This window comes from Podarcis raffonei, chromosome 3, assembly GCF_027172205.1.
Source record: "Podarcis raffonei isolate rPodRaf1 chromosome 3, rPodRaf1.pri, whole genome shotgun sequence".
NCBI classification, from domain to species: Eukaryota; Metazoa; Chordata; class Lepidosauria; order Squamata; family Lacertidae; genus Podarcis; species Podarcis raffonei.
In genome coordinates this window covers 69,390,456-69,504,750 of record NC_070604.1, presented here as the reverse complement: position 1 = coordinate 69,504,750, position 114,295 = coordinate 69,390,456, and the positions used below count along the sequence as shown (strand labels likewise).

At 43.0% G+C, this 114,295-nt stretch overlaps 2 protein-coding genes across 9 annotated transcripts; one reads left to right on the top strand and one right to left on the bottom strand.

Moving 5' to 3' along the window:
* The first annotated feature begins 33,632 nt into the window (after positions 1-33,632).
* On the top strand, positions 33,633-73,655 carry IPCEF1 (interaction protein for cytohesin exchange factors 1). 5 transcript variants are annotated; one of them, XM_053382221.1, is made up of 11 exons: positions 33,633-33,709; positions 47,217-47,266; positions 51,275-51,311; positions 51,848-52,017; positions 57,357-57,430; positions 59,264-59,335; positions 60,224-60,285; positions 61,404-61,495; positions 69,156-69,537; positions 72,135-72,322; positions 72,581-73,655. In XM_053382221.1, exons 2-11 carry the CDS (start codon positions 47,243-47,245, stop codon positions 72,782-72,784), a joined length of 1,305 nt encoding a protein of 434 aa, XP_053238196.1. In that variant the 5' UTR covers positions 33,633-33,709; positions 47,217-47,242; the 3' UTR covers positions 72,785-73,655. The 5 variants fall into 5 exon arrangements, with proteins under 5 accessions (XP_053238196.1, XP_053238195.1, XP_053238199.1 ...); XM_053382220.1 differs by having other exon boundaries at positions 69,150-69,537; XM_053382224.1 differs by lacking the exons at positions 33,633-33,709; positions 47,217-47,266 and adding an exon at positions 50,737-50,830 and having other exon boundaries at positions 69,150-69,537.
* Positions 73,656-85,648: 11,993 nt separating this feature from the next.
* OPRM1 (opioid receptor mu 1) lies at positions 85,649-104,998 on the bottom strand. Of its 4 annotated transcripts, XM_053382214.1 has the most exons (5): positions 104,784-104,972; positions 93,761-94,113; positions 91,863-91,972; positions 91,452-91,591; positions 85,649-86,142 (listed from the first exon to the last, which is right to left on the bottom strand). In XM_053382214.1, the coding sequence occupies exons 1-5, from the start codon at positions 104,873-104,875 to the stop codon at positions 86,046-86,048; spliced, it is 792 nt and encodes a 263-aa protein (XP_053238189.1). In that variant the 5' UTR covers positions 104,876-104,972; the 3' UTR covers positions 85,649-86,045. The 4 variants fall into 4 exon arrangements, with proteins under 4 accessions (XP_053238189.1, XP_053238191.1, XP_053238190.1 ...); XM_053382216.1 differs by having other exon boundaries at positions 91,452-91,972; positions 104,784-104,987; XM_053382215.1 differs by lacking the exon at positions 85,649-86,142 and having other exon boundaries at positions 88,350-91,591.
* Between the last annotated feature and the right edge of the window lie 9,297 nt (positions 104,999-114,295).

Here is a 114,295-nt window from a genome sequence, read left to right as displayed (position 1 = left end):
GTTCAGGAAGTAACCTCTGTTCTCAGGAAAGAATGAATACGTTCATGTCTGTCTTTAATTCTTTTGTTAACCAAGATGGAAGCATCACATGAATTGTTTTGAAACTGTTTCACATGAGAGAAGGTAGCTGTGACACTGAGTTGTGAACCAAGAAGTACATTAGGTAAACTCTAGTACATTAGGTAAACTCGTATTTTTCAGGCTCAGTCTCCCTTAGATTGCAAGGTTAGAATAATACGTGATATATTTTCACTGCAGATATGTGTAGTATTTGCCACTCCTAATATGCAATCCATCTAAAGTACCATGACAGGCTCTGATCCTGGTTTTGCATTGTTTTTAGAAGAAGAGCTCTCAAAAGCATTAGGCAGGACTAGTTGACACTGCCCTTCACAACTTCTTTCCCTTGATTGGGCAATAGAGAAAGTACATGCTCAAAACAGAAGCCACTCCTTTGGGGTCATTGATGAGCCAAACTTCTAATTGGTTTATTTTGATTTCTGGTGTACTTTTGCTTCTCTGTGATCTGTTTCCAAGGGCCTTTAACGAGACCTTGAAAAACAGCTAAGGAAGGCAGCAGACGTGCAGATAACCCCCCTGGCAGCATAGCCCTGACCAAAAACACTAATGCAGGATGCTTTGATATCTGTAATTGGAATGAATACACCTTAGTATCTCCTCTTGACAAATTTCACTGTTGCTTCGTCTACTTAGGAAAACACAGAATAAAAGGAAATTTTGCCTCATTCCACAGAGGCAAATCCCACAGTTGAATAATTTCTCCTAACCAGCAAAGGGCAGAAGTTGTATGGTACCAAGTTAACGTTTGAGGGAATGTATCTACCTGAAAAGTGACCAGATAAAGAAGTTTATTACAGCACTAAACTGTAGTGCATTTTCTCATGTTTACAAATTGGATGTATGTTCTAGCACAGCTAAGTCTTCTCTCTCTCTCTCTCTCTCTCTCTCTCTCTCTCTCTCTCTCTCTGTGTGTGTGTGTGTGCGCACATATATGCTAGCCTTAACAGTCATGGCCCTATTGCCCTGTAGATGTGTGTGCATATATTTGTGTGTTTGTTGTTCTCTATCTCCCACATATTGTGGGAACTGCTTCTGCAGGATGTCAGCATGGAAGTGTGCATGAATACAGCAACCACATTAATCATGTGGATGAATGTATTTATGTGAGGTTTTAGTGCCTTTCAGGTTTGTTTCCATTTCATCAATCTTTTTTAAGTTGCTTTGGGACATTTTTTGCATGAAAAACGATGATAAAATAATAGTTTCTCATATGACCAGCACTGTTTTCCCAGTGGGATGTTGAGTGGCTGGTAGGGATCCAGTCAATTGACAGATAAACACTGTACACATGGTGGCTTTAACTTGCACATATCCACCAACTATATTGGAAGTGGCTCTTGCACTGCACGGAAGGGAGCACACAGCTTTACTACCAAGTGGGTTGAGACCCTTAATCTCGGGGTTGTGGGTTTGAGTTCCACGTTGGGCAGAAGATTTCTGCATTGCAGGGGGTTGGACTAGATGATCCTCGTGTTCCCTTCCAGCTCTATAGTTCTATGATTCTACCCCATACCTGCAGAAATTAACACACTCTCACCCACTGTTTAACAAATCGCATGCTCATATGCAAAGCGGGAGTAGCTGTCCCTACTTCATCCTGATTTCCCATTGACTTCAGAGTCATTCCCTTATATATCAGTATATAAAATAAAAGTTTCCTGCCATGAAGCCTGCTTGCACAGAAAGTTAACTAATTCTGTATTAACAAAAATACTTTTAAAAAATAAATAACATATTTGCATTCTGTCCTTTTAGGGTAAAATTCTTCTAAGGTGGCTAGCAAAAGGCCGTAAAATACATCAAACAAGGCATTTGAAATGACTACTAGTAGGTAAAACAGCAGCAATTAAAACATGAAAACCAGCATGAAACTATCAGCCAAATGACAAGCAGAACAAAAATATTTTAACAGTTTTAAGCTTAGAAACAGTTTTGTTTTCACAAATATCCACATTCCCCTATGCTATTCCACACACCCAGCTATTCATACCAAAATCAATCTGCATGGAAACTGTAGTGAAGTATAGCTAAAAGTGTGAGTTTCCACAAATCCCTCTCCTGGAAATCACTGAAGGCAGCAAAAAAGGATTTAGGTGAGGGCTGTTTGCATTTTGAAGTATTATTAAAAGTGGTGATACCACACCTTATTGGTAGCACATTTTCTGTGTAGAGCAGGAGGTAGCCAAGGTGACCTCCAGATGTTACTCTACAATTCCCATCACCCTACCAACAACGTATGGAGGGAACCAGGTTGGCTAAGCATGGTGCAAAATTTCAAGTTTAATATCTTGTGACTCCTAATGCCTCAGACTCTGAAAGCAGGATTTCAAAACTATTCCCTTCAGTCTCATCACCTTTTTAGGGAGATAGGAATAAATTAAAAGGACTTCTTGTTCTAGTTCACTAGTATATAGCTCCTAAAATCAAGAACTTTGGTAGGGCAAATGAGGGATCAGGGGCAGAATTTAACTTACTGACAACCCCCAGTTTCTTTTTTTTTTTTAAAAAAAAAGCAAAGCGAGCTTCTACCTTTTATGCCTTCAAAAATATGTTTTAAAGTGTTGTCCATGGCTGCTGAAATCTCAGAAACCAGAATAAGTGCTGCTTTTCAATTCTATTTCCAGTGGCCAGAGGGGCAGTTTCAGTGTTATTGCCCATTCCATTGATTTGATGAGAGAATACAAATAACTATTGAATTCCCAGGGTGCTGCCAAATGCCTCTGTGCCCCCTGCCCACTTGTGGCCCATTTTCAGCCCATTTTCTCTGTGTTGGGGATGTGGTGGGAAGTGTGATCCTGAGGACCTGGAAAGAAGCAACATGGTGCGTATGGCACTCAAAATTCAAAATTTGCCCCCAAATGTTGGTTACCCTTTACTGTAAAAAAATAATAATACAGAATTTATATAACTTTTTAAGTTCTTTGGCTCTTAGAACAGAATGTTCATAGCATGGGTATAGTAGAACATCTGTAACACAGCCCTACATCCTCAGTGGTTAACACATAAATACAAGGAAACTTGGCATTCGATGTACCACGTGAAAAGCTACAGAAAAGAGGATTTGGTTTAACAGAAACTGAATCTGGAAACTTGCACTGAAATGCCCCACAAAGCTCAAGTTGGCAGCAATTCTTACAGTTCCCAAAGCAAAATATTCCCTGCCCCCCACAACCCCCCAAGCTTAAATTGGAAACTGGGTGAGTTAGTTCTAGTGGAAAATCTCTTTCCAAAATAAAGATATTAAGAGATAATTAGCTTCATTGCACAATCATTTCTCATTTATGTTCCTTGGGAGATTTGTTTTTATGCCAAACCTTTTGAGGAGTAAATGATCTCAAATGAGTGTCTTGAATTTGCCTTAGGCTCCATTTTCCCTCTGCTTAAAGAGAGAAAGTTCTTTCAGCCCTCTTTAAAAAACCTCATCTTTTTGGCATATCACATACAGTATTGCATATTTTACTGGAAGTCTCTTGTGGATCAAGACTCACCTGAAAAGAAATAAGTAAAAGAGCATTTTCTCTAACCTGCTTTCACTGAGTTCATTCTGCTCAAAGGTGTGAAGCTAACCTGGCAAGAAGAACATATGATATTACGTTGGGCTCAGCTCAATTGTATCTATACACATTGAAAGTATATTTCACTGATTTCACTGGGATTCTTATGGAAGTTAAGTGTGCATATAATTGCAGCCTTCAAGTTGCAGAATGTGCCTTATAGATACTTGCACAAAGGCTGTTCTGATTAGCTGGAAAAGTAAATGGGGATACTGGCAATAGTGGGCTCTCTCTTGCCTAAAAGGTACCAGGAACTTTATGTTAATCCTTGCACCTTGTAAAGTAGAAGATGCATGAAATGTCAATGGATCTAGAAAAGAAGTTTGTTTTGGAAGGATGGGTTTTCGTGTCAACCCTAGCCACCAACAGCAATTTATGCAAGCAATTTATCCTAGATTCTTCAGAATCTAGGAAACGAATTAGCATTCTGTTTCCTCTTTCATAACCATGATTTTGAAGCAGTATTCTGTTCAGGTTCAGGTAGGAAAAAAGAAGCCAAAGTTCTTCCAAATCAGGAAACAGATGGCAGAAATGGAAAGCTTTGCTCAACAAGAGGGAAACCAAATACTTTCTTCCAATACGTGTGTGTTTTTCCTTCCCTGAAAGCCAACTTGTGAAATGAAGGTGTTTAAATGAAACAAAACCTCTGAAAAACCAGCAGTGGTGGTCTCTGTGCTTTAAATAGGTCCCAGTTCTCAACACCGAGCACCAACCAGGCAATGGCTCCTGAGAAGACCGTACCTAGACCCTGCCTGGAGGCTCCACCTATGCTAGAAGGAGCAGAGCAGGGCCCTCTCATTCATCTGCCTGTTGGAGAGAAGGAGCACAGCAGCAGACCTGCAGCCAGAACGAAGGGTGGAGAAACTTGAAGGGTATAAAATACCTGGGAGAGGAGGAGGAGGAGGACCAGTGGAAGTCCAGAGAATAGTCAGGCCTCTAAGAACGGTGGCTTGGCTTTTACTCCCCTGCCAGAGGTCATCTTCGGGCTCTCCCTAAAGCCCTACTGAGTGAGGCCAAGGAGGGAATGGCAGTATTCTAGGTTCAGTCATCTTCCAAGATGCACTGGAGTCCTGGAATTAAGACTGTTAAAGCCAACATACAGAAGCCACGCCAAGAGAGGAGATCTGCAGAAAGACTGTACATTTTCTGGGGGTAACCTAGGATGTGGTGGATGCAGGCCTGAAAGAAAGTCATATTGCATCAGCCAGTGCCTGACCCTGAGTCAGATGTGGGCTTCTGGAAGAGGGGACAGCCCTTTTTCAAGGCTCCCCTTGTCTTGGGGCATAGCATGAGGCCACACATATAACTCAATCTAAGTTCTCCCCCACACCCGACTTCCTGAGTTTAAGGAAGCAACCTACTCGTTCTGAATTTTTTTTCTATGAGGAAAGGAACTCCATTTTGCATGGCTAAGTGATATAAATGGTATTAGATCTAAATTGACAAACCATCATAGGAAAAGCTGCTTTTAGCTCCTGTGAACAGGATTGTATGTACTTTTCCATTAACTGCAATTCAGAGGTTTCTGGATGTGATATCTGATGCATTGTGCAGCGCTACTGAACTGAGCTGTTGATATACGGAGATAAGTTTAAACATGACTGGGAAACGCTGGATTTCAAAGTGCGTTCCAGGAAACCATGGGATTCTTTTGAAGTTTACTGAGGTTCATCAGAACAGCTAATGTTGAGCAAGTTTCCCTGGAAAACAGTTTGCCCACAAATCTTGCCCTGTGGATCACAAGCTCTGGAGGATTCCAGTGTGCAGTATCAGATCATGTGGGATGATGGCGAAGCATGGTATGGCATCCCAGCGCACACCCCAGAATCCTTAGGGGTGCTATCTCAACTCTGTATGGGTTCCTCAAAAGACTGATATGAAAAAGGTTCACTTATGGTATATCACTTAGAAGCCGCTGCCATGTGAGATGACCTTGGGGTTACCTTTTGTTCTGTCTCTTGATCTATAGCATCCACTGTAGTAACAGGAAAGGAAGCCTGTTGAGGAGAAATCCTGTAACTGCTTCACACTAGAAGTACTACAGACCAGTAAGAGGTGCCACAGGTCAGTCTTCTGTCAGATCATGACTGGCACTGCATTTCCATAGCATCCAGACTTACATTAGTGCCAAGTCTTTCCATGTTATGCAGTTTCTGATGGCAAATTAGCAAGCATCATAGGCAAAACATAAGAACAAACTTGGTCAGAAGAGCACCAATGACAGAAGATCCATGTGGTCAAGTGTAAGGTGCATATTTGCTCCTTCCCCATTGTAGTCATCACCCTGAAGCTCAATGCTAAGGTGTTTCGCTTCCTGATTCATCTTAAGAACAGTGTCTGGTGAAGACTTCTGTAGAAATCACCAGCCAGTTCTCTAGAGATACCCATCCTGTTTGCGTCTACCATCTAGTTTTTTTATTTCAGTGGTGTGATGGCTGTGACACAGGCAGCTGAAGCCACGTCTTAATATTTAATCAAATGCAACTCTACAACCACCTACATTGCTGCGACATCGGTTTTAAAAATAGAAAGCTGCCGACTGCAGGGAGAATTCAACACTTGACTTTGTCTTGAGGTAGGAGAGTTGGAGGAAAAGAAACGTTAGTCAGCTTTGACAGAGTGCCCACACAGAAGGAGATGAGAACTGCATTCGTACAATGTCACTTCAGTGAATTTAGTGGAGAAACTTGCCTTTTTGCAATGACTCAGCCTCTTCTGGTTACTTCTTCAGTGAAACAGACTCATCAGTAACAGGGGCATCAAACAGGAATGGCAATATTTTTGCACAGTAATATTTTTATCACTCTTTGAGCAGTTTTTAACAATCTACTCTGTTTGTGATTAGGGCTTCACAAGTCACAGTCTTTACTTTTGGGACAGAGGCATAAATTCACATGTATAATGAAATCATATTCATGCACATCTAATTTTAAGGCTGGGACGCGGGTAGCACTGTGGGTTAAACCACAGAGCCTAGGACTTGCCAATCAGAAGGTCGGCAGTTCGCGCCCCCGCAACGGGGTGAGCTCCCATTGCTCGGTCCCTGCTCCTGCCAACCTAGCATGTCAAAGTGCAAATAGATAAATAGGTACCACTCCAGTGGGGAGGTAAACGGCGTTTCCGTGAGCTGCTCTGGTTCGCCAGAAGCGGCTTAGTCTTGCTGGCCACATGACCCGGAAGCTGTACGCCGGCTCCCTCGGCCAATAAAGCAAGATGAGCGCCGCAACCCCAGAGTCGGTCACGACTGGACCTAACCATCAGGGGTCCCTTTACCTTTACCTTTTTAATTTTAAGGCTAAGTTTCATAACAAGAAGAAAAATGGATGGAAAACTTAATTCGCACAACGCTGAATATTGGTTTGCCAGCACAAAAGCCTTGGAAGTAGTTTGCAAGTCTCATTTAATAGACATCTGTGACTTACCCTGGGGCACGGATGACTTTCCCAGATATGAATATCTAACCAAGGGAGTCCATTTACCCCCCCATCTACTTCTAACACCTGTCCACTGAACCTTTTACTTTTGGAGACATTATCTTGATCCCACTAGGTACTTAAAGCAGAAAAGGCCCCTCTAGACATCTTCCTTCCTACTTAACTTAGGGGAGGGGGGGATAACCTTTGGCACTCCATTTGTTGCTGAACTACAACTCTCATCCCTAGCCATTGACCCTGCTTGTTGGGGTTGATGGGACTTGTAGTTCAGCAGTATCTGGAGCGCAAAAGGATCCTCATACCTGACTTTCTCAATTTCTGCTCTCTTCCTTTGTCCCAGTCCCAGCCACTCCTCTTCTAGGGTGGACTCAACTCAATATTTGAAGCACATTGCTTGCTTGAAAATGTGCTCCTAGCAACCCTACAGTAGCTGCATGGGAAACTAGTCCTCTGGAACTATTATACACTCCTGAAACAGCTGGGGAAATGAAAGTCATAGCGATTGTTTCCTTTCTGCATAGCCAGCAGCTACACACACTTAGCTGTTTATGCTTGGACACCAATTGAAGACTTATCTGTTCAACTTGGTCTTTGAATTAAAATTCAGCAGCTGGTATTATTTTGCATTTTTGAAATGTGTTGACGCTTTTATTGAATCGTAATTTTAGTTCACTGATTTCAGTGGCTCTTCTGATTTCAGTGGCTGTTCTATGATTATGACTTTTGCTGCACTACCGTTTGCCCAGGAGTCATTCCCCACAAAATTCAGTAGGGCCTACCTGAGTAGACATGGTAAGGATTGCACTGCTTTTCAGCCTCAACAAATGCTTTTTTCTAGAAAAATAGGTGCCAGCACTCACCGTGAAGTTGTTACAGTAAGTGCCACGTTTTTTAACAACAAAAACTGAGGTGCCAGTACTTCGTACCAATAATAATAATAATAATAATAATAATAATAATAAATTTTATTTATATCCCAGCCGAAGCCGGGCTCAGGGCGGCTAACAACAATCAAATAATTAAACAATCAAATAATCCAACATTCTAAAAACATTTCATTATAAAAATTAATTAAAATCAAGTTGATGGCAACCATTAAGCAAAATTCTGTGCAGGTTGCCAGAGGAGGGAGTCAAGCTGCGCCCTGACCAAAGGCCTGGTGGAACAACTCTGTCTTGCAGGCCCTGCGGAAAGATGTCAGGTCCCGCAGGGCCCTAGTCTCTTGTGACAGAGCGTTCCACCAGATTGGAGCCGCAGCCGAGAAGGCCCTGGCTCTAGTTGAGGCCAGCCTAACCTCTCTGAGGCCTGGGACCTTCAGGATGTTTTTATTTGCAGACCGTAGGCTTCTCTGTGGGGCATACCAGGAGAGGCGGTCCCGTAGGTACGAGGGTCCTAGGCCGTATAGGGCTTTGAAGGTTAAAACCAGCACCTTAAACCTGATCCTGTACTCCACCGGGGGCCAGTGCAGCTGGTATAGTACCGGATGAATGTGGTCTCGCAGCGAAGACCCCATAAGGAGTCTCGCCGCCGCATTCTGCACCCGCTGGAGTTTCCAGGTCAGTCTCAAGGGCAGCCCCACGTAGAGCGAGTTACAATAATCCAGTCTGGAGGTGACCGTCGTGTGGATCACAGTGGCTAGGTCAGGGCGAGAGAGATAAGGGGCCAACTGCTTAGCTTGGCGGAGATCAAAAAATGCCGCCTTTGTTATAGCTGTAATCTGCGCCTCCATAGAGAGGGAGGTATCGAAGATTACACCCAAACTCTTAATGGATGGTGCTGGCACTAATTGCACCCCCACAAGAGATGGGAGTTGCCCCCTCAATCCCATATCGTCCCGTCCCAGCCAGAGGACCTCTGTCTTCGAAGGATTTAACTTCAACCGGCTCCCACGTAACCATCCAGCCACAGCTTCCAGACATCTGGTCAGTGTGTCTGGGGCCGAGTCAGGATGGCCATCCATCAACAGATAGAGTTGGGTGTCATCAGCATACTGATGGCAACCCAGCCCAAAACTCCGGACAAGCTGGGCGAGGGGGCGCATAAAGATGTTGAAAAGCATCGGGGAGAGTATCGCACCCTGAGGCACTCCACACACCAAGGAGTGGCGCGATGACAATTCCCCCCCAAGCGCCACCCTCTGTCCCCGACCAGAGAGAAACGAGCGCAGCCATTGAAGGACTGTGCCCTGGATCCCCACGTCGGCAAGGCGGTGGTCCAGGAGTTCGTGATCGACCATGTCGAAGGCTGCTGACAGATCTAGAAGAATCAGCAGCCCCGACCTGCCTCGATCCAGCTGCCTGCGGAGATCATCTGTTAGGGCGACCAGAGCCGTCTCGGTCCCATGACCAGCGCAGAAGCCGGACTGGAATGGATCCGGAGCCGATGTTTCATCCAGAAACCTACCAAGCTGTTCAGGAACCGCTCTCTCAATCACCTTACCCAGGAACAGAAGATTCGAAACCGGGCGGTAATTGGATAGATCTAAGGGATCTAATGATGTTTTCTTTAAGAGCGGGCGCACCACTGCCTCCTTCAGTTCCCCTGGGAATATCCCGGTGCCAAGGGACAAATTCATGATATCCCCCAGGGGGGCCCGCACTTCGTCTGGACACGCTCTAATCAGCCATGACGGGCAAGGGTCAAGAGGACAGGTGGTGGGCTTTCCAGCTCGGAGGAGTCTGTCCACATCGGCTGGAGATATCCGGTCAAAGTGGTCCAATACTGGACCCGAGGACAGTCGAGGGGCCTCCAGTTCATTTATTGTATCCAAATTGGCAGGGAGGTCATGGCAGAGCAACAGGACCTTCTCCGCAAAAAAGCTCGCAAATGCCTCACAGCTGTGTGTCAGATTGTTATTTAAATTTGGCTGTCCTTCAAGGGACGTTAAAGACCTAATTATACTAAATAATTGCGCTGGGCGAGAGCTAGCGGATGCAATGGAAGCCGAGAAGTAAGACTTCTTAGCAGCCTTCACTGCCATCTCATAGGTTTTCATAAAAACCCTATAAGATGTTCTTGAGGCTCCATCACGGGCACCCCGCCATACTTGCTCTAGCCGTCTGAGGTCCCGCTTCATTTTCTGAAGCTCCTCGGTAAACCAGGGAGCCCGGTTTCTGCGGGGTCGCAGAGGGTGCTTAGGTGCGATCTCATTGATGGCTGCCAGGAGCTGGGTATTCCAGCCCTCAACAAGCTCAGTCAATGAGTCGCCAGGGGGAGCAAGGTCCCGCAAGGCTTGACGGAATCTATCAGGGTCCATCAGCCTCTGCGGGCGAGCCCAAATCGGCTCGCCACCTAAGCAGGGTGGGGGTGGAAAGTCAATCCTGGCTTTCAGAGCGTAGTGATCAGACCATGGCACCTTCATCAAAGGAGACATGATCACATCTATACCGGCGCCAAAGATCAAATCCAGCGTGTGGCCTGCTTGATGTGTGGGGCCCGAAACAAACTGGGAGAGCCCTAGTGTCGAGTAGAGTACCCTGTGGGGGGAAGCACTGGCTACAACCCTGTATTGTTTTGCTATTCATGATTCTGGGCTCTCATGGGAGGAAGGACAGAACAGAAACAAAATAATAATAATACACATTTAAGGAAAATAGTAATGGCATGAGGCAAACACAGAGCAGGGCTTGTTTCCTATACGTGGCTCACACATTACAGTGGTAGAACTAGACATTCGACATCTCTGTTTCCACAGGTTTTATGTTGTATATATAGTATGACAGAAATCAGAGTTAAGTACGTATTTACAGCTTTGTATGGTTACCCACGGTTATTATCAGTGACAAAAAATGAAAACCACTAATTTCCCTAAGGAAAGTATTCCAGCAACAGCCGCGTTATAAAATGCCCTTATACATTCAGTCCTATGAAAATAACAAATTTTCTAAAGCGGTTAGAAGAATATTTTGGGGAGAAGCCACATTCATGGGAAGTGCGCATGATGTGATTATTACAGTCTGTGCTGGAGATGTGCTGATGCTTCCCAGCGCCGCCTGGAAACGAGTAACAAGTCCATGGGTCATCCACGTGAGAGGTCCCGTCAAGGTTGCCCTGTGTGTTACACATGCCAGTATTTGTTTAACTTGGCAAGAGATTATAATGAGTTAGCAAAGGCTATTCCTCTGCTCATCAGCACTGTGTTGAACTGCTGGAGTTTGGGGGACTGATAAGAAAACGTTTTTGGCTGGAAATGTTAAGCCACTTGCAGGAAAGTAGATTAAAGGTTGGGAGCCCAAGAATACACACTGCTGGCTTTCATGGAACTTCCACTTTTAAATGTGTGGATAATTCCCCATAGCTGAATATGGGGGTTTTCAAGCAGTGTGTCTTGAATGATGGTCAGGGGTACTGCGGACAACACTAGCCTCTGTCCCTCTTTCCTTCCCTCCCTCCCTCCTCTGATGCCTTCTCACGTCTGCTTCCCAAAAGCTTGTTCGGCTGTTTATTGCAGCAGCCCTGCTATCAACTCTGCAGACGAATGGTGCCTCTGGGGGTGCTGGTTGCCAGGAGATGAGGCAGCCTCCGAGTAAGCAAGCAAGCACACAAGTAAGCAGGAGGGAACTCAGCCAGCCAGCCTGCCAGCCATTGCTATTGGGAATGGACAGACTGGCCCCAGGTCCCTGTGGGGCAGTGTGAGAAGGCACCTCTCTTTGGGGCAGGGGGGCGCAACCAGTGGCAGAGGAACCCTCTCTGTCACCCGGGGTGGGACACCGAGGGGCGGGCCAAACCGCCCAGTAACATATGTGTGATGTCCGTACGGACTGCACACATGCGGCAGCCTGTACGGTCACCATGCAAGTGGCAGCCCATACAGTCACCATGCAAGCAGCAGCCCATTCGTGCGCCGTGCGGATGTGGCGCGAGCAGCACCCACACTGACCGTGTGCGCACCCTCTGCTGCTCTACAGCTGGGAGGCAGCGGGCCATCTTGTCACCCCCCAGGGTGGTGCCTGGGGCGGCCTGCCATCTCCCCCCCTTTGTTCGCCCCTGGGCACAACTCAAAGATCAGGGGTGGCAGCAGTGGGTGCCCAGAGGACTCCCAAGGAGAGGGGAGAGGAGAGAAGGCTGAGGGATCACTCCACAAGGGATTGTGTTGGAAAAGGGTGAGATGCTGCCAGCTGCCAAGGGGTGACATAACTGGGTTTCTGAGCTCCACAGGGGTGCCGCGGAAAGAATGTAGTTGGCCAAGGGAGCCGTGGACTCAAAAAGGTTGAAAATCTCTGGCTTACAACAATCCCACTAAAAATGGACAGGAGCAGCCGGGAACACTTTAGTGCTGGAAAACCAACCATGAGACCTTCCTTGGAAGAGGATATGTAGCAACAAACCATGGAGGCATGAAGATTTGCATCTTATGAGGTAGCATGGATTCTGATACTCCATGATTTCAAAACCACAGGTGTTTGGCATAATTCTCAAATAGGCCACGCGTCAGTGAATTGGACTTTTTGTTCAGAAAATGTTGGCAGCCCTGCCATCTGCAGTGCAGTCCCTGCACATGAGCCGTAGAAATTTGGCAGAGGAAGCAAAGCAAGAGGAGAAGAGAAACTGCATTGCCCGATAGCCTTCTCATGAAGGGTGACTCCTTTCATTTTAAGGCAACATTTTCCCTCAGATTTGAACAAGATTACAATCTGGGTTGGCATCAACATCCATAGTCAAATGCCTACTGGACAAGCCACATGCAGTGAGCAATCATTTTAGTCCTGCTCCATTTTCCCAAGTAGAGAGTTGCTCCAGGGCCATGCTATGGTGGGACATTGAGGGAAGGGATTAAAATGGCACCCGATTGTTAACTATGATCACCAAGGGCTTCTAGCAGTGCCCCTATCTGCACTGCTGCCATGCTTAGTAAGCCCAACAGGGGCAGGGCTCACTTGGTGGGTTCCCCCACTTAGACTTGGGCCCTCTCACACCTGGAGGCAGCTCTGATAAAAACCCATAGCTCAGTTAAAGCCATCACAGTGAATTCTAACCTATGATATAATTAGATGTAAAAAGAAAGCCACAGCTTTCCCTGTCTATTGCAAATTGCTGACTGCTAAGTTCATAGTCTATCATCCTATTGTAAATCTTCCCTGAGAGGTTTTCAACCTAAAAACCAATAAAATCTCAATCAAAGGGTGGGCACAGTCACCTATACCTGAAGGAGCTGTTTTTTCTATTCTACTGATCCACCGGTGTATGAGGCAACAGGCTGGTCTGCAGCCTGTTGCTACTAACAATCTGCCACTGCCATGCATATTGTATGTAACTGATCGTATGCATTGCAGAACAACTGCAACTCAAACATATCCAGAAACATTTGCTACCTGTATAATTATTGTGGAGTGGGGGAAAGCTGGGGTCTTATGTTCACAAGCGTTGGGATCACACCTCAACCATCACCACCCAAAAATTTAAGGATGTTTCTAAAAAACAACCTGCTTCTTTATCCCCCTTTTGTTGCTTATGATTTCTTCTTCCTCCTCCTCCCCACAAAGTTTTCTTTAGGGATAAACCTTTGAAAAACAAACTGGGAAGGGACTACAATGATATAGTGCCTATTTTTCTAGTAGTGTGATCAGGTGCACAGCCTTAATTTGTATATACTATAGGGAATAAGAACATTATGAACAGCAGTATTAAAAGGCAGCCCTCCTTCCTTCCCGAAAGGGATAATATGGACAATTTTATTTACTGAAGAGAAAGACCAGAAAATATTTGGGGTTGGGCAGAGAATAGGGACAGCTGGAACATATGCAGTTAGGACATATTTGTAAAGGGGAAAAAATTATGCATACAGATATAGAAGGAACAGGGATGCAAAACAATTCAGTCAGTATTATTAACGAAGCAGTTGCAGGCCATGTGTTCTACTCAATACTATGTCTGAACTAGCCCACCCATGTGGCAAGGTGAGATGGCTGCCTCAGGCAGGAGGATCTACAGCAGCAGAAGATCCAGAATTGGCCTCCACAGTCACTTACGGCCTCACCGTTAAGACCGTGTTCATGGAAGACAATCTTACTTGGCTATGAGTGATCACCAAAGAAGAAGAGTCATTTAGCAAGAGTCTAAGATACCACATTTAGTAGCAACTTCACTGTTCTATAAATTCTTAATGCAATGGATGGACTTGATGAAGTGATACCAGTTTCCTAGTATCTGGTTTAAAGTCACGTACCAGGAGTCTTAAATCACCACGTTTAGTAATCTGAAGTCAATTTCTTTGCTTGGAAAGAAGTTGGCTGACCACACTAAAACCACCTAATAGGATGTTGGAAATGCAACAAGGACAGCGAGCAGAAATGTCATGTTGTGACCAAATTTCTTAAACTTTGACTTCAGCTCAGTGTCATTATGTAGCTTGATTAGTTCTTCCTCCACTACCCCAACTTCCTCGGTATCTGAAAATGGATTTATTACCCAGTATGGAATTTCCATCAAAAGAAGGTCCTCAAATAGATTGGACTTATTTTTATGCAGCTTATCCAAATGGTCGCAAAAAAGTCTTGCAGAACACTGTCTTGTATCCCGCCTTTCTTTTCTAGCTCAGACAGGCTCAGAAATTGGTATAGCTGCTGCTGATATTATGCTTGAATAGAGTTAACTTTGAAATAAATGTAGGAAAGACAGTTTTGGCCTTAATAAAATTGATCTCATTTCCTTGTAACTGCAAATTTATTTCATTGAATAATAAGTAAGCAACACGCTCAGAGGAGCCCTCTCCAGTGCCCCCAGTGGAGGACCTTGGGGTCTCAAAACTTAGTGGTGCTCTTTGTGGCGCCAAAATTTGGTGCCCCTCTGCCTCTCACCTTCCATTCTACAGCAGAATGTAGTTGTAGAATGGCTCCACGTCCAGTATGACCAAACCAATCAAGCTCCGGTAAATCCACCTCTGGCACCTCCCTTGCCTCTTAGTGCCCCCGCCACCCCCTTCCTCTTAGCAACACCCCTAGGTAATTCCACGTAGGGGGCAGTACCATCTGAACCATTGCTCTAAATGATATACCAAAGGGTGAAAGGTCAATTACATCATACAGCATCAAAGTCTACTATATAGAAATGTATTTGTTCATATAGATTTGCTGAAGGTAATAGCTCGTTGGGAGTTTAGAGAAGATGCCTTCTCCCTTTCCTACAGGAAGTATTTAAATGTACACTGGAGGTGCCCTTCCGTGAGATTTTGCCCTAAATCAACAACAAGCTTTGAGACTGGTTTATTAAGAAACAAGTACGGTCATATGTTTTAATGTGTTATGGCTGTTTCCAAGTATTCCATTCAATACTTATTTGTACAGTAATTTTATTACACTTAGGATGTTAATATAGCCTAAATTTTTAAAGAATGTTTATGTGTGGGTTAATAACTGTATAATAAATATCACATTATTATCTTTTTAGATAAACCCTTGACAAAGGCATTTGTGACCAAAATGCATTGGACATATTGCAGAAATAAAGAACCTGTCCTTTTTCTGGCCTCTGTGAAATATATTTCTCTTTTGTGCACACTGTTCTTGAATGCTTCCCTGTTTTGCTGTGTTTTTCTAGGTGGACTGATAACCTCAGACAATTCTCTGTTAAATTGCACTTCTCTTCTCTTCCCACCCCACACCCATGTCAGTCTAGGTTTTTCTGCCCTTGGTTTTCCCTATCAAGGGGGGTTATTGGGTTGTTTTTGTTTTGATTGTGTATTTTATGTTTTTATGTTGTGATTTTATCCAGTGCACCACCCTGAGACCTGTGGGTATAGGCCAGTATATACACTTTATAAATAAATTTTATAAATAATAATAATTAAATAGTTTTAGGAAGAACTGCTGTTCTTTTTGCACTTATAATACAGGTAGCATTCATTGCTGCATATTGTCTATTTATAATACATATAATGCATATTGCATTTATAATACAGGTAGCATTCATTGCTGCATATTGTCTATTGTCCTAGAATATGCTCTACAAACTGACCAGTGTGAGAGTGCAAACTCTCTAAATGTTGAAACCACTTCCTTCCAGGTAGCCCTGTAGCATATACATAGCACATGTGCGAAACAATGGAGGCTTTACAACAATAACAAAACTGGAAATTAGAGAAGCAAGAGAGGAACTTTCCCAAATTTGAAGAGTGTGTAAAAGAGTTTTACTAAGTGCCGTGGGATTATAGAGATTTCCCCAGCTACCAAAAAATGTCAAGATGTCTCAGGACTGCACCTTAAAGTGAAGCGAACATTTTGCCTCAATAATTTTCTGAAGCTTAAAAAGTCAGCCACAGAGAAAGGCACACAAAGCATAGGTAAGATCCGGGCTTTGTTGTGGTTGAAGTAATGGTACTTTCCCCTGCGTAAACTATTCAGTTACAGTGTTACCTAGCTGCAAAATTAATGAACCTTGGACAAATGTAACATTTCCATGCTTTCTTATTGAAAATACAGTAGTACCTTGGGTTACAGATGCTTCAGGTTACAGACTCCTCTAACCCAGAAATAGTACCTCGGGTTAAGAACTTTGCTTCAGGATGAGAACAGAAATCGTGTGGTGGCAGTGGGAGGCCCCATTAGCTAAAGTGGTACCTCAGGTTAAGAACAGTTTCAGGTTAAGAATGGACCTTCAGAACGAATTAAGTTCTTAACCCGAGGTACCACTGTAAAGGGTGCAATCTTGCCTATTGTTAAGTCTCTTAAAATTCCATTGACTTCCATGTATGCAAAATTGCAGTCTGTGCACAGTTGTGGAGCAGACCAGTAACTAGCGATCTGCTCTGCCTTGATAAGATAGTGGAGTGAGATTAATAGGCCTTTGGCGCAATGAGGACTGCAGATCTCTACTATGACCAGAATCAGCTACTGTCTGTATATTCAACAGGCTCTTTCTCTGTTTCCTCAAATAGACATAGTGTTGATATTTATTTGGGCCAGTCACTGTGGACTGCATTCAGGGAAGCACAAAGCAGTATTTGTATGTGTGTTTTGGTAAAGTTCATGCGGGGAAAAATGCTTAAAACAAGTAGCTTGAATAAAATAGGACTTATTTTTCCGGGTTATTTGTTTTCTAACACATGGCTTTTAGCATTAGGTTTTCTCCCATTCATCCAGAAGAGAAGGCTTAAAAAAGAGTTTCAGAATGCAAACTAAAGATGTAATTCACAGGATTGTGTGAGCAAATCTGCAATTTCCTACACCTATTTACACGGGAGTTTGGAGGTTCTAGCAGGGGAGCGCAGCTATCGTATACCCTTGACCGAAGAACGGTACACTCCTTCTATCTGGGATGGTCGTCCTCTTCCACCGAGCGCGCAGCTTCGGGAGGGACGCACATGGAGCGGTGAGGGAGGAAGGGGACACCCGCCTAGCCAGCCAGATCAGCCGAATCAACCCTGGCGATCAATGGGGTGACAGATGTCGCAGCCAGATCGCCCTCACATCCGTCCGCCCGGGGAGCGGAGCGCGGCCGGAAGGGGGCCGCCTCTCGCCCTTGGCGCACCGCACGTTCGTGGGGAACCCGGTGCTAAATCATTCGTAGACGACCTGATTCTGGGTCAGGGTTTCGTACGTAGCAGAGCAGCTCCCTCGCTGCGATCTATTACACGGGAGTAAATCCAATTGAACTCCTGTGTAATTTACTTCTGAGTAAATGTGCACAGGATTGCTCTCCACAGCTGTAGCCCTTTGCACACCTACTTAGAAGCAACTCCCCTTTGATCCTGTGGGTCTTATTTGGGTGTGCATAACAATGTATTTATAGAAATTCACACACATTCATGCACGCAGGTTATTAGGATAAGAAGAACTGCAATTCTATGCAGTTTCCTGGGAGTAAGCTCCACTGAACTCAGCTGTGCTTACTTTAGACAGCATAACTGCACTTGAACAAAAGATTTTCAGCCAACTGAAATGCGTTCACTTTCTTTTAATTACAAATGCATACAAACTTGCAGAAATGTGTTAACATTTAATCTATTAGCATGAAGCAGGAACCAAATAAGAGAAAACCAAAGCCATAATGAGCCTCTGTTTGATAACTCTCCACATTCTCTGATTTCCTCTATGCTAATCTGTCACAAACAAACTTGAAATGTTTCATTATCTCCTCATTCACTTGCTAGAGCAAGGGAGGTCAGCCAATTCCCCAATGCTTTGGCAGACAACATCATTCTTTATGCCCTGAAGAATGCTTCCCCCTCTATTACACCATCAGAGAGGTGGTGAGAGGCTGGTTGGGTTTTCTTGGAATTAAGATCACTAGGAACTGATGGTACTTCTGTGATTATAAGGTTTTATTTACCTATACAGTGGCACCTCTGGTTACAAAGTTAATTCATTCCGGAGGTCTGTTCTTAACCTGAAACCGTTCTTAACCTGAGGTACCACTTTAGCTAATGGGGCCTCCTGCTGCTGCCAGCACACGATTTCTGTTCTCATCCTGAGGTAAAGTTCTTAACCCGAGTTACTACTTCCGGGGTAGCGGAGTCTGTAACCCGAAGTGTTTGTAACACAAGGTGTTTGTAACCCGAGGTACCACTGTATATACATGCAGTGGCATAGGGGGGCACAGGGGCAGTTTCCCCTGGCCGAAAGTTGTTGGGGGTGTAAACTTTCAGAACCTTATGCTGCCTCAATACAGCTGCACACTTCCATTGCTGGGCTCCATTGAAAACGGCTTCTCCATGCGAACCAGGAAGTGACCTCTCCAGACAACGGAGTGTCTCTTCTTTTTTTATCTCTGCAGCTACAGTCTCCTGGGTGACTCCGATGCTGTTAAGCAGTTGAACGTGCATGCATGCTCTGTCCTTTTCCCTCCCTCCCATCCCTCCCTCTGTGTGGCCCCGGGCTCTGGCAACCCACACTATGCCACCGTATACATGCTGAACATAAGATGGAAGGTTCACAGCATCAACACTCCAATAGAGTGAACCTAGCATGAACAGAGTAAAGAGGATAGCATGGGAGGAGGTGATCCCTCTGGTATCTGGCTCCAACCATTTAGACCTTTAAAAGTAATCAGCAACATTTTGAACTGTGCCCAGGGGCAAATTGGTAGTTGGTGCATTAATTGCAGGCTAGGCATATTGTGGTCTCATGGAGATGCACCTACTAATGTCCTTGAAGCTGCATTCTGGAATGACAAAATTTCTTCTGAAGTAGCCTGTATTGAACACAATAATTGCAATAGTCCAATTGTGATGGACGTAAGGCAGCGATCATAAACTTTGGGGGCCAGTGGACACATTTTCAGTGAACTCATATGCTTATCCACCCAGTTCGACCTCTTTAGCAGTCTTTTTTCACAGCCAGAGTGTCAGGGTTGTGGGGAGAATCTACAAACTCCATTCAGCTTTCTCCAGTCTCAGTATGATATAAGATCAACATAGCTGCCTGAAGTTTTAGGTTCTCCTTGGGCACATGACTGTAGATTATCTTGGGGGTGTGGCAATGCACTCCTGCATTTCAAAAATTCACCATTAGGCAATTCTACCAAATTAATGGTAAATAAGTTTTTTGAAGTCAGTAGAAAGCCTTGTCCTATTGATTCTATGCAGCACCAATTGCATTTATGGGAAACTGTGGGGTATGCACCCCAAAGCTTAGAATGCCTCTTGAATATAGTTTCAGTCGCTTCAGAAAGATTATTCAAGAGAATGTAGCTTCAGTCCAGACCTGCCATTTATTGATGTCACATGGGTGATGTAAAGCTAACACAGAATGTAGTAGTGGTTTTGTCATTTGCTCTGCAGATGTTAAAGGCACAGCTGCTTGGGAGAAACATCTTACATTGACCACGGCATTGATTTTTTCAAAATGTAGATAACACCCTAAGAGGAAACTATGTCCTGTGGTGGTCCTAATGTATATGAAGGACTGTTTGAGGCCCCATTGTGTTATCTTGCATAGGTGCAGCCTTGCACCATATGCTCCTATTGCAATATTGGGCTAGGGATTTCAAGCATAGCAGGGATTTTTAAAGACACTTTGTAGCCTTGACTCCAAAACAAGGGCCTGGATATGATTAATATATTTAAGGGCAGGCAATGAGAACAGGAAATCCAATCTTCCCTTTTTTCTATATATAGTAAATGCCTTAAAGATAAGCACATAATGGCTTGTATAAATATATTTAAAATGTGTTTTGTAGGCACATATTTTCAATATGTTGTCATGATAAGAACCACATGTAGAGCCTGAAAAATTATGTGAAACTATGTGGAGAGCTTGCCCATAAGTAAAAGTTATGTGCAGTGTATGTATGTGTAAATATTTAGCTGGAAGAATTGGCCGCATGAGAACTGCTTCAGAATGATCCTGGAGACAGGAAGCCACAAATTATAGCTCTGAAATTTACCATGCTTGTATTTCTACATAAATAAAACCAACTGGAAAGTCTGAAAGAAAAAGAACACAAGTAGGGAGGGCAGATCAGAGAGAAAAATGATGTAAAAACAATTTCCTTGGCTCAGATCAGAGGATTTAAGCTTATTAAAACATGGAAGAACAGCCTGGGAATAAACAATCTTCCCAGCTTTAGTCTAAATTCTGTATAAGCTTAGGACTAGTTTGCAAAAAAATACTCATTTTCCACGTGATCAGTCCTAGCCATCCTTGAGAATATGGACAAACATAATCTCTTTATTGTCTTAATATGGATGTCTGCAGCAGCAATAATCTACATGCTTATTTTGACTCAATTATTCATAGAATCAAAGAATTTTAGAGTTGGAAGGGACTTGTGGTGGCTTATCGACCGGCAGTTACAACAATAGTAATTGCTTCTGGTGATATCTGTTATCACCCAGTTTGTACATTTTATATTTGTCTACAGCACTATTGTCTTGACGATGTTTCAGTTTGTTTGGATGTATGGAGAAAGTGCTGTGTGAATCAAAGTTGGGTCAAAGCATTAATCTTTACTATGGTGATTAATGCCATTTGTTTTTTAGCACCAAGTTCTGCAACAATTAGGACGCGGGTGGCGCTGTGGTCTAAACCACTGAACCTCTTGGGGTTGCTGATCAGAAGGTTAGCGGTTTGAATCCCCACGACGGGGTGAGCTCCTGTTCTTTGGTCCCTGTTCCTGCCCACCTAGCAGTTCGAAAGCACGTCAAAGTGCAAGTAGATAAATAGGTACTGCTCCAGCGGGAAGGTAAATGGCGTTTCCGTGCGCTGCTCTGGTTCACCAGAAGTGGCTTAGTCATGCTGGCCACGTGACCCAGAAGCTGTCTGTGGACAAACGCCAGTTCCCTCAACCAGCAAAACGACATGAGCGCCGCAACCCCAGAGTCGTCCGCAACTGGACCTAACGGTCAGGGGTACCTTTACCTATACCTCTGCAACAATTAGATGGACATGCAGTAGATAACAGAATGCCCCATGCTACTTTTCATTGCAGGTTGGATGTGTGTGTCATATTTGTAAAGGCTTCTTTACATAAGAAAACTGTCTCACATTGAAACCAGCAGGGAGCTGTTTGAGTTTAAAACTTCCTCTCTGTTGTGCTAGGTTCTTTTCACTTGTTGGGTGTCTGTGTGGTGGAGCATCTAAAAATAGCATTCCCTACAAACATCTAGAAGTGGAACAGCCCAGTGTGTATACACCATACACCAGGAAATTGTTGGTTGTTTCTCCAGTTCTAAAGCTTTGCTTTAGGTAAAATTGAAGGTATTTGTTATGAGCTTGCCCTTTCTGGCTCACTGCAAATGAATCAGTCTCTATGGCTTTAATGAAAAGGATTGTGATTGGGAGTCTGGTATTTTGAGAAAAGCATACCAATGTTCCTTAATGACCAGGGCCTATCAGGAGGACCATTTGGCCTGGAGCCTCCATCTCAAAGGAAGCCTCAGATTCAACGTGCTGGTTTTTTGGCATCTGATAAGTTTTGCAACTCATTTTTGGACCAAAATGTGACACTTTCACAGCTTAGAACTGTAGATTTAAGTGAGGAAGAGATGTGATTTGCTAAAATACATTTCACATTCCATCTGTATGTTTAGTTCTCAGACTTCCTCTCATGCAGATCATTTCTATGCCTGGCTTTGAGTTGCAAGCAAGCAAGGAGGCAGCTTTTGGTGGTTGAATGCAGGGTGCCTTGCAGACCAAGAGGAGAGAAAACTGAGAGCTTCTAGTTGGTGTTAAATGGAAACGGGTTGGAGGGCAGCTTTTGGCAGACTGCCCAACTTGCTCTGTATGGAACCTCTGCCTGCAACAGAATAATAATAATAATTTTATTATTTATAGCCCGCCCATCTGACTGGGTTTCCCCAGCCACTCTGCATGTATATTTGTAAGTAAGGCAAAGATTACAAAGAAACTATAAGTTTCCACTGTTCTCTCATACAAAGGAATTCAAACCTCTGGCAGAGTGAGATGTAGGAATGGGAGAATCTGCCAATTTCAGCTCCTCTCAATTTCTCATGTTTGCAGGCTGGAGAACTGCATGCAGAATTTGGATAAGTTTGAATTTCAATGAATGGCTGTGTTTTGGTTTGGGCATTGGTTCAGAAACTATCGGTTAGATAAATTCACCTTTAAATGCCAACTGAATAGACTTTCTCCCACATTCCTTGCAATAACTGCTGGTGGTAAGGAAAACATATAGGTATAAAAAGAGAATTCCCTGGATGCCAAGATACAGATTTGGAGCAAGTACTCTTTGGCGAGAGAAACCTGGCAGAAATTTAAAATCACAAAGTATGCTGCAAAGTAAAGCGTGGAAATATAGGCTTCAAAATATGTGCCCTTGTGAGTTGCGCATCGAGGTCCCCAAGACACCCCAAATAAAAACACAATGACACTTAATTTTTGTTTAAGGTTTTTGGCATAATTTTGGCCACAGCTTTATTCAAATTACAGCAATGTGAGTGGTTGCTTAGGCATTGGTAGCACTAACTGACCCTGCACGGGGACGGCTCTGACATTCGTACCCCCCGCGAAGTCAGAAAGGGTAAGTCACCTGGGGAGAGAGACAGGACTGGGAATCAGGCCTCACCTCTCCCCAGAATGCTCCCAGGGGCTCTTGCGTGGCCCTAGCCCCTTGCCAGGGGGTTTCAGACAAAAGTATGGTGAGCCCCTGGGTTCCTTTAATGGAAAACCCTTGCAGCAGCAGCAGCATTTTGGAGGGGCAGGCACAGCCAAATCCATACCCCTCCACCAACCATTTCCCAAACCAATGCCTAACCGCAACCTTACAAGTTGTGACGATTTGCTATGCAGTAGGCAAAAAACCAGGTGGCACACACTAATCAGCCAAATGGACAAAATTCCTACCGAGCCCCTGCTCCAAAGCAGACGACCCCATGACAGGCATAGCAAGGTCAAGCAAACAGCCTAACATTAGGGAAGGGAGGGCGGGTGATCCGAAGCACGCAGCAAAAAGAGGAAGTTTGTTGCTGTGTGCAATGTATTTAACAAATAGGGCTGTCAATCACTAAATGGCAACATATAACTTTCCCCAGTAACAGCCCGCTCCTGCTTAAAAGATGGCCAAACCTTTTGCCTAGCAACAATGAGGTGTCTCGTCACCCCCCACCGCAACACGTGCTCTCCATGAGGGAGAACGCGCTTTCCAAAAATGCCCCCTGATCCTAAGAAAGCATACCATCAGGGTCAATGGGACAAATGAGAGGCAAGCAGGCATGTTTGTACAGAAGAAGGCCCTTCAGATATCCTGGCCCCAGACTAAAAGGCTTGAAAGGTTAGCACCAGAACTTTGATTTAGGCTCCTAAACAAATCACATTCCTCCAGATTTGTTTCTCAACTCAGTTCAAAGTTCTGAAACCTCAGCTGGTTTAGATGCTGCAGCCAGGTAATTTTCAATACAGGAGTTGAATATTCCCAGTTAACAGCTCTAGTTAACAATCTTACCAAGTGAAGTTTCTGGATACTTTTGAAAGGCAGTCCCACATAGATCACACTGCAGTAGTCCAGACATGATGTATGTTAGGCATGTGTTACAGTGACCTGATCTATAGTGTCTAGGAATGACAAACTGGAGGCACCAACCTAAGATGGGCAAAGGCACACCTGTCTTTCACTATCACCCGGGTAGTATTGGGTCCAGAAGCACCCCAGGACTAAAAATCTGCATTTTAAAGGGAGGTACTACCCCATCCAACATCCGAGCTAGATTGTATTGCTGGATCAGTAGTTTGACTGAGCTTGCCTGAATTCAGCTCACATCTTATCCATTACCCCTCCAGACATTGATCCAGAAGTTCAACAGCCTGTGACTTAAAGGTAAAGGTACCCCTGCGGGCCAGTCGTGTCCGACTCTAGGGTTGTGCGCCCATCTCACTTAAGAGGCCGGGGGCCAGCGCTGTCCGCAGATACTTCTGGGTCACGTGGCCAGTGTGACAAGCTGCATCTGGCGAGCCAGCGCAGCACACGGAAACGCCGTTTACCTTCCCGCTAGTAAGCGGTCCCTATTTATCTACTTGCACCCGGGGGTGCTTTCGAACTGCTAGGTTGGCAGGCGCTGGGACCGAGCAACACTTAAACAACACTTAAAACTGAATGTCATCTGCATGCATATTGCATAGAACTGAGTGGCAAACAAATGCCACGAGGGCCAAAGAAACAGAATCAGTGGTATGCTTTCCTTGCTGGTTCTATAAATAAGCATAAAAATAACTTTATTGTTCTGTCATCAGAGATGGCAATAATGAACCTGGAATTGAAATAGTTACCTGTGTGGAACCATGACGATTTTAAGGAATTAATGCTCTTAGGCTGAAATCCTATGCACACGTTTGTTGTTGTTGTTTAGTTGTTTAGTTGTGTCCGACTCTTCGTGACCCCATGGACCAGAGCACGCCAGGCACTCCTGTCTTCCACTGCCTCCCACAGTTTGGTCAAACTCATGCTGGTAGCTTCGAGAACACTGTCCAACCATCCCCTCCATCTTTCCCAACATCAGGGTCTTTTCTCATGAGGTGGCCAAAGTATTGGAGCCTCAGCTTCAGGATGTGTCCTTCCAGTGAACACTCAGGGCTGATTTCCTTAAGAATGGATAGGTTTTATCTTCTTGCAGTCCATGGGACTCTCAAGAGTCTCCTCCAGCACCATAATTCAAAAGCATCAATTCTTCGGCGATCAGCCATCTTTATGGATCAGCCTTCTTTATGCACACATATCTGAAAGTAAATCCTATTGAACAGAGTGGCACTGACTTCTGATTAAACATGCTTAGAATTGTGCCATATCTGTTAGTTGTTATGCCCTCACAGCTAATAAAAGGTTCTAACTTCTGGTTTTATGTTAGCAACCCCTAGCATTCTTATGGAATAATTCCTTCCGCAGTACTTTGGGTTTGTGGTATAGATGCTGATTTTAAAAATTATTTTTAAACACAGCATATGTTTTACTATTAACATGTAACTTGCTAAGTGTTATTAGCAGTATATGTGTGATTATTCTCCAGAGATTTAGTAACCTATTTTCTTTGCACTGTGTAGGGCAGGGCTATTAAATGTGAAACTTAAATTAAACTGTGTAGCATTTAAGAGCCAGTTAAAACTAGTGGGATCTTGAAAAATCTTGCAGTGCTTTGATGTTTGCCTCATGGACATTACACTGATAACATGATTACCTCAGCTAAATAGACTCACTGTAAAGCAAAACAACTCTGAGTTTATTCTTGTAGTTTGGGAGTGGGAACCATTGGGCCTTCAGATGTTGCTAAACTACAACTTTTACCAGCTCTAGCAGACGTGGCCAATGGGCAGGGATGATGGGAGCTGTAGTGAAGTGACATCTGGAGGGTCATGTTCCCCGTACCTGATGTAGATAGCAGTTACCTTGGTCTAAGCAGGAAATTGTTTTGAGTCTGGGCTTGCCAGGTCACCCCTAGAATCACAGAATCACGGAATCATAGAACTGCAAAGTTGGAAGGGAGCATGAGGATCATCTAGTCCAAGCTAGTAACTGTGAGAAGTGAAGTTACAGGGAACCAGGCAGAGCACCATCTTGGTTGTGGCACCCGCCCTGTGGAGCGCCCTCCCATCAGATGTCAAGGAAATAGACAACTGTCTGACTTTTAGAAGACATCTGAAGGCAGCCCTGTTTAGGGAAGTTTTTCATGTCTGATGTTTTATTGTATTTTTAATATTTTGTTGGAAGCTGTCCAGAGTGGCTGGGGAAACCCAGCCAGATGGGCGGGGTATAAATAATAAATTATTATTATTATCATTATTAAGCTCCTGCAATGCAGGAATTTATGTCCCACCTGGGGTTCGAACCCACGACCCTGAGATTAAGCATCTCACGTTCTACCAACTGAGCTGTTATGGGTCAGAAGTGACTTTCCAGGAACAAAGTAAGGACAAGAGCCTTCAGAGATTCTTTGAGCACCTTCAAAACACATTTCCTCCACACATGTATTGCCATATCTCTATACATGTACCCTCCCAACACTTTAAAGCCAAAATTCAGGATTCCATCTTTTTTGTCATTGCAGGAGAATGGTTGCTGTGATCTCATGCATTTTTGCACCTCAAACCCCTCAAAGCGCTTTTTGGGGGAATGGCATCCGAAAATGAGAGTTTTGAGGCACCACACGAGATCACGGGCCCCAAAAATCACTTTTGGGGGGAAAATCATGCCACGAAATTGCACAAGATCATGGCAGCCCTAATGGTCACTGTCAGGGAACTGCCATCGCAGCCAGGAGTGGAGGAAGGGCTCCCAAGCGATGCCGGAGAAGGTCCCAGCAGGAAAGGAGGGGACTCAGCGACCGGGGAAGGAAATCAGTGTTACACCAGAGAGAAAGGCGGGCAGAGGCGGGCTTCGGAAACGTGGCTCCAGGACTCTTCACCAGAGACTAGCGAGGAGAGTACGGGTCCTCCACTGCCCACGCCCACCCTGCGCAGAAGACTTCCGCGCAGGAAGACTAGGCGGAGGCTATCCGTTAAGGAACTTTTATGTTGGAAGAAGTTCAGGAAACGCCCACTGACGGATTCTGCCAGTGACTGAGACAGCCACGGAGAAAGGGCTGTCCAGCCAGGGAAAGGTTTAGCCAGACAACGTTGCCTAGAGCAGCAGCCCCCTTACGCACGAGCAACCCCAATTCCCTTTACAGTCACTGTTCTCTTATGATAAAAAATGGGATGCCCCAGTTTTTCCAGGACACTTGCAGTGGTATGCATACACCTGGGATTACAGAGCAGGAGTTACCCTGAACATATGACTTTACTTGCTTGCTTTCTGTGTATCAGGCTGCTCCTCCAAAGCAAGGAGCACAGCAAAGAGGGGAAGGTGGTGTGTTACTGCTGCTGGTGGTGTGATAATGCTTAAAAGAAAAAGAAAAATAACTTCATGCCTTTAGCTTTGCCTGAGAATAACAGGCTCCCACAACCTCACTCTTTGCAGGCACAGGTGAACGGATCCTGGGGCTCCCATATAATTAAAAACAAAAACAAACCACACCCTAATTGCAAACCATGCTCTCCTCCAGCCATAATATTATTAGGCATATATAAAAAAAGACATGTGCCTTTGCGGTTAAGGACTTTGCAGCCTAGATGGTAGTTAATGGTTAAACACCTCATGGATTGAAAATGAATAAAGTTTGTACTATAGCATACATGTATTGTGTGTAATCAGAGCTTTGATGTTGGGTCTTTATAATACAAGTACTATGACTTGTATTTCTTTATGAAAATGGAAAATACTTTCATTTAAGTCCACCTCCACATTCAGTCAAAAGGAATGATGAATTTGTGGCTTGCTGGGGGCCTTTTAAGGTCTATAAACTACCTACATTTTCCTTCCAACCATTAATAATCACTATAAAACTCTTATCATAGAGAAGTCTTTGACAACAAAATTGTAGGCCTTCTGCAAACCCTTCCCTTGAGATATAGGGGTAGAAACACAAATGCCCTAAATTGCAATCCTTTACACCCTTGCCTGGGAATAAGTTCCATTGAACCTAATGAGGTTTAATTCTGAGCAGATAGACTTACTCAGCAGTAAGCCCCATTGAGCTCAATGGTACATACAGAATTGAGGTCTAAATATTTCCCCTTCAAATCAGTAGGACTGTGTTCACTGTTTTCTCTGTGTAAAAAAATTTCAACTACATATACTAATGCTATGATGTTAAACAAACATTTCAGGAAATGAGTGATTCAAATGTTTGGCATTACACTGTAGATATGTGGCTGCTTTTTCAACTCCAGTGGTACATCTATTGTTAATTATCCTAACCAACCATGAAATTTAATGAAATAGCAAAAGTAAAGAAACAGATACTGCCACCATGTGGAAACTAGCAAGAGAAAATAGCACTAAGAGTAGCTCCTGAACAGATGCACCAGGGCAGTTATTGAAAACTAATCTGTCTGTCTATAATAAAATCTAATTAATGACTTTTAAAAAATTGCTTGCTTAATCATCCAGTGAGCATTAGTGTTGTGCAAGATCTTCCAGACTAAAAATTACAAAATAAAGGACAGAGTTGGCCTTTTATTTCTGACTTATATAATTTTATATATAGCTACAGAGATAACTGCAATATTGCAAGTCCTTGAATTGGAATGAATATTTCTAATTAGGCAAACCTTGCATTCTTTGCTTTTGAGCATGGGTTCCTAAACTGTGGTCCATGCGCTTAATTTAGGTGGTTTGTTGTGTGTCTAAAAATATGATTAAAAACCATATAACTCCTTGCACAGCCTAGAACAATTGTTACAACAGGTAGAAAAATAATGTAAGTGGTCTGCCAAGAGCCTCAGCAATTTTCAAGGGGTGGGAGGTGGGGGGAGTTTGGGACCCATTGCTTTAGAGTGCTCAAAGAATTTCAGAGAAGGTGTGCTAACACTGATTAAGGTGTGGTTAAGAGTTATGAAGAAGATTCTTTGAAGCATGTTGCCATGTTGCTTGCTGGCAAAGTTTTTTTGGAAAACGAACACATCACAGCTAGAATTAGTTGGATAAGAAAAACTGACAATAAAATAGCTGATGTGAGGAAAAAAGTTTATGCCTGCATTATGCAGTGGCGGGTGGGAAGAAGGTAGATAAAAATCTGTTTGGTTGATCTGTGAGTTCTTTTTAAATTGGCTACTCTAAAGGAGGAGTCTTGGGAGAAAAGTAGGAAACTTTTTTGAAATGGCAGAAAACTCTTTACTTATACTGAAAACAAATTCATGGGTTGATAGGATTCCTGGCCCTTAATTCTAAATGTCTGTCTTGAGAAGGGGGCAGCAACCTTTTTCAGCTGTGGGCCGGTCCACTGTCTCTCAGACCTTGTGGGGGGCCGGACTATATTTTGAAAAAAAAATAATGAACGAATTCCTATGCCCCACAAATAACCCAGAGATGCATTTTAAATAAAAGCACACATTCTACTCATGTAAAAACACACTGATTCCCAGACTGCCCGTGGGCCGGATTGAGAAGGCGATTCAGCCTTAGGTTGCCTACCCCTGGTCTTGAGTTTTTCCACTTGACTTTGTTCGGTGGTTCTAAAGGACCCCTGACAGTTAAGTCCAGTAGCAGACGACTCTGGGGCTGCAGCACTCATCTTGCTTTACAGGCTGAGGGAGCTTGCGTTTGTCCACAGATAGTTTTTCCAGGTCATGTGGCCAGCATGATTAAGCCGCTTCTGGCGCAATGGAACACCGAAACTAGAGCAGCGCACGGAAACGCCATTTACCTTCACGCCGGAGCGGTACCTATTTATCAACTTGCACTTTTTGGCGTGCCTTCAAAGTGCTAGGTTGGCAGGAGCTGGGATGGAGCAATGGGAGCTCACTCCATCACAGGGATTCGAACCACTGACCTTCTGATCGGCAAGCCCAAGAGGCTCAGTGGTTTAGACCACAGCGCCACCCGCATCCCTTCGGTGGTTCTAGTAAGGTAAAAAAGGTAAAGGACCCCTGGACGGTTACATCCAGTCAAAGGCAACTGTGGGTTTGCAGCGCTCATCTCGCTTTCAAGCTGTCTGTCCACAGACAGCTTTCCGGGTCATGTGGCCAGCATGACTAAACCACTTTTGGTGTAACAGAACACTGTGACGGAAACCAGAGCACACGGAAACACAATTTACCTTCCCACCGCAGTGGTACCTACTTATCTACTTGCTCTGGCGTGCTTTCAAGTTGCTAGGTTGGCAGGAACTGGGACAGAGTAAAGGGAGCTCACCCCATTGTGGGAATTGAACCGCCGACCTTCTGACTGGCAAGCCCAAGAGTCTCAGGGGTTTAGACCACAGTGCCACCCGTTTCCCTGCCAAACTCACTAGAACATTTCCCATAACATTGACGGCTGCCCGCCTCTATGATACAGGTACTCCTGTTTCCCCCCAAAGAGGGCTAATAGCAGCTTGGGATGTAATTTAGTTCAGGAAAATGGCACAGGAGATTGGGTTAAACAACACACCAGTGCTCTTCCTCCAATGAATTTAGAACAAAACCCTCTCATATCTGTGGATGCTTTAAATTAAGTAAAAAAATTCAGGAGCCTATGTCACATCTGTTTCAGACTTTATCTCATGCTGGGGAAAAATGAATCTGAAGATAAACTGCCTGAGGGTTGAGGAGGAGTGCTAATCCTGCCTTGCATAGAGGAAACAACTTTTTAGGCTGGTGGGTGGATGGCTTCTATTTGCAGCACAGCTGTAGGTGGGGGTGACTGGTGTTGAGGGGTTTGGCAGGGGACCCAGGCCAGGGGGAGTGGGTGAGCTGCTAGCTCTGTCTGAATCATTACACACAGAGGATCTACTGAGAGCAATGGGCCTTGGTGAGTCATCCGCCAAGTTCACTTTGTGTGGGTATCACACTAGAGTTGAATTGGGTAGACTTATATTGTAGCTGCTTAGGGCTATAAGCAATTGCCAGTGACGAAGTATTGGTGCGTAGAAGTGAAGCTCTTTCTCCCTTGTCATGGATAAGATAGAGTTGTGCAATTTGACCTTAGGAAACAGTTGAACAAATGCCCTGTTTATACTCTGCTGCCCCCTCCCAACTGCTGGTACGCTAAACCGCACTGGGCATCTTGCACCAACTAGAGAACACCAGGCAGATGCGTTCTCCCTCACAAGCGACCCTCGGGATGATTCAACACTCTTCTTTCCCGATGCGCTTCTGCAACACACATCCGAAGATATATGCACACAATATAGTGGTACCTTGGGTTAAGTACTTAATTCGTTCCAGAGGTCCGTTCTTAACCTGAAACTGTTCTTAACCTGAAGCACCACTTTAGCTAATGGGGCCTCCTGTTCCGCTGCGCCGCCGGATCAAGAGTTCTGTTCTCATCCTGAAGCAAAGTTCTTAACCCGAGGTACTATTTCTGGGTTAGCGGAGTCTGTAACCTGAAGCGTATGTAACCTGAAGCGTATGTAACCTGAGGTACCACTGTACTGTAGCAGAGTCCAAGCAGAAGCTAGGCATTTGAGGTGTGGAATCTAAGCTACAAGTGTTACAGAACAAAGGAAACATGGCTCCTCTTTCTTCTTCTCCGAGAGAGAACAGACTAAAAGCAATAGTACAACATAACGGAACAGTGTAACTGAACTTCCGTTCTCATGACTCCAATAGTATGGAATGTCAACACAGACATGTGATGAAAACAATCACACATCCAGCAATGGAGGAATGAAATCTCAATCTCAACATCCTTTTCTTATTGCACTTTCAGGATAATTGGGATCACAAACCTGACTGACTGAGGGCTACCTATGTGTGTTACCATCAGGGCTGGCCCAAGACATTTTGGCACCAGTGTTATGAGAGAAGGACAAAACTTCTCTCTCTTCACTTCATGCATAATTTTATGAACTTCTATCATGTCGCCTCTTACTCCCCCCCTTTTTTACATAAATCAAAAAGTACCAAATGATGCAACCTTTCCTCATGGTAACCACTTAGATTGCCGCACTCAAACGCTTTTATTTATTTATTTTCGTAAAATTTATACAGCGTCTGATCATATAACCCCCCCTCACAAAGCGACTTGCAAAAAGATAACATTACAAAAACAAGAAAACCAAGGGGGGAAATCACAAACATACAGAACTCAAAATACTAAAACAGATTAAAATTACCTCAGCTTTCTAAGCATCTGGGTAGGCTTGTCTGAACAAGAATGTTTTTAGCGGGTGCCAAAAGAGTGGAATAAAGCAGAGGAGTTAAGTGTTGCTAGTTGTTGTTGTTGTTGTTTTTTTAAAGAAGAAACATAAAACTTGTCTCTATGGAAATAATTATCATTGAAAAGCAGTGGGAAATCGAGGAGGCTGACCTTGGCTGTTGAAATATACTCAGAGTCGCAAAGTGATTTCATGCTCTTTATTCAGCTCATAGTGGTGAGGAGGAATGAATGTCCCCTCAAAGTATCTGCTTTATATACATTATGTACACAATGGGCTGCACATGATTGGCTAATTCCGGAATTCTACTGTAAGCCAATCAGGTTGTGGATTCACTTCTATCTGGAGCATGATTGGGTAGTTCCTGCCAACCAATCATACTGCTGCATTGTTCTAGGACCAATCAGACTGCTGCATTCTGAATCCTATTGTTCTAGGACCAATCAGAGTGCTGCCTTTTGGATCCTATTGTTCTAGGACCAATCAGACTGCTGCAGTTTGGATCCTATTCAACTCAGTATATAACAGCTGTTTTAGTGGTTTCTCTTCTAAATGTATTGCAGAGGAGTCAGAGACTTAAGAAAAGCAACCAGTCAGCTCCCCACTGACTTTTGTGTGAGAGAGACTGGCTCTGTTTAAATCAGGAGTGTGGCTCAGGGGTTCTGTGTCTTTTGTGCCATTCCCTCAATTTCCTGCTTCTTTAACTTTTTTTAAAAAAAGTTTGCTTACAGGGTGGCAGGGTGCCCTGCAAAGTGCTGTGCGAACCACACACTAGCTTAGTTTGCTTTCCGGTTGTGACACCTGTCATGATAGTTGGATGTCATGTGTGGATGATATTGACAGGTGACAGGAAGCTTGTAAGTACATACAATAGCTGGATGGTGTGGAGAAGGAGAAGAGTGCAAGAGATGCAATGTAAGATGTTGGACAAGACTTGTTTCAGCTTAAAATGTGCACAGACAGAAGTTCTTGCCAATTGATGGCGAGTGGGGCAGAGGTCCCAATCCAAATTCACGTGAACTTGAAAAAGCAGCCCTAATTTTAGTGGTGCAGAATAGCAGTGTTCTTCAACCTTGAACCCCCCAGATGTTGCTGGACTACAACTCCCATCATCCCCAGATGGTTCCACCAATGGTCAGGTTGAAGTACACTGACATAGAGGATAAAGGAGGAGTTAAAAGAGATAGCTCTGGGTTGCATCATTAAATACAACTGCTTTTCCTGTGTGTCCACAGCTATGTTAGCCTGTACAGTGAACATGACAACGCAACTCACACGCTCAATATGTTTCTTGGCTACGTAGGTTAAGAATTAGGGAACCTGACTGCTTCTGCTTAATCTTGACTGAGCAAAATTATTATGCCCCCTCTCTTCAGCTCCAAAAACAGTTTGGTCTCGACTGGAAATTGTTATGCCACCCAGCTTATTCTCTTTGGTTTCCCTGCTCATGACTTTTCCACCAGTTTCCTCTTGAGTAATCTTTCATTGCAACCAATTTGAGTAAGAAGAGTTTCCTGTCTCCTCTGAGAAGGTAGAGAAAGTGGCAGCGCTGGAGGGGGGTCTCTTGAATTCCTGACTCCTGGGTATGTGCAACTTGCTCCTCTAAATTTTCAGTGAAATGCTATTCTGGTATTTACCTCCTGTGTGATATAGTAGGCTAAGAGTTACGATGCATTCACAATAATGTTGCTTTTATTTTTCAAAGATCAGTACTGCTTCCTCTTTTCCTTTGGTTAGACAATGCATGCGACTGATTGAAGGAGTGCAAAGCCCAGACAAAATTAAGCAGTTTAAATCAACGAGGTTTTACAAAAAAAGAGAGGTGAGATTTACAGTGCAATCATATATGATCAGAATTAAGTCCCATTATTTTCAGTGTGACTTATTCCTAGGCAAGTGTGGAGTGGTTAGAATGTTTGACTAGGATCTGGGACAGCAGGGTTAAAACCCGCACTTAGCCGTGAAGCTCATTGGGTGACCTTGGGCCAGTCACTCACTCTCTGCCTAACCTTCCTCACAGGGATGTTGTGAAGATGAATTGGGGACGGGGAGAACTCTGTGCCCGACCTTGAGCTCCTTGGAGGAAAGGTGGGGTATAAATGTAATAACTAATAAGAATAATTCTGGATCACAGCACACATATTGAAATTAAGGTAGAAAGTGCCGGTGTTTGATTAAAATGTTCCTGTTGTGTTCAGTTATCTATAAATTGGGAAACAGTGTACACGTTAGGCATAATCCCTATATATCCTGTATCTAATATGTCACTTCTTAGCAAATGCTGCATTTTGATACTGCATTTCTCCCCAAGTTAGCTTTTGAGAAAAAGAATGACCCAGCTGTGTTTTAAGTTGTCAATGTGTACACAGCCTCTCCTTGCAGAGCTTAATCCATTTCCCCACCAGAGAAATAGCTGTATTAGCCTCTTGCAGCACTAAAATAAAATAAAAGCAATGAAAGGCCTTATGGCACCTTAAAGGGTAGCAAATTTGGCACAAGCTTTTGTAGGCTGCAGTCCACTTCATCAGATTCATCCAGTGTTATCCTGACTTGCAGGCTATATATACATGGTTTGGGGCAGGGGATTGTGAACAACGCAGTCAGAAGGAAAGGAAATGCAGAAAAGAACAGATTATGATAATTACGCATGTAACAATGACTGTTTGTGGGATAAAACCCAGCTGTGTTGATAAAACAGGAACCCTAGCACTGGTGAGCAAGTTAACACATGTTGCAAAATTTTGTGTGTGTGTTCATTCAATGCACAAGTGTATCTGAGTGTCTCCTTTTAGAAGTAGTGCTGAATGATAACTAGATCCTATGTTTGCAGAAGTGGGTTTATTACGTTTCCAAACGGCTGACCACTTAACTTTGCCATTGTTGCAGTTGAGGAAAGAGAAATCCCGGGGGCACTGAATTTTATTTTCTTTGGATGACAGACAGAGAATCTATAGTACCTTTGTAATATTTGTTTTATTTGCAAATATACAGACAAAGGCTGTGTTTGCCCATAACACTAAGCCATGGTTTATTTAACCACAATTGATTCAACAAGCCATGGCTTGTCTTACAGACAAACAAACAACCCCCACCAAAGCTTGTTTAGGTTTTCATCTCCTCTTTCCTTGTGCCTTGGCAGGTATCTGGGGCAAAGTCTCCAAAAGAACCATAGTTAAGCAAGGCTAATGAGTTTAGACATAATGCCAAACCATAGTTAAAACAAGCCACAGTTCATAAGCCAACAACAGATCATGGTTTCACTTAGTGTTTTTTGCCAGAAACCCAGCGGCGTAGGAAGGGGGGGCAGAGGGGGCGGGCCGCCCCGGGTGCCACTGTGGGAGGGGTGACAAGATGGCCCTGCCTCCCCCCATTTGTAGAGCGGCTGAGGGCACGTGCAGTCCGTATGGGTGCCACTCGCATGGCGTCCATATGGGCTGCCGCTCTCGCACGCCGTCCTTACGGGATGCTGCTTGCGTAGCAGCCTGTACAGTTGCCGCGCAAGTGGCATCCCGTACAGACTGCTCATGTGCAGCATCCCATACAGTTGCCGCACATGCGCAGTCCATAGGGGATGCCGCTCGCATTTGTGGCATTCCGTACGGAGTGCGCATGTGCAGGATGCCGCACATGTGCAATCCATACAGGTTGTGCCACCCCGGGTGCTGGAGAGGGTTCCTCCACCACTGTAGAAACTCCCCCACCCCCATAGTTAGTCTCCTGGTCTGGCTTCTGACATTCTGACAAACTAAGCTTTGCCAAAGCAAAACATGGTTTAGTGCTATTGGTAAACTAGATGAGACCATCTAAAAAGCAAACAAGTATTCTTATAGCAGATCTTCGGAAAACACCAGGCTGCATTGTCAGTTCCTTCCATCTAACTCTGGGTGGAACTTTCAATTCTGTAGTCTCTTACTTAAAAAACAAACAGCCACCTACTGCTTTTCCTGATGCCAGTCCGCCATTATCTGGAGACCTGTCACTTTCTCCTGGCTCCAGGGCACTTATCTTGACTATTCATAATGCTTAGGAGAGTCCAGGTGACCAAATCCCAACCATTAACTCCCACTGAGGAAACATTAACTTACCATCCTGAACTATTAATCAGCAGTCGGCCCGATAAAAAGAACAACCCAGCAGCAGCAGGAACACCTGCTTGTCACCTCTACAGAGGTTTTAAAAAGGGCATTCATAAACTGGGCACTGTGCATAGACCAATCACCCATAGTAAATGGGCGTTAGTGCACAGAAGGCTCCTCATTCAGTAATTCACCTGCATGCTGCTAATATTTTCTACTGGCTATAAGGCACAGAGGAGTCTGGAGAAAAAGGGAGCACAAAACTGCAGAGCAGGATCATCAACCCAGGACAATCGTCATGTTAAGTTTGATGTCTGTTCTATAACACTCTTGTGCCCTTTTATCCCCTCCCCTGGAAACAACTGCTTCAGAGTAGTGAGATATCCCCAGGCTGGCAGGCACACTGTCTTGCCCCCATGACAGAGGGGGCCCGGGACTGCGCAACATCACAGTGGCATGTCTGTGCTATGTGTTGTGCAGATGCCTCGCAGCATGCGCGTGTGACACAAGCACACCGTGCGGCATACGTGCACCACCAATTTGAACTTGGGGCCCCCCTGCCCCTTCACTGAAAATTTGTGGGTGCCTGGGCCCCCATGGCTGCAGTTAAATGCATGCTAAACAAATTCCAGGATGATTTTCAGGGCAGATGTTTGCCGTGAGCGAATAATGTAGGCTAAATATTTGTCTGCTTGCAATAGGTGATCATGCAGGGTGGTGAAATGGATTCACTTGTGATGGTTTAAGCAAATGCCATATTGCCTTGTGCACAGGGCAGCACGTAACGGCTTTTCATTGTGATACTGCGCTTGTGCAATGAACAGGATGCTTCTTGTGGACGTTTCTTAAAGTAGTAGGACTTCTTTGGCTACTTCCTGTGCAATGTTATTGCTTCTGTTTTGTTCCTTCGTGACTTGGGGGTAGTTTCTGTGCAGAGCTCTCTCTCTTCTTATTCCAGGGAGATCTTGCCAGATAATCACTTTGTGGTGCAACTAGAACCTCTCATTTTGTTCCATCTATTCAAGAAGGCCTTTCTGTCCCAAGAACACTGTATTTCCCTAACACTCAGATCACAGCATGCCATTTTTACCCAAGATTACCTTGTGTTTCAGAGTGCCGTCTAGAATGTGGATGCGTAACATTTCTAGAACCTATTGGATAGTACCTGGGTGTCACTGTTAAATTACATTTGTCCCCTCTCCCATGCTAATGTCACATTGCCACCATAACACTAGTGGGGTTTTTTGTGCAAATATTAGGAAATGCACAGTGCCAACTGGTCTTCAGGCTAAGTTTGATGAATCCCTTTGTCAGTTTCACTCCCAATAGCAAATTCTGTTATTTATTTGAATAATTTATTCATGATTTCCTATTCATATTTTTTTTTAACGACACACAAGACAATATTATACCAAATCACAGCATATAAAACAAGGGTACCTACTTCTAAAAACAATATCCAATACAGTTCTGCTGCTTCATAAAATTGGCAATAGACACAGCTTAGGATGGTCCCTGTGGAAAGACCGGTCTTGGTAATGTCTTCAGTAGGCATTGAAACCACAATCAGGTTGACCGGCACTTCCTTTGAGAATAAAGTGTAGGTTGAATTTATTCTGTGAAACTATTTTTTTCTTTCCATTGAAAAAGTAGTTGTAGGAGACAGTTCAAAATCTGACTTTAGATTCTTTATTAAAGGCCATACTGCAACACATTTACAGTGATGAACTTGCCAAGAATATAGGAATATATATGGAATGACTAAGGAACATCTATTGCACCCAGTGCTTTTCCCCCCTAGGGGGACGCAGGGGGACACATAGTCCTAAACATTTTGTGAATCTTTGTACTTTTGTCCATTTACTGTATTCCCCCCCCCCGATTTAAACTTGAGTCAAAATGAGAGTTCCCCTAAACATTTTTTAAGAAAAGAAGCACTGATTGCACCTATACTGACAATGCTGGCTTTTGCAGTTTGACGTGCTAGAAAAAGGTGCAGAAGACCAAGATATAGCAGTTTTCACAACTGCATGTGTAGAATGTGGGCATTGTCACAGTGCAGTCTCTCACAAGCTGCCATCTGGGGCACAGCCATTGTTGAAGAAACCTCCCAAATGTGTCACTGGTGTTACTTTAATACTGAAGAAGATCTGTGTGAAAGGCAGAAATGTTGCATTTTACCCACAATGTCACATGGACATGCATTTCTGAATCCCAACGAGTTCCAGAAAATATAGGCCCAATTTGTTATGTTAGATTTATTTATTTTTTTGTTTAAGCTAAACTGAAAGTTAACTTTGCACCAGGTCTCTTTTTTTATATATAAAATATTTATTAAAGTTTTACAAAATGAAAAAAGAAAAAGAAAAATACAAATAAAAAACAGTTCCATCTTTCCATTACATTCTTTCATTTACTTAATTTCCGGACCTCCTCTAACCTCCCTTTTTGTATTCCAGTTTAATTTGTCAGTTTAGCAAATCCTTCCCCTCTTTGCTTATCCTAATCTTTAATCTTAAAATAATGTAACATTGGATTTTTACTTATTAATAGTCCATTTTTTCATACTCCTTATAGCATTATAGCTAAAAACCACATAACTTTTCATCCAACATCATTCTAACATTCATTAATTTTACAATATTTCCGTAAGTAGTCTTTAAATTTCTTCCAATCTTCTTCCACCGACTCTTCTCCCTGGTCTCGGATTCTGCCGGTCATTTCTGCCAATTCCATGTAGTCCATCACCTTCATCTGCCATTCTTCCAGGGTGGGTAGATCTTGAGTCTTCCAATACTTTGCAATAAGTATTCTTGCTGCTGTCGTAGCATACATAAAGAAAGTTCTATCCTTCTTTGGCACCAATTGGCCGACAATGCCCAGGAGAAAGGCCTCTGGTTTCTTCAGGAAGGTATATTTAAATACCTTTTTCATTTCATTATATATCATCTCCCAGAAGACCTTAATCCTTGGGCACGTCCACCAAAGGTGAAAGAATGTACCTTCTGTTTCTTTACATTTCCAACATTTGTTATCGGGCAAATGATAAATTTTTGCCAGCTTAACTGGGGTCATGTACCACCTGTATATCATTTTCATAATATTCTCTCTTAAGGCATTGCATGCTGTAAACTTCATACCTGTGGTCCATAACTGTTCCCAGTCAGCAAACATAATATTATTTCCAACATCTTGTGCCCACTTAATCATAACAGATTTCACCGTTTCATCCTGAGTATTCCATTTCAACAGCAAGGTATACATTTTTGACAAAATCTTAGTTTTGGGTTCTAACAGTTCTGTTTCCAATTTTGATATTTCCACCTGGAATCCAATTTTTTTGTCCTGATTATATGCCTCCATTATTTGATAATAATGAAGCCAATCTCGCACGTTATTCTTTAGTTTTTCATAACTCTGCAATTTCAATTTGTCTCCTGCTTGTTCCAAAATTTCCCAATATTTCGGCCATTTGGCCTCCATATTGAGTTTTTTCAAGGCCTTTGCTTCCATTGGTGATAACCACCTTGGGGTTTTGTTTTCAAATAAATCTTTATATCTTATCCAGACATTAAATAATGCTTTCCTGACAATATGATTTTTAAATGCTTTATGTGCTTTGACCTTATCATACCACAAATATGCATGCCAACCAAATACATTGTTAAAACCTTCCAAATCCAAAATGTCTGTATTCTCAAGGAGTAGCCATTCTTTCAACTTTGCACCAGGTCTCTGTGGTATTTCTTCCAATCTGATGTGCCCTCGTATGGTAGGAGCTGGGATGGTTCGTGCCATAGCATACTGTTTCGTGTATTTAATGCATTGTGTAATGTATTGCACTGCAATCAATGAGAGAATCTTCTTCTGACATGCCCCAGGGGTCTCTCACCCCTCTGAAAGCAATAGTTCATTATCAAGTGGGAAAATGCTGGCTCTTGCCACATGAGGGCGTGCTCAACTGAAACATCCACCACAACAGAATTATGCACCAGACTAATTTCTCAGTGATTTTTCCCATATTAGAAAGCAACATGAGAATTGTATCTTGATGAATGCGCCTCTCGGTGTGTGAAATATTGATAATTACAGAAATAGAGCACACAGGACTGCAAGGAAACAAAGAAATGTAGATAAAAAATTACTTGATCTGGGTGAATTGTAGGATCAGCACACATGTTGAAAATAATTTAGAAGCAAAGACTAGGCATACTTAGGTTTTTCAGGGTCTCTAAGAAAGTCTCTCTTTCTGAGTGTGTGTTTAAAGGTTGCACTTGGATTTCACAGCCTGGCATTTTCAATAAAATCCTAAATATATGTATTTGGGGGTGGGAGAGCTGCTTTTCTGACTATGTACACACCCACACCCATCCACACCCACCCACAATTCATTAATCTTCAAACCTTGCTGACAAGTCATTCCCACCATAAGGGTCTCTGCAGCTGTCCATGCAATTCAGAGAAGGCTGTGATAATTTAACTGCAATTCATACTGCCATTTATTTATTTCAAGCTGTACATTTCCAGAAATGCAGCTCTATATATAGCTAGACTGTGACGATGTGTTCTGTGACAGCCCCAGCTTTCAGTCCTTAGAGCTGCAGTCATTAGCCCTTTCTGCATGACTCTCAGGTTTATAAAGAATCTGCCAGAGTGATGAGGGAGCAGAATTGCAGGTTCTGCCTACACTGACCTACACACATTCATTTGGAAGGTCAGAGAATCTGTGCATGCCAGATTCTCTTTGCTTGATTGGAAACCCTGCTTTAATTGGGTTCCCGATTGCAGGGAGAGAAGCTCTTACCATGATCCCACTCTTCCCCACCCAAGTGCTGCTCCATGCACATTAATTCTTCATCCAAATGTTATCTGAAAAACCCTGTAGAGCTGAAAGTTTGGCAGCAGCTTCTGAATTTTCCATGGGAGCAAGGGGGTAGGGGGTGAGGGAAAGTGAGGAGCATTTCTGGTGTCAGATATTTGGATGTTGCTGTGACTTACCTCAAATCTGACTGTTTAGAGAGGCAACTCACATCACAGCCCCATCAATAACAGCTGTAAAGTTATGCAAAATTAGCAGTTACATCAACAATTTATACAAGCGTCTTGTTGTTGACATCCGACTCAAAAGACAATGGAGTGTGTTAGTAGCACTGATGTGACCTCCCTGGGGCTCAAGCCTGGGCAGTGTGTATAGAGGTCCTGGGTGTCACTGAAATTCTACTCAAAATGACCCAGAGTAGATTCCAATGCATAGTTAGCAGAGCACAAATGTAAAACACATTGCAGGATTCCCCCAAAATAGACCAGAGGCAATTGGATTTCATCCAGCAGAACTTTACTGCTACTGAAGGGAAATGAGCATAATGGCCACAAATCCAATACATTCAGGATTGGCACAGTCCATAAGAAATCCAGTTGCTGCAGACTTAACTTAAACTTACAATAGCTTATAATAAGTCTAAACCTTAACACTATCTATGTACCACACCAGAAGGAAAAGAGATAGAGAGAGAATGTGTGAAACCCAGGCTCCTTCTGGCCCTGCTAATTTATAGTCAGCATAATCTTGACAGAAAGAGATAACAGAACCAGTTCAAACTAGCTGTACTCAGCTTTCTTTCACAGAGAGAAGCTTCCAGAAGCTTCCAGAACCCTTTTGAATTAATTAGAATGGGAAAGATCTCTACACATCAGATCAATACTTTCTGTACAGTGGTACCTGAGGTTACATACGCTTCAGAAATATTACCTCGGGTTAAGAACTTTGCTTCAGGATGAGAACAGAAATCGTGCTCCGGCAGTGCGGCGGCAGCGGAAGGCCCCTTTAGCTAAAGTGGTGCTTCAGGATAATAACAGTTTCAGGTTAAGAACAGACCTCCAGAACGAATTAAGTTCTTAACCCAAGGTACCACTGTACTAAGAAATGCAAACTGACACTGTGTTGCGCAGACAACAAGACCTCCCTCAGCCTCGCTGAAGTGGTTCAAAGGAAAGCAGGGCATTGGCACAAGCTTGGCTGCAGGAGTTGCTGGAAGGAGTTGTACAAGGAGCCATCCAACCATCTTAAGGACACCACGCTGGATTTTTGAAGGGTTTACTCCCTAGTCTTTTCTTCTCCTGAAGATATCCTGCAAGGCAGCGGAGGTTTAGGACCAGTGTTTTCTTTCTCCTAGAAGAGCTACCTTGCCAGGTTGACGTGCCCCATCTACCCCTCACTTCCCTCTACAGCACTTACAGAAACTCTCTTCTTGACCATTGGACCCATTCTTGGTCTCATCTGCTTAATATGCCAGAGCCTATCTTTGCATGCAGGGAAAGCCCCTAACTGACGAAGAGTTTGAGCCCCATTGGCTACCCTCATCTGGTTTAGCCTGCCAGTCAAAGTCATTTCCTGGGGTATGGCTGCTCTCACATGTGACAGCTTCTAGGAACAACAGGTGAGAGCCAAGTGCAAGGGTGGGGACCAAAGGTGGACAAACTACCCCAGAAGGAGCACAATGTGTCCTCTATGAACATAGGTGCCCCCCAATCAATACAAATCTGAGGTTCTGCTCCCCCCCCCAACACACCATACATTCTTTACATAATGTGTGTGGCTATACTTCAACGCCCAATCTTCTTAGCATAGCATTGACTTACCTCTCTCAAGAACCTGTATATCCAGCTGCATCCTTTAAAATTTGATAACCAACTATTTTACCAATAGTAAGGGTTTTTGTTTGTTTGTTCACCATAGTTCCCCAGACTCTCATTTTTTTCTTCATATGTTGTAGCCCATTTAGTTATGCTATTTTTGTTTTTGTTATACTGTTTCATTGTTTTCTGCTTAATGTTTGATGTTCCTTTATAATTTGCATGATGAAAAAAGGTGTTTCCTATCTGCTTGTTTACATTTGGAATATAATTTCTGAACAGCATTGGCTTTTCTTTTCTTTTATAGGATCCCTCCTCATTTTCATTTCCTCCCTTGCAGCTACTTTTAGAAACATCTGCCTTATTTTTAGTTTCCAATAGCTGAAGGCAACAATGTGAGCATTTTGGTCTATTGTTTTAGAGTGTTTGTTGTTCTTTAGCTTATTAAAAGCAAAATGCATATTAAGAATAGCACATCTCAGTTCACAAATTCTAACAGACTTATAGGCACTTCTGTCTGGTGTGCCACAGTCCTTTTTTATTGTTGAGGTGTTTGTGTATAGAAAGAAATCCCTCAAGAACAAATTATTTTAAAAATGTACTCAACATATTTTAACTCCACCCTTCAATGCAAGTATTTCCAGACTTTTAGTTGGCATGCATGAAAATGTGATGGGTGTATTCAAAGTACATGGGTTGGAGCCAGTCTTAAGTCACAGAGAAGACCCATTGAAACCAATAGAACTTCTTAGTCATGACTAACTTGAAGTCCCAGAGGGTCTCCTGTAATCCTGGTTTCAGAGGGTCTCCTGTAATCATGACTAAGTCTGCTTCTAACTCACTGTTTATCGTTCCCTATATGTTAACTTCAAGCTTCTGAAATCCAGCCTTGCTCAAAGTGTTCAAACTGGCCAGAAATAAGTTCTATGCTAATATAGCCATATTCATGGTGGAGAATGCCTTAGTTATAGCTAGAGGGGCCACTTTCTTAAGAGAGACAACACCATCCTGAGAGGTGGCAAGCTCTAACTGATCAATGGAAGGGATAAATTCAATTATTACAACAGTTTCTAAAAATTTTAAAACCTTCTTCTTCTTCTTCTTCTTCTTCTTCTTCTTCTTCTTCTTCTTCTTCTTCTTCTTTGTGCCAAAGCCATTACAAAAGATAAACTACACAAAATAAAATATATTACACAGTTAAAAAATTATTAAAACCAGACATACTGTCAGATAAGAGTTTGCTCCCTTGAAGAATGTAGTTTATCATCCCCACACTTTTTTGTCCTTAAAATTGCTGCTCTGAAGGCAAAACAGGCACTTTTTCAGAGTGGGATGGGAACCTGTCCCATAATAAAAAGTTAATTGAATACCCAATTGATCTCCCTACTGGGAGATATAAATATTGAAACAAGGCTGCTCTTAAGTCCTCACATCATTTATTAAAGATCAGCAGGAGATCAATACTAAACATGTTGGGTGATATCCAACAGTCCACCCACTGAAAGCAACAAACTTCCCTAACTTCAGTCAATAGATTAAATGGGTCTGCTCTGAGTATGGCATAGTTGGATATCACTGTGTCTTTGCGAGATCATTTCACCTTTAAGAAAAAAAGGAAACTTAGAGAAGCAGCCTCCATGTCAGAACACAAATCCCAATGACAAATAAGAACAAAAACAAATGTTTAATGAATAATAGGAACAACCCAAAACTATAGTGCATCAATGGATGATATTTATTCTCTCTCTCTCTCTCTCACTCACTCACTCACACACACACACACACACACTTACTTTTACTGGGAAGTTAAGTGGGACATGAATCTGGTAAATGTGTTCCAGACAGCAACTTCTAATTTGGGGAAACTGCTTTGCAGAACAAACTCCTAGAGGAATCATAGAATCTTAGAGTTGGAAGGGACCATGAGGATCATCTGGCCCATCAGATCACCCCATTGCTGTTTCTCGAGACAAGATAGGGCAAATTGCATGAATGTATGTTAGCAAAGCAGAGAAACTGTTGTTTCTTTTATAACAGCTTGAACTATTTTTGCTTTTTGGGAAGAACAAAAAAGAGGGACTCTGAACTGAATGGCTAGTGAAGCCTAATGCTTTTTCATTACTCATCCAGAACAGAATGAATATGTCTTAATTACTTAACAATACTTGGAAAATGTACAGTGTTTTAGAGGAGGTGTGGGTAGACTTTAGGCTTGTCTTTTACTTAAGCCCCAAGAGGTACACCAACCAGAGTCAGATGCTCAAACATTGACTCAGAGGCATGGACATGTACTAATTAGAATTAAGGAACGGGGGTGTAATTGGCACTAAGGAAATGGTTTCATCAGTGCAAGCATTTATGCTTGCCAGGTGGACCATTTGCCCCTCCCCTCACTCACTGGTTGAGGGATTCTCTTGATCAGTGCCATTTTTCCAGAAAAAGAGGTGCCGGAACTCACCATAAACACCTCCCTTGTTCTCTTATAATGGCAATGGCACCCACCTGAGAGATGCTGGAACTGAGTTCCAGTGAGTTCTGGCTGAAAAAAGCCCTGCTCTTGATCCTCCTAAGCAGATGGGGAGAGGAGGTGTCAGGAACGTGGCCCCCCCAGAGCGCAGGGGATGAGTTAGACTCAGAGACTGAACTAAATGAACGAGGGTCCGATTCTGCAGATGAGAACTGGCTGTCAGAATCAAGAAAGGGCAGTTCAGCCCCCATTTCTGGAGAAGACTCTATTAGCTCCCAAGGAGAGGAAGAGTTGGAATGCAGCCAGAGCATTGCTAGGCAATCAGCAGATAAGCAGAGGTCCGAGTCTGGGTTGAGTGGGAGCAAGGAGGAGGGGAAAGGTCAACCTCTCAGTCCCTGATTCAGGCGTCTGGATAAAATCAGAAGGCAATGGAAGGGCAAGAGGGGAAAGGTGGGAGTCTGGTGTCCTTCCTGCTGTGGGAGGAGCGAAATTCAGACTGACCAACAAACGTAAAAGTGAGCAGGCAAGATCCAGGCTCTGGATGTGTCTTTTTGTAAATAAACGTACATAAACTTGCCGGGATGTCAGCAGAACATCCCATAGGAAGAACAGGATTTTCCATAATTTCAGACAAGCGAACTTCAATGCTGATCAGCTATAAAACATACACACACACATGTAGGCAAGATAGATAGCTACTCTAGAAAATTGTTACATTTTGCATCTCATGCATGTTTCTCAAGTCTTCAGCCTGATTAGTCACTACCATAAAGTGGGCCAGGAGTTTTTCCAAATCATCTTATGGGAAGAATTTATTTTCAGAGTTCCCAAGATATGTTTGGAGAATATCTTGTGGAGGATCAGAAATTCTGAAAAAAATCAAATCATTTCTATAATTACCTAAATATGGATCGGAGAGCTTAATTTTAATCCCCCACTTCTGAACATTTTTGGACATAAGCTGTCTAACTGCGTGTCAACTCAGAACAGTTTGTGAGCATTTTAAAGCTGTAAAGCTAAGGAGAGCATTTTTTATGGCATGAACTGGTGAAAGAACCCTGGAGTGAAACAGCGGTTGTTGTGTTCTCACCTGCCATTCCCAGTTTTTAGCTTCTTGTTTTTCTCTTTAAATTACTGTTCCGAGCTATCTACTTGTCTCCATATTTTTATATACTGTAGTTATATGTATGCTTGTATGGCTCTGTTTATATGCTGGTTACTTTAGGAAACTTGTTTATGCACAGAATAGATATATAATACTATGTGTATAATGGTACGATTTAATGTCTACAATGATGCATGTAATATGTGAGAATTATTTGTATTTTTAGCAGAAGTGCACAGGGATCTCGCTTCTCACTGAGCCTCACGAATGAGACAGGAATTAGAAAAAACCAGTGCAGATTAGCTTGACGTAGAGCTTTTCAGAAAACCTCACCCCCAAATGGGCTCTCCATTCTTATCACCAAAATAGTGGTTTTGAGGAGTGTAGGGGACTTCAAACCCCTGGCTACAGAGATACCTATAGTAGTGGAATCTACTGGCTGTGCCACTGGGGCTGACAGATTGCGGACACTGTTGTAAGGGCGTTGTGATGCAGGGATGTATCCTGAGGTGTATTTTTATTGTTGCAAGTTCATTGGTTCCCTCTGCTTGTGGGCAGCCTGTTGGTATCATTGCCAACACAGTCCACCAATCTGGGGCCTTGGTGGTGCTTCCCAGTGTGCTGGAGAAATGTCTGCCATTTGCATGCAATTTACTGTGCTGTGTGTTTCCCTCTCCTCTCCTCTACATCAAGTAGTGATTTATCTCCACTACACAGTCAGTGTTGTAGGATTGTTTGGTGAAAAATATTTTTTTTCTACAGTTAATGTTATTTAAAATGTAATTATTATGTATCATTTTCTTTTCCAGCTTCCCCATCAATTTCGGTTTTGTGTATGGCCGCTGATGGAAAAGTCCCTGTAAGTATATAATGTCACTGTTAATGGAGAACAAGTGATACTATCCATTTTGGGAAAACAATTACTTGCAGAATACATCGAGGGGTATAAGGCCTTATGGCCCATTGATTCACCTGGAACACATTCAAAAAAATATGTCTCGTCAGAAAGAGGGGAAAGGGCAACACAGATTTGCATAAAAGTTGCACACCCAAAGTTTTATGTATATGTGCAGATTTATAACTAATTGAAATAGCAATATATTGCATCTCATCATCACATGAAAGACTGACCAAATGACTTGTTCTCATGAGCAGCCTGCTATTAATGGGCAATGTTAAGGCTCTTGCCCTCATATTGTAAGGTTCTCTATCTCAAAGTCTACTTGGACCTTCAAATAGAGGATTCTCCAAGGACAGTTCTTCAGATAGAAGGCTCTGTAAAGTAAGACACATGAACATCCTAACAATATGAAATCTGCCCCCACAACAAGGTGTTGTGTCAGGTACATAAAACATATATCCAGAAGAAGGAATGTTTCATATGTGATGCCTTGTGTTTCCTCTTGTAAAAGCCCTGCCTGCATCTCAGAAATCCAGCACCTCAGGAAGAATCCTGGGCTGGAACCTTTCTCCTCAAGATGCTACTTTTCTGTGTACAAGGAACCTGTGTAAAAATCAAAACATGTGACATCTCACTTCTATCTACTATATAGATCAGTTCTTTATTTGTAATCTTGTAACAAGAAGTAGCTTGCTGATTTCTCTGCAACATTTTCTTGGGTCAAATTTTGTTGGTGAAGAACTTATTGAGAGAACTTCACATAGGTGGGGATTGGAGATCTGAAATTTACAGGCACACACAATGTTGGTCATACTTTTAAGGAGATTGGATATTTGTTCTGTTATGGTTATGAACAAATGTCATGCTGCAACTTAAACAATGTTTAAATCAAATGTTCCAGTAGGGACAATCCATGTTTGGAGCTTAATTCCTGGTTTGTACTTTCTGAATTCTATTATGGAATTGTGTATGTGTGTGTGTGTGTGTGTCTCCCCTCTTTTCCCAAAGTTTATTTAATGAAACAAATGGAACATGCAGCACAATGTTGCAATGTGGAGTTACACTATTCAGGATCCCTGCCCGTTTTCCTTTTTGTCACACAACACTAAGCTGTTTGTGGGCGGTTTTAACCCTCAGTATTTTTCTAAGATTTTGATACTTCTGCAAACCCTGGGATTCCTTCCAAGCCTTGTGCATGGGTGAAGCCATTTGGACTGCATGCACAGCCAGAACATTGGAAATAGAAAAAAATGTGCTATGCTAGCTTATCCCAGGGCTAACCACTAGTATATTTGTACAGGGCGGCTACTAGTTTGTTTTGAAATTGGAAAAAAGAACCATTTCCTGCCATGATGTTGCAAAATTAAGCCCTGTGGATGAGTTAAACCTATGATGAAACTGTAGGATGTTTACTCACCACCAGCATGATAATGATGTAGCATTGTCATTTCAGCATAGATTTTGTGACATCACATTTCCCCCTGTCACACAAACCTGCAGTCCTAAACTCACTTATTCAATGAACTCAATAGTGATGAATAAGATTGTACGGCTAGGTCCACAACTCGGTCAAGCCTGAAGGATTCTGATTTAAGTTGATTGTAGAGCTGGTTCTAACTACCCATATTTTTCCATCTTGATTAGAGACCTTGATTCTGCTCCTATCGATATCTGAAATACAGGTGTGTGAGGAGGGGTCTGCTTTGGGCAGGGCCTTTTCCATAGTGGCACCAAAATTCTTGAATTCCCTTCTGGGAAAGTTCATTCAATCTCTTTCATTCTGGCTGTTTGGTACAAGTTCAGATAACTTATAGGGCTTTTCTATGGGTCTAAATTTTCTTGTTTTTTGTTATGTTTCCTCTTGTTGGATTTTTAACTTGGTTGTCAGTTCATTGGTTGATTCACTTGGGAAGGGCAGTAGTTCAGTGACAGGGTAACTGCATTATGTGCAGAAGGTTCCATTTCTATTGTTTTCTGTTAACCTAACATAAGTAAGAGGTTGAGTACCAAGACCCTGAGATGATGATAACCAGGTCAGCTGGTCCGACCTTTTAAAATAAGTAGCTAGGCCAGACCTTACTGGAACCTCTGTATCCTACCCCTGAACAATCCTCAGGATGTGGCTGGGTGCAGTTTGGATAGGTCCTGAGCTAGTCACAAGACAACATGTGCCAAAGTTACTTATGTGAACCGGACATTAGGGTGAACATGTTTATTGTGAGGTGAGGCCTCACTTCAGTGGAACCTGAAGAGCAGCAGAGAACTACTGGTTCTGAGGGGCAGAAGAAATTAACAGGCTTCAGCCCCTATTTTGCCTGACCAATACCTTCCTCATTTTTGCCTTGGATGTTTTATTTTGCCCCTTCTTTTCACAAGGACTTTATAGGGGACCCAAAGCTTTGCAGACATTGCCTTCTGAAATATGAAGGCAGGAATACAGGTGAACATGTGTCACACATCAGATGCCAGGTTTCCTGTGTGAAACAGCCGTCGCTGGTCAAGTTCTCCTTTCATAGCTGCTGTTTCCATGAGAGGCAATTCTTAACGTTCAGCTGTGAGTCATCAGGCACTAAGTCACTGGCTGGTATGTGTGTATATGTGACTCGAGCCTTAAATCTCCTTGAATTCAGCAGGATTAAAGAAGATAAAGATAAAGATAAGATAAAGATAAAGAGATAAAGATAAAGATAAAGAGATAAAGATAAAGATAAAGAGATAAAGATAAAGATAAAGATAAAGATAAAGAGATAAAGATAAAGATAAAGATAAAGATAAAGATAAAGATAAAGATAAATTTATTGTCATTGTCCATATATACACAGTATACACAACAACGAAAATCAAACACCCACCCAAAGACCGGGTTCACATACACATTTGCACGTATCTCCAACATTCTCATCCTATTCAGACATAATCTATAAAACATAACATAATCCAGAATATAACATAACCTATTTAAAGGCATAACATAACCTAAAACCTATCTCATTCCTTCCTACTTCCTGCTTGCTATTTCTTGCAACTGGCCCTAAGATCATTATTTAGTGCAATCAGAGCTCTTGGATAGAAACTATTCAGAAGGCGTGTGGTTCGTGTTTTCATTGTCCTATATCTTCTGCCCGAAGGCAACAGTTCAAAGAAGTTGTGAGCAGGATGGGTGGGATCTCTCAGGATATTGTGTGACTTCTTCAAAGTGCGAGACGTGAAGATCTCATCCAGGGTTGGTAGTTGGAGCCCAATAACATTCTGGGCAATTTTAATTATTCTCTGTAAAGCTTTTTTATCCGTTTCAGAGCTGCTCCCATACCACGATAATACACTATAGGTTAAGACACTCTCAATGGTACTGTGATAATAGGACAGAAGTAGGTGCTGAGATAGATTCAGTCCCCTGAGCATTCTCAGGAAATACAACCTCCCCTCCCTTAAATTGGCTAAGTTGTGAACTGAACTAGCGTACCCTCCTTTGATCCTCTGGCTCTTTGCAAACTCGTTCTATTGTGGTGACCGCAGTGTGCAGTGAGGATAGCGATTGTTGTACCGATGTTCACTGTGCCCTTTGAGTGCTGGAGAGCTTGTCTAGCAGCTGATACAGGGCACTGAAGCTTCAGCTGAAGATTTTTGTTTCTGGTTTGAGCTACCCCTACACACCATAGCTGTCTGCGGGTGTGAAACAGGAAGCTTTAGTTGCAGAGGCACAAAAGTGCTGTACTTGCTCTCATGGAGCTTCACAATTAATCAATTTTAATTACAGTATTTTATGCTTCAACTACTTGCTTCCCCATTAGCTCTCTGTGTGTGTTTGTTTGAAAGATTCCATTCTGTGCTGGGACTGTCTGCTACCACCTCCTCCTCCTCCTCTTCTTCTTCCTCCTCCTCCTCCAGAGTCCCCCTCCCTTTTTGAAAAATATTGCAACACCATCTGAAATTTCCTCTTTTCTTTCCTTCCTGCATTTCTTGCAGGTTCCTTTGCGTCAGAAGACAAGGAAGAAAAATCAAGGTAACGAGGTCTTCCTTTTGTTCCTGCTTTTGTTTAGTGTTAAAATTTTGCTCACGCGAGGAGGACGGTTTTTGTTGTATTGTTTGTTTGGTGTTGAGCACGCTGTTATTCTGCTTAGTTTTTACATTGATTCAGTGGGGAAGATAATGACACACTCTTCATTTGGACTAAGCTGTTTCGGTATGTCAAAGCTCTGTGTGTGTGAGAGAGAGAGAGAGAACTGTTCTGCTTAATTCATTGCTAGTCTGTACTGACTGTCATGAAAATATAATTTTCTAACGTATCAGTTTGGAAGGGTATTTTAACTGTTGTATATATTTATGATCACACACGCACACATGGAAAACATCCAGTAATGGATTTAAATCTGCATTCTGTTTCACTGGCACAATGTTCTCTATCATTATGGATTCCTAAAGCTTCATTTTGACTAATTTATCTTTGCTAATTGTCCATTCAGAAATAATTCTGGGTTGTATTTCAAAAGAAAATGCTGGCATGCATGTTTAAAGGTGGCACTTTGTTTTTTCGCACAGGAATTTGTACAATGAGCCGTCGAAGGATATCATGCAAGGACTTGGGGCTTGCTGATTGCCAGGGATGGCTATACAAGAAGAAAGAGAAAGGGGGCTTTATTGGCAACAAATGGAAAAAGTTCTGGTGTGTCCTGAAGTGTTCGTCATTATACTGGTACAGCAATCAAGTGGTAAGCATGCTAACCTCTTAGTTTCTCCAGGTAAATTAAGGGAAGATTCAGCGTTCCTAAGCCATTTTATCATGTGTAATTCAAGAATCTGTAAGTTTAGTGTGATTAGACAATCACAGGAAGGGAATAAGTTATTTTAATTTTCACTTCATTGTTTGGAACAAAGCCCTCCTGTTTTGAAACATGTTAGCTGGACAGAGTGGTTGTGGATAAACAGGTTGCTTGAGAGAAGTTTGGGGCCCATAGTAAGATAAGTGGGCACTTTCCTTTGCTTTTTACCTAGATGGCAGTTAATTTCCCCATACTCCAAGCTTCATCCATGTTTCTGATTCAACAGGAGGAACCTTTGAGCAAGAAGGATTCTAGTGCAGCTTTGTAGGAGCCATTGTGTAACTGCCCTTGCAATTTCTAGCTAATGTTGCTAGCTATTCTGGACTTCTGGAACAGGTGTAGATTTTAGGCAGTTGCTCCAAGATGGCCTCTGTCAAAGGTTAGAGTCCAAGCTTCTCTCTAGTGTTCTGGGGGGTGCAGTGTGGTGAGTGGGAGAGAGAGTTGTGGGTGATAAAGCAACAAGGGCAACCCAGTTGGAGCACACATGGGTAATGCAGAATGAGTTCAAATGAACAACAAGGTTCCACATGTTGATTGGCAGTGTGGAAGAACTCCACTTACCTGTGAGTGAGCCCTGTTGATTTCTTGTGGATTTGCTTTGGAGTGGACATGGTTATAATTTCAGCCTTGCTGCTCTGTTCCTATTGCATCTGTGCTGTACCGTCTAGCAGAACATTACTGACTGGCATAGGGCACCATCCTATGCATGCTCACTCACTAAGTCCTACTGAGTTTACTTCTAGCTTCATGGGTGTAGTATTGCAGCCCAAAGGGCCCTAGATCAGCACGACGGACTACCAGGTCACAACCATTGTGACCTGTTTGCAAAGCACTTTGTAGATAAAATCGCTCTGACTTGAACACTTCATTGGTTATTAAATCCATATCAGGAGTGTCCTTGGCTTCCGTTCTTCAAGGTTGCTTGGATAAGCTTCAGTTGTTGTTAGTATGTGGAGTCGTGGGAGCTCTCTATCTACTACATATGTGTGTTTGATCCTTACTATTTGTACTTAATAACATGTAGCCAAAGGAGACGGGTCAGATTAGTCCACAATGTGCTATTTTATTGAAAGAGGGCATTATTCCTGTCCCTCAAAAGAAGCTATAAGAAGGTTTTATTAGACTGGCCTCCATTTTGGGTGGGAAGTGTGGCTGAACTTGTAGTATAGTGGAACAGCTCCAGTTGCTCTTGGATGAAACAGGGTATGGAGATCAGTTTCAGTCTGTGGATTTTAATCTCATTGGGGGACTGTAATAGGTTTAGTGGACTTTGATGGGACAGCATCAACCAGCAGCTTCTGATTTTTTTTAAAAAGTATCTTTTTGGACTTCAATTAGGAGTTGGGAATGGCTCTACTCCTGTCTTATAATAAGGTACCAAAAGATGGACCTAGGGCAATGCTGCCCTACCCAAAAGGAATTGCCTGTTTCTTGGTAGGATACAACAAAATGTGATTTAACCTCCTGGTGGCTGATGGTCTTTCATTTTACTGTGGTCTTAGTTGTTTTTAATTGCTGTTTCCAGTTGTTTAAGTTTTTGTTATAAACTGTCCTGGAAGTCCTACTGATAGGCAGGACAGAAGTGGGTTAAATAAATTAACTAAACAAATTAAATCACAAACTCACGTTCAATCTAGATAAGTCTGGGGAAATCAATGGAAGGTCCAGTTGGCATTGGAGAATGTGAGTTGCTTGTAATGGTTGGGGGTCACGTCACACCCTCCCTTAAGGACAGAGTGCACAGTTTGAATGAGCTCATCACCCCAACATTGCTCTTGGCAGCTTCTGCATCTAAGAGTATCCAACAGGCTCAGCATCCCCTCCAGTTCCAAATTAGAAAGGAAAGTTCGGACTGATGTTTTTGGCAGTGGGCAACTGAGATACTCATACAATGGGTGCCCACCCTCCAGACGAGCCTGTTGTTCCCTCCAGTTCTGGAGGAAACAATTGGGACTTACTGTATTGACAACAGATGTGCAAGGCACCATGAATGCCTCAGATGCACACTCCTAAAGCTCCAGTCGCCTCTCCCATCTTCAAATGTTTGGAGCTGGAGATCAGATTGCCCTTGATCTCCCACAGAGGTTCAGCAAGAAGTAGGTTGGGGTCTAAGGCTTCAAACCTTTCTAGGAGTAAGTCCCTTTGTACACAGTGGAACTTTCTTCCAAGTGAAGAGCAGGGGTTTTGCAGTGAAGAGGATCCTGGCAGCCACATCTGTGGGCTCCAGATTTTCTCAGATCAACAAATGGAGCCATGCTGTTTACTTATTTATAAAAATGTATAATATCATAAAATATGATAGAAGTTTAACATAATAAAAATCTCTGATTTATGTAAAAACCATACACACAATAGCATTTCCTTTAAAAAGCTAAAAACAGAACAAAACTGTGCAGTGTACAAAATACAGAATTGACTGTTAATTTTTCAATCTCTATTTTGTCCAGGAAAGCATATAAGTTTTTAAGAGGCTGCTGTCTCTGCCTCCTGAATTTCCCAAGGGAAGGCATTCCAATGAGTGGGTACCATTACCAAGGGCCTACTGCTGCATTAACAGCGGGGGATGAACACCTCCCCACATATCACCTGTCCACAAGATATGCTGCTTATAAAATGATAAGTAAAAAAGTGTGTATCTGAGAAAAAGAAAACCCTGTAAACCGAGACATGTGACACTTAAGGAATAAGCCACGTACAGAGAATCCCCTTGTCTCCCACCTTATAATTACACTGTGGAAAAGAGTGAATTTCTTCCTTCAGCTGGCTGACCTCAAGCCCTCTAAAGCTGGTACAAAGCAAAGACTTGGAACATAAACAACATTCTGAGCCCATGAATATCCCTTGTGTACAAGAGGCATACATTTACAAAGTGTGACTAGGCAAATGTTTTGCTGCACACTGCCTGAGGACCCCAGAATTTGACTCAGCCCAGAGCATCCTTGCATCAAGGAAGAGATTTCCCATACCCCACTTTGGAGCTCTGATTTGGGCTTCCCTTCCAGAATAGATGTTGGGCCTGTCATTTTGCTGACAAAAAAAGTTTCTTTTGTGTGGAGCCCTGCAGGCTGGAGTTTGGTCCAGCAGGGAGCTGAAAGGGGATGGGAGCCATTGTTGTGCATGGTGTGTGTGTGTGCTTATTTCTTTTGAGCCACTATCACTTTCTGATCAAACAAGTTTTTCAGGGTGGTTAATGGCTGGCAAACCTCCAAAACCTCTTTCACTAGTGGACTAAGGAAATGAGAAGATAATAACATGGGCATTGATAGTCCTTTCATATTAGCCAAATGTAACGACCTCTGTGTTCATAAATAGCATGGATACAGAACATGTGGCTTTCCAGATGTTTTTTAACTGCAACTCCCATCATCCCTGCCTATTGGCCATGCTGGCTGGGACTCATGGAACTGGAGTCTAACAACATTTGGAAGGCACCTGGTTCCACACTGCTGAGTTATGGTGTGCAGCCAAGTATCAGAAGCTGGGGGTGGGCAGTGGAAGGTTATCACTTTTTAAGCCTTGCTTTTCAGTAAACTCTCACTCCAGCAGGCCACTTGTCTTCAGCCCTCTTGAAACGACTGTTTTCATCCTTGGTTTAAAAGTTCAAAAGCTTCCTCTGCAGACAGAGGTTCCTTAGCGTCACTCAACATCTGCTGTTTTCTGTGCTTTTAGGGAAGTCGAGGTTACCGTTTTGTAAGGGTCCTGGGGAAAACCCCTTTCCCCTTCACCTACAGATGGCGCAGCTCAGATTCTAAGCAGACATTTTAGTTTTCAGAGGCAAAGCATCTGTGCGTGGGCAGAAACTCTGCTCAAATAAACGGTGGTCATCTTGCTTGCCTGGAATACTCGTACTTCTTTGCAATGGGTTGTATATTTATGAAGTGCGAATTCTGTTTCAGCCAAAAAAACTTGAGCTGCCCTGATGCAAGGAACCGTAACATAGCAACAACAGGCTGGTGCAGTGTGTCTCGTAGTCCATCAGTGAGCTTTGAGAGAATATAAGGATGTTAGCGTTTGAAATGAATTCTGCCTATATTTGGACCCCTCAAACAATTACCCAAACACATGGGGGCTACTTCTTCATTGGCATGTTGATCAAAAACGATGGGTGTGGGACAGGCAGGGAGAAAACTAGGGAGGACTGGTTTATTTATTTTTTTAACCCAAATCTGTTTAAATAAAACATGAAGAAGGGGTGCTAATGCAAGGGTGGGAAACTACAGACCTGGAGGCCAGATGCAGCACTACAGAGTTGTCTCCTTAGCTTTTGGGACTCTCTTCAGAATATGCCCCTTCAGAAGCCCCTATCCCTTATCTGTGCACAGTGCCCTTGCCTGACTGGAATGTGTCCTTGAACTGAGATCCTGCTTCTTGCTTACCTGGTTTGTTTGCCTAAAACCACTAACCTGTTGCCCCACCTTCCCTTTGCTTTCAGCTAGTACCTTGCCCCTGGAAGGTGCACATGATGAAATGTGCTCATTAGGCCGTAAAAGGTTCCCCACTCCGATTTGCCTTGGTAGGAGGTGCTTCTGCCTGCACAAGTCAGAGCACCCCATTTCCCCACCCACTGCAGTCCTCCATGCCACATCCCATCATGTTCTGGAAGACCCACCAGACCTCAGGAGCATCTTTTCACGGGGAAGGGGGGAAATCAGTGAAATGTTGGATTCCTGGAGTTGCATGATCAAAAGCACTTTCCACTAATGCAATATCACATTGGATGCAGCCTGGAGAGAGCTAATTAAATGAAGTTTCCCATTTTGAAATTTATACTTCTGAGCACACCTGGCTGGGATGTTCTCTTGAAATCTCATAATGCCTCTTGCTTGTTTGGATGGAGGAGAGAGTGTGAAGAAACCATCCTACCCGAGATGAGTCCATTGGGTTTTTTGCAGCTGTTCAGAATCCAGAGTGTGGTTGCTAATGAGATAAAATTTACTGCAGTCCAATGCAAATGGATGACTTGGTTGGTAAACATCTGAGCATGGGACTGCAGCAAAAGCCCTGAATTTTTGTTCCACCATGCACTACTGCCACCTGCTTCTCCACATGTATGCCCAAGAAAGGTAGAAATTGCTCTTCTTATCTACTGTGCTTTACAATTTAGATCTCAAGTTATTAGAAATTATTTCTGTAGTCTGAAAAGCTTTCTGAAATCCAGTTAATTTCCAATGTCTAATTTCAATAAATTATGTAGCATACTTTAATATTGCCGGCTTATTTTGTCACAGGCAGAGAAAGCTGAAGGGTTCCTCAGCCTTCCAGAATTCACAGTGAATCAAGCGACAGAATGCAAGAAAAAGTAGTAAGTCTTTCATTCGACTTGGAGCCTTGAGAAAGTGAAATTTTACAAGCTGAAATGTGACTACAAGAAGATCCCTGCTGGATCATACCTAGGGCTCAGCTAGTTCTGCTTATTATGGATATTTATGTAAATAGAACTGTCCATCAGGACATAAACTCAACAGGCCTCCAGTCATTGTTGTCCTTACAGCATTGCCAATATTTCAAAAGGATAGACTCCATTGAGATTAATGCGGGTGGAATTTATGGGAGCTTAATATGTTACTAGGGAAGCTGGTGGCACTGTGGGTTAAACCACAGAGCCTAGGACTTGCCAATCAGAAGGTCGGCAGTTTGAATCCCCGTGATGGGGTGAGCTCCCATTGCTCGGTCCCTGCTCCTGCCAACCTAGCAGTTCGAAAGCACGTCAAAGTGCAAGTAGATAAATAGGTACCGCTCCGGCGGGAAGGTAAATGGCGTTTCCGTGCGCTGCTCTGGTTCGCCAGAAGCGGCTTAGTCATGCTGGCCACATGACCCGGAAGCTGGTTTTCCTTCCAAGGGAGGGTAGCACTTAGTACTGAGATATCGCAGCCTTAAAAGGATATTGCTACTGTCTCATTGGTCTGAAATCTTATGTGAAGGGCAGCCGACTTTCCTTAGTTAAATATAAACTCATTGTTTTGATGTAGTTATGTAAATACTCTCGTACTTTAAGGCTTATTGCTACTGCAGAGCCAAGACCATTCATTCTACATATCGGAAAGATTGTCTCTATCCCCACCGACTCTCTAATAATGCATTAAGGTCAGCAGAGAGGACTGTTTCGGTAGTTGCATCATCCTCAAAAGTGCAAGGAGTGTTGGCTTAGGACAAGGCTTTCCCAATGGCAGCCCCTAGACTAAATAAATAAATAAATAAATTTACAGTAGCACCTTAGAGACCAACTAAGTATGTTCTGGGTATAAGTTTTCATGTGCATGCACACTGCTTCAGCTGTTCGTGCATGCACACAAAAGCTTATACCCAGACCATACTTAGTTGGTCTCTAAGGTGCTACAGGACAATTTTTTATTATTTATTTTGACTGCGTCAGACCAACACGTCTACCTACCTGAATCTAGCCCCTAAACTATGGAGCTCTTTCCTCATAGAGCCTTGTCTAGCATCTTCATTGTAAAGCTTTTGCCATATGCTGAAAATGCACCTCTTTACCTTGGCCTTTGACCACTAAAGTATATATGAATCTGTATTGGTATGTTCTCTTCCAAATGGTTTCACCAGTTTTTATAATTTTACCCTTTTTCTACCTGTTTAAAATTAAAATAATAACTATGTATTCTATTGTTGTATTCTACCCTGGAACCTTAGGGTCAAGGGTGGATAAGAAATCCAATCAATCAATCAATCAATCAATCAATCAAATAAATCTAATCACAGCTCACACTATTTTAATTATGCCCTGTCTTGTTTGAAAAAGAAACACATTTCTGCAAAGTTCCAAACCCCCCTCTCCCATGACACAGTCCTTTTTAAAGCACTTGAGAAAGAACATGCATATCTGTGGTAAATATATAAGCATTCATCTCCTTGTGAGGGCTGTCAAAGAGAGATGAATGTACCAATTCTATTGTTTCTATGTGAACACTCACTCTGTAGTTTGAGGTTCTGCATAGTTCCAAGTATGCCTGATCAGTGGGACCTACTCCTAGGTAAGTTGAGTTAGGATTTCAGGCTAAGTGGTTTTTAAAAATATTTTGGGATCATAAAGTCTTTGGTAAGTTGACCCACATACTCACTTTTTAAATCTGATGTTTCCCATATATATGAATATATGTTTTTGTTTTTGTTTTGGAAGCGCTATGAAGATCATCCATCCACAGATCAAGACATTTTATTTTGCAGCAGAAAATGCGGAGGAAATGAACATGTAAGTAAAATCAAAAGTCTTGCTTCCTTTTTTCTTATGACAAAAAAGAACCATCTCTTTGTTGTTTCCTTGGTTGTTACTGGAGATGGTAGCCTCTGTCTCTTGAGTGTTCATAAAAGATTGCCCAACCACAAAGTATGCAGCTGATGGAAGGATTTCTGTGACTGTTCACCTTACAGTGTGCCATCAGCTGAAAGCAAGGTGGGCCAACATGCAGCATGCACATGAATGGCAGAGAGCAGGTTGAATGTGATGTACCATAATGGCTGATGCTTGATGGCTTGTGTTGTGATACTCAGCAGGTAACAGGTGGAGATATCTTCAATCATTCTCACTCAATAATTGTAATAGGTGCTGTACTTGATTCATGGGTTTGCTTGGGTTTAGTTTATTGCAGAGGTAGCAGTGTAGTGCCTTCCAGGTGTTATTGAACTCTTAATTCACATCAGCCCCAGACAGCATGGCCAATGGCCAGGGGTGATGACAGTTGTAGTCCAATGTCATTTGGAGAACTACAGGTTGCCACCCATGGTTTATTGTACTGTTATAAAAGTTCTCAGGGTGGAATCTAGTTGGTGTCCCTTATACTGACTGAAGAGTTTTTGAGCTGCTAATGGAAGAGGAAGCAAGGCAATCCTTGCCTCCTTCCCTGTTCTGGAAGGCTACCAAATTCTCTGGAGCCTATTTTCAGGGACTTTGGGGGAAGGAGGAGTGGGCAAAAATTGCTTCCTCTCATCTCCCAGAACCCTTTCATGATTGCAAAGGCACACATTGGATTTCACCCTCAGTTGAAGATGAGAAGTGACTTGGTAACTACCAAACCTGTTTTCTCTCAGCTTGGCTATTTCTATTCCATACAAATGTCTGTGCTTGCTTTTATTTTTTCAGATGGCTGAAGAAATTAGGTACAGCTGTCCTTGACAAACAAGCCAATAAAAAGAGTGAAGAAGGTATGCTCAAATGGACCATTTTGAATGGGATTGTTCTACACCTTTCTACCTGAGGAGTTTTCCAGGGATAACACATATGGCATTCAATATATTCAAAATACTCAGAGATGAATGTTCAGCTAGAGCTAGATGCCAACTTTTTTTAAAAAAAAATGATTAGATTAGATTAGCAGTTATGAGCTTTGCAACAATATCCAAAAGATGCATTTTGTACTGGGAAGGAGGACAAAAGGTCAAGGCTGTTCTAGTCTAAAGCCCTTATTCTGTCTAGGCACATAGATGCAGAAAAGAGAGGGGAACATCTTAGGAACAGAGGCCTTATCCTGAGTCTTGCCATTGGGTCATTAAGCTTAGTATTGTCTACAGTGACTGACAGAGGCTCTCCAGATTTTCAGATGGAGCACTCCCAGCTCTCCTTGGCAGAGGCAAAATTTCCTAGAGCTCCACAGCACTGAAGCTGGGTCTCCCTGGAAGGGCCAGACATCCTATTTCAGTGCATGAAACAAGACAAGGAATGTCCCAACCTCCCACCATTAGCAACTAAGAGTTTCACTTCCCTCTTAAGTCTGATCTGAAGCAGAAGTTTATGTATTTATATATAGCGACATTCCTACCATACATTTAAAGCACTATGATACCACTTTTTTGCCATGACTGTCCATTCAGAATGTGTGAGCATCAATTCATTTTTCATAGAATTAGATATAAAGTTATAGTTTATTTCCTGCAGAGCAACCTTGTTCTGAGAGGCCTGTTTCATCAGAGGGTATTTTGGGGTACTGCAGCTTTTTGCTGCCTTTCTAAACAGTAGCTCACCCTCTGCTGACTGCGAGAAACTTTGTAAACCTGGAGCTTTTTTTAAAGCCTTTGTCTTCCTCCTCCTCCACCTCCTCTTTCTTCTTTTCATGCAATGCTGTGGAAAGATGAAAAGATAAAGAGAGATTCTGCTAATTAGAAATGTCAGAAAATACCCTTTGTTTTGCATACAGATGACCCTGACTGAGTCAGAGCTGGTATGTTTTGCTTTCAGTTCAGGTTACCTGAAATAAGTTTACTTTTGTTTCCAGTGCTATAATTGGCACGTCTAATGCACTTCAACTGTTGTGTTCTTGCTTCAGAGTGCTACAGCGAGAGCGAGCATGAAGATCTAGAAATAAACGTGGAGACGCCACCCCCTCCGTATTCCGATCAGTTGCCACCGCCTCATTTGGTATGTATTATAGTAATTAGCTAGCTTCTGTTTGCTAAATGGCTTGTACAAGTGTCACCCTATCCAGTTTGCAAGATGCCACTCTGATAAGTAATCTGCAGTAAAGCACTGTACACTTCTTCTCCACTCGGTATTCTTGCAGGGGGCCTGTTGTGAGATCAGTCATACGAGACAATAAATGCAAAACACTCTTTCGCCATTTATTAATTAAATTGTTGTCCCATGTTTCCTCCAAAGAGCTCAAGGTGCCAGACAGGTTCTGCCCCCACCCCCATTTCCCCCCTCACAACAGCCCTGTTAAATAGCTGAGGGTCACTCAGGGAGCTTAGACTTCCATTCTAACCCTGGCCACCAGAAGGGTCACTAGTACTGCATCCACTGTGCATGGTGGCCAAAATGGAAGTCAGGCCCACACTGGGCCTGATGCCGTCACCTGATGGCATTGGGGTCAGCTTGGGAACCTACGAATCCAGACCCAGCTCAGCCCCTCCCTGCCCTCAGAATGCCCTGTTTTGGGGCATTCCACTGCCTGTCACCCACTAGTATCCTACATGTGGCTCTCTTGCAGAGATGGCTCACCCATGAGGCCAGGTGAGGTGACCGCCTCAGGCAGCAAGATCTGCAGGGACTGCGGATCCCAATGTCAGTCTTTCTTCCCTCCTGACGTAGATCTTCACTCACCCCTTCTTTCCTGCAGGGAGGGAAGAGAGTAGGTTTTCCCAGGGAAAGCAGCGGGGCAAACTGTGTATAGAAAGCACAATAAAGCCAGAAAACCTCTCAGACCTATTATTTCAAGGCATGGGGCAAGCGGAAGTATGGACGAGTTTTAGTCCGACATTCTCACCATCACGCCACAGTGCGGACGTCTCTTGGCTAAATACACTGTTATATGCTGAAAGCAAATAACAGTTATCACAGCCAAATAGTTACTAAAGCCTTCCCAGGCAGCCTTATTTCCTTGTGGTTTAGAGAAAAGAACAAGCCTCTCACACCATGAAGCACATGGCTTAGGATTGCTACAATTCTGCCAGAAGTTTGTTTTTAAAAATAAATAAATTTGAGGCAGGTGTACAAAAACCCACTTTGCTTTTGTTGAATCAAATGCATCACAGGATGGGTCTAGCACTTTCAACACTAGCACATTATTTATTCTCACAATACTGCAACAATTTTGAACCAATCTTCTTCTATAACCTATTCCACCCCCCTATTCACTGAGCCCAGTTGATAGCAGTTTCCTCTAAATCATGGATTTCTGTCCTTAAATAACTTCGCATCCAGGTAGAGCTCGGGAAGGCAGGTGCTTGGCTTGTGCAATTGTCAGTTATGCCAGACTTTGCTGGTGCTAAATTTGGTTTTATAGTGTTCGGATATTGGGTCATTCTGCTGCCAACACCCTCTCCTAATTCAACCCCCTTGTGTTTAAGGAAGATAAGGAAATCACTGGCGCCTCCATCCTCATTAAATTCAAGAATAAGCTGGCAGTGGATAAATTTACAGTAATATCAAATTAAAGATACAGGGTTGTATCCAGAGTTACCTTTCTACATAGAGAAAGTCTCCTGTTCACAGAAGTGACTCCATAATCTAGTGAGTTGCTTGCAGCTCAGGTATGCCAGCATAAGCCAAAGCAGGCTGCTGTTTGTTCTCAGTTTCATATCTCATCACATGGCTTAAGGTAAAGGTAAAGGTACCCTTGCCCGTACGGGCCAGTCGTGACCAACTCTGGGGTTGCGGGCCCATCTTTGCTTAAGAGGCCGGGGGCCAGCGCTGTCCAAAGACACTTCCGGGTCACGTGGCCAGCGTGACGAAGCTGCTCTGGTGAGCCAGCACCAGCGCAGCACACGGAAACGCCGTTTACCTTCCCGCTATAAAGCGGTACCTATTTATCTACTTGCACTTGGGGGTGCTTTCGAACTGCTAGGTGGACAGGAGCTGGGACCGAAAGACGGGAGCTCACCCCGCCTCGGGGATTCGAACCACTGACCATGCGATCGGCAAGTCCTAGGCACTGAGGTTTTACCCACAGCGCCACCCGCGTCCCAATATCACATGGCTTATAAAAAGCAATATAAAGCCATATTAAAATGTATTGATTTTTTTATTTTTTTGCATAACAGCATTGAATAAAGCAGCCTCATATTATTGAACCTCAACCACTGTCCCATTCCAAGGGCAGAAATTATTTCCCTCTCCCGCAGTGCTATGTAACAGGCATTAACCTCTTCCACATCTTTTGACAAAGTGAAGTGCTTGTTAATTTCATTCTGACTTCAAGGCCACTAACAGCAGTCAGTCTGCCTGCTTCCAACATGTCTGCAAGATCATTCCTTCCCATCAGTTTCCCACCGCCCCCATCATATGAGAGAGAAATGGTAGGAAGGACTAGGATATAAGATCTGACAAACTTTTTCCTCCTTTTTCATTGCCCCCCCATAAATATTATTGAGACTTTTTATCGTACTCCTTTTTGAGAAAGCTACTGAAAGAAAGAGGTAGTGAGTTGTAGGCAAGTTCCCTTGATGCAGTCACCATTCTTTCTCTGTGTTGGTGCCCTGGGCTACAGCTCAGCTGATACACCTGGGGGGTGCAGTTTGGGCCTGAGGCCTCTAGTCGCTAATCATAAGAGCATAAGATGAGCCCTGCTTTATCAAACCAAAGCCCTATCCAGTCCAACAACCTGTTTTCGCAGTGGATTGCCAGGCGTCTACAGGAAATCGACAAGTAGGACATGAGAATAACAGCACCGTCCCTGCTTGTGATTTCCTGCAACTGGTATCCAATGACATTTTGCCTCTGTTGCTGGTGGGAGTACATTGTCCTCATGACATTTATTTATTTAAAATGTTTCTGTATCACTTTTCCTCTACAGAGAAAGCACCAAAGCAGTTCACACTATTGAAAACAAAACAGTAAAACCCAACTCATAACTTCCCAGTAATCAAGGCATCATGGTACTCGCAGGGCGCGCCATTTTGAGGTTCGCTTCGGATGCCAGGATGTCTTGAGCCGGCCCTGGAATGAGTAGGACCAAAACTTTGCTGTTGCCTCCATTTTTAGAACACATCATGCAGATTCATAATTTTGTGTTTTGCTTTCACTGCGTGTGCTTTTCAAATGTGGGAATCCCTGTACAGGCAGAATGTAAATATCTAAAGCAGGGATAGTCTATATTACTCAGTGATTATGTGATCATTTACTGGGTAATTAATTCCAAGAGCAGATGTGCTTCTCTGTGTTTAGCCACCAACCAGATGGAAACAAATGCAAATTAGTATTTTGAGGTGGGGGTGGGGGTTTTACAAGTTTCCTTAAACAGGCAAGAAAATGTTTATTTGCAAACTCCCCCATATCTACTTGAATGGAACAGTCATTTTGAGACAATAGACTACAAAGATTTCCAGGTGGGCTGTTAAGGTGCAGCATATCTCATTAGTCTGAAATAGACCCCTCAGGGCTCATTAATCTTTCAGTGAATACTTTTTCCATTTACTAACACTAACACCTGCATTTTATAGTATTCTTCCTTGGGTGTTTATTGATAGATGGGAGTCATGAAGCAGTTGAAAAGTTAAGTGTAGATCATTTTAAGTAAGAAAATCATGGGGATAATAATTTCCACTTTTTATTTTACTGTTGAATAAAATCAGTTTGTGATATAGAAAATTGCTCACTCAAAAGTTCAGAGGGTTTAAAAAACAAATGCTTATGAATGGGAAAAGGGTGGTTTATTCTTGCAGCTACGCAAGTAACATGCACCATCTTCAACAGTTATCTGAAGCTCCATGAGACTATTAACATCCTATGGCAGGGGTAGGCAACCTGAGGCCTGGGGGCCGGATGCGGCCCAATTGCCTTCTCAATCTGGCCTGCGGATGGTCCAGGAATCAGTGTGTCTTTACATGAGTAGAATGTGTCCTTTTATTTAAAATGAATCTCTGGGTTATTTGTGGAGCATAGGAATTCGTTCATTTCCCTCCCCCCCCCCCAAATATTGTCTGTCCCCCCACAAGCTCTGAGGGACAGTGGACCAGCCCCCTGCTGACCCCTGCCCTATGGTATCTGCTTCAACAAAACACTTTATTTCTACGTATATAAATAGGAGGGAGATTTATGGCCAAAGCAGATGATCAACATTTCATTGCTGATTCTACTGAGTCTGTTAAGTCTTATTGGCATATAGTGTATCAAGATCTGTTCCACTTCATCACAGCAACATTTCATGTGGCATTTCCCCCCCCCCAAGTTAAAACTATAGATATACATTCTTAAGCAACCCAGGTATTAATAGCATTGCCTAGGAAGGAGCACGTCTCTCCTTGGTGTGTTTCATGCATCCTTCTACTTTGTATTCAGCCTAGAATAAATGAACTCCCCTGGTAGTGAGGCACATTTACCTCTTAGTCCTACTTGTATCAAAACGCTGGACAACCTAAATTATTCTAAAGATTTATGAAGTCCAGAATATTCAAGCCTGGAAAGCAGACTGCTGGGCCAATATGGCGAAGCCAGAGCAGGGAGACTTCAACTGTAGCTGTCATTGAGAGATAGTTCCTGGAATCTGCCTGGATAATATTTATTAACTTGGCAGCAGCAGAGGCCTTTCTCATTGCCTCAAGCTCATCCCAACTTCTTTCTTTCTTTCTGGCAGAATTTATATGAGGTGTACTCCTTCTTTGATTTCTTACTCAACCTTCACTGTATGGTCCCAGGCGTGGCCTAAAACAACATAAAAATACAATATTAAAATCAGTTAAAACACTTAATTCATTCATTCATTCATTAGTTAAATAATTAATTCCTAAATCACCCTCCATCCAAGGATCACAAGATGGTTTACAATACGAAAACACAAAAATATGTAACGTTGTAACAGGCAAAAACAACACCTCCCCCCCACCAGGTTAAAAGGCTGTAAATTGTTTAATTAGCCATAGGATCAAAATAATAGTGTGTGTGTGTGTGTGTGTGTGTGTGTGTGTGTGTGTGTGTGTTGGTTATATCCTACTTTATAACTCCAAGTGTTTCTCAAAGCAGCTTACAAAAAATTCTCACAATGAAATTAATATCAAAGAAATGCCCCTATGGTGACATGGATTATTCAGGTGGCATTTCCTGCTTGATCTTCCTTGATTGTTCTCTGAGGTAAAGGAGAAGGACTGGGCAAATATGTATATATGTGTGTGTGTGTGTGTGTGTGTGTGTGTGTATATATCAGAAGTCAAAAGCCAGGACAAAGGGGTGAGTTTTCAGCATATGGCAAAAACTATAGAACGAAGGTGCTCATTGCACCTCTGTAGGGAGGGGATTCTGTGGCTTAGGAACTGCCATAAGAATGCCCTCTCTCAGGCCACTACCCCTGACCTTCTGAGAGCAGTAGAACTACCAACAAGGTCCCCTCTGCTGATCTAAACCTTTGAGAAAGAGACAGTCTTTCACACATTTATGAGGTTATCTCCATGTCTACCTGATGCCTTCTGTTTAAAACCAGTACTCTTTGGAGGAAACAATATTTGGCTGAGTGAAACTGAGGCAAAATTAAGCAAAGGAGCCATACCACTCACTCATATACTATATGGTAGCCCCAAGTTCACAGGCAGTGTCCCAAGTGAAAAGTATGATTTCAGGACTTCCGGGTTAGTGCCATCGGCTAATGGCGGATTCCCTCCGAGCTCCGGAGGGAATCGGCTCCGCAGGATCCGGGTCTTGCCGCTGCGGCGACGCGGGGACCCTCAGAAATCACAGGCACTGAAGCCTGTGAACTTGGTGACTCGGTGGGCACCATTTGTGCCCCCCTGACCCGCAAAGGAGCCTTTTTAAAGGCTTCGGAACGGGGGACGGGGTGAGCGGCGTGGTGCTGAGAGTCGACTGCTTCTCCTGCGGAGTGAAGCCACATACCATGGTCGGAGAGCGCTGACTTCTTCTTGTGAACAATTGGACACTAAAAGCAACAACCCGTGAGTAATACGGAAATTGGATTTGTAAAGAATTTTTTTTTTTGAATTAGGCACGATCGGGGAAGGCGCAAACAGGAAGTCCATCTCCCCGTCTTATAAATAATCTAAAGCAAGGACTAGCTAACTAAGGTCGAGAGAATTTCTTCTTCTTTATTGGGTAAAATACATTAATTTCACGATTTGGCAGTATAAGTAATTTCACTGGAGGATAAGAGCTAATTTTGAGAGCTGAAGTGCCGCCCCCCCGGACCCGGGAGTGATCCGCGAGAGAGCCTGTTGAGGAGATATAGAAGAGTTTGACAGCTGTCAAATTAGCTGTCAAGAAGGAAAAAGAGAACTTTGTTTCTGCTATCTCTGCTGGATATATTTGCTACAATTTGGTTATATTTTGTTGAAAACAAGGAAGAACTGATACAAACTAACTTGATTTTTGGATTTGAACTGGAAGGAAGCTAAAGTAACCAAAATCCCTCTAGAGGGGATTTTGGGACATTACAAGAATGGCTGAAGGAGGAAAAATTCAAGCTAAATTGGACAGAGTTTTTGTTCTCTTGGGAAAGTTACAAGGCCAAATTGATGTTTTGGCTACAAATGTTGCAACTCTGGACTTAACAGTAAACAAATCCATTGAATTTGATAAGGACTCGACTCATGAAGTCCATGCAGCTGGACAAGAAGAGAAACTTGAAAGATTAGAGAGTGTGGAGAAAGAGATATATGTTATTTCTGAGGAAAAGGAAGGAGGAGATGTAATGTTGCAGATGACAAAGGAGAGCCAGAGGCCTGACATGATGGCTACAAAGGAAAATAAGTACTGGATGATGAAAAACTGTTTTGAATTGAAGATTGAAGAATGGAGAGATCTCCTTATGTGGAGATCTGAAGACCTATGGATTACAAATTTGATTAAGGTGAAAGTTGGAGCTTTTGGGACATTTGGACTTAAAAGGAGTAAGAAACAAGATTCAGGCTCCACTTTTAAGTATGGAGGTCTGGCTGGAAGAAATATGGACCCTATCGGGACAGAGCTTCTCCGAGATCTGGTGTTTAATATTAAGGACTACCAAAAAAACTGGCAGAGAGGAATTGAGAGAGAATTAAGAGCCTCGGACGTGAGGTCTCCAGGCTGATAGTAGACTAAGACTGATGGACATTTGCTGGGAATTGAAACCGGGAAAGGGTGGGGTGAGGTTTGGGAATCCAAAGGGTGCAGAATTATAATCTGTTTTTGTTTTTTTGTTTTGTTTTGTTATTAGTATGAAAATTGGGGAATTCGTGGAAGGGAATTTGGGTCGACTTTAGAAAAAAGTTTTAAGAATGAGTACTGATGTTTAAATACTGATGTTTATAAGTTAAAATTGTTTTTTTTAAAAAATGAATTAAATATAAAAAGGTCAAAAATTGGGGATAATAACTTGTTGAATTAACAATTTGAATTGGAATATAAGAAGGGGAGGTGTGGGGAAGTCAGGGAAATATGTTATTGAAAATAAGGATTGTAAACTTTATGTGTTTTTAACTTTTTTGTTTTTTTCTTTTTGATTTTTTAATGTATAAAGGTGGAAAAACTCAATAAATATCTTTAAAAAAGAAAAGTATGATTTCAAATTCGCTGATCCTTGTCCCTTTATATTGCCACCCATGATCAGCTTTTGACTTGACTTTATTCCACCCCCACCTTCTTATTTTATTCTCAGAAACAGGACCAGGAAGAGCCTTCCTTGACATCGCACGCATCAAGTGAAGTATCATGTTCTTTGTCCTCGCCGGAAAGCCTGATGAAGTCTGAAGGATCCTCGTCTTCCTCGTTGTCCAAAGTATTGTATCCAGACAGACAGTCGTGGCTCGACATCGTGAACAACTCTTCCCCTGGGGAAGAAATGGACAATCAATCTCCGGCTGCCTCTGGCGACTCTCAGGATACTGATCACTTGGTAACAGGCTGTAACAAAACACTGGAAAGTGGGACTGTCAAACCCGACTGCAGCTTTTGGGTCTCTTCGAATGAGGCTACATCTACATTATGCAGTGCTAAGGCTAGCCTACCTGTGCCTAGAATAGCAGCATCGAAAACTCTGCCTAAAGGTGAGTCAAGCAGTAGGTGATCTGTTGGCCCTACAATATTGCTCTTCCTGCCTGACCCATAAAGAGGTAGAGCTCACTTGTAGCCTCTTTGCTTTACCTGCAGACAGTCCCAGGTTCAGTCCCCAGCATTTGGTGCCATATCTACTCTTAAGTTGTAGTGATTGATGCCCCCTCTTCTTTCATTTAATGAAAGTATGGGTGAAGGAAGCAACGTGATTTGTTGAAACCAGCCTCGGGCTTGAAATGAATGAATTTTGCCTGTATAAATAGATCAAATTGAACGACCATTCTTCAACTTAAATCTCACTTCACAAACTCCTTCTTTTACCCAAGGAGGTGTGTGTGTGAAAATTGTGGGGTCCCATTATCTTTTCCTCTATGGAAGCAGCAACACAGGGAAACTGATCCCACCCCCACCCTGCCCCACAAACAAAAAACAAAAGGGTTAAACATTATGTTTCTGTCCATCCTGACTTGCAGCCTGCCAAGACTACTTCCTGGCTTTAATTTTTTAAAAAAGTAGAGGAGGAAAAATAATCAGAAATCTCTGTAGCTTCTTGTTTGTGTGTGAGACTGTGAGGCTATAAACAAGCATTTTGAGTACGTGCCCCTCTGTCCATAGGCTTCTCTTCCAATTTACAGGCCTTTTTTGGGGGGGGGGAGCAGTGTCCAACCACTGCCATTTCTATTTCCTTTGGCAGTTGTTGATGCAGCAAGACTGGTTATAATAGAGAACAAAAAAAAGATGCTTTAGAAAATGAAACATCGCTGTAACATAATGAGGCATTATTTATAATAGTATAATAGCCCCTCCAACTGGTGCTCTCCCAATGGTTTAGATGTAGGCTGTGCAAATGCCATACTTTTACAGCACCCCCTTCTACAAAGAATCCTTGTAACTGTAGTCTGAGTCCTGGAAACTCAAGCTCTTTGAGGAGTAAGCCATAGTTCCTAGAATTTGTTGAGTGGGGAATGAGTTTAAACGTCTGATGCATATACAGTGGTACCTCGGTTTATGAACTTAATCCGTTCCAGAAGTCCGTTCTTAAACCGAAACCGTTCTTAAACCTAGGCACACTTTCCCTAATGAGGCCTCCCGCCACCGGTGCCCTTCCACCGTTCGGATTCCGTTCTTAGACCGAGGTAAAGTTCCCAAACCAAGACACTATTTCCAGTTTTGCGGAGTTTGTAAACCAAATCGTTCTTAAACCAGACTGTTCTTAAACCGAGGTATCACTGTACAGCCTACAACTCCCATTTGCCACAACAACCCTGTGTTTCCTGCAAGCTCTCCTTGAATGCCCCTACAACTTCCATAAATTTGGGGAAGGGATTCACTGGGGGGAGAGCCAGAAGTAGCATGAATCTTCATGAGAACCCTGGTCTAAATGTTTCTATCATATGAGACAGAGCTTGTTGCTTCATTCCTGGGGGGGGGGGGAGGGGGCAGAGTTCCTTGCCTTGAGGGGAAGCAGGGTGGCTGGTTACACAAGAGAGCAAGATCTTTGGTGTACTTTGATAACTGCTAAGTGGCATTGTGCTGGTTCCAGGGGTGACCACTTCCTTCCTCTAAACTTTAACTGATGTTCTCAAGCAAATGCTCAACGGTGATAAAGGCTCAAGTTCCTGATGAACATAGGTTTTGTTCTGATATCCAGCACCACAATGGACACCCTAGTTTGACATCATCAGAGTTGTTATGAGTAGGGATCTATAGACTGTTTTTGTTGTGATTGTCTGTATGTTACACACACACACACACACACACACACACACACACACACATACACTGTTAATGTTTAATTATTTAAAACTATTTTTTTCTATGGTTTTAGCTATTCTTATTTTATCTGTAAGCCGCCTTGAGTCCCTGCCAGAGAAAAAGGTGGGGTATAAATAAATATAACAACAATATCACCCATCAATGAATTTTTATTTTTTATTATTTTACTGAGTATAGACTAAACAAAACACACCTATTCACAGCTAATTCTTGCTCTGTGGTCAGTGTATGTGAGTTTTCATAAAGTTGTCACAGAAACACTTTATGCAGGTGTACATTTATAAATTCTGATGCGACTTTCTGTTAATTATATGCAACTGCTTTTTACAATGAGTAGGAAAGATTTTTTTTTTTTTTGGCCATAATTAGGGCATGTTTAATGAGGCAGTGATATGCACAGGAAATGCTGCTGCAGCAAATTGGCCCCAGTATTGCTCTTTCCTGTCATGGTCTTGCGACACAACCAGCTCTTTTCTTTAGTATTGTCTATATTTAGCTCTTGTCCGAGTACAATTGACAGGGTGTTATCTTTGCGCAGCGTCGCAAAATGACTAAATGCACACGTTAAGAAGTAGTCAAATACAAATATTTGCAGATATCCAATGAGCTAAATCTTTGCTGTTTAAAATGTGGGGAAAATAACTTTAGGAAAACTTGGAAGAGATTAAAACAAAGCCTCTCCAAAAAAATAAAAAAATAAAATCCTTTGTACGGTCACTTGAGAGCTAGTAGATGAAAAAGGAGCACACTTAGTACAACTCAGTAGCCCTAGGACTTGTTGCTAGACACAGCCTGTTTTCTGTCTTCCCTACAGATGCAAAATGTTCCGTAGATGAAATGGAGAAACTTTACAAGTCCTTAGAGCAAGCGAGTTTGTCTCCCATTGGGGACAGGCGACCTTCTACAAAAAAGGAGCTGAGAAAATCCTTCATCAAGAGGTGCAAAAACCCAACTGTTAATGAGAAACTCCACAAAATCCGAGCACTGAATAGTACGTTAAAGGTGAGCGTTTATGGAGTTGTTGTGCTTCAGCTGTTGTTGAGGCATTTAACTCATTGTGTGTAATTTTTAGCAGCCTCAGAAAATCCCTGAAATCATGATTGTGTTGGAGAGGAGAACATTAGGATTGGACAACAATCCAGATATGAGAGACCTCTAGTGGTCAACTCACATTTCCAGTTTCACAAACTTCTCTCTCTCTCTCTCTCTCTCTCTCTCTCTCTCTCTCTCTCTCTCTCTCTCTTTCTTTCTTTCTTCTAGTGCAAGGAACATGACTTGGCCACGATTAACCAGTTGTTGGAGGATCCTGAGCTAACAGCAAGGAAGTACAGGGAGTGGAAGGATTCAAACACCATGTTGGTCCAAGATATCTATCAGCAGCAGGATGTTCTGAATACGCCTGAAGAAAATAGCACAGAAGCAGAGACGATGCTGCAACCATCTTTCATCGAAAGCACTATCTGAGAGGAGTGGACTGTGTGGTACTTTTCCCACACTGTCTTCATTTACAAATAGTATAAGCTGCTACCGTTTCCGGTTTTGTTTTTCTAGTGGAGAACTCAACCCATTAGCCAGAGCATTATTTCTTATCTCAGTATTAGGAACATAGGAAGCTGCCTTAAGCCAAGGCAGTCCATCTAGCTCAGTGTTGTCTACACTGGCCGGCAGGAAGGGATTTCCCCCAGCCCTTCCAGGGCACGCCTGGGATTAAACCTCAGACCTCCTGCATGCGAAACAGAGCTCTACCCTGAGCCCTGGCTCTTCACCATTCTTTCTTCCTTTAAGTGAATGATTTACCTTATCTTCCTTCAAGATAGAATGCCACTACCCAAGTGGTGACATCACAGTGGTGATGCCACAGTCTTAGTGAACTTCTGAGGAGAGCAATTATCTGGGAGTTGGAATTCCATTTTTAAAAAATGGCTGACCTTCATAACACAAATGTTTTAGCAAGCACAACACCTGGACATTAAGGGTTTTAAAGAGTATGTACATAGTGTAAATAAGAAGTTCATGGTTATTTTAAAGTTTGCTAAGAGAAGTAAAAAAAAAAGTTGTAGAAATGCTGCCAGGGTTCAAAAAAACAAACAAACCACCTTTTTGTTGTAGCTTGTCTAAACTTCCATTAAGATTGTAACCTCTGCTGATGACAGGATGGTGCCTGTCTTCTGTTAAAAAGCCTTGTCATCTGTTGAGTGAACACCTTTTGCAATCATAGCATCACTGTATTTATGAATGGCCAGAAAAAAAGTTGTTTCCTTACATCATCTGGGGAAAGTTGCATTTGAATTGTTTTTCATGCCAAAATAAATTCTGCAGCATTGTGCAAACTCTATTAGGTTTCTGGGTTGTTGTTTTTTCTGTTTTATGGAACAGAGTGCTAAAGATTCTTACAAAAGAAAAAGAAAAAGAAAATTATTCTCAATATGAAAATATATACTTTGGAGGGAGCTTCAACAGGATATAATTTTTTTTTGTTAATTTGCAGCAGCATGCATCTGGCTGACTTACCCTACAAATGCATGTTGTTGCTTACTACCCATATTCACTGTACAGTATTGCTAAAGATTCAGTTTTGTCCCTGGTGCTGACTCCAGCCATTCAAGACAATGCTTCTTCCACTTTGCATAGCATCTCTCCCCTGGGTGTAGTTTCAATAATATGCCAGAGTGTGGTGGAATGTTGGGAACCAGCCTGAATACTGGCCTGCATCATATGTTCACCTGCAAACCTTTTCTGCATGATAGGAATTTTTGTCCATCCATCTCCTGCCCACCATGGAGGAGGGGTTGTCAAATGTGGTTGTAGTCAGTGACCTTGTAGCGAAACGGATCATGCCATGATGTTACAGGTGATATCACATCAGTGAATAAAATGATACAGGTCAACGCAGCCAATCAAATCTTGCAACATGATGATGCCATTGAAGGCAGAGAAGGGCAACATAGAATTCAGGATAAATGAATATTTTTACAAGGACTGCCAAAAATGAAAAGGGGAAGCACATTTTGGCATTACCCTCCCCCACAAAAAAGGGTCGGGTTTTTTGGCTCAGTTCTAGCTGAGTCCCAGAAAAGCAGTCGACCTGAGGAATTTCTTAGTTTACAAATAAACAAATAAACCCATTGTAATTATAGAAAGCATTCTTTAATTTATGTGAGGTGAATTTTCTAGCAGGAAGGAAGGAAATTCTTCGGCTTTCTTGCGACGTTAAGTTAGAATAGTATTTCCTGGCTTGTGTGAAGCACTCGTAACGGAATATACATCTCCAATTAAATTTGTTCATCTTGACTGAGCTGTTTTTTGGATTGTGGCAAGTTCTGCTTTTTAATAATAACTCCTTCCTGACATTGTCCCAAAGTCCCCCACTCTAGTGCAAGTGGGAGAAGGCAGGCTGAAACTGCTTTTGCCCTTGAGATTTCATATAAGCAGAGAATGAACAACTGTTTCTTTTCTTTTCTTTTTCTTCTGGTAAAAACAAGACAATTCCAAGTATGAGTATCAGTCTGGTATACATTGCAACCAGCGGTGCCAACTTGAATGAAGTATTGGGGGAGGCATTTAAGCCCTGCTACACATAATTGATCACAAGATGTGCAGATGCACACCATTTGAATGGCAATGCCAGTCAACTTTTGGGGGCCCTCAAATATTTGGGGGGGGGGCGAAGGGCCATCAGCCCCTAGGCACTGGCTCCTATGATTGCAGCAGGTCTGGGCAAACCCAGGTCAGTGGTCAGGTGTGATGGGGTTGTATTTCAACCAGATCTGGAGAGTACCACATTTTACAACCCCTCCTCTAAGCACTTCACCACTCTGTTTAATGCCAGTAGTGCTATTGGAAGGTACCCCGAGGGTTTTCTAGTCCAATCCTGTGCAGTGCAGGAACCACAACTAAAGAATTTCTGGCAGATGGTCCACCAACCTCTGTTTAAAAACCTCCAATGAAGGAGATGTCAGTCTACCCGAGCTGAATTAAGTACTTCCTGAAACGCACTCCTCCCAGAGCAATCCTGTCTTGCTAAGTGTGTATTAGGACTGCAGCCTAGAGATTGCACCTTTAGTAAAAAATGACTCCTATTGTGATTGCAAACTTAAGAATTGACTGAACATGGTAAAGAAATAGGTTTAATTTATTGTCTGTGACATGACTTATTCTAAATGCTTTTGAAGATGCAAAACAAAGTGTTCTAATATCTATGACAAAACAACAACAACAAACCTATAGTTACGTGAAACATACAGTCATACCTCGTGTTGCATTTGCTTCAGGTTGAGCGTTTTCAGGTTGTGTCCTGCGGCGACCTGGAAGTACCAGAAAGGGTTACTTCCAGGTTTCGTCGCTCGCGCATGCGCAGACGCTCAAAATGACATCACACACATGTGCAGAAGCGACGAATCGTGACCCTCGCACGCGCAGATGCGAGTTGCATTCTGCTCAGGTTGTGAACGGGGCTCCGGAACAGATCCCGTTCGCAACCAGAGGTACCACTGTACTCAATAAACACACAAGACGTAACCAGCTGTACTTTTGAATAAATAAGGTATACTATTCATTGTATCAAATTGTATCAAACCAATATTGTGCTTGTCCGTATAATCCTGCTTTGTAACAGTCACTGCTTACTGCAACCACTACTATGCTATAAGATCCACTATCCTGTAATATTACATATGAGCCTGTTCTACTGATGAAGCCTAGGATGGTGAAACAAGGCTAATATTCCGGAAATCCTTGTCTTAGACTCTGTGAAAGGATTCTGTGGAACTGTAACAACCCTTCATGTGGATTATTTGACTCTTTGAACAGACAGGTGGAATAGATACTTTTACATGTATGGACCTTATGCATGAACTGACTAGAGAATGAACTGATCCACTGGGACTTCTGCTTTTTTCGTTGAACTTTATGAGACTTCTATTGAAATCTACAATTTGATACAATGAATAGTATACCTTATTTATTCAAAAGTACAGCCAGTTACTTCTAATATCTGACAGCAAGAATGAATATGGTACCTGAAAACTGCTTGTATCACTAGAAAAAGCAGTCTCTCTCTCTCTCTCTCTCTCTCTCTCTGTGTGTGTGTGTGTGTGCGCGTGCGTGTTTGTTTGTTTGTGTGTGTGTTTCTCTATGCTGGGTTTTTGAAAATGGCACACAAGCGCAACCTGCTGGGTTTTCATGGTACTACAAGGACTTGTTAGAGTAGATTTTCCTTTTTGTTCCTGTTTTGTATGATGGATGCATTTATTTGATCAACTGAAGATGCCTTGACCAGAGGGCAGAATATAATTTACTTATATTTGCATAAGTAATGGGTTTCGCCTATCCATGTCACACTGAAGCAAAGAGATGCAGCTGTTTCCTAGCTCTTTGTAAGCACTTGGACTAAAAGCTTTATTGAACTGTGCTGCTATGTGCTTAGAGGCAGAGACCCACCACAATGCAGAGCCCTTGGAGTCATGGTTCAGTTCCAGCCATGACTTGCTGTGCGTTAGTCATAATTTCTCACATACAAACAACCCTTGTTAAAAATAAATTTCACGTAAAGGTGCTGGATTTCTTTACTGGATGAGTGCTATGGCTGCTGTTTGTTTTTGTTTTGCGCTAATTCATAAACTAGTGTCAGGGAACTGCCATCGGAGAAGCAGGAGGTGAAAGGGCTCACAGAGGCTGAGAGAGACTATTCGGCTGAGGAGGGAACCAGCAGGGGGAGAGGTGGAGGAGTTCCAAGGGAAAGTGAGTCGGAGGGAGGGCTCAGAGACACTTCCAGCGAAAATAGTGGGGAGGTTTCAGGACCTCCCATAGGGACACCTACTCCTCGCCGGAAACTGTCACGCCGAGAGTCCAGAAGACACGTTTCCGTTAAGGAACTTTTATGCTGGAAGAAGTTCCGTAAACGCCCACTGTCCGATTCTACGAGCGACTGATGGAGCCATGCTTAAGGAGCTCCGTCACAGACAGAGGTTTGTGGACTTAGCCAAACTCTGAGGGACTAGGATTTTACGCACAAGCAGCTCACCATCCCATCACAACTAGCAAAGCACCCATGAGAATGATGGGCTGGTTCTCTGACAGACTGCCCTGAGGAAGAGACCTCTCTCTTCCTCCTTTATTCTCACCACATATTTAAAGTGCTAGGATATCACTTTAAACAGTCATGGCTTTTCCCAAAGAATTCTGGGACCTGCCATTTGTTAAGGGTGCTGGGAGTTGTTAGGAGACCCTATTCCACTCCCAGAGTTACATTTCCCAGAGTTCCCTGGGAGGAAAGATTGCTAAACCACCCTGAGAATTGTAGTCCTGGAAGGGGAATCTGGGATCTTCTAACAGCTCTCAGCACCTTTAACAGAATTATTTTTTTTGGGAGGGGGAAGCCATGACTGTTTAAAGTGGTTTCATAGTGCTTTCAATGTATGATATGAATGTGCTCATTCTCTCTACCCCCTGCCCCTCCCCAATTTAGAACCCAATTTCTACGATAGAAGGTCACTTCACCAGGAACATAGAAAACTGCCTTAAATCATTGGACCATCTAGCTCCGTATTGTCTACACACTGACTAGCAGGGCCTCTCCAGGGTTTAAGGCAGGGGACTCTCTTAGCCCTACATGGAGATGCTGAGGATTGAATCTGGGGCCTTCTGCATGCAAGGCAGGTGTACCGCCACAGTGCTATGGCCCTGGCAATGTCAGCTGGACACAGAAATCTGAGGTGAACCCAGAACCAGAAGCTGTGGGACAAGCCAATAGCCAGGCTTAAAGAGCAAATCTGAATCGGAGGACAAGTCAATAATGAAGGATACAGGAATATACCACAGCTCAAGGAAGACTCAGCTGAATTGGGGAACCCTTTCTACTCCTTTCTGCCCAGGGGTTTCCACATGGCTAATCCTGTGGGAGTAAATCTGATCAACTCAACAGGGTTTACCAAGAATCATAGTTGGATGGGATCCTGAAGGTCACCAGGTCCAACCCCCTGTATTTCAGGAATTTCAACCAAAGCATCCACAACAGATGGCCACCACCCAACCTCTGCTTTAAAACCTCCAATGAAGGAGAGTCCACCATCTCATGTGGGAGTCTGTTCCACTGCCAACTAGGGTGGGTGGAGTCATTCCAGGGCCGAGGGAGCTTTATAGAGAAAGTTGTCCAGTGCAGTTCAGTGTTTCACCACACGGGGAAGCTGCACACTGATTAAACACCTTCTGCTAAGCGATAGCACTTATTTGAGGGAGCATGCCACGAACTACAAGTTGGGTGAGTTGGCTGGAGCTGCTGGGATGGCAGGTGGCCCCTGGAAGGGTGAAAGGGGTTCCCCACCTTTGAGGAGCAGGTGCAAGAACAGGCCAAAACAAGTCAAAACTTTGACACTATTAGTCTCCAGTTTTTTCTGTTCTGGGACCCACCTTTAGCCCAAACATGCACTTGAGGACTAAGATCTCTTTCTTTTTAATCCACATATCTGTATGTGGTACTGATGCTGCTCCTGAAACACCTTAGTTCAGCAGGGATGGGGAATCTGTAATCTTGGCCAGCATGGTTAATGGCCTGGGATTTGGGGAGTAGTAGTAGTAGTACTCGTTGTTGTTGTCGTCATAGTAGCTATTTGAGTTTATATCCTGCCCTAAACCCGGGGGTCTCAAGGCGGTTCACAGAATAAAATCAAGATATAAAACCACAAAATACCTAATAAAAATAAAAATAGCAACCCAATACCCCCCCAAACCACATTTTAAAAGGGCATAGGATGTCAATCGGATCAACCAAAGGCATGGTTAAAAAGGAACGTTTTTGCCGGGTGCCTAAAGGTGTATAATGAAGGTGCCAGGCAAACTTCCCTGGGGAGGGCATTCCACAGACAGTGAGCCACAGCAGAGAAGGCCCGTTCTCGTGTTGCCACCCTCAGGACCTCTCGAGGAGGCACTGGTGGAGGAAGAGGAGTGCGGGGGGAGTGCACCGCCCCGGCAGCATGATCCCGCCAGCCATCGCGGCTGCCCTCCTGCCTGTGCTGGGCACCACGCCCCCACAGGCAGCATGCTACGCCCCCAGGATGCACACCAGACCTGCCCCTGCCTGCTCTCCACCCCCTGGTGCCAGAGCATGAAGCTCCGCCATTGTGAGGAGGAGGCACATGAAGAAGGGCCTTGGATGATGATCTCAAGGTCTGGGTATGTTCATATGGAAAGAGGCAGTCCTGAGCCGATTAAGGCTTTATAGGTCAAAACCAGCACTTTGGATTGGGCTCAGAAACTAATTGGTAGCCAGTGCAGTCGGACCAGGATCAGCGTAATATGCTCAAACCGCCTTGCTCCGGTGAGTAGCCTGGCCACTGAATTCTGCACCAGCTGAAGTTTCTGAACCAACTTCAGAGCCAGCCCTACATATAACGCGTTGCAGTAATCTAACCTTGAGGTTACCAGAGCACAGACAACAGTAGTTAGGCTATCCCTGCCCAGCAACATCTGGAGGGGCACATGTCCTTTTACCCTTGCAGTAGTGATCCCAGCTCACCAGTTGAAGACCAATCACTCACACAGAGTGCTAAGCCAACTCTGGTTTCTTGCGTCATTTTTTGGTGCGTAGCAGGGCAGACTAAATTTGAAGAGGACAGTAATTCATACAGTGAATCTTTATCCTCATGGAAGTTGTAGTGACCCCTTTCTTCCCCCACCCCTCTTTCTGTTCAAACTCTGCCCTTGCCTGAAAGCCTCTCCTTTTGTTCACTGTCCTATGACATTCTCTTCCTTTCCTCTGCTGAGTGTCTCAGGCAACCAGGTACTTCTCACTCCATAAGGTAACGGTAAAGGGACCCCTGACCGTTAGGTCCAGTCATGGACGACTCTGGAGTTGCGCGCTCATCTCGCTCTATAGGCCAAGGGAGCCGGGTCATGTGGCCAGCATGACTAAGCCGCTTTTGGCGAACCAGAGCAGCGCATGGAAATGCCGTTTACCTTCCCACTGGAGCTGTACCTATTTATCTACTTGCACTTGACGTGCTTTTGAACTGCTAGGTGGGCAGGAGCTGGGACCGAGCAACGGTAGCAGGGATTTGAACTGCCGACCTTCTGATCGGCAAGCCCTAGGCTCTGACCCCATCACTCCAATAAGATCAACACTAATTTTTTAAAAAAGAGGTTTCATACCTACTGAGTTTCTTTTCTATTGCTGAGCTCAGCATGAAAGCTAATTTTGTTTAATAAGACCTATTCCTGTTCTTGTTGCAACTGCAAACTAGCCTTGATTGCTAATTAAAATGCAGAATTTATTGAGCAATCTAACCTAATTATAGGAGATTATGTGTGTGTGGTTTTTGTAACGGTAACTGACTATGAAAGCTGATTTGTGACAAAAATGTTTTCATAAGCGTTGTAGTTTCAGGGGTTTTTTTGTTTTTGTTTTTTAAAAAAGGACAATTCAAAACCGATGGGTACATGAGTACCTTTAGATATTCCTCAATAATGTTTGTATCTTGGAATGCTGAATCTAAAAAGTATTGTAGTGAGTTGTATTGTCAATAAAATATTTTGACATGGGAGGCAGAAAATGATATGGAACCTTCCATCTATTATCTCCTAGAAAGGTCCAGTCAGAACCCCACCACAACGAATGGTTGTGCAATTCATTTCAGTGAGTCTCGCTGAGAAGAATTTTTCAATGGATTTGGCCCTTTAGGTCAATCTCTCAGTGTCACAGGAAATAATACCCCAAATTTACTGCTTGAAGATGGTTACATAACCTGCTTCATGGTCGGGTTGCTTCAGGTGACTAGGGCTATAATCCAATACCCTCTTACCTGAGAGTAAGCCCTACTGAACTCGGTTGGATTTATTTCTGAATAGACATGCATAGGAGTCTTCTGTAAATACATTTGTGCTACTGACTGTACAACTCCAATGGACTGACCCAAGAGAGAGTGGAAGGGAGGATCTCTGACCTTGTTTGGCAGCTGGACCTGGGGTGGGGGCCGTGGAGAGATGGGCCCACACAAGCAGTGCTGTGTCTCCATAGAAAGCCACACAGCGATGGCTGATTTCCTGACCACCCACCCTCCCCTTCTGCTGCTTGTTTCCATCAGCTTCACCTGCTGTATACCACACATAAATGAAAAAAACCCATTTGATTCAGATTTTTCTTTATTAATGCATCGGGGGCAAAGAAGTCAGGTCACAATTTGTTGTAACACATTTACAATGAATATTCATGCCTTCTCAGAAAAGCACAGTTCAGCAGTGTTTGTTTATGCTTTGATACGAGGGAAATAATGGTTTGACGTAACTGAGAGGATGTGGGAGAGCTATTGAATGCAGTAACCTCTGAGCTCTGCTTTAATTATGTTTTCTTCAAGAGGTTCAGAATGGACATGGAGTATTGGAGCACTGAGGGTAGATCAGTAACGTTAATTGTGTTGTTTAGACAAGTTGGCTGCTGGGGCTACTCTTGTGTTCAGTTTTTCATCTGATAACAAGTAAGATGCTTCCAATAATAATGTAACATCCTTGCAAGAGTCATTGGGCTTTTCTTTAGAATTGAGGAGCCTTAAGATCAGCCTTACCCAACATGGTGACCTCCAAACGTTGTTGGACTACAACTCCCAGTAGCCTCAGCCAGAATGAGTCAGTGATGATGGGAGTTGTACTCCAAAACATCTGGGGGACACCAGATATGGGGAGCTGCTTAAGACAATGGCCAACTGCTGCCTAGAAAATAGTTGGGCTTGCAAACAACCTGGTCAGAGTTGTATCTATGGTTTGCTAGTTCAGTCTCCAGGCCAAAGACTGGTGCTGCTTTGCATGTTTGTTTCCTGACTTTCTGGAGTAAAGAAAGTGCTTTGTCCCTTTTACTATTAGTATTGAAACTTGTCTTTTTCCACCTGTAGAGCCCTATCCCCTAACTGTAAGAAACTGGGCCTGGTTTGCATTGTAGATGGTAGGACTCTTCCTTCCCATATATCAGGAATTGGCTTAACTAGGGTGAACCAGCTCACATCTGTGCAAGGAAAACTTTTACATGTTGATTCTCAAAAGCCAGATTTGAGGATGCAGATGCATACTGTGCTGGGCGCTTTACAAACATACTTAAATTAGTTTTAATCCAGGGACTGACTTGCCTGGATTCTATCTGCGAGGGATTGCAGTGTTTCAGTAGCTCTAATTAGGAGGCCAAGAGTGATGTGTAAAACAATTTACAGAGAGATCAGCAGCAGCCCAGTTCTCATCAGCTGTATACACAATTGGTTTGCTGTACAGTATTTGTTTGTTATTATCCTGCCTTTCCACCAGATGGTGCCCAGGCAGTCTCCTTGTTGCTCATGGCTGCCCTTTGCTCACATACTTTGCTGTTAGGAATATAGGAACATAGGAACATATTTAGTCAGGCAATTGGTCCATCAAGTACAATATTGCCTACACTGCCTGGCAACAGCTCTCCGTGGTTTCAGGCAGGGACAGGTCTACCTGGAAATATCTGGGAGCTTCTGCATACAGTACTTTCCCACTAAGCTACAAACCTTCATGTTGTTTGATATTTTATGGAAGATCACATTTTGTCCAATGCATTGCTGAACATGTGACCTTGGACTTCTTCTTGGCATAAATGGGAAAAGTTCTTCTGAAGCTCTTCTGCTAAGAGGACTGCCATTTTTTTAAATTTATTTTTTTGCTTGCTCTGACCTGGCCTAACCATCAGTCTTGGGGCTAATCCAGATCTTAACCTGAGCAAAATTATTTTCTTTCTGATTGAGAATGCTCTTTTCTGACCTTGGATTGGTGCTCGGTCCAATACCTAGGATCCAATGGACTCTTGGTCCAGAGCTTGCACCCCTGTCCCAAAACAGGTCCATTCCTGTGAATTGCTCCTTGGTGTTAGGCACAAATCACACTTTCCTCACTTAGCATGCTCCTCAACAATCTACTTTAATACTAGGTAGCATGCTGTTTCGCAAAATCTTTCCCAGCTTTCTTTGATGCTGCTGCTTGCAACAGCAATATGCCCCAGTGAGGACACCCCACACAGAGAACATGCAGAGATTTGCAGGCAGTTGAGAGCCTTTTCTTCTTGATCTACAATCTAGATGAATCAATACTGAGTGGTAAAGGATGAAGCCTTGTGTTGTACATACTAACACACTTGTATGCATAGGCATGCATTTTGTGGGGGGGGGAGGGAGACCCTCAGTTTGCTGTGTATTTTTATTGATTTTTATTAATTTAGGGGGGGTAGCTGCCCCTCCCTGCCCCCCCCCGGCTATGCCCATGTGCATAGGTGACAGAAAACACTATAGAATTAACTGTTGCCTTGATGGGTGGGTTTTAGGCCAGTATATCTAAATAATGCATTATCCCAGAGTAAAAAAATAAAATAAAATTGGGAATCTCTATGTTATTGACCTACTTCCTGTTGAAGACACTCCCTCCCCCCATTTCTTTCTCCCTCCACCCTTCCTTAGATTTTACCACTCTTTTCTCTCTTTCTTCTTTTGAAGGTTGATTTGAGCCTAGTAGCTTTGATGGTTGGTTAGGTGGGTAACTTCTAAAAATGAAAGATTGGGATGGTGTTCAGCTAAGTTTTAGTCTGAGAGGACCCACTGAAATTTCAGTTTACTCTGAGTAAAACTCGATTCAACACCGGTAAGAGCCAGTGGTTGGGGGAATGATTTAGTGCAATGCATTATTTTGTGTCAAAATCGGGAAAAAATTAATAACATCAACCTGCATGATACATTTCAGAAAAACTGGTTCACCAAAGGCTGAAGCTAGCAAAAAAGCATGATTTCAAAAGAGAATTGAGATGCAAGAGAAAAATAAGGCACTTTTTCATACATATTTTTACATAATCATGTACACGTGGATACAAAAAGCTAAGGTAACTTGATCTCGCTTTTAAAAGTAACTGAACTTCATCATCTCAGTCAAGATGAAGAGTAGACTTCCTTTTTTACACACTAAGCAGATACCACTTCCACAACTGAGCAGAGCAGCAATGAAAATGCAGTGGCAGAAATTTTTAAAAAGAAACCATGGATATGATTTTTCTTTTTTAATGCACACAAATTCATCAAAGTGCTTTTTGCTTCCTGGGTAATTTTTGACCATTTAATTACAGCACACATTAAACAGCAAGTAGAAAATGATATAGAACTACAAATTATCTAGACAATTATTACTGTTGCTTATTCTGGAGATTAGATCCCCCCCCCTTTTTACAGAGTATGCTTTTGTAAGCTGTGAATTATTTTTGCTGCTATCATATAACAGAGGAGCAGATGATGGCACTGGTAACAGAACAGAAAACCTTATATAATATGACTGCCCATCTTTTAATTTTAAACAAAATCTATAATTTCCTGCTACATAATTAGTAAATCATTTTTAAGTATATTAGAAATGCTCAGCTACTTTACAGGTGTAGTTATTCACACACACAAACAATTATTTTATGCACATGTAATAATATATGGATATAATTTATTTCCTAATCTATCACTGAATATACAAGTATTGACTATGGTATTTTACAATATTTACAGCTGTCTTCTGTTTTTATACATACATTCAGCAACAACACAAAAGCTTTTCCACACTCCATCTGCTGCCTCACTCCATAATTTTGCACTTCAAATATTTGTAAATGTGTAAAGAAGGAGATTGTTTTTCCAAGTCAGCACAGAATATAGATGAAGAATCTTCTTTGGATGAAATCTTAGTGAAATGGAGGACTTCAACAGACGAGGGTTACAACCTCCACTAACACTCAGAGGTAGCTTTGATCAGTCTTGTTACTGCAGCTATCTTGAAAATCATTTTTTTCTCACTGAGAACGATATGTTGGAAATAATTGTATGGGGGGGGAGAGAGAGAGAATCTGCACAACTAAACACATATAGATAAAAATGAACTATTTCAAGTCCTATGCAAATGCATTGGATATATACCTTATTTTTCTGTGTATAAGATGCCCCCTACTTTTGGGGACTCCAATTTAAGAAAATGGGGTGAGTTGGCCCAGAGTTTTTTGGGGAGGATTGCCAAAGTTGTTGAACCACGAAAATCACTCACCCGACGCTGAAATCTCATGCGTCACAGAAGAAAACAAGCATCAGCCCACTCGCCGCCAGCAGACACCAATTGCACGCCCAGTTGCCACAGCAGCAGCCAATCCACAGCAGCCCTTGTTGCAGCCACCAATCAGCCACCCAATTGCCACAGCAAATCCTAAGCAGCCTTTGCAGCAGCCACTAATCACCCACCCAATCGCTGCTGACAAGTTCCTACTCACAGCTGCAACCAATTGCCCGTCCTGCATATGCACTATCTGTGTATAAGAGGCCCCCCCCGATTTTTAACATTCTTTTAGAGTAAAAAAACCTCGTCTTATACACGGAAAAGTATGGTACTTCTGAATGATAATCTCCACTGGATTCCCTTTTCCCATACCTCTGATCCTTTTAGGGAGTGGAGTAGGGGGCAGATGGGGTTACTATGGCTTTGAGCCACTGCAGTTCGAGTCTGAATTAAGGTAAGGCTGTCTAATCTCAGAATCATGTTTCTCAGTACTGTAGATGATGAGTGCAAAGTTCCCATTTGGTCAGACTCTCTTTTGAAGTTATTTGTGCAATGGGATTTTGCCACGGGAGCAAATCGTTCTGATGGATACTATATGCAGGCACTTGCCTTGGGGCGGGGCGGGCAAGAGAGAGCACCAGTCTCCTCCATATCCCCACCACACTTATAGCACAGCCACCCAGTGGCACTGGTTTGGGGTTGCTACACGGCAGGGGGCCCTGTCACGGCAGTGGTGCAGTTTCAGCTTCCAGAAGTTCCAACTGAAAGGAAAGAAATACAGTGAGAGAGAAAAGAAATGAGCTAATTTCTCCACCCTCCTGCTTGCAAATGATGCTGGGCGAATTTGTTCAGCATGAGCCATTCCTTTCTCAGGGGACAAATCAGAGTGGAGTCATTTTGAGGTGGCAGGAATACCCTTTCACATGACAACATGGAACAACAAAGTCTGAGGAACCCAGGCTGGTTCCAGTGTAAACCTTGATGCTTCATCTCTGCAATACATGCAATGTATCCGATACATCACTAATGTATTTTCTTAGAATAAGTAACCCAATCTGAGGCAATAGATGGCTTGGTAGGAGACCCAGGCTTCAAATTCCATTCACTCCCCTGGTAGTCATGGAGAAGCCATCATCTTGCAGCCTCAGTTACTCCTGTGTAAATGGTAATCAGCCTGCCTCTCTGGACTCCTTTTGATACTGGATAAGCTAAAAATTGCACAACAGTACATGAGTGTAAAATACAGAACTGCAGGATGGAAAATAGAAGCTGTGGACATGGACGCTTCTCCTGACTGGGTAGGGCTGCTTCTCAGTGGTGAGGCATCAGCTTTGCATGCAGAAGGTCACAGGTTTAAGCCCTAACATCTCTAGGTAGGGCTGGGAGAGCCTTTTCTGATATCTTGGAAAGTGGTGACAGTCAGCATGGACAATATTCAGTTGGATGGACACAAGTGGCCTGACTCATTCTAAGGCAGCATCCCATGTTGCACTTCCCTCAAAAGACTCTACTGCCCCATAGGCTTGGAACTGTCTCTCAGATCAGCTGGGTGATGCCATTTCTCTCTCTTACCTCAAAACCTTTCTAAAAGCCCATCTGGTTGGAAGTGACCTATTATCCCAGAAAGGAGGTGGTCAGTTGCAAGATTAAAGGAGAAAATATCTGAAGGTGCACACAAAGAAACATATTTGCTTTTCAGGATTCAAGTTAATAACCACCAACAGAACCACAATGTTTACGAAGTTGTCAAAATGGATCTGCTTCTTAAATTCAAAATGTGGATCCCTTTTAAATGTTGGGATTCCCACCCCACTCCAACACACACTGTGCATCCCCCACAACTTCTCACTAGGGATGGAAGGAGCTGTCAGTTTTTGTTCTTAATTTCCAATCCTAAATTCAGTTCTCCACATTTCTGCAGCAATTTGTGAGTTTTGTTTTTTTAAAGTTTCAGTTCTCATATTGTTTCAGAAAGTGTGGATTTGTTTTTCAGTGTGAACTGAATCAAATTCCGCCACCATTCCTCCTTCTCACCCATGCAAACCTCCCCTCTCCCCAGTTGCCAACATTTCACACTCCATAAGTTGTTTCTAACATTATCTTCGATTTCTCTAGCAACATGCCAACATGAGAGTGATTTGTGGGAAAAGTTCATTTGTAGATCCATTTGGACTTTGAAACTGAGATGGCAGTTCCCTTTGTGACAAGCTTTTGGTCAACTGTCCAGTGTCTGCCTTGTGGGTTCATGTTACCAAACTTGTAGTTGAGAAATTCAGAAATTCTTAATAATGAAATATTCTACCCAGAGGATTGGGGCATGCTGGGCAGAGCTTCATCTTGATATCTTCACCGAGTTGAACAATGTTTCATTAACCTACACCAATTGAAGATTTGGAGCTACACAACCCAGACTATATAGAACATAGTCAAACACATACATACATAACATATCAAACACAGAGTACAATTGTTCCTTTGCTTCAATGGGTCCTTTGTAGACTGCATTAATAGATGTTCTCTTTTCTGTAGCCATTGATGAAAAACTATTGTTTGAAACCTGACCCTATTTTTGAATGTAATGTTATTTACAGTAATGTCTTAAACAACAATCCTATCCTCAGGCCACTAAAATCCAGTTGATTTCAGTAGTATTTAAGCATTTTTTGTTTATGACTGCAGACTCACATTGCTACTACTAAGTAAAGAAGAGAAGAAGAAGAAGAGTTTGGATTTGATATCCCGCCTTTCACTCCCTTTAAGGAGTCTCAAAGCGGCTAACATTCTCCTTTCCCTTCCTCCCCCACAACAAACACTCTGTGGGGTGAGTGGGGCTGAGAGACTTCAAAGAAGTGTGACTGGCCCAAGGTCACCCAGCAGCTGCATGTGGAGGAGCGGAGACGCGAACCCGGTTCCCCAGATTAGGAGTCTACCGCTCTTAACCACTACACCACACTGGCTCTCTTACTACTAAGTAAAAACACCCCCATCACTTTTAAGGTTTTATTTTTAAAGTTGAAATGCTGGGAAAACAAACAAATTCAACAAAAATACGAGGTAGTTCTCATTTCCTCCTTCACCTGCTAGAGGGCCATGGAACAGTTTTGAAAATGAGTCATATAAATAAGAGGTATAGCAAGCTGAAAGGAAATGATCCCAGAATGTCCCTACACAGTGGGTTCCTTTTAAATCTTGGAGCATTCTGAAGAGCTGCAGTCCTATGAGCATGTGTGCCATTCACAAGATTTAGCATGCATCTGTAGCTTTAGGAAGCAGTACGGTCTGTTTCAGAGCTGTTCTGTATCTTTCCAATTCAACTCATTAATTGGGACCAAATTCCATCTGCTAACAATAAAGCTTCCCTGGCCCCACTTTCACTATAATGGGGAATCTGAAAATAATGATTCTTTTCTTTTCACAGAACTAGATGAAATTTGCAGGAATAGCAGCCCTGTCCCCCCATTGGATCACACCTGCCAAATTGTAGGCAGATATATCCAGGGGGTTTGCATGCAGGGTACCTTTGAAATTTGACATTAAAAAAGAAAAAGAAAATCTTTTTCATTTTGTTCCAGAATTGGATAGAATTTGCAGGTATTATCACCTCCTCTGATGGGGTGCAGCCTGCACATTTCAGAATTATAGTTGCAGTGTTCTCCCAAACACCTGAAACTAGCTGCTGCGCTCAGGTGCAGTGAAGGACACTATCCCATTGCCAGTATTGAAATCAGAATTGGCTGTCAGACCAGTCAGTTTCTGTACATGGAATTGGGTGTTGTTACCATCCCACCACTTGCCTCAGATACTAAAATACCTTGGGCAAAATCTCCCGGCTAAAATAAATACTGGAAAGGATGCATATGTGGCATTTTTGGACTGCCGCAGTAGGACACGGGCCTTGAACCTGAATCTCAGAACTACTTCAAATGAAGAATGCAATGAGAAATGGAAAGCTGGAGAGCTGAATTAGAGTAGTGGGAGGACTCAGTTTAATTCCTCGTTCAGCCATGAAACTCATGGAGTCACCTTGGACTGGTCCCCTATCATGCCATCCAGCCAAACCTACCTCACTTGTTGTGGTGAGGATTAAATTGCAGCAGGGGAGGGGAGAACCACACATACTCACCTGAACTCTGTGGTTATGAATGCTATAGATAAGAATGTAATTTTACAATATAGACAAGTCCCCACAGGTCGCCATTTCAAGGCAAGGTTCAACAAACCACACAGGCAAAGTGGGAGGACTTCATAAATATTCCTAGATTTTTCACCTAAGTGGGTCTTTTCTTAGAAACAGGCACATAAATTCCTTTAATGTGCCAATTTTAGAGTACTTCTGTTAGACAAGGGCACTCAAAGTTCCTGTTGAAACATTAAGGCATTTAGGAGGCCTCCGTAAGTTTACCATATCTCCATACCAATATTAGTAGTGTGAGGCCTTTTCCCACCCTCCGAGTCATCAAATTTCAGATCAGCCACAATGCTCCTCTCAAGATAATGAAGTAAGACTTGTAAATGATCTTGATATCTTTGCTTGCTACTTAGAGTTGGTAACTACACTTCAGGTAAATTCTGAGCAGGCCTTGGTCGGACAGACTTGACACCTTTAGATCTGGGGACCCAAACCAGCTTGCAAAAGGAGCATCTATTCCCTTCTCCTGCTGCTCTTCACCAACAGCAACCTGGTTAACTGTCTGATCAGCTGTCCCTTATTTCTGCAATGATTTCTCCACCACCATTGCAAATGCCCACCATGCATGCACAATGAAAATCTGTCATGGAGCCCCAGAAATGTGGTCTGTGGTGGAGGGGAGGGGAGGAATTACTAAGAAGAGGAAGAGAGTCACCATGGAGGATAAAGAAGACATATGGGCCAGACTTGGAGAAAGGGCTGTTTGAACAATTCTGAAAGTAGGGGGATCTGTGTATCACATGAGTGGTTGATAGCTGTGGTGGTCATCAACCCTGGCAGTTACTCTTTACAAAATGAAGGTGAAACAAACCTATACTTTGGGTAGTTCACAGGGCTGGGATATTGGGGCAAGTACTGTTGGGCACCGACAGATGCTGGACACTAGTCCTCTATCCTGGACCTGCTGCTCCCTCTCCATGGTGTTGCTCCCTCTTCACTTGTCCCCTCTAAGCTTATGAGCAGTGGCAGGAGCAAAGAGAAGAAAGAACATCCTTCAAGTGCCTTTTCTTTCCCTCTGAACATTTGTGTGGATTGTGCCCAAGGAGCACAACAGAGGGCATCTTTCCCAAGAACACCCTTCCCCAACACACACACACACATGCCCCTGGAATGAACACCGGGAATACCTCTACTGAATAACTTGTGAATACTCAACAGAAGATCGGGGGCTTGTTGTGAGTTCAGCCCAACTGAGCTTGCTCACAAAAGCACCTCCCCATTGTGAATTTCCATATGACCCATTGCAAAATAGATAGCTATTTCAAGGTGAGATCACAACCAAATAATTCTATGGGTTACTTGTTCACTAAAGCCATGGTGGGAAAATGGATCATCAGGGTCTGCTCATGTAGTATGAATCATGGTGATGCAGACATGTCTAAAAGCATTGACTGAAAGTCTATTGCTTGCCAGTCAGAAGTCTAAAGAAGGAGGACTATCAAGGGCCCTGTGGGCTGGCAGTAAGGCCAGGTGCTAGAAGGGCTGATAGACCTTAGTTATATTGATTCTGACTGGGTACAAGGCAGTTCTTAAAATATATACAGTTCTAGAATGTTAAGCAATAGCAAACATTCTGTTGCTTCAAAAACTATGAAAGCATCTCCTCCTTTCTCAGCTATGGAATAAATATCACAATGATACACAGACCAGGGCCTGGCCATACAAGGTACATCTGGGAGCTCTCTAGTTTCCCAAAACCCAATTGGGACTGATGATGTCTGGATTCATCATTCCATGACTCCCCAGCTAGGGAAGATAAATCAAAAAGAGCGGCACATCTTCCAGAAGCTACACATCAGTAAAGACTGTAATTTCAGAATTCATGTCATCTCCAGGAGGGATTCCCGAATCCAGAGATGACATCTCCACTGCTAGTCATACCTGCTGGTTAGTCCTATCCACCGTGTTGGCGGTGGAGGCATGCTCGCGAGTGTTTTGTCGGACGTGGGTGGAGTTTTGTTGCTCCATGGTTGAAGCTGTTGGGATGCAGAACTCTCTGAAACACCTTTTGAAGTTCTCATCTAGAAAGGCATAAAGGACGGGATTAAGGCAGCTGTTTGTGTACCCTAAAGCAATACAGAAGTGCCAGGAGACGGTCTGGAAAGTAGTTTCTGGGATATGGATCAAGGCTTTAATGATAACGTAAATATGGATGGGGGTCCAGCAGACGATGAAGACAGCCACAACCACGAGGACCATCCTGGTGATCCTTCTAAGATTCCTGTCCTTCTCCTTGGAGCCAGAGAGCATTCGGACACTCTTCAGGCGTAAAATCATGAGCCCATAGCATACCGTGATAATTAGGACAGGCATGATGAAGGCAAAGATGAAAACACAGATTTTCAGCAAGTTCTCCCAGTACCATGCTGGGTGAGAGAATATAAGTGTGCAATCAACAGATCCTAGGAGGAAAAGAAAAAGAAAGAAATGAGGTTTGAGAGAATTATTTATTTACATTTAATCCTGTTCTTCCTCTTGCCCCCTCCATCCAAGGCCATAACTATATTCTACTGTGGTGCGAGCCTGTAAGAAAACTCACTGACTTTTAATGTGATGTTTACAACATAGAATTTTTAGGGAGGGGGGAGATTCAGTGTTCAAAAGGTCAATAAGGGCAGGGCCACACATACAAGTCCCACTCCAAATGTCCCTAGGTATGTCTGCCTGTTCAGTCCCTGAACTTCTCATGTTGACTGGGAGTTGTCTGCAGAAGTTTTATTCATGTTTGCTTGAAAATGAGCAGAACCCTCTGCATAATCAGGGACCTTGATAAAGTGCTTCTGTGCAAGGAAAATATCCCTGAATAGAGTCTTGTTGGCTTAAATTAGCCTATTTTCCATATAAAAGCATTTTTCCAAAAAGAGAAAATAGGTAAGATTCACATAACTAGGCTTCCTTAAGCTGACCAGCAATAGTTTTGGGCAAAAAGCATCGTTCTGACTGTTAGATAGCTTAGTGGAATTCATAGCTATCTCCTTCCTTCCTTCCTTCCTTCCTTCCTTCCTTCCTTCCTTCCTTCCTTCCTGTTAGGAGCAAAAGAAAGTCGGAGATAATTTACTATTTAATAACAAAAAGTGTCGTTCACTGCTATTAGAAAAAATCATGTTAAATATCTTGCTTTTTCATTCCCTGTTATAAGTAGCTATCTAATTCTAAAATAATCTAAATATAAAAGTGTGCCTTTAAATCACAGTGCCACCACTTAAACCGGGTCTCCATCACTAAATGAACCATAACTTATATACATTAACTTGGGAGCAAGTCCCACTGGAATGGTCCGGCTTACTTTATAATAGACAAGATATAATCCCATTCTTAGCTGATTAGTTTATTGATTAACAGCAAAACCTTATATGTACTTATGTAGATGTAATTCCCACTGTCTTCTAAGCGGATTACTCCCAGGAAAGTGGGTGCAGGATTGTATCCTAAACTGCTTAGTTTCTATGGGTTACATAAAGAGAGATAGATGTAGCCAAAAAATAAAAATAAAATGTAGATGCACTACTTCTAAATGAGGCTCCCTTTATGCAACCATAATGTTCTTTGCAGCTTCTAGAAATTCTTCTTTCTACCCACATAATCACAGCTTGATGGAAGTGTGTGAAGAACCAACAAACCTTCAACAACTCTATTTTGCATTGTACTTGTGGCCTGGCTTGTTCTTTGCCAGTGTGTCAGCCTCTGTTTTTAGGTAAACATTATTTCTCATTAGGTATTAAAATATCCCATTTTGATGCATTCCCAGTAATCACTGTGACTCATGTTTTATGTATGTGTATACCAAATTTCGTACTTCTGGGTGTTCTGGAAGTACCTTAATGTTTAGGAGGGTATCATTCCTCTCTTTCTTGATATTAATTTGCAAATGTCCTCCCTTTAAGATCCACTTCCCATTTCCATAATCAGTGTGTCTCAATGTGTGAACCAAATGTCAGATTTCTCACTAGGGTGGAAGTATCACCATTTGGGGGGTGGATGCCTTCTGAGTCGCCCATTTGAGTGTAAAGTATAGAAAAGTCCCCTTTTCATTGTATATTACATGTGCTACTAAATTTTCTGACTTTCACTGGAAGGTAACCTAGAAATTTGATTTCTGCATGAGTTTCTCTCTCTCCTTCATTCCCTGCCTTCCTGCCACTGCTGATATCTTTGAGCATCTGGAAATGGTGTGTGAAATCCTTACTCACCATTGCTCTCTTTGGTGGTTGCCATCACCATAACTGGGATGCCGATGGCTGAAGAAACAATCCAGTTACAGACGTTGACAATTTTGGCATTTCTGGGGGTGCGGAAATCCAGAGCCTTGACTGGGTGGCAAACTGCTATGTAGCGATCCACACTCATCGTGCAGAGAGTGAAAATACTTGTGAACATGTTGTAGTAATCTATGGAGATAACAATCTTACAAATGGCGGTACCAAACGGCCATGTTCCCAGGAGGTAATTCACACTTTGGAATGGCAGCGTACTTGTTGCCAAGGCATCTGCCAGGGCAAGGTTGAAAATATAGATGTTGGTAGCAGTCTTCATTTTGGTATATCTAAGAAAGTCAACAAAGCAGAGGAATGAAAAGCTATAACAAGATCAAACGCAGTTATAACCAGACTAATGTCTGATTTGAGGACTAGGGATTAAGAATAACGTATTTTTGTGCCTTGGTCCAGCAATATGGTACAGAAAGAATTTTCGGGGGGGGGGGACTCAGTATCAAGTTTATGTGTAGATATTTTATCTCTAATTCCCATTTTTCTCCTTGATCTTGATGAGAAGCGTGCTATTTCCCCCCACCTGTTCTAGTAGTAGAAATATAAACATTTATCACATATTATACACATAATTAGATAAATAATTTTATGCACATATTTTGTACCTATACATTCTGGGTTTCCTACAGGAGCAAGCACATACAATAATGTATATAACTGTATATAAATACTTATTTATTAATACAATGTTCTAACAGAGAGGAGAGTGGAACTCTCCATCATGCCATTAGAAAGCTATTCTAGGCGGGGTGAGAATGCCCTCCTGTATTGGAGTTTTGCTCTGTCCTGTTCTTCTTGTGGGCCACTTAACTGAGGTGGTGAGCAAGGTGGCTATTTCACAGCATCTTACCCAATGAGAACCAAAGTGATTTTAGATCTCTTCTATGGACACAGCCCCAAAGTTCTGCTTCACTCATTGTAGCTGGGATGCTCTTAAGTATCAATGGCATAAACTCCTGTTTCTGCCACTACAGCTAAAGCAGTCCCATAGGACAAGGCTGCCCGTTCCACAGAACAGAATTCAACTGAGGTACTTGGGTGTAACTGCCCTGTACGCTGACAAAGAGCAACAAACAAATGTCTACCACAAAGTGTCGTTGAACCCAACTCAAAGGGCAAAGGGGTCTGCAAGAAAGGCACTTAATGCCTGCATTTTGAGATATATAAGAGAGATCAAGAGCAGGAAGGCATGGCTTAAGCGGAGATGTACTCTGGCTGGTTGCATAAATTAACTTTATGTGCTTCCTGTCCTGAACCTGGCAATAGTCACGTGGATTTTGCACAGCTTTAGCATCCACACAGGGCTCTTTATATGTGAAGAGACTGAAAAATAAAATGAGTATTAAAGAAAATGCACTAACTCATAACATGGTTAGCACAACCCTTGTCCAGAGCCTTCATCAATAGCCTTAATGGGGGGGGAGGTCTCACTGAGGACATTCCCTTTCTCAAACCTGAGATCAGCATGAAGATAGTAGGGATGTGTGAGCATAAGGTCAGCTTTTTTTCAAGCTAGGGCTCTGATGCTGACTCAATCCCATCTAAATCCCATTTTTGAAAGAAACCCCTTTCTCTGTCTCCCTAAATTTATGGTGCCTTTTTGCATATGTGCTCCTGCTGCGGCAGAATATCATGGAGCTTAATTCACAAGAATTAAATTATAGGTTACCCCACTTGACTATGCTACCTGCTTGATATTCAAAGGCTGCAATCCTATCCCTGTGACTAGTTATTTGCTAAGCCAAACAGGCCAGACTATTACTCTTGACTTGACTGCATGTACACACGATTCATAAAACAACCTGAATTTATAAACTGTGCTAATGATATTCCTGAGGAAAAGAAGCAGGCATAAATGTTTCTCTGGCAAGGTCTCTTCTATCTGATGCTGCAGTACTGGTACCCATTACAAATTGCTGCCCTGGGCAACCATCTATGCAGCTATTGGGAAATCTGGTTAAGAAATATGTGCTGTCCAGCTACTCAAATAGTATCATTTACATTTTTATTAACCTCCTTCTTCATTTTCTCCCTATTACATTTTATATTCTTAGGTTAGGCCATGTTGCATTTTGTCCTATCTTTATGATGAAGTTGTCTCATTTTTCCACACCTATAAAGAATAGCATATTTCTCCATTTAAGAAAGATGATTTCCTGTTTGCGAGGGCAGTGTTTACATTGCTCCTTTATTGTTACCGAGTGAGAATAGGACAGATAAGGAGATGGAATATGTAATACCCACCTCCACAGTTTTTCTATGATTAAAGTTATTTTCGCTTTGACACTTTCTCATAATTTTGTTTCATGGTTTTTATTACATATTTATGACAGGAGCCAAAGCTAAATGAAAAAAGAGGCGATACCAAGCATTTTATTTGTATTTCTTTATTGCAATCCTAGCAGTACAACTCGAGATACTTGGCAGAAGATCTATTATTTTCCTTCCAATATAAACTCATAAGATGCTCCCAATTCTCTTTTATTTGCCTTCCCCAGATGGCTGCTAATATCTTTTCCAAATGAAATTTCTCTTAAGCAACGTTAACATTCAGGTACATAACCAGCGCCAGCAAGTGGCTGTGCTAAGGCTTTTGACTATTAAGGGCAGAATTACACTTAGTAGGGCTTGGAAGCCAGGATGGATTGAGAAGTCCTGCCGCAAATGAAACCTTTAAGAGATGTCACTAGTCAATGTAGACAGTCAGGATGAGGGAGGAGATGGCTTGATTTACTGGCTACAGTAAGGTCTGTGTTTGTATTCCATGCAAAAAAATATATTTTCTTATATTGTATCATCTTTTTTGCTTCTTCTACTCATTTTGAGGGGCAAAGATCTAGACAGGCATTGAAGGCTCACCCTTAGCTACTAAAAATGTTGCTTCACCCCTTCCAACTTCCGAGACTGACAGCACAATTCTCTTCATGCTATTGAGAAGGAAGCCCCATTGAATTAAATGGGGTGCCTCACAGGTGTGAGTATAGAATGGAATTGCCCACTCGGTTTCTCACTGTGAAGCTCAGAAGAAACATTACATTTTTAAAAGGGAGGGAGTAGCAGCAGCAGCAGTAGTAGTAGTAGTAAATTATTATTATTATTATTACTATTCTCCACCCAACTGCCTGGGTTTCCTCAGCCACCATTCTAACACTAGAAGGGAATTTCTCAAGGATGCCAGAACTTGACATTATTTGGCATTTAACCCTAACTTCTTGAATTTTGAACATTGTCACTTTTTTTTTTGCATTTGAAAATGTTGCACTATAATAGACACCCCTGGTTCTACTGCTGTGGAATCTCTGCATGTTTACCTGTGAAATGTGTGCGAAACGCTACCCTCCTCCACTTCTTTCCATCTCATTGTTGTAGCTCTGACCTTGGTCATTGGGCAGCTGATCATATGGGACAAAGAGTGCCTTTTGGTTTGGGTATCAATTATAACAAGACATCAAGGAGCACCTGTACAAGTTTTGCAAAACTAGTGCCTAGAATAGTGCTTCCCAAACTCAGGTCTCCAGCTGTTTTTGGACTACAGTTCCCAACATCCCTGACCACTGGTCTTGCTAGCTAGGGATGATGGGAGTTGTAGTCCAAAACCAGCTGGAGACTCAAGTTTGGGAAACACTGGCCTAGAAGCTGTGGGATAAAGTTAAAAAAGTTGAATCCTGACAAGAAAGACACGATGCTATCAAGAGCAAGATCCTAGGCTCTTGAGTGAGGGTTACATTTGTAAGAGGAAGGATGGTAATCATCCTTTCCAGACATAGTGCTCAATCAGAGCTGATTGCTATCTTTCTTTCTTTCTTTCTTTCTTTCTTTCTTTCTTTCTTTCTTTCTTTCTTTCTTATTTCTTTATTTATTTATTTATTTCTACCCCGCCCATCTGGCTGGGTTTCCCCAGCCACTCTGTTCTGATCTTTTGTTCTGATCTATTGCTGAAAAGTGGGCTTTCCCTTGGAAAGGAGTGGGGGAAGGGGAAAACCATTCGGACCCATGCTTTCTAGGCATGGCAAATGGAATTGTGGGTGAGCCGTGAGGTTGACTGCTTCAAAATGTGCTTTACATGGGACTGTCCTTGAAGACATATTGTAAGTAGTTTTGGCTTGCCTCCTGAAAAGTATTAAGTGGTGACAACATATTTAGCCAATTCTGTGCCAGGCTAAATTGGCTACCTTGAAAGCACTTCTTGGCCTGGGCTGGAAGTGACAAACCAGAGAGTCTTTAATTTCCTGAATGAGCCCCTGCATTGACTGATTATGGACTGCATTTCAAGCCTTCCCTATAGAGCCTCACTGTATGAGTTAAAACATCCCTGCATAGACTAGAGCCTTTGCCACAATAGCTTAGAATTACCTCCCCAATGAGGTCAGAATCCACTCTTCCCTCACAGCCGTCTTGGAGAGACTGCAAAATCAGGGAGGTTTTTCGGCTGCTGCAGCAATTGGTAGGTTGCCCAGATTTCAGCTCACAATCATTGAGTTTTGATTTGTATTTTACTTTGGGTGTTTTGTGTTTAATTATTGTTTTAAAAACGCTTTCTTACATTTTCTTTGAGCTGTGTGAAAGCGCTATACAAATATTTTAAATAAACTGACAATTCATTTTCTACCTTAGCAGCAGACTAAGAAAACCAAACATTTCATCTGAAAGAAAATCGCTCAGAGATGTTATTTTTAACTATACATGTTTTAAATGGTGCTTTTAGCAAACTTTACTGAAGACAATATGACTGATTACATCCATAGCAACTAATGCAACATTCTAGTGATTCTCAGTACGCAGCACTGCCTGGTCCACTTCATATGTGTAAAAGGCTGCTATCATTTTGACTGAAAGCTCCATCCTAAAAATACTCTTTGGAAACGGACTGCGTAGCCCCCAATGCAGCTGTTCAAACACTTTGATTCTACTTCTGTTTAGATCTAGCTCATGGCCTCTCTTACTTGACCCTCCCATACAGCAAACAGGCTTATGGGGTGGGGGGGTACACTTGGCATTAATGACAGCTTCCCTCCAAAGCCTAGATAAATGTTTATTACAATGAAAAAAACCGCAATCCCTGGCCACCTCACAGTGCTAAAGTAAGCTCAAAAATGCACCCCCATCCAATTTCTAAAGCATTTCTAATGTGCCTTGAAGATGGGGCATTAAAACCGAAGTCTCCTTTTCAGAGGAAGAAAGCTTCTGAGAAACCGAAGGACAATTTTTTGGCACCAACACTAGACATGACAAGAGAGCATTCAAATCATTTGCTTTGTGCTTGAGATCATTTTAATGGATTTGCAAAGGCAACATATTGCATCCAGATGAATGTTCCTGGCAGAATTATTTCCAGGCCTCTTGATATCGTACGACTCTGACATTCTGGTTTCTTTTTCAGGTCTTTGTTTACAGATCACAATAACTGTGCAGTCTCAAACAAAGAATGTCTCTAGGGAGCAGGCCCAAGTTCACCTAGTATTTAAATGCCAAGAAGGTAAATGGAAAGATCAAACAATCCCTCCGTCTGTTAGGGTAAAAGAAGTGCTGGCCCTCAAACTCTGTTATCAGGTCATATAATCAAAGTATGTAAATACTTGTGCAAAGCTTATACAAAGAAAGCCACCTGCTCTCCTGGAAGGGTGTGTGTGGATCAACCAGGCCAGGTTCAAGGTTAGTGTACTAAGCCCTGAATAACTTAGGCCCAGAAAACCCAGAAACCCTGTATACCCCAAGTCAAGATCATTGAAGGGGAAATCAACATTGTGGGCCTTGATCTACAGAACTCCCTCTCACAATAAGTTAGATAAGCACCGCCCCTACTGAGTTTCAGGTGCCTGGCCAAAATGGCCGCTGACCGGACCTCACTGTGAGTGGTGGTTGTGGCCCACCGCAGCACCTCCACTTTGCCCCACTGCACCGTGACATTTTCCTGGCTGTTATCATGTCTCCTCGGCCACCGCAGAGGCTAATGGGTTTCCACCAGCCTGCTATTCAAACTGGCCAGTCTGTGGCAGCCAAGGGGGCATGGCTAGGGGAGCAGAACTGAAGCAAGCAGGCTTCGCTCAGGTTTGCCTAGGGGCCGGATATGGCCCTCCAAGCCTCTTTACCTGGCCGTAAGGACCCTCTCCAGGCCACCCTGTCCCCAGCCACCCCCATCTGTCCAGGCCACTCCTCAGCCCTGTTTTGCAATATCCATGAGTGCTTTTTGCCTGGCTGCCATAAGGCCATGAACTCTGCTAATGCCTCTCACACGCTTGGATGAAAGGGGATGTGTAAGTGTGTATAGAAATTAGCCTGCTGTACAAAGGTAAACATTTACCATCCATGGCTCCACCCAGTGGCAAGTGGCCCCCAGGTGGTTGCCTAGAAGGCAATGTGGCCCTTTATCTGAAGAAGGTTCCCCACTCCTGATCAAGAACAGAAGAAGTGTCTCTCAGGATCCAACCAAAGGCTTATTGTATCTGTTCACAGTAGCCCATCAGATATGAAGCTCATGAGTAGAAGATGAGATCAATAGAGATCAAGGACTGTATAGCCTTGTCCTTCATGAATTTGTCTAATCCCCCTTTAAAGTTATCTCAATTGGTGGCCATTAGCACATCAGTAAATACCACCATTTAACAATGCCCTGAGTAAATTCCAGCCCATGATTTAGGGAGGCTGACTGGACTTGTATGCTCTTCTTTCTCAGATGTTTTGAGCAGTCTTGGATTAAACAAATCCTTTCAGTCATTGTATTAACCTAAAATAATTGCCTGTATGGATCTAAAATAATCTACCAGAATGGAAGCATTCTGCATATACTTCCTTTCATGCAGGGTCCTCACACTGTGCAATTTTCAGGCAGGGTGGTCTTTGTATAGCTGCAGACATAAATTGGGATACCCAATTTCTACCAATTGAGATAATTCTTTGCATTCTTTGCATTGGGATACCCAATTTCTACCAATTGAGATAATTCTTTGCATTGCGGCGGCAGGGAATGTAATCAAACATGACTCATAATCAAAATTTCAGGAAGTGAAAAACACTTTGGGGACTGTAACTCTAACCACGTTTATGCAGGCACAAGGCTTACTCAAATCCAGTCAATGGCAGTAAAAAGTGTTTCTTCTGATTGACAGTTTTTACGTCTAACATGCCATTATTATTCTATAGAACTGCTCACAGTACCAAGAGAAAGTGAGTTCCCCATGGTCATTCATACTCAAAGTACACATGATACTTGTATGTCTCATGTTCCTCCACTTGATCTGCATTTTCTTTTCTTAAAAAGTAAAAAGCAGTTGTGGGAGACTGGTATTTTTATCAGAGCACCAACAAAAAGGGGATTATCCATTCTGCTTCACTTTTACCTCTCCTTATGCCACTTTCCCCAACCTCATGTTGATTTTCTCTCCAGAATGGGAGACCTGCAGGTCCCAATATATTTGTTCCCACAGGTGCTACTGGGGTGGGAATCAATGATGAAACGCTTAAAAAGTAGGAGTTATGCAGTCACCTACTCAAGATTGTCTCTCCCAGCAGATACTTTGCTTTATTTCTTTTTTAAAAAAAGGAACAATGTCTGGATTATGCATTGTCACACTATCCCTGCTGTACTTTTTAAATGTTCTGTAAAAACAATAAAAAAATAGATTTACAAAAAATAGGGGGGGATGTTACTTGTGAATGAGTATCACATGTAATTTGAGCCTTAGAGAACATCATAGCCAAGTATAGATTGAAATGCAAGTTCCTCACACCAAAATTCATCTACTCTTTCCTATAGACCTAAAAAGGATGGTTTTTTGTATGTTCAGTATGTGAGGTTGCTGCTGATGTGCTTCTCAAGGAGCCTCCTAGAATTCAAATCCACTGCCTTCAATGAAAATGTTGCTCTTGGTCATTGTGGGGTACGGAGTGGGAAACCATTCATCAGCTCAAATACACACCCACACCTATATATATATAATTTCTATTCTACCCTTCCTCCAAAGACCTTTCGGTAGCTCACAATGTTTTTTCTATTTTATTGTCATAACAAGGCCAACTAGTTACCTCAATGGCTGAGTGGAGATTTGAATTGGATCTCCCTGGCACTAATCAGGCACTCTAACCACTGTTGAAAAAGCAATTAAGTCATTATGCAATGATGAGAAGGAAGGAAATGCATTTGAATAATTAGTCTTATAGCAGTGTGGGACTGTGGATTCAACTCCTGGAGGTTCAGTGGGAGCCCCATACATGCTGTCCTGAGTCCCATAAAGGAACAACAGGAGACAAACGAAAGAGCAATGACATTCTAAATGCGTCTACGAAGAAGTAAGCCAACTGAGTCAAGTAGGGCTTACTCCCAGGCAGATGGAAATAGCATTGCAAAGAGACAGAGAGAGCAGATTTCTTATTGCTGCTGCTGAAATAAACAGGAGATGTTGCTGAAATAAACAGTAGATAATCATTGTCAAAGGTGGTGTTGCTTCTCAGTCACAATCCCAACTTGTGCAACGTGAGTTAGCTCAGTTCTTAACCAAATGATGAAATAATAATAATAAAAAAGGCAATACAAGTCAGCCTGCAAGGAGTTCATAGCGCTGTATAAACAACATGCACCACTCCTTCCCGCTAAGAGAAGACATAGGTGGTGAATGCAGGGCTGGTGTCCAGTGTTGGCATGGCTGGACAGCTGCTGAGGGTGACCCAGCAAAGAGTTCCCTAACAAGAGCTTCCCTGGACCTGTTCCTCTTCCTGTTTGATCACTCACCTCTCTGGTTCAACCAATGGTGGTGGTGGGGAGGAGCAGTCGATGCCACTGCCTGCTTGCACATTGGTTCTCTGCCTGGCAAGCAATCAGGTCATCACAATGATGAAGAGGATGGGGAGAGCAGTAGGAGAAGCTGGTGATTATGGTGGTGAGGAGGTAGGCCCCCTGAGTACTGGGGGAGAGCACAGGGCATGTCTTGCCTAAGGGCCCTCTAGAACCCGAAGGGTGATGCTGGTGTTATGTAGTTAAAACTAGGCCATTGAGAGAAAAAGAGGGTGGTATAAGTAAGCTTTGGAAAACTCTGAGGTTTGTTGAAATAGCATGTCAACACACGGACCCAAGGGTTGAGGGGACACACACCCCGACAAAAAGAAATGAAATTCAGTTGCCAATGAATTTTGAGTGTCAGCTGGAAAAAAGAGGCTGACTTCAGCTGCTTATTGCTTATATAGTTTCCCAGGGAAGTAAGTTAAGGGAACTTTTGAGAGGGGTACACTGCAAGATTTTGTTACAGGTACTACTAAATCTTAAAATATGACTGAATACCTTTATTACTTGCAAATTAAGATTTTGCTTCTTTAGGCTTTTGTCCATCCCAGGTGGAATTTTTCAGATAAATAAACTGGTTTCCGCCCCACCTTCCAATGTTGTCTCAGAAGCAGCCGTTTCCACCTGTTGTTATCAATCGTTTCAATAGATGGTGCTGTGTTCTTTTAGATATTGATTGTAATCTCGTTTCTCCTAAATGTTAGCTGGGTGCTAGGAGCAAATTTGATTGCTGTCCTACCTGGCATTCATTAAAGAAATCTAATTTCACAAAGGCAACAAGAAAACCCATTCCACATACAGAAGTGTTGTGCTCCCCCCCCCCCTTAAGATGGGTAACAAATCTCTTTGCAGTAAACTTGCATCTGACAGAAGTATTTCTGTGGAAGAATATTGCACAACATTTCTTTGGAAGAGGAGCTTACTTGCCCAGAAAATGCAAACCTTTAAAGGGGGGGGGGCGTTCAGATATTTTCATAACTGAAATAAAGAGGGAACATTTTGGTATGAAAGTCAGTAGGAGGGGGGGGGGATATGACCATCAAATTCTGTTATTTCCCCCCAAAAGGATTGTTGGTATTCATCTCTTTATATATAAGTGATTTATTAGCTGGGAGGCTGGCAAAAGAGTACAGATGTGTATTTCTAAGACAGCAAACCTGACCATAGAAGGCACTGCTTTTGAGCCACTTGAGAAGGGGTTATTGTTTTGTTCTTTTCTCTCTCCCTGGATATAGGAAGAGCTATGATCCAAAGTTTTTTTCCTATCTAATACATATATTAAACTCTTCACCCGTAAAAATTCATATTCTCACTCAAGAAGAATTTCTTCTCTTTTTAAAAATAAAGTCTTCTTATCACCTGACTACCACTCCAACTCCAAACCAATTTACTTGCACAATCAGACATGCTCCCTGTTACAACTTTCTTTTTCCAGTTACACACTTCTTCTTGCTGCCAGTACAGAGTCTCCAGAACTGCCATGCATATCAGTCCTTAGGCATCAAAACAAGAGGCAATGACTGCATCTCTTCTCAACAGGATTCCTCACCACCAAGGTCCCACGAATACAGTTCCTCCTGAGGGAAGAGGCATCAACATGGTGGCAGTGGTAAGCATAGCCAGGGGTTGGTGAGGACGAGAAGTGCCACGGCACCTTGGGCACCAATTGGTTTACTGCAGTTTGGTCCACCTTAAAGGTGTCCAACAAATATCTCCTTTCATGAACTGTGCAAAGGGGTTTCTGCAGAAGATGGGTCCCACATGAAAAAGAATCGCTGGTTTTAGAAGATCTTCCAAAGAGCACCTCCCAGCCAAACCTTTAGGTCTGCCTTCCCCAACCTGGTGCCCCCTCTGAGACTACAATTCCCATCAACCCCAGCCAGCAGGGTTGGGGAAGGCAGCTTTTGGGTTCTCAAGGGCACGCTTATGTTCTCCAGGTCTTTCTTCACCAAGGAAAAAGAACTGCATTTCTCCTGGCTGCCCTTTCTTGAAGGAGCACCCTGAAAACGACCAGGGAACCACCTTCCTTTCCAGTCTCCATGATGGGGTGGTGGGGAGAGCCATCGCCCCGAAAGTTGCCTCCAGCCCCCCCCCCTTGCCTGTTTGCATGAATGGCCCTTTCGTTGGAATGCACCCCGCCACCGCCTCCCCGCAAGACCCGCTTCCTCTTACCGGATGATGACATACATGACCAAGAAGTTGCCGAAGAGTCCCACCACGCACACGACGGAGTAGAGAACCATGATGACGATGGCCGTGACCATGGAAGGGCTGACCCCGTGGGCAGAGCACAGGCTGCCTCCACTTGCCTCCAGGCTGCCGTTGGGGCCGCCGCACAACAGCTGGGTGCTGTTGGGTTCGCTCAGGTTCCAGGGTTCGCCCCGCATGGTCCCGGAGAGGGCTTCTCCCGGCCAGCGGCCGCCCGACCACAGCGAGGCTCCAAGGGACTGCGGGCGCTGGCGGCCAGGGAGCTGTCCTTGGTGCTGACTGGACAGCCTCAGGGCAAATTCCCCTTTGCAGTGCAGGAGGGCGGGACCCCTGCCGCCGTCGAAAGCTGCCCCAGACGCAGGAGAGAGAAGGAGGGAGGGAGACGGACCAGTGGGTTACACCTCCCAGCTAAGCCAGTGGCGAAGCGGGAGACGAAAGAAGCGCTGCCTTCTGCTCTGAGCTGCAGCCGCTTCCTTCGACAGAAGCGCACGGAGCAAAAGGGCCGGAGAGCTCAGAGGAGTCACCAAGGAGCCCGGGACGAAGGAGCCGGCAGGAAGCAATCCAAAAGCTTGCGCTCCCTCCTTCCAGATGTGCGCGCGCTCCCGCACACTCACACACGTGCGCTCCCACAGCTGGCTCTGGCACACGCGCGCTCACCTGTGCCAGGGGGATGGCTAAGCATGGGGAGGAGGAGCCTCCAGCTGACGGGACGAGGAGGCGGGGAGGGACTCTTTTTAACCCAACCTGCACAGAGGCAGGAGCGCTTGAGATCAGGCGGTCCCGCTTCGCGAGCGAGCTGTGGCGCTCTCCTCACCCCCACCTCCGCCGGTCTCTCCCTTTTTTAGCTAACCAGAGCAGCCTCCAGGACAAAGGTGGTTTAATAATCGCAGGAAGAGGGTTAATTGTTCGTGAGAGTTGGGTTCCAGCACAGGGAGTGGCCGGAGGGCTGAGTTCACGGTGCTTTCTAGGCTGAGGGGAAGGGGGTTTAGCTACTATCGGTCTGCGGTCCGAGTTACGGGCTGCGACTACCTTGGATTATGTAACGAACTTGGAAAGTTTGTTCTTTCCGTTCACGCAGCTTTCCTAGAACAATGAGATGGCATTAGGCTGCAGCGCCCAATGGTTGCCAGCAGATTGGTGCTTTGTTTGTTTTAAATAAAGGAAAGCGAAGAGGGCTCTTATCCGGAAGACCAATGACCGCGTGACTCAACCGCATTTATACCCTTGCCAGAAGTCTCCCTCGCATAGTAATCACAGGACAGCCTTTCTGCAACGGGCACAGTTCTACTGCTGCTCACTGCAACGAAAAAGAACATTAAAAATCTGGTCAGGTGTGAGCTTCCCGTACCAGAGACAGGGGAACACATGGCCTTCCATAAATGATATCAAGCACATTTTTTTAGAAAGGGAGAGGTGCGCACAGTGTTGGAGTAGAAGTGGTTGGGAGGCTGTTGCCTTTCTGTCGCTTCACCACATTTTTTATTGTTTAAAATGTTCCATCATTAGATTATTATTTTTTATGCTAAAAGCTGCCAGAGGTTTAGTAGTAAAGTGCTGACAGCAGGATCAAATTATTCTAGTTTTTGGAATACAACAACAATTAAGAAAAGTAAGCAGGTGAAGGTCTCCAATGCACCAACTTCTTTGAAAAGAACAAATAAGAACTGTCCGTTAGATCCATTTCCTTGTTGCAGCCTGAGTTCCTGGACAGAATGCTTGCCCTTGCCCATCATAATTCATGGCCCGTAAAATCCAGTAGGAGAGGGTGGGCTGGACAGTACAGTGAGTGGCCAATACCTCAGAATGGGAGGGAGTTAGGCCCACCACATTGAAAGAGGTGTGGTGAGGCTCCTCTTAAAGAGGCACTCCTTGGATCCAGAGGTTTTGAGAAAGCTGCTGCTGCCGCCCAGTCTCTTATGGGAAGTCCATCAGCAGGACCTGAGTGCAACTACACTCTCCCCACTTGTGATTCCCATCACCTGGTACTCAAAGGCATATTGGTTCTGACAGCAGAGGCATAATAGTGATTGTAGCTAGCAGCCACTAAGAGCATATATTTGAACAAGCTTCATCCCCTCAGAAGGGGCTCTTCTGTGCCTGCAAATTTATCCAATTAGTTAATAAACAAATTAATAAGTAAAGAAGCTATAGGCACTTCTTGTAAACATTCCTTATGTTCCCTGTTGTCATCAAGAAAACATGGGTCAAATGAAAGGATGCTTTCAGTAGTACACATTGTTTGGAAACAACATTATTGTTACCTTGGATTTTCATGGCTGCACACTCTGTGTGTATGTCTGAGGTCAAAAAATAGTCAACAGCATGCTTTGAGCTGTATATATTACTTTGTTTGATTATACATGCTGAGTAGTAGAAAGTGTTCTTTGAAGCAGCTCCTGCGTTTCTCCTCTCTAAACATAGAATTACAATTATGTTCCAGCAAGACCTGGGACTATGGCTTGATTATTTAATGGAGCTATCCATTTGGGGCTGATCTGGCAAACTGCGGAAATGAAACTCCATGAGGTGCAGATCAGTCATGTAAAAATGTCAAATAAAATATAGTAATTTTAAAAATTGACACTCCCAGTGGGGTAATTCACGAGTTTCTTAACTTCAGCTGTGGTTTGACTTTGTTAAATGTAGGTTTGGGTTTTGTGTGTGGTAGACTAGGCGGAGAAGTGGCAACTTGCTCTGTTTTTTCAGTAGTCTCTTTGGTTCATCCTGTTTGCTCAGTCCATCTTGTGCTTCCCCTTCTACTGCACCTTAGAAACTAAGTTCTGGTCATCTAAGGGCTCTGTCAGAATTTGTTGTATTGCACATCTTCAAATGGACCTCACAAGTGCAGAAATTCATATGATATACTGAATCCAGCATCCTCAGGATTTCACTTTTTAAAATTCAACACACACAAAGTTTCTAGTCCTTAGGATTGCAAAGTGAAGTTCAAAAACATTTTGTGGAGCTATGCCTGGTGAAATAAAATCTGCCTGTGTGTATCTGTGTTAGAAAAAAGAATGATAATGGTTCAGGTGTGAGGAGTCAGTGGTCTGTATGAATGTGCTCCCCCAAATTAACAGCAACAACAAAAGAACTGTGCAGAGAAAGAAAACTGGTGTGTTGATTTTAACTTGCACAGTTTGTTCTAGTCAAAGCATAGGTGCTGCCTTTTGCTATCATTTGCATTTTCGCTGTGCTAATTTCACTGTTCTGCTTGACTGCAAGGCAAAACATATGGAGTGCAAAAGAAACACAGAGAGTGGCAGGGCTTGTGCCTGACCTTATGCAATTATTTGCTATCACAAAGGCTGCAAGAACAAAGCCAACAGAAAACGGCAGCTCTTTGCAAAAGGTTGCAATGGTATCTACAAGGAAAGACTGGGAACTGAGAGAAGGTATGGCCTTTCCAATAGCAGAGACAGATATCCCCTGCATAAGGTTTTTGGGCGCAAGAACAAAGTTCTTATTGGACTTCCCCTTGACAGAAATACTTGCTTTCAGCTGATTTTCCTTTCACAACAATGAATATTCCCAAGAGGAAAGTGTTCTTTTCAGAGCTCCTCTGCAGAAATTGTATGTGCTGGAGACAGGTAGAAGAAAGAAAGGTTGCTGTACTTTTGCAGGCAACTATAGCTCACTTCAAGAAGATTTTGGACTGCATCCCAGTTTGGCTACTTAAAAAAAAGTTAAGCAGGCAGAGTCCAGAAGAAAGCATGAGTACTGAATATTAACATCATTGTCCCAAGCATTACCAGAGGGATAGCTCAGTTGGTAGAACATAGAAGCCTTTTTCACAGAATTGCAGAGTTGGAAGGGACCGTGAGGGTCACCCAGTCCCACTCTCTGCAATGCAGGATTTCCCTGCCCCCCCCTCAACATGACCCTGAGATTAAGAGTCTCATGCTCTGACTGAATCACTCTGGAGACTCTTAATCTCAGGGATGTGGGATGCTGTCTTGCAGGGGGCTAGACTAGATGATCCTCATGGTCCCTTCCAACTCTACAATCCTGTGATTCTATAAAAGGAGTTGAATTCCATGTAAATGTGCTTAGGATCACAAGGCAACACTTCTCTTCTAGGATGGAAACCAGGATGCAGGCAAGGGAAGGCAGGCTGATGGCACCTATCACTGTGTGTGCCCTTGTTCAGAATCTTGTCTTTTCCTAAGGCACTTTAGGTCTCAGAGCTGGTGACAGATTTACCTGTAATCAAATCTTTTGCAGCCACCCTCAGGGAAACCTGAAATGTCATTTCTGCCCAAGCGATGACTAATTTGTTTTGGGAGAAAGCTGAAGTTATGTAGACAGATATCAATGTTCAATGTGAAGACAGATTTCCTTGGGTGAAAATTTTGGGAAGCTATTCTGGGAGGGAGGGAGGGAGGGAGGGAGAGAGAGAGAGAGAGAGAGAGAGAGAGAATGAGAACAACAACAGACAAACTGCCACTTCATGAAATAACTACGTAGGGCTGCAAACTGCTATCTGGGCATCCTCACCCCAAGGAAAAAATAGAAGCTGATCTCAAACACAAAATATCATCTAATTTTCAGGAAAGCGTATCAGTTTTAAATCACTGGCTGCTCTTTCTTTCTTTTTAAAAGTAAACCCTGGTTCAGATACTTTACTAGACATCTGTTCTTCTGTTGGGTTGAAGAAAGGCTGTATGCCCCTTTCTCCAAAGGAACATATCATAGAAACTTGATTCCTTGAGAACCATGTTTAGGCAATCTCTGCACTTCTGAGTGGTACCAACAGTGTGAGTTGGGCCATCAAATGTGGACAGTCCACATCACAAAGTACTTTAGGAGGCTGTTGGAAGCAAGGGCTTAGCATTCATTTTTTACACCCCATAAAAGGCTTGGCCAGCTGAGTAAATGCCTGAACCAGGAGGACTCTGACTCTCCTTAAGAGGTTTTGACTTCATGGGTTGGCTCGCAGGTGTCCTCCTGTGAATGTGAATGGAAGGACTCAGTGGGTGAGGCCATTTTTGCCAACCACTCCCTCCTGCTGCTGTGGAGGATGCCCCATCTAAAGCTGATTTTCAAGGCGCACAGGGGAAGACCGAGTCAGCTAACATGGTGTTATGAAGGTTGTGCACCACCTTCAATCTCTGCCAATAGGTAGCAAGATTCCAAGGGGTTTCAGGCACTCACCCAGGGTTGTGTTTCCATTGGGGAAATCGAGGCACAGTGGAGGCTAGTGATGTATTTTACACATATTTACATCTAAAGTCTTCAATGTAGAGGGTGCAGAACATTATACTCCAAGAGTAAGGTTACCAGACGTCCCCATTTCCTGGGGACAGTCCCTGGATTTACAAATCAGTCCCCATACAAAATCCATTGAAGTTGAAAAGTGTCCCCAGATTCATTGAAAAAATCTGGTAACCTTATCCAAGAGTCTCTTGTTCTCCTCGCATAGCTTCAGGAAACCTGGGTCCAAAGCAGCAGTCAGTCATGGGCCCCAGTCTCTCAGTGAAGCCTCCTCCAGTCAGCACATGGAGTTCTGCCTACTTCCTCCCATCACCTTGGCAACCTCAGAAATCTCCCGCCTCTGTCCAGGCCTCAGGGCAGAGGGGAAGGATAGTTTTTTTGCACTGCCAATTTCCCTTCATGCCCAAGTACCTGGCTCCCCATTGTTTCTCAATGGCTCTGCAGTTAGATAGCCAGGCCAGGCTGGTTTGCATAAGCTAACCCAGGAATTTATTGTCTCACACAGTTCTGCAGTATGCATTCTCTCTTCATATCCCAAATATTATCTAAATAGTACCATTTATTAATTTCAACCATTCACTAACTGGTACCCTAGATCTGTGACATTCATTCACTGGTACCCTAGATCTGTGACAATAGCCCCTCCTGCCATTAGGAGGGCTTTTTTCATGAGTGGATACCATAGGATCTAGCCTTATTTTGGCTTTTAAAGCAAGCATTAGGCCTTGAGTGGCCTGAAATTAGGGATGGGGAAAAAACTCAGTTTCGTTCACATATCACTTCAAACATACCACATTCACAATTTTTGAAATGGTATGTGAACTGGAGAATTTGCAGTTCTCCAAATTTTGGCAATGCAGTTCTCCAGTCAAGTTACAAAAAATGGCAACTATTATAAAAAAAAAAACCATACAAAGATGTATTATGTTATGAAGCACTGCTTGTTAAATGTGAATCTCAGTCAAAACTGCATACAGCAATATGTTTATGAGGAGAAATCTGCACTAAAATGCTGACAATTTTCCATCAGCATTTATAACAATTGCAAATCATTGCAGAAATGTGGAGAATTGAATTTATGATTTGAAAAAAATGAAAAGTTGGAAAAGCAAAATTGACAGAGTTCTCAAACACATCCTGGAATACAGGAGCATTGCTAAGCAGAAGTCCATGATACAAATTTGCATACCATTAGCAGATAGCTAGATGCCTCTGGGTACCCAACTGCCCTGTAAGCAAAGGTGTGTTTTTTTTGAGGGGGAACTACATTTTTAAAGGGGAGTCATAGGGTCAGGAGACCTTGGGCTCTGGCCCTCTGAGCCACCCACTAACAACAGCCATGCTGGAATATAACTAGCAGTTCAAAAGCACGCCAATGCAAGTAGATAAATAGCTACCACTGCAGTGGGAAGGTAAACAGTGTTTCCGTGCGCTCTGGTTTCCATCACAGTGTCTCTTTGTGCCAGAAGTTGTTTAGTCATGCTGGCCACATGATCTGGAAAGCTGCCTGTGGACAAATGTCTGCTCCCTGAAAGTGAGATGAGCGCCACAACCCCATAGTCACCTTTGACTGGACTTAACCATCCAGGGGTCCTTTACCTTTTACCTTTTATAACTAACAAGATGCATCCTGCTGCATTTGTGGAACTGAAGTCTAAGCACGTTTTGCTAAGCTGGAATTCTGAGCTCATTTGGATCTGCTGCTCGTCTCTGAAGGCAACTGAATTTATGTGCCTTAGCTAAGAGCATAATACCAGTACTGATCTGTCAAGATTACCTTGCTATCATTTGATTTCTTTCATTCTCTGTGCTTAATGCTATGCCTCTATTTTCACACACTGGGCATGATTTTCCCCAAAGTTCAGCATGATAATGTCCAACTAACTGGCTTTATTGGGAGAGATTTATAGTGCAATCTATGTATGTCTACTCAAAAGTAAATTCATTGAGTTCAGTTATGCTTATTCCAAGATAAGTGGATTCAGGATTGTAATTTTCAGCATATAACGTATCTCTTGCATCAAAATCAATGGCATGTGAAGTAGCATCGATTCACTACAGAGCGAAAGACAAACACAGACTCCTTGTAACTTCATGCTTTCACAAAAAGACTGCATAGTTGTCTAAATACCAGGCACCGCTGCAAAGTAGTATCATTTGGGTGACAAAATGCTGTATTTTGGTATGCAAAACATGCCATGGTTATTTTTATAACCCTTTTATGTACAGATGCCAAAGCCAGACACCCATTTTGTGACCTTTGGGCAATCTGTGATGGTGGGTGACAATGTTGCACTGAGAATATAACTGAAAATGTGAGCGAGTGCTTTTGCTTTAAAAAGCAAAACAAAGCAAAACAATCCGATATATTTACGTGCCTGAGGTGAAGGACTAGACAACATTGCCACACTGAGAGATCAACTGGACTGGCAGTGGGACAGTTTAGGGGGACCTGGACATGACATGTTGTAGGTACAGTTCTGTCCTCCAACAGAGGGGAATGGCCGGGGGGGGGGAGGGGCCTAGAACCCAAACCAATGGATTCAAGTTACAGGAAAAGGGATTCCAACTATCAGGAAGAGCTGTTTGACAGTGAAGCAGACTCCCTCCAAAGGTGGTGGACTCTCCTTCCTTGGAGGTTTATAATCAGAGGTTGCATGGCCACCTGTTGTGTATGATCTACTTGAGATTCCTTCATTGCAGGGGGTTGGACTGAATGATCCTTGGGGTCGCTTCCTACTCTATGCTTCTGGGATTCTGTGAAATGAACAGTTACCACTGCCTTCCAATATTTGTTAATGCAACTCATAATCAAAATTATTAAACAGAAATTGTACAGAATTAGTGTTACGGCAGTTGTTCAACAGACACCAATTTTTCTTGTCTTTCATACATTTTCAAATGTCAGCATCTAGTTCTCTTTCAGTGCGACATTTTTGCAAGGAAGTTGTTTAATTAGGCCTGGAGGGCACAGCATCAAATGCAGAGTCACCATTTTGGTTTGAGAAAGCAGATGTGTTTTCCTCAATATGATTGTGGCTGTTATAAGTTTGGCTTACTCTAAATGGGTTTATCAGTAAGGTTTTGCTCAGGGTGCTGAAGTGAACAGTAAATGTACCTTAAAAGCCCTAGCCTTTGGCATATGACATCCATCAGACACCCATTTGGAGGAGGGGCTGAGAGACAGTTAAAAGCAAATTTTATTGTACTGAAGGACAGAGGAACGAGATTGTCAGAGCTGTGAGTTAGCTGAAAGGGAAGCACCTTGGAGTCCAAGGGCCTTTCTTCGGGGAATATGATGCAGGATTCACATCTATGCTTTCTGTTGAGGGAATTAATTGGCCCCCACCATGGTCTACCTGTTTATTTGGAAATAAAGCAAATACAACAACAACGACAACGACAACGACAACAGTATCCAGTGCTTATGCATCCAAACAGGTGCAGCCCCTTGACTTTTCATTGCTCAGGGAAATGAGGAGCCCCTGCCAGACTGGTGTCAGTGTTGGGATTTTTTTCTATGAGATAAATGCGTAAGCCCAGATGGAGCAAATGTTGAAAGCAACCAAAGCATCTCAATAGCAAGCCAATCAGAAAAAGGAGCATTCATTTAATGTGGAAAGGGATGTTTTGAGGACTTTTAAAGTGAGCCCAAGAGGACACTGCATATACGGAGAAGTGAAAATTATTTGATTGGCAGCTCCCAATACAGAAGCCCAGACCAGGATGGCTGAGGAAGTCCAAAATGTGGGAAAGCAGCTCTCAGACTTAGTGGGAAATTGCCACTGGATAGGGAAGATTTCTCCAAGAGCCCTTGATTTGTTCAGCAGCAACACTTTCTAACTGTCGGTATTTTATATTGTTTCAATAACTAAGCACAATTCAGTTTCTTGAAATCAGGTGGTTTATGGGGTGGGGTGGGGGGGAGTCCTACACATAGATACCGGCAGAGGCAAGGACTGGTTGTTCCAACAGAAGAAAAGGAGTGCCAGAACAAAGGCCCTGACTAGGAGGACAGCAAGGCTTGAGGGTGAGGCTACTTCAATGCTTGAAAGGCTTCAATATCCAATGTTAATTGATGGTTTTCCTGCCTTGGAGTCCCCCCACCCCAAACTCTTGCAACTCCTATATTAGCATCATAGTAAGTGGAGGTCTGAGGAGATGTAAATTTCTCTCCTCTATGGAATAGAACATAGTTAAGTGTTGGATAAGGTTGAGGCAGCTATGAATTGCTACAGGGAGAGAATGGGATTTATAGTGAT

What these genes read in the sequence shown, in the direction of transcription:
- IPCEF1 (XM_053382220.1), top strand. Translation starts at nt 47,243, where the DNA reads ATGGCCGCTGATGGAAAAGTCCCT. An exon ending in ACAGAATGCAAGAAAAAGTA is followed by an intron (nt 57,431 to 59,263) that starts GTAAGTCTTTCA and finishes TTGTTTTGGAAG; the next exon opens with CGCTATGAAGATCATCCATC. An exon ending in CAATAAAAAGAGTGAAGAAG is followed by an intron (nt 60,286 to 61,403) that starts GTATGCTCAAAT and finishes TTCTTGCTTCAG; the next exon opens with AGTGCTACAGCGAGAGCGAG.
- OPRM1 (XM_053382213.1), bottom strand. Translation starts at nt 104,998, where the DNA reads ATGCGGGGCGAACCCTGGAACCTGAGCGAACCCAACAGCACCCAGCTG. An exon ending in GTCATGTATGTCATCATCCG is followed by an intron (nt 94,114 to 104,783) that starts GTAAGAGGAAGC and finishes TGACTTTCTTAG; the next exon opens with ATATACCAAAATGAAGACTG. An exon ending in AACCACCAAAGAGAGCAATG is followed by an intron (nt 91,973 to 93,760) that starts GTGAGTAAGGAT and finishes TTTTCCTCCTAG; the next exon opens with GATCTGTTGATTGCACACTT.